This window comes from Megalobrama amblycephala, linkage group LG1, assembly GCF_018812025.1.
Source record: "Megalobrama amblycephala isolate DHTTF-2021 linkage group LG1, ASM1881202v1, whole genome shotgun sequence".
Classification (NCBI taxonomy): Eukaryota; Metazoa; Chordata; class Actinopteri; order Cypriniformes; family Xenocyprididae; genus Megalobrama; species Megalobrama amblycephala.
This window is the reverse complement of record NC_063044.1, coordinates 62,746,561-62,870,531: the sequence shown is the minus strand read 5'-3', so window position 1 is coordinate 62,870,531 and position 123,971 is coordinate 62,746,561. Positions and strand designations below refer to the sequence as shown.

The 123,971-nt window shown below is 36.9% G+C and overlaps 4 protein-coding genes and 2 long non-coding RNA genes across 7 annotated transcripts; 1 reads left to right on the top strand and 5 right to left on the bottom strand.

Moving 5' to 3' along the window:
- Positions 1-1,745: 1,745 nt before the first annotated feature.
- On the bottom strand, positions 1,746-18,920 carry slc4a1a (solute carrier family 4 member 1a (Diego blood group)). Its single transcript, XM_048207982.1, has 21 exons — positions 18,322-18,920; positions 17,054-17,121; positions 16,895-16,950; positions 15,880-15,977; positions 15,746-15,792; positions 15,489-15,654; positions 15,151-15,286; positions 14,483-14,552; positions 12,199-12,241; positions 11,916-12,100; positions 11,603-11,804; positions 9,513-9,716; positions 7,812-7,960; positions 7,516-7,710; positions 7,149-7,397; positions 6,809-6,898; positions 4,709-4,875; positions 3,699-3,940; positions 3,368-3,537; positions 2,708-2,881; positions 1,746-2,422 (listed from the first exon to the last, which is right to left on the bottom strand). The coding sequence occupies exons 2-21, from the start codon at positions 17,078-17,080 to the stop codon at positions 2,375-2,377; spliced, it is 2,718 nt and encodes a 905-aa protein (XP_048063939.1). The 5' UTR covers positions 17,081-17,121; positions 18,322-18,920; the 3' UTR covers positions 1,746-2,374.
- Positions 18,921-21,889: 2,969 nt separating this feature from the next.
- Positions 21,890-27,503, bottom strand: selenow2b (selenoprotein W, 2b). The gene is made up of 4 exons (XM_048207993.1): positions 27,346-27,503; positions 26,444-26,541; positions 25,847-25,923; positions 21,890-23,054 (listed from the first exon to the last, which is right to left on the bottom strand). The coding sequence occupies exons 1-4, from the start codon at positions 27,372-27,374 to the stop codon at positions 22,974-22,976; spliced, it is 285 nt and encodes a 94-aa protein (XP_048063950.1). The 5' UTR covers positions 27,375-27,503; the 3' UTR covers positions 21,890-22,973.
- Positions 27,504-31,929: 4,426 nt separating this feature from the next.
- On the bottom strand, positions 31,930-33,699 carry selenow2a (selenoprotein W, 2a). Its single transcript, XM_048207991.1, has 4 exons — positions 33,543-33,699; positions 32,700-32,797; positions 32,535-32,611; positions 31,930-32,428 (listed from the first exon to the last, which is right to left on the bottom strand). Exons 1-4 carry the CDS (start codon positions 33,569-33,571, stop codon positions 32,345-32,347), a joined length of 288 nt encoding a protein of 95 aa, XP_048063948.1. The 5' UTR covers positions 33,572-33,699; the 3' UTR covers positions 31,930-32,344.
- An 11,444-nt stretch (positions 33,700-45,143) lies between these two features.
- Positions 45,144-52,594, bottom strand: LOC125278670. The gene is made up of 3 exons (XR_007187233.1): positions 52,212-52,594; positions 49,899-49,960; positions 45,144-46,539 (listed from the first exon to the last, which is right to left on the bottom strand). It is a non-coding gene; the product is annotated as an uncharacterized LOC125278670 (long non-coding RNA).
- Positions 52,595-58,042: 5,448 nt separating this feature from the next.
- Positions 58,043-100,940, top strand: ngfra (nerve growth factor receptor a (TNFR superfamily, member 16)). 2 transcript variants are annotated; one of them, XM_048207968.1, is made up of 6 exons: positions 58,043-58,359; positions 64,477-64,639; positions 79,792-80,154; positions 87,895-88,117; positions 88,818-89,002; positions 96,309-100,940. In XM_048207968.1, the coding sequence occupies exons 1-6, from the start codon at positions 58,324-58,326 to the stop codon at positions 96,338-96,340; spliced, it is 1,002 nt and encodes a 333-aa protein (XP_048063925.1). In that variant the 5' UTR covers positions 58,043-58,323; the 3' UTR covers positions 96,341-100,940. The 2 variants fall into 2 exon arrangements, with proteins under 2 accessions (XP_048063925.1, XP_048063915.1); XM_048207958.1 differs by lacking the exon at positions 58,043-58,359 and adding an exon at positions 58,447-58,578.
- A 7,682-nt stretch (positions 100,941-108,622) lies between these two features.
- LOC125278646 lies at positions 108,623-113,415 on the bottom strand. The gene is made up of 2 exons (XR_007187198.1): positions 113,368-113,415; positions 108,623-112,262 (listed from the first exon to the last, which is right to left on the bottom strand). It is a non-coding gene; the product is annotated as an uncharacterized LOC125278646 (long non-coding RNA).
- Between the last annotated feature and the right edge of the window lie 10,556 nt (positions 113,416-123,971).

Genomic DNA, 123,971 nt, shown 5'->3' with positions numbered 1-123,971 from the left:
ATCAAAAACCTTCATTTCTTTTTGACTGAAGAAAGAAAGACATGGACATCTTGGATGACATGGGGGTGAGATAATTATCAGGAACATTTTATTTGAAAGTGAACTAATCCTTTAAACATGAAATCCTGATGTTTGTCAATTGCAGTCAAAGTATTACAAGTATAAGATGCCATACACAGGTAATGTGACTCATTCACATGGTGTTCAGAAAATTTTTTTTTTTATTTAAAATAAATTATTACTTTTATTTAGCAAGGATGCATTAAACTGATCAAAAGTTACACATTGTTACAAAAAAAGTTTCAAATAAACACTGTCCGTTTGAACTTTCTAGTCGTCAAAGAATCCTGAAAAATATCTATCATGGTTCCCACAAAAATATTAAGCAGCACAACTGTTTTCAACATTGATAATAATCAGAAATGTTTCTTCAGCACCAAATCATATTCTGAAGGATCATGTGACAATGAAGACTGGAGTAATGATGCTGAAAATTTCAGGAATAAATGCCATTTTAAAATAGATTAGAAAACATTTGTTTTAATATTAATATTTAATATTATAATATTAACTGTTAGATTTTTACTGTATTTTTTATTAAATGAATGCAACCTTTGTGAGCACAAGAGTCTTGTTTCACAAATCTCTGACAATACGGGTCAAAAATCATGGGGTTATTTGAACCTACATTTTAAACCTGTATGTTGTCTTCAGGTCATTTTGACCCAGAGAGGATTTTCTTTTCTGAAAAATGTTAATGTTATCGCATTAGACTAAAACCTACTGACTTTGCTCACACAAGGGTATAAATACTTCCCAAAAAAATGTTGGGTAGTTTTTGTACTTTTTTGGGATTTTTACCTTATTACACGTGTTCCTGATCAAAAATGACCCACATATAAAACAGCTTATAAATCTCTTGTTATATTATCACCAATTGGATTCAATCTTTTTATCAGCTTGTTTTCTTTAAATTAGGACAGGTTTTGTATTTATTTTGGAAACTGACTGATTGTAGGTCTTACTGATCTCATCTTATAATGGTCAAAAATGACTGAAGACTGAAAATAAGAGAAAAATTTAGTGTTCAGAGATTTATACGCTTTTTTCTTTCTTTTTTTTGTAGTCTGGGAACACCACAAGTGCGACTTACTTCCATTTTGTACAAAATAAAAGCATTTTAAAACAAACTTCCTGGTTAAACATTAAAGCACACTATAGTGTGATATTTTCCCCCATGTTTTGTTGACAATATTATCCACAAATAATGCTTTTTTTCACTCAAAAACTGAGGCCTACAATTAATGAGTTCCAAAAATAAATACAAAACCTGTCCTAATTGAAAGAAAACAAGTTAACAAAAAGATTGAATCCAATATTTGGTAATAATATAGCATAATATAGACAATAAGCCAGTCATTTTTGACAAGGAACACAAAAGGGTTTTCAAAACAGCGTAAGATTAAAGTTAAAATATGTGTTGTTCAAAATTCTTCCAAGATGCTCCTCAAGTACCCCTGGTTGGGAATCACTGGTGAAAACCTGCTAATTTTCAGACTGCGAGCAAGTCCAGCTCTAACATGTAAGTTAGGGTGGTTGCTTGCCATGGTGGGCCAATCTTATGATTGGGTAGGCCAGGCCCACACAGACCTCCTGTGAAGCTGGGCCAACAGGAGATGTGGATGTGTACTCAAGTGCCCCTATAACAAATTTTGGACAGGAGTGTAAGGCTTGCTTACTAAGAATTATTGTGGATGTTTTAAAGCATTTTAATCATTAAACAAAGTCACACAACATAACAGACCAAGCATACATAAATCAACTATTCATTTATAAGGTATCAAATCTTTGCAATAGTAACCTATATAGCTAACATTCTGTATTTGTAAGTCCCTGAAACATTGAAATTCTCATAAGAAATATAAAGGCACATTTTGCATAGGAATCACGTTTTAAAGCAGGATGGGATTTACATTAGAGCTGACATAAGATTTTTTTTTTTTTTGCATGAAACCCTGAATACATTAAATAAATAAACACCAGGATTTATAAATCCCAAATGAAAAATAAAAAATAAAAATAAAGCAAAAAATCAGGCACACAAACACACAAAGGCAATGAAAAGTAAAAGTAAGAAAAGATTGTGATAAACAACTATGGAATGTATATGAACAGTTTATGAATTGTAGGTGTGCATTAATTGCATTCTAAAACTTTATTAAAAGACATACTGATTTGTTAAGCTAAAATTTGAATGTACAACAGTTAAAAAATATAAGCAAAGGATTCTCATGTAATGCACACAGTAAAATGAATTCATGGTGGCTCGGATTCAAGACTCAAGAAAGATGTCCAATGATGTTTTGGGGTTAGTTTAGTCATCCTCATCATCAAATTTCATGTTTGCATCATCTGCATCCAGCTGCAAAAGGATGACATAAGCAGTCATAAATAGACAGTAGATTAAAATGAAATTACTGTGATTAATAAAAGCATGGCAACCTTCTTGGGGTAAATTTTTAAATATTTCTGTCAATCTATTATTAATACAATTAAGAATATAATATTTATAAATCTCAGTATAGAACAATACATTATATGCACAACATGAAGGGTTCATATAGTCAATAAGTAACTATTAAGACATGGTGGGTGAAAAATGCAGTTATGTGCTTTACTGTCTCAGGGCAATAAAAGAGATACTTACACATTTCATTTCCATGACAGTGAAGACGTGACCCGTCATGAACATTCTCAGAGGGATCGTGAGGATCAGGACAAACGGCAGGGCAAGTGAAAACGCACTAGATTTTACTGCCCACAGAATCGCCAAACACATCACTTGGATCAAAGTGTACAGGTGCATACGCATAGTCGGCACCTTTAGAGAAACACAGAGAGAGAGAGATCTGTACTTAGATAGATGGTTGGATCAATAGATGGACAGAATGACTACATGGCCAAAATGTGGACACCCTCTTCTAATTGGGTTTGATGTTGGGGCATCATCATTACTCCAGTCTTCAGTGTCACATGATCCTTCAGAATCATTCTAATATGATGATTTGATGCTCAAGAAACATTTCATATCATTATCAATGTTGAAAACAGTTGTGCTGCTTAATATTTCTTTGGAAACTATGATATACTTTTTTCAGGATTCTTTGATGAACAGAAGGTTCAAAACGACAGCATTTATTTGAAATCATTTGTGACATTATAAATGTCTTTACACTTTTGATCAATTTAATGCATCCTTGTGGAATAAAAGCATTCATTTCTTTCAAAATTAAAAGTGGACTGACCGCAAATGATTTTACAGTACTTTTGTCCATATAGTGTATATGTGTCCAGAAATAAATCTTACACGGGTGACATATGGAACTGTTGGATGATGCTTTTTCGGCATAATAAGCAGAAGCATACGGTCCCAAAGTTGGATGCCACTCAGGGAAGTGATACCCATATAGAGGAAGATCCCGAACAGAGCCGTCATGGGTATCATCTTCAGGATGGGCTCCATGAGAATCGAGACCCCTGTGGTTGAGGAATTATTATTATTATTATGTGTATTGTTCAATAACATTTTATCAAGCATTATTATGTCCATTTTCATTTAATATGGCAATAAAAGCTAATTGTTTCTGTTTAAACATTTATTTAGTGTCATTATATCAGTTTAAGGTCTTGGAACTCACCAACCATCACGGCCACCAAAATACCACTGACTCTTTGTTCTAGCACACGTTCAATCTTCGGTCTGGGGCCTTTGGTCATGACAGTCAGGGCGTTGACGTGGGTGACAGATCTCACTGTTGCAGCACTGAGCCAGGGGACACCAAAGATAGATGCAACTCCTCCCAATAACACCAGAAGCAGGAGGTCCAGATGGAAACCAGAGCCCTTGACCATGTTTCTCTCAGGCTTACTCACAATCAGCCTGGATGAAAAAAAGAAATCGTGATGTTAGGCAGTGTAGCAACACTAAAATGTCCATGACCAAACTCCTTGCATTAATCTATATTTTGTTATCTTATATCTTCTTGCTATTTACTTTTTGTCTTCACCCAGTACTGCTGCTGAATTGAAATGTCTTGATTCTGAGTATCTTAACTCAACTCAACTCAGCTTTATTTATATAGCACCAATAAAAACAACAATTGTTGACCAGTGTGCTGTACAGTGTAACAAACTAACACCATGTACCACATACATTTCAGCGCAAAACAAACCCAATTAAAAGCCAGAGAAAAAAGATGGGTTTTGAGTTTTGTTTTAAACTCATGTAGTGTAGAGGCAGTTCTAATAAAAACAGGTAAACTATTCCAGAGTTTTGGTGCAGCAACAGCAAAGGCTCGGTCTCCTCTTGATTTCAGTCTAGCCCGAGGAACGTTTAACTGTCTCTGGTTGGAAGACCTTAGAGACCTTCCAGGATTATGAACAGATAGTAAATCAGTAATATATATCGGAGCTAGACCGTTCAGAGCTTTTAAAAACCAGCAACAAAACTTTTGTACCATTTGGAGACGGTTAAGAGATGCTTGGTTAATATAAAGGGATATACAATAATCAAGCCTTGTTGAAATAAAAGCATGGATGACCCTTTCAAAGTCCTTAAAAAAAGAAATGGTTTTACTTTGGCTAAGACTCTAAGGTGGAAAAAACTGGTTTTGACTACCGTATATATCAATATGAATGAGGCACTCACGTGGTGATCTGGGACTCAAGGAATATAAGGATGAAAACCAACAAGCCAGGAACAGCACAGGCGAACATCATCCAGATAGGAAATGGCTTCTTCTCACCAAATGGGTTGATGAGCCAGCCTCTGGCAGACGTGTTGGACACGGTCAGCCCCTTTGGCACCACCAGTTTCTAAAGCAGTTAGTAAATAAAACACGACACACATTAATGGAACCATCTAAAATCCTAAAAAAGTCTATGATGAAAACAATTGATTTAATTTGTTTTGGGTTCAGATTGCAACATTTTATGGTATGTATAAAATATGTTTGTCTTCATTAGCTTATTTCACTTACAGCTTCCCATAATTGCTTTGGCTCAATCCACAAATTAGTTTTTCCTCCAAAATAAATGTACACAATGTTGTTCACACCAGATTTGATTTTGTAAAAATAATTTAAGCAAATTATTGTTTTGGCACATGTGCAAAAGAGTAAGTACAACTGTCTACAATAACTAAAGAGCATTGCTCAAAACTAATGAGTTGATTCTCAGTGAACTTGTCATATGTTTTACAACATAATGCTGAATAAAGTCGTAGTTTTTGTTAATTTTGGACCAAAATGTATTTTCGATGCTTCAAAACTTCTAACTAACCCACTGATGTCACATGGACTACTTTGATGATGTTTTTATTACCTTTCTGGACATGGACAGTGCACCGTACATACATTTTCAGTGGAGGGACAGAAAGCTCTCGGACTAAATCTAAAATATCTTAAACTGTGTTCAGAAGATGAACGGAGGTCTTATGGGTGTGGAATGACATGAGGGTGAGTCATTAATGACATAATTTTCATTTTTGGGTGAACTAACCCTTTAAGTATCTTTTTGGCTGCTTTGTTGTTGTACTTTGTAGAGTATCAAAGATGTTTTACTCTCTACTTGACTATATTTTTGAACAAGTAAATGTACTTTTTACTCCACTACATTTGTGATGAGTAACGCAATTACACATTACATTTTACATGGCACCTAACTTTTTCTGCAGCAGTTTGTTTCTGCTATAAAGAAGCGATATCACCATCTGAGGGATTTGAAGGCACTATATCTTGTGCATTTTGCCTTAACTCACCCAAACTTGTCAACAAGGATACTTTATGTGATTGTGAGTGCATTAGCAGGTAGTTTCTTAATCGCAGGTGTTTGATTTATGAGATGAGGTCATGACTGCAGACGGTGATGAGGCTGAAACCAGCACATCTAGTGCAACTAGTCTTTGACTGTTTAATTTTACTTAATATTCATTTATTTATCCGTTTTATTGACAAGACCTTTTTGATGGATATATGTTTTCTTATGGCCTTTTTGTGTACTTGAGCTTAACTGAGATTTGAGAGTTTGTAGACGTTTAAGAGGCTGTTGTGTCGACATTGATTTATTGCAATATTGAGGTGTTCGGTTTTTTTATGATTTTAGAAAATAAACATGATTTCTCATCTTACAAAGCAATTGTTTATTTTTTTTCACCAGCATGTCTCTCAGGTGTTGAGGACTAGTGCATCTTTGAGCCCATATTCAGTACGAGTAAAATACTTAAGTGCTGTTAAAATCCGTTACTCCAAGACTTTTACTCAAGTCGTATTGGAATTGGATGTAACCTGTAATGGAGTCATTTCCGCTGTAAGGTATCTGTACTTGTACTCAAGTATGGTTTTCAGACATTCTTTACACCTCTGACCTTTACCTACTGTTAAAAATGTATCTAGAAAGCTCAATGTGACACACAACAGCAGACTGTGTCAGTGTCAACATAAAACATTTTTTTTGTATAAAATAACAAATTTACAGGGTTACTGCCATGGTGAAAAAGCATCGAAACATTTTGAGCAATATGGCTCACATGATAACACTTTTCATTTTGGTGGCATTGGCCAATTTACTGTCACCATAACTAGGCTTAGAAGCATGAATTAAATGTTGTAGGTGTGTAACTACATTTTTCAGACATGTTGTGATGTTTCAGTTGTGACAATTGCACTTACAGTTGAATGTAAAAACTGAGAATGTAAAAATCGTAGCAAAACATGTCTCTGAACAATGCAGAAGAAAGTGTTTGGCTAACCTGTGTGTAGGCATCACTGATGCTGATATCCACAGCGATCATGAAGAAGATGGCGATGGGGACACCAAAATCTCCAATCATTCGTCGGATCTGGTGGTGTACAGTGTTTTATTAGTAACATGAACTAAAATATTAGCTTTTTGTATTAAATTTTGTTCCAACCTTCCTCAGCCACACTTCTACCACAGGTAATACATTCAAATGAAATAAAATGTGGAGTATTAGGATATTAGGATACATTACTGTTTAAAAAAAATCATTATTGTTTGAAACTTTGAAGCAGTATCGGAGTTTAAGATAAAAAAGGTAAACTGGTTAAGCTTAAAAAAGCTAAACTTACAGGGCCAGGAAGGAAGACGCTAGTTTTAAACCCACGGAGATACAATGCAATGAAGAAACATCCAAACATAAGGCACATGGACAGCAGGGCGGTGTTGGGGTATGCTCTCTCGATGATCTCATGCAGTTCGGTAACATTGCCATCAGGAAGCTGTGTGACATTGACAACCTTTTTGATAGGGTGGAAGGGGTCCTCCAAGGAATCATTCAAGTGTTCGTAGTTCAAAATTAAAGGGTGCGCTTTGAAAATCTGAGAAGCAAGAGAACAAAGCATAGAGAGAGAGAAAAAAATTAAGATTTGAGGACAAATGATATGATGTGAAATAATCGACTGAAGTGTGAGTGTGCATTTGAAAGCATGTACATACCTTGATAAGCTTGGAAAAGGTCTCGTAGATGAAAATGAGAGAGATCAAGATGGAGAATATCTCCTGGGTGAAGCGTGAGATGAAACGAACAAGGAAGCTCCCCTCCACTGCCACAATCACCACCACAATGATGATCAACCACATGCCCACCCAGACACGGCCCACAATGTACTCAAATCCATTAGACTTGCAGAACTGAATGGGAAAGGTGAAAGTGTTTAGATGGATGAGAAAAGTCATACAGGTGGTGATAATCTACCTCGTTAAATACCAATTCTCACAGATAAAAACATCACCTGAAAGAACGCCTCCTCAAACACCATTAACGGACCAGTAAACCCAATGATGAGAGCTGGTTGAGCCGCGAAAAGACAAAAGATGATACCCTGCACGCAGGTAGCGATCATCATCTCAGAGACACCCATCATGTGCTCCGTCTTATCCGCTAAATCACAGAAATGGATTGAAGGTTAGAGATGTTAGTTAAACAGATACTCTCTCATCATTTTCTCACCCTCATACAGTCCCAAATGTATATGATTTCTTTCTTCAGATGAACACAAATGAAGATTTGTTTAGAAAAACAATCCATCTCAGTGGATCCATAGGCTATACTATGTATGTATGGAACTACCAAAGTTGACTCTTCAAAAACCACACAAACTCAACACAACCGTAATCCACATGACCAAAGCTGATGAATCAGTTTCCTCTGAATCAAAATGATAGGTGTGTGTAAGAAAAATATTAATATTTTAAACCTGTTAAACTATAAACCATCGGCTTTGGTCAACTGTCATAATGTAAATGTCAGCACATTGTGAAACATGACATCTGTGCTTCCGCACCACTTCTTACATTAGCTTCTAAACGAGCTGACGGATCACTTCAGGACACTATCATGAACCCGCTGTGACAGTTGGCCGGAAGCAATGGTTGATAAAAGTTTAAAATTTTAGTATTTTTCTTATACTCAACTATCATTTTGCTTCAGAAGACACTGATACAACAACTGTGGTTGTGTGGATTACCATTGTTTTCACTTTTTCAACATCGTTTTTTACTTTTCACACTTTAAATAGTTGGGTCATTCTAAACCCCGGGTAAACTGAACCCTGGGTTATCTTGCTTCATGTTTCACACTGCTCATAATTTACCTGGGGTTAACAATTAATCCTGGGTGGGTATTCATAAACTGATGTTTCACCCTGGGTTAACATTCTTATTTGCGTATTTGCTGTGTCATAGATTGGATAAACGCAGCATGTGACCTGTTTATATAGCTAGCATTGTGCATCCTCGTATTGACTGTATTATGGAGTTTATACTGAATGGACATTTCGGACTATAAACGTAAGAATGAAACGGACTCTTCTTCACTCAAATTGTAGTGTATTTAGTCAGCATTTGACATTTTTCCTCTCAAACACTGAATTTACTGGTTATATACAATAACAATGTTTCTGTGACTGTCCAAAGCATGCAAATATGAAAACGCTCTTGATTGTCTGTTGCTAAGCATCTAGTCGTAACACCACATCGTTTTACCCCATACAAGTTTTGGCACCGCAAAAGCGGTTTCATAAGCCCAGATAAAAAAGCAGTGCTAACGCCGCTTTGAAATTACAAGTGAAACGTTCGTTTACCCGGTGTTTAGAACGACGATAACCCGGGGTTAGACCCAGTGTGAAAAACTCTTTGGCGTGTTTTTAAAGCATTAGCTACACTTTATATGGACTCAGAGATGGATTATTTTCTAAAAACCTTTGTTTGTGTTCATCTGAAGAAAGAAAATCATATACATCTGGGATGGCATGATGATGCGCAAATAATAAGGAATTTTATTTTTTGGGCTGGAGTATCCCTTTAATGACTTTCTATCCTATCTAGGTGGGAAGGATAAGATGAAATGTGGACCAGGACCAGCAGCTAAATGAAACTGATTCAGATCTTTCTCAATGGTGTCATTAGCCAATGCTTGCAATGAATGTACTCACCAAGAAGTCCTCCAAAGGTAATGGCAGGAGAAAGGGCAGCGAAGTAGATGAAGATGACAGCAGACAGCACCTGAGGGTCCAGTGCATCGGTGAAGTCACTAAGGTAAAACTTGTAGCGCCGTTTTATGTCTTTGACCATGCCGCCAAAAGGATAGCCGGTACGGGCCAGTGGATCCTCCTTTGGCTTCACAGGTCCAGTTGGGGCTAAACAAACAATTAAACACAATTTGATTTGATACAATTCCAGATTTAAGAGTATGGTGGTGTAGACGATTAAAGAGAAGGACTGTCTCTAGTAGTGTCTCTAAACCGCATATTGATACAGTATAGTCCAAAAGTTTAGAACCACTAAGATTTTTAATGTTTTTAAAAGAAGTTTCGTCTGCTCACCAAGGCTACATTTATTTAATTAAAAATACAGTAAAAAACAGTAATATTGTGAAATATTATTACAATTTAAAATAACTGTGTACTATTTAAATATATTTGACAAAGTAATTTATTCCTGTGATGCAAAGCTGAATTTTCAGCATCGTTACTCCAGTCTTCAGTGTCACATGATCCTTCAGAAATCATTCTAATATGCTGATTTGCTGCTCAAGAAACATTTATGATTATTTTCAATGTTGAAAACAGTTGTGTACTTTTTTTTTCAGGATTCCTTGATGAATAGAAAGTTCAAAAGAACAGCATTTATCTGAAATACAAAGCTTCTGTAGCATTATGCACTACCGTTCAAAAGTTTGGGGTCAGTAAGAATTTTTATTTTTATTTTTTTGAAAAGAAATTAAAGAAATGAATACTTTTATTCAGCAAGGATGCATTAAATCAATCAAAAGTGGCATTAAAGACATTTATAATGTTACAAAAGATTAGATTTCAGATAAACACTGTTCTTTTGAACTTTCTATTCATCAAATAATCCTGAAAAAAAAATATTGTACACAAATATTTTGTACAATTGTACACATTAAATGTTTCTTGAGCAGCAGATCAGCATATTAGAATGATTTCTGAAGGATCATGTGACACTGAAGACTGGAGTAATGATGCTGAAAATTCAGCTTTGCCATCACAGGAATAAATTACTTTGTGAAATATATTCAAATAGAAAACAGTTATTTTAAATTGTAATAATATTTCACAATATTACTGTTTTTTACTGTATTTTTAATTAAATAAATGTAGCCTTGGTGAGCAGACGAAACTTCTTTTAAAAACATTAAAAATCTTAGTGGTTCCAAACTTTTGGACTGTACTGTACATGTCTATAATTTTGTAATTAAACCCTTAAAATGTGACGTATGAAGAGCTGAAAGCATGAATATATGATTAAATCTTACTAATGAAACTAGGCATTGCTAAATTACTAAATGTAAATGTGTGTGTAACTACATTAAACATTTGGCAGTGATGCAGGGCCAGCATCCAGGTATACACTGAAATACTTATAATTATGTCAAATTTTGCTCTTGACAAATAAGATGACTAAATCCATACTGAATCTACATATTATTTTTAGGGAAATCTGCAGAATACTACAGAATGGATTTAAGCATGGTAAATTGTGTTAAAGTAGCTGAAATGGAGCTGAAAGTACTTTACTTATATTGGTAGCTCAGAGCATTATCAAATGATCTGATAAACATCTAAATATTCAGATTATTTAGGAAACAACCACACAAGGGGAGCAAAGGATGCTGGGGGCAGTCGTGGCCTAATGGATAGAGAGTCGGACTTGTAACCCAAAGGTCATGGGTCTGAGTCTCAGGTCCGGCAGGAATTGTCGGTGAGGGGAGTGAATATCCAGCGCTCTTCCCACCTTCAATACCACGACTGAGGTGAGACCCTTGAGCAAGGCACTGTACCCCCAACTGCTCCCCGGGCGCCGCAGCAATGGTGTGTGTGTTCACTGCTGTGTGTGTGCACTTGGATGGGTTAAATGCAGAGCACAAATTCCGAGTATGGGTCACCATACTTGGCCACAAGTCACTTCACTTTCACTTTCAGGATGTTTAGAGCTTCAAATTTTAAATTGAATGAACAAAGTGACACCTGTATCAACAGCTTGTCATTCTATAAAGCCTGACCTTTGTCCCCAAATATGAGTCGGGTGTCACTTGGGCGGACCCTATCACGTAGTATCTTCTTCTGGAAGTTGATGATTGGCTTCAGCATGCTGTCATCCTGGATTTCTGTCGGTGGGATCACAATGCTGCAGTCCATGAAGTCTACCATGGCATTGGTCAGATCCTTCTCATTTGTGGCCAAGTAAGCCTCCAGAGTGAACACCTGTTTGCAGGTACAGGATGAAGATGAGACATTAGAAAGCCTTTATCTATATAATATATCTATATATTTATTCAATAACATTTCAGTGCCCAATCCAAAGCTCCTCCTTACCCAGTCAGCCATCAGCGCCGCCATGGCCCGGCCACACTCATGATAGTCCATGCCGCTGTGACTGGGGCCCACCAGGAAGAAGACAAAACGAACTGGAATCGGAGCTTCCAGAACCCCTTCCATCACCACTGAATCCCGCAGACGGGCAAATGCTACCACTGGTTTCTGGAGGTTCTCCACCACACCTTGTGAGAGAAGGAGTGAAGAAACAAGAGCATGCGATGTGCTGGATAACAAATAATAATAATTTCTTGAAAAAAATGAAAAATGAATGTACTCTCACCTGATAAAACCACAGAGGCCTCCACACGATCAACCATGTCTCGCTGACGAGGAACAGAACAGTGCAAAAGTCAATAGACTAATGTAGAATTAAGGCAAAATAATATTCAACAAGATTTTAAAGGAAGTCCTTCACAATGGGTCTGGAAATTTGTACTTTTTTGGAGACTAGGTTGAGTATTTAATTGTTTGGATGCTAAAAAATTCAGAGAATCTGACTGAGCATTTAAAGTCTAAAACTGAAAGGACAAAAGGGTTTTAACAAGCAGGACATCCTGCTCTTGTCTTCACCCTAACCATCCACTAGCTTAAAGGGTTAGTTCAAGAAAAAAATTTAATTTTTGTCATGAATTACTCACCCTAATGTCGTCCCAAACCTGTAAGACCTTCGTTCATCTTCGAAACACAAATGAATATATCTTTGATGAAATCCGAGGGTTTCTGAAGCACACAAAAAGTATTCTCGTCGCTTCATAACATTAAGGTTAAACCACTGTAGTCAAGTGGACTATTTTAATGATGTTTTTATTACCTTTCTGGAACTCAACAAGTGCAATGCTGCCTATGCGTGGTTCAGAAACTCTCAGATTTCATCAAAAATATCTTATTTTGTGTTCCAAAGATGAATGAAGGTCTTACGGGTTTGGGATGGCATGAGGGTGAGTAATTAATGACAGAAATTTCATTTTTGGGTGAACTAACCCTTTAAAAATCAGAGAGAAGTGCTAGGTTAATAAGCTGTACAAGCCTCTAAATTCAGCCTGATATATTTCTGTCAGGATCACTATCGTCAAAGATGACTGGCAATTATTGGTGGTATGGTTCTGTTCTGGGCAAGAACTCCCTGCTCATCCATGCAATAAACCCCCTTAGGGTAACAGAACAGAACCAAAGTTTTGCAATATCATTAATTTTCTTAATGACAATAATTAAATGTAACAACATAACTGAAGAAATTAGTCTGATCAAGAGGAATATCAGAAGGGCAAGTCCTGACTGGACAAAGGAGGAGCTGGGGATAGGAGGGTAATTAGCTCCAGAGCAATGCGATAAAGCTGCTGATAATACTGAATGGACCATATATATAGGAATGCGGTGATAGGCATCATATTCCTATAGGTCAGTGTGAATCAGCTGAGTGTCAGCTGATGTGAGCTTGACTAACATGACCTGCCAGAACTAACTCTACGCTTAAAAAAAAAAAATAAATAAATAAATAAATAATAATAAAAAAAAAATATATATATATATATATATACACACACATATATACAGTACAGTCCAAAAGTTTGGAACCACTAAGATTTTTAATGTTTTAAAAGAAGTTTCGTCTGCTCACCAAGGCTATATTTATTTAATTAAAAATACAGTAAAAAACAGTAATATTGTGAAATATTATTACAATTTAAAATAACTGTTTTCTATTTGAATATATTTCACAAAGTAATTTATTCCTGTGATGGCAAAGCTGAATTTTCAGCATCATTACTCCAGTCTTCAGTGTCACATGATCCTTCAGAAATCATTCTAATATGCTGATCTGCTGCTCAAGAAACATTTAATGTGTACAATTGTACAAAATATTTGTGTACAATATTTTTTTTCAGGATTATTTGATGAATAGAAAGTTCAAAAGAACAGTGTTTATCTGAAATCTAATCTTTTGTAACATTATAAATGTCTTTACTGCCACTTTTGATTGATTTAATGCATCCTTGCTGAATAAAAGTATTCATTTCTTTAATTTCTTTTCAAAAAAATAAAAATAAAAATTCTTACTGACCCCAAACTTTTGAACGGTAGTGTATAATGCTACAGAAGCTTTGTATTTCAGATAAATGCTGTTCTTTTGAACTTTCTATTCATAAAGGAATCCTGAAAAAAAAAGTACACAACTGTTTTCAACATTGAAAATAATCATAAATGTTTATTGAGCAGCAAATCAGCATATTAGAATGATTTCTGAAGGATCATGTGACACTGAAGACTGGAGTAACGATGCTGAAAATTCAGCTTTGCATCACAGGAATAAATTACTTTGTCAAATATATTTAAATAGTACACAGTTATTTTAAATTGTAATAATATTTCACAATATTACTGTTTTTACTGTATTTTTAATTAAATAAATGTAGCCTTGGTGAGCAGACGAAACTTCTTTTAAAAACATTAAAAATCTTAGTGGTTCCAAACTTTTGGACTGTACTGTATATATATATATATATATATATATATATATAGAGAGAGAGAGAGAGAGAGAGAGAAACAGATAGATAGATAGATACCTGTTTGGTGACTGAGAATGTTTGCAGCTCTATGTCTGCTGAACCAGGGGATGAAGTGGGCTCCAATTGACTGTAAAGCAGAAAAAAATTAGTCATAACATTTATTTTATATCCATAGACAGTCGTATAGAGTCATGACTCATATCCTCCTCATACCAATTAATGAGGATCTCTGAAATAAAAAATAAAATAAAAAAAAAACTCCCTGGATAAAAATTAAAACAACAACAAAAAATTAATATAAAGTGATATAAATTAAAATACATTTTCTCCACATACAGTACTGTGCAAAAGTCTTAGACATTTTAGTGTTTTCACCCCCCCCCCCCCCCCGCCTCATAAAAAAAAGGTTTAAGCCAGTTCTTTATATCTTATTTAGTTTTAGTTTGTCACAGACGGATTCGATGATGGTGAGATCAGATCACTGTGTGGAGCACCGGCTGTTGTCAGACTCACTGCGTATTCAAAAATCTCACTGGATTATTACAATTAATGGCAAAAAGAATGTCTAGAAATGTAAACTGATATTTCCTACTGACACACTACAGCAAAAGATATAAAGAACTGGCTTAAAACAATTTTTGGGGGGAAAATACTAACATGCCTAAGACTTTTGCATAGTACTGTACACACAAACACAAAGCTGCACAGACAATGAGGAGCCTTACGTGCGCTTGCGTTGCAGTATGGTCACAAGAGCGTCACGGTCTGTGGGCCGGATCTCTTTTCTGAGCAGAAGTTGTTCCACCATCTTCTGACCAATGCTTGATAAGCTGCTGTCATCAACATCAAGCAGCACCGCCCCTGGTTAGTCACCATAAACATAATTAAATAAACATAAATAAATTGATCCAGTCACTAAATTAACATGCTCTAGTTGAGATATGGGCCTTCATTAGAAGTATATTTAGCTGTTTATGTGGGCACCACAAGTTTCCTGATCCGCCTTAGCCATTTTCATCTTTTGTAAAAATGTCTAAAGGTTAAAGGAAACATGGTGTCTCACCTGTGCTCATGACCTTGCGGAGTTGAATGAGGCTTTTGAAGGTGAGATAGGAAATGTGGGCCTGGCTCCACTGTCCCGTGGCAGGGCTTAAGTTCTCCTCATAACCCACCCAGCGTCCCGTTTCCTGCCACACCTCCCCACGAAGCTCATTCAGCTCAACGTATGCCTGATGTGGGCGAGCAGATTTTTTTATTAAAGAGATTTATAAAGAAGTAAAAGATATGTATGTAAATACATTATATGTTTGTGTGTATCACCTCTGCATCTCCCCTCTTGATGGCATTGGTGTTGGTATTTCGAGCGGCTGAAAAGGGAAATGGAAAAAATGAGTAGCGAACCAGGAAGGTTTAAGGTTTGTGTTTTTATATATGCATGTGTAAGGCAAACACACCTTCTAAGTCTCTGGAGAAGGTGAAGGTCTGAGGCTGCACCTCTTCCTGCTGCCTCATCTGCTCCAAGTCATAGCTGCCTTTGTGTCCCGCAGGTGTCCTACAGGGGGCGACAGAGAGCACACACTACAACACACAGCAGGGCAAAGACCCGACTGTCACAGCTACACGCACTCACCAGATCTTATGCACCATAGGCCACACTGAGCTCCATCGTCTTATAAAGCGACCCAAGCCATCCCTGATACAAGAAACATAAACCTCACTCTGTCTAGCCCTCGCACTGCCCTGGTCGGCCACAAGGGCGTGACATTTTACAACTTTACTCTCTGTGATCCTAACGTGTAGTCATTTTTTTGGAGACAGGACATAATTGTGCCACCCACATTCATCCCTACCCATGAAATTCAATATGAAAGTCTATCAGAGATTTAAGTACATTTTAAGAGATTTTAAGATGGTTTTTCAGATGTCTGATTAGCTTTTCTCAAAAAACAAAAACAAAAACAAAATAAATAAAATAAATATAATAACTGACTAATAATTAAATAAAAATTAGATACAATTTTGTAAAAAAACAAAACAAAACATATTTGCAGCATATTACCCCAAAATGAAAATAAAGATTTTTCCAGTATTTTTTAAAAGGAATATTTAGATGTTTTGCATTGCATGATTGTTTTGATTAAAATGATTAATTTTCAACAACATAATTAAAAAAAAAAAAATCAATTAGCAAAATATTTATACACCATGTTGTACTTCCTTTAAAATATGCTCATTTAAATATAAAAAATTATAATCTAATAAAAAAATATGGATGCACTATGTTCATGGCAGTTTGGGGATGTTAATCGTCATAAAAAAAATGTGACAAACCTTAATGTTCCTAAAAACAGCCTGTAAACTATTCCTTCTAATATTTTTATCATTGATTTTAAGATGTAACCTGACCAGAGGAAGCAGAGGCAACTATATTTGCATTTCTATCAATGTATGTGTCCATTTGATACTCACAAAGTGAATGGAGATGGTAGAGGTGACTCACTGTCCTCGTAGGACATGTCATTGTCCTATAGAGAGAGATACACTGTTTTACTACACTTTATGACGTATATGAATGTAATAATCCATTGTACATCCACCATTTAATGTGCTATGAGATGTCTTCCTCACCCCTTCAAACGATACGGTTTCCATCATCGAGACGTCTTCCTTCTGTTTCAGAAAGTCTCACACATAACCTTCATTCACAAAATAACACAGTCAGGCTGTAAGACTTGCACACCTGCTACAGGCAGTGGTTATCGTTCATTCATGTATTCCCCTTTATTATTAAAGTGTTACCATAGACAACACAAGAAATTCATTTCAACATACTGTTCTTGACAACCAGAATGAGTTTTGCCAGTAAACCCGTACCTCTTACTCACTCGCATATGATTTGAACAAAATTCATGCTATATATTTACAATAGCATATATAAATATAAATGATCAATGAAATGATATAGTTTTAATGTTCTGTATGTCTTTGACTAGTTCTTTTAAAAGCAAGGACTTGGCTTAGAAGCACTGAGGATCAGATCACAACTCAGTTTTCGAGTCTTTCGGAGGTTCCCCTAACTAGCACAAGGGCGTGTAAGAGCCACAAACAGACAATTATCTGAAGACTGAACTTCTATGGCGTGATAAGGACTCTTCTGTTCCTTGTGTACAGAGGCAGATAAAGCGCAGCAGAGGGGTTTGGTGAAGTCGTTGTGCTTCAAAACCCTCTCAACTACTTCAACACAACGATGAAGATCGTAAACACACGTATTCCCTGTTTTAAAATAAAACCGGATTATCTTATCAACATTTACTAGAACCTCTCTGGATTTGTGCTAAAAAATGTGAGTGATGATAAATCTAGTGCAGGGAGAAGAGAACATGGTTCCTTAAATAGTTTTTTAGATTAGCAGCTAATTAATTCAATATTTCAATGTGACCCATATTTACCAAATACAGTCATAAACAGAATTATAAACTTCCCATTAAACAAAATACACAAGAATGCACCAGTTTAAAGACGAATGCTTATTTTCAGTAAGATGAACATTTCTTCATTTTTTTGAATGACACACAAATTTAAACTCGCTGAAATGTTCTTTTATCTAGGCGGTTTTAGCAACTCTTTTGTATAAAACAAACTTGTCCACGAGTCATACATTACATAAGAATCCTTTTGAGATTAGAAAACAGCACTTTAAATAGTAGAGACAGTATATACTGTACAATAGACTGATAATTTACTGCTGCAAGTAACAATGAGATCTTAAAATGACCTTTAGCAGGTGTCCCCCTGTCTGCAAGTGACCACTGTCTCATTCTAGCCTACTTTTTCCCACTCAGACCTTCTCAAAAACACCTAATTTGACTGTTTAATAGAGCACAACACACCCTTACCTGAGCCCAGGTGGTCCTGGCGGGTCTGTGCTGGGTTTCCGCGTCTACACTTTGAGCGCCCAACTCAAGACTGACCTCGGACCGATTCAAAAGGCATGGGTGGGGATGGAGGGGTAATGGAAAAAGAGAGAAAGACGTGAAGTCATGTAGTGCGTGGCAACCCAAAAAGCGACAGCATGCGTAGAGCACCCAGGGGTGGGAAGGAGTGATAAGACCCTCATAATCAGAGAAATAGCCTTATCGATGCGGCCACCTTACAGCAGGAATACCCCAACCCTAATACCACTCCCAAAAACAGTCACCCTCGGCCTGGTCCAACAGAGAACATTAGAGAGCGAGAGTTTGAGGCCTGTAGTTTAACAAGACTCAAATACCTGTCCTAATTAATTCTGCATCCTCAATTGAATTAATCAAAATGCATGGGCTCGCTCATGTGAATTGTGCACTTTTTTGCTAGCTGCTAAGGTAAGAAGTTATCTGCAAAAAACATTAATATAAAATATAAATAACCCAATGCTGAAGCCACTCCTAGAAAACAGTTAACCTGGATGATGGCTAAATTATGACACATTGAGAGAGAGAGAGAGTGAGTGGAGAGTTAATGTGGAGCTCATCACAAGCAAGGCAAATTAATCATTAAAAAAGCATCTTGCCTTCTGACGTCAAGTTGTGCAGAGGTTAGGGATTCCCTTCACATCAGATAACGGAGGACACCCCTCTAAAGGTGGTTGGGGGGTGCTTGAAGGGGTTTCCCCCTCCACGGCCCTCACATCAGTTTGATATGTCACCTTTTTTCCGCTGAGTCACGGAAACACTGCTGTCCCTCAATGAGAGCTTGCTTAAGTGCTGGAGATAAATCAAATAAAGCAATAATTTGGGGTGTGTCATCTGCTGATTAACCTTTCTTCAAGAGTGATGATTCTGTGAACAGGACCCTATTACTTTCTGTCTTAAGACTCGTGCAATTACGACACTAAACCTGGTCACATCATTTGATCGATTTAGCTGTGTTTAGGGTTTAATGCAAAATACATTTTATTGAAGTTTTGTTGTTTTTCATGGGAATATCAGCCAATTTGTTGACATTACCATTCATCACATTACATGTGAACGGATTATATAGATGGAAAAAAAAAAAAACATTTTAACTAATTATAATTTTTATTTAATTCAATTTTTCAAATGGTTTATGCATTTTTTTGAAAATGCAGATTGTCTTTATTTCTCACTTTCTGTTAAAGCCTGTTATTCTGTGACATTTCCTCGCTTAAAAAATAATGTGAGGACATCGTAACTGTTTTAATCACATGGTTTAAATAGACTTACTTTACAAAAATAAAGACTTTCAATACAATTTCCTCAATTGCAATGTGTGATTTTTTAGTGAAAATACCAATATTTACTCATGTATATATTTAAATGATGGATTAAAAAATGTAGCTGTATATTTAGGATTGTGGGGAAAACTCTGAATTGAGGAAAGCTGCCCACTATGTTTATAGCGATTATAGCCCTGGTACATTGGGCCTGAGGTGAACACGGCTGGGAAAATCATTTCTTGAAAGATGTAATAACCCAGCTGATATGACTCAATATTATCCATGCACCCTTTACCACTGCACTCACATTTACATGAGCTTTCAGAAAAAAACATGCAATTTATATACATATATGAACAACAAAAATTCCTTTACAGTATTTAAAGTCAAAACAACAACTTATGTGACTGACTGTGATCCATTACCTGAAACATGGAGATGGCGGTTGCCCAGTGGTCAAGGTTCTTGGGCTGCCATTAGAAAGGTTGAAGTTTCAATCCCAAGTGACATAGATTAGGAAAACAGAGCACTTCTGACATCTTCTTGGATCATTACCACTGTACCCTGGAGCAAGGCAGGTTGCTCCACACCGATCCTGCTCCTGGAAAGAGCCACCTTCCTGCAGAGCTTAAATCTACCCCTAATTAAACACATCTCAACCAGCTAATAAAGGTCTTCAAGATTGCGAGAAACTTCCAGGCAGGTTGGAGCACAACTCTGCAGAAAGGTGGCTCTTCATGAGCAGGATCGGACAGGTCTGTCCCTGCAATTATGATGATCCACAAGAGTCCGTGGGGAGGAATAAACACTTTCATGACAGGTGCTTTAGAGCACCTTTTCACTGGGGACATCAGGCAACGATTACAGTCCGATGACAACACATAAATGATGTCAGCATATTTGTGGCTAGAGACCTTTCAGGAGTACAAGAGTAATTAATGCTCAGTCCTGCAATTATGAGACCTATTAAGGGATGGAAAAACAGCCTCTCCAGAGAGGAGCGTCACGTGACCTGTGATGTGAACAACAGTAACTGAAGCCAAGCGCCCTGTTGCATGATTACTGGAGAGACTGAGCGGGAGTTTTCATGTGTGTGTGAATGCTAAAGAGGGTTTTTGTGACTTGTAGTTTAATGTTAGACACTAAAACAAAAGCTGACGTCTTCAATTTGTCAGTTACTGAATAAAGCTGTTAAGTAGGATTGTGAATATTTTCTCTGACAATGATTCAATTCGATTAAAATATACATTGAAATGCATGATTTGTTTAGATTTGTCTTGATGTTGATACAATTCATAGTTATTTTCAACAATATACACTGTAAAAACGGATAATGTAGGCCTACTGGCAGAAAATTACCAGGGCATTATCCAGTAATTTTATGGACATTTCCATTAACCCTAAAACACAACGCAATGAAGTTTAAAATTCAAAATACAGGTAAAACCTGTAAAAAAATATATAGGGAAAATGCAGTCAAATTAATACAGTATACATTGTGCCCTATTTTACGGATTGTTTTTAGAGTGTAGTAAAATCTTGCCAAAAATCATACTGTTTTACATTAACAGGCTAAACATTTGCCTTTTGAATAAGAAATATGCATAATATATTGGATATTATTAATATCTAATCATTAATTAAATTCTGTAATGAACTGAATGTTCACTGTGAGAAGAATTCATTTTTTTTACACTGCTATTTAGTATTCTTGCAGTATTCTTGCTCTTAAGTGTATCTCTGCTCTTCACAATAACACCAATGTGTCATACACTAAAGTATTTGTATATTATTCCCCATTATACTGCACATATTATATTGTACAGCACACAGTGTGTATGTGTAGGTGTGTCTCTTCTGCAGTCTCTGGTGTTTTATGATAAAACACACTAGCTGTTCTGTGATAACCACACACACACACACAAACTATCACCGGCTGCTTTAAGGGCGTTTACAGAATTTTCATTTTGAAAATTACAGTGTTCTCTGAATTTTCCTCATATTATCTTTGCCTTAATAAGCATGTTGGCACCATTACATTTAACACTTGGGTATAATGAAATGTTGGTGCCAGGGCCTTATTTGTGTTTCATCTTACCAAAGCAAAGATGTGTTATGTTGACTCTGAACTTAATAATCTTTTTTAATGTGTTTGTTTAATGGACAATTTTCATAGAGCTCTAGTACTACACTCCTGACTCTTGTGAAATACTTCACTGCAAATGATTGCTGGTAAAAAAAATCTGTTATTTGCAAGTATGAAACCTTCTTTATTAAAGATGGCTTAGTTTAAACAGTTTCACCCCTGTTTTGTTAATGCATGAACAGAAATGAATATGATAGCAAATATACTGAACAGCAACACAGTTGCATTGAGAAACGCCCTCTACTGCTGGTGAAAAATGATTACAACCTGTAGGATTTCAATTAAAGAATTCACTGATAATGTTTATTAAATTTACTAGCCTATAAAGCAAAGCAGTTTAATGAGGGTTACATTTTAGGTAGCCTATATGTGACAAACCTTAACTCATTAAAACAATCTGCAAATATTTTCAGAATCTATTTATTTTTAACATGGAGCACAGAAATAGTTTTATAAATCTAAAATGAGGTGCCAATTACCTTTGAGCTACACTGTGAAAACTTATAAACTCAATTTACTGTTTATCCAATGACAAAATTTTAAAAAAGTTCTCATGTTTTTGGAAGTAATACTCAAAAAACGCCCATGCAATAAAGAAACATATATATATATATATATATATATATATATATATATATATATATATATATATATATATATATATATATTTTTTTTTTTTTTTTACAGTGTAGTTAAATCATCAGTTTCAGTAATCTAGGACACTTTACTCCAAAATAATTTGGGGGAACAATTCCTTTTTGTCTAATTCGCTACAGAGTTCATTCTAATAACATAATCTTTGATATTCTACTCAGTAAATTTAAGTAATGTTTTAGGTATAAGAACAAGATTAAACATGCATTATATTTTAAGAATAAAAGGATTATTCTGTCTGTCAAATGAAAAGAAAAATAAAGTTGGGTAACTCTTCTCTTCACTATCTTCTTTATTACTCTACTTCAGTTATAGTTTTCTGGACTAAGGCCTCATACCATAACTTTTGAACTTTAAGTTACGGCAATCATTTACGTCAAAAAAACTAGAGCCATAAAGGAGACAAGTGAAGATTTTTTTAAAACAAATAAACCATTTTCTGCAATAGACCAATAAGATGTTCACGTGGATCGGAAAGAGGAGATGGAAGCTCATCTCTGCTGAGATGGTAATGAGGATCAGAGGTCAAAGCATTAGAGGATGATGCACTCTTTGCGGTTTCTGGTGATCTTTTCTGGCTTTCCATCCTTAGCCTTACCAATGGCCTCCATAATCTAAAGGAATTGGACAAAGGAAAATTAGGAAAATTAAAAGAACACAACACTACTAGTTAAATTTGTAGACAAACTTGACCTTACGTTATTCATTATCTAAATTAGTTTGTTAGACAAATATAAAATTGTGCTGAACTATACATTTCTGGACAAAACTTTGTTTAAATGGATCATTTGTACAGAATATTGCAGGAAGAGCAGTCAACAATGTCCACCATAGATGAGAAACCGTTCATAGCCCAGGGTGAACCTCATGAGTGAATGTCCATGAGTGCGCAGAGTTGCAATCTATTGATTTGTTTCACAGTTTTGGTGACTACACGCTCTCATAATTCAGTCTGTTATTCCATAAAGCTGTCTTAAGGGGTTAGTTCACCCAAAATATCTGTCATTAATTACTCACCCTCATGTCGTTCCACACCTGTAAGACCTTCTTTCATCTTCAGAACACAAATTAAGATATTTTTGATAAAATCCGATGACTCAGTGAGGCCTCCATTGACAGCAAGATAATTTACACTTTCAAACACCCAGAAAGCTACTAAAGACACATTTAAAACAGTTCATGTGACTACAGTGGTTCAACCTTAATGTTATGAAGCGACGAGAATACTTTTTAATACTTAAAGAGGTACTTCACCCCTGGAAAGATGAATGTGTTTTTAAAATTGGTCATTTATGTAGTAGAAATGTTAAATTATTTTTGAATTTGGAGCTTTCTAGACTGAGAAAAGGCAGAAAATGTATTTTTGACTAATGTGGATGAAAGACAACAACTCCCAGAATTCACTTGTTTTGCTGCCCTTGCGAGGCCACGCCCAAACCACGCCTATCGGTTACAGGCGGCATTACCAGGAAAATTCAAACAACTAGGCTTGCTTTGTTACATATTAATTCTATAAATCGTGAGTTGTTTCATACATTTACAGCGAAATGGTGCTAAATTGCTTTGTACCTGGATGTACACCCAAAACCAGGAAAGGACAAGTAAGTTTCCGTCATTTTCCGATTAAGTTAAAGATTTGGAGCGATGTAAACAGTGGCTGCGGGCCATCAAACACCCCAAGTTTGGAGATGACACCGTTATAGAAAACCTAAAACCAAATATCCTTGCAATGAAGAGAACCATTCTGAAGGACACCGCGATACCATCGATATTCACTTTCCCAGAGGACGAACAGCCTGGGCCATCTGGTACTAAGCGTATTCGCCTAGAGGTAAGACTCGCTGATACTAGACTCTATTTCTGATAACACAGTAGCCTATATGTAGTGTTGTAGGTAGCAGTAAAACTGCAAACTTAGCAAAGTAACGTTAGATAGACAATTACATATAAGTTGCATATAAGTTGACTGTTATCAAAGTAAAGCCACTGTTCTGTAAAACTGAGTTAGTCTATTTATCTATTTATGCTAACGTTACCACAAAAGCCTGTTGCTGTATTGGTTGAGATGACTGCAGAGACTGATAAATTTGCGAGATGAACCACTGATGTAGTGCAGACAAAATAAAGTTAATTACTGTAATCTTAAAAATATAATTGACACCCACTTTTGATAAAATCTTTGATCTATGTCCGATCTATGACCTCAAACGCGCATATGTATGGGCGTGGTGAAAAAATGCGGAACTACCTGCTATTACTGGCTGTAGTTTTAAGCCTCTGGCCAAAAAAGCCTCCGATGACGCAAAATGACGATTTTTGCGTCATCGGAGGCTTTTTTACAGAATAAAAATGCATAAATCTCTCATCTCGGGCTGATATGAAGGGGGGAAAGCACGGTAATTCGAAAATACTAGTGGTATTCTACTAATACAAAGCTTAATGCTAAATCCTGAAGTAACCCTTTAAATCAATTATTCAACAATATCTAGTGATGGGCGATTTCAAAACACGCCCCCCAGTGGTGAAACATTGAAATTTCAAAACACTTATGATGTACTGAAATCATGTGACTTTGGCAGTTTAAAACATGCTCCGAACCACTGATTTGAAACAAAAGATTCGTAAAGCTTCGAAGCTTCATGAAGCAGTGTTTTGAAATCGTCCATCACTAGATATTGTGGAATAAAGTCGATTTTTTTTTTTGGCACACAAAAAGTATTCTCGTCGCTTCATAACATTAAGGTAGAACCACTGTAGTCACATGAACTGTTTTAAATATGTCTTTAGTAGCTTTCTGGGTGTTTGAAAGTGTTAATTATCTTGCTGTCAATAGAGGCCTCACTTAGCCATCAGATTTTATCAAAAATATCTTAATTTGTGTTCTGAAGATGAACAAAGGTCTTACGGGTGTAGAACAACATGAGGGTGAGTAATTAATGACAGAAATTTCATTTTTGGGTGAACAACCCTTTAAACTTATAAAAATGCAAATAGCAAATGCATGATACTAATAATAAACCTGAAAATTACTGCCTTGAAAAGGTACTATATATATATATATATATATATATATATATATATATATATATATAAATGTGTGCATATCCATAATTGGGCTCAGGTGCAGGACAAAAAAGAAAACCAAAACAAAACAATAAATGAACAAAGAAAAACAATGTCCGCACAGTGAAATTGCAAGTGCTCTTTGGTCGGGTCATAAAAATCAGAAAAAAATAAAGAAAAACTCTTTCTTATTTTACTTCTATTACTGTTATTACTTCTATTATATATAAAAATTAGTTTTGTACTGGATGCACTGCATGTGCTTTGCAGACTACACACATTACAAACAAACAAATACAAAAATTGCATATTTTTTTTGCAAAAAATATTTCCTGATGCTTACATCCTCATCATAAGGAAAACCACCCGTTTCTAACTTTGAGAAGACCAGATGTTCATTGATCTCTATCTCAAAACTTCCTACAGGGAAAAGGAAAGAGAGAGTATGTTAATATAATGACCACAGACAAAGGTGACACTGTTACTATTAACTACACAAACTTTCATCTATTATTAATGGGGATTTTAGCTCTCTTTAAAAGGTTTTAAAGAGATAGTTCACCCCAAAATTAAATTCTGTCATCATTTACTCTCCCTCAAGTTGTTCTAAACCTGTATGAATTTCTTTCTTCTGCTAAACACAAAAGAAGATAGGCTGTTTTGAAGACTATTGGCAACCAGTTGATGGACACCCATAGTATGGAAAAAATAGGCTACATACAAAATACCGACATTCTTAAAAATATCTTCTTTTGTGTTCAGCAGAAGAAATTCAAACAGGTTTAAAACAACTTGAGGGAGAGTAAATGATGACAGAATTTTCATTTTTGGGTGAACTGTCCCTTTAAGTAAGTTAAAAGAGAATTAAAGTTTTTATAAAACACTACTGGAAATTATGAGTAAGATATATGTGGACAGTCAGATAGACACTGTACTCAACCTCTCCTGCCCACGAAGCCAGACACCTCCGCATCAGGAAACATCGCGTTGATGTCTCGCTTCAGCTCATGGAAGCGCGGCGCGTAGCCTCATCCGCCGCTGGAGGGTTACAGAGAAGTATGTTTATTTTAGTTTAAAATATGCGCACTCGAAATGAGTGCGCATATTTTTAACCGGCTTTTTCAGAAGAAACCGCTGAAACCGGTTTCTCCACATCATACGATAACAAATACCAGCTGTGTCAATAAACGTTCTTCTTTCCCCCCCGAAATGAATTGGTTGAACCGGTCAACAAAACATTTGAACGACTCATTCATGGTCTGAGTGATTCTTGAGTGAACAACTCAATGACTCATTGTAATGATGTACATTTTAAGCATTGTTTAATGTAAATACAAATCATATTTAAGTTTTAACCGATCTCATGAATCATGGCTGCGACCAATTGAATTTGGACACAAGAACATTAAATATGATACTTAATTAGTTATTTTAAAAAGTAAGAAAAAGAAATATACGACTACATATTACTTTATTTGAACATTTTGGAGTATGTGTGATGTATAAGCCACGCTTGGACCATGCGATGAGGTAAACAGTCGCTAGGTTGGATTTTGAACCGATTCTTTAAACGAACTGTTCAAAAGAACCGATTCGCGGTAAATATTCGTATTTCCCAGACGCGTTCGGAGTACTACGCCTTTATGGGCATCACATCTTCTTCAAAGACCAAGTATGTGTTTGAAGACCAAGTATGTGGTACACAGCTCTGTATTTTTTTGTATATATACATGGCCATAACTTGGCCAACACATTCCAATGTATTCGCATTGAAAGAAGCTGCTTGATTTAAAATCATATTTACAATAAGGAACAACAGTAAAGATATGTAAATAAGCTTACCAGTATTCGACTTTAATCTTCACCACCATGATGCTTGTCTATAGATGCCGACCTGTGAAGGTTAATGACGGCTGCCTGGTTGTTCGAGGAGACCGAAAACAACACACGCACTTGACACACCTGCGTCAGGTATGGTTACACCCTGCCTGCTTATCTCCACCTGTTTGACACGCCTACAGAGTTTCCAAAGACCAGTAACTGCTCATCATCACGGTCAATGAGAATGAAACTCTTTCAAAACCTCTCAAAATAAGTGTAAGCAGATGCATAAAATTATTATTTTCAGAGTACACTAAAACCCTGAAGTACTGCTAAAAAACAGAAACATCTCAAACCACACTAACCGTGTTTACAGACTGTGAAACTAGTTTAAAGCCAGTTCTGATGGTTTGCTGGTTGACAGGCTTGAAAACCATTTGAGGTTGGTTTAAGCCCATTTCAGCAGGGTATGCAGCACTGAATGTAAAATAAAATGGGTCGCAAGGTTTACATTTAGATTTAGTATGCATTTATTGCTGATATACAAATAGTTGCTTTTAAGTTAGGACAAGCTTACTTGACCTTTTTTTTTTTTTTTTTTAAATAACTTCAAAGCAGAATTCACAAAAATTGAACAATCTGTGTGTTATTTAATGTCAACAAACCAAGTTAAAAAAGCAGGTAAACATCACTGTCCTACACTGAATATTTGATCTACTGCCTTAGAGACCGAAAAAACTACTAATTCCTGTTAAACTAAACTAATAGTAATTTCCTATTGCAGTTTATTTAAAGTTCCAAAATTACTTCTATTGTATAAAATCCTTGTGATGAATGTGGAATGTGCAACATAATGTCATAGATGAAATATGATTAATCAAATCCAACATTAAAGTTTGTTTACATTATACATACAATATACAGTTGTGGCCAGAATTATTAGCCACCTTCATAAATATGATCAAAGATGACTCTAAAAATAAATCTGCATGGTTTATCCTTTTGATCTTTAATTTATAAAATTAGCAAAAATCTAACCTTTCATTGAAGGAAAAGAATTGAAAGTGGGGGGAAAATAACATTATGAAATAAATGTTTTTCTCCAAAACACGTTGCCCACAATTATTAGGACCCTTTTATTCAATACTTTTTGCAACCTCCTTTTGCTAAGAGAACAGCTCTGAGTCTTCTTCTATAACGCCTGATGAGTTTGGAGAACACCTGACAAGAGATCAGAGACCATTCCTCCATACAGAAACTCTCCAGATCCTTCAGATTCCCAGCTCCATGTTGGTGCTTCTTCTCTTCGGTTCACTCCACTCATTTTCTTTTGTGTTCAGGTCAGGGGACTGGATGGCCATGGCAGAAGCTTCATTTTGTGCTCAGTGACACATTTTTGTGTTGGTTTTGATGTTTGTTTTGGATCATTGTCCCGACGAATGATCCAACCACAGCCCAATATAAGATTTCTAGCAGAAGTGGTCAGGTTTTGATTTTTTTTCTGTTGGTATTTGATAGGATCCATGATACCATATATCTGAACAAGTTGTCCAGGACCTCCAGCACAAAAATAGGCCCACAACATTAAAGATCCAGCAGTATATTTAACTGTGGGCATGGGGTACTTTTTATCCATGTGTGCTCCAAGCCCATCTGGTGGGTTTGCTGCCAAAAAGCTCTTGTTTTAGTTTCATCTGACCATAGAAGCCAGTCCTGTTTGAAGTTCCAGTCGTGTCTGACAACTGAATATCCTGGAGATTGTTTCTGGATGAGAGCAGAGGATTTTTCTTGAAACCCTCCCGAACAACTTGGGGATGTAGGTGCTTTTGATAATTTTTTTTTTTAGGCTTTCTGAGACTCGAGACTCAACTAATCTCTGCAATTCTCCAGCTGTGATCCTTGGAGAGTCTTTGTCAACTCAAACGTTCCTCCTCACCGCGCATTAGGACGATTTAGACACATGTCCTCTTTCAGGCAGATTTGTAACATCTTTAGTTAATTGGAACTTCTTAATTATTGCCCTGATAGTGGAAATGGGGATTTTCAATGCTTCAGCTATTTTCTTACAGCCACTTTCTATTTTGTGAAGCTCGACAATCATTTGCTGCATATCACAACTATATTCTTTGTTTTTTCTCATTGTGATGAATGATTAAGGGAATTTGGCCTTTGGGAATTGTTTCCTCATGTTTATACTCCCGCGAAACAGGAAGTCATGGCTGGACAATTTAATGTTCATGATCACCCCGGTGAGCTAAAAAAATTTAAATATGAATGGGAATATACTTCAGAGATATTTTACTCATAAAAAATTCTAGGGGTCCTAATAATTGTGGGCAACGTGTTTTGGAGAAAAACATTTATTTCTTAATGTTATTTCCCCCCCCCACTTTCAATTCTTTTCCTTCAATGAAAGGTTAGATTTTTGCTAATTTTATTGTTTTATTAACGTAGTTCAGGAGGAACAAGTCAAATAAGCTACCCAATCATTATATCATCTTAATGATTACGTCATCTCAACCAGCTGTCAACAATCTGTAATCAACGTATCTACCCAATCGGCATGAGTTCAGGCCTGTATATAATCACAGTCAAAACTCACCCAAGGATCCTCGACAGTTTCCAGAATCCCTCCACCACCCCGTCTCCTCACACTCTCTGGGTTACTTCATATAATCTAAAAGGGGGGGGGGTACTCTGCGTTCGGGCCGATTACCGAGCTCGGAGCCCTCTCCCCGGACAGCACGCCAAATATGTTTACCAATTTATTTACCTGACTTATTTGTAAGTGTGAACTCGTGAAATGAATTAAAGATCAAAAGGATAAACAATGCAGATTTATTTTTAGAGTCCTCTTTGATCATATTTATGAAGGGGGCTAATAATTCTGGCCACAACTGTATATATATATATATATATATATATATATATATATATACACACACACACACACATACACTATGTAAACACAAACTTTTATGTTGGATGCAATTAATCGATTTGACAGCAACAAACAGAACTGAGAGTCAAAACCGGATGAGAGGTCATTATTTTATTAACCAACCGTACATGTGCAGTGTGTCAAACTGATGTTCAGTAGTTTCTAAAAACACAAAACAAAAATAACACAGTCATCATGCGGCAGTATCTACAGGTTGTATAAATGCCCTTAAACCAGCTATTTGGTTTCATTTAAAGACAATGAATTCTATAACACTACATTAATAATAACAAAAAAAAAAAAAAAAAAAAAACAACTACTGCGCAAAATACTTGCAAGAGGCAATCACCTGAGCTTTGACACCAAGAAAAATTGGTCTAATATACAGCCTACAGTATTTTAAACAAACATTTCAAGTACTCACTGATATTAAATTCATTTATTTGAGATCTCTTCATGCTGATATGGGATGGTGGACATTAAGGGACACTTGCAAAATGACAATTCATGCACTCATACACCCAAAAATTTGGCTGACCCGATCTTTAGCCATTCCCTTCTTACAGCAATGGTTTTAAAGGGATAGTTCACCCAAAAATGAAAATTTGATGTTTATCTGCTTACCCCCAGGGCATCCAAGATGTAGGTGACTTTTTTTTCTTCAGTCGAACGCAAAATATGATTTTTAACTGCAACCGTTGCTATCTGTCAGTCAAATAATAGGAGTGATTGGGAACTTGAACAATAAGAGTCGAAAAAACTTCCATAGACAAATCCTAATTAAACCCTGCGGCTCGTGACGACACATTGATGTCCTAAGACACGAAACGATTGGTTTGTGCGAGAAACCGAACAGTATTTATATCATTTTTTACCTCTAATACACCACTGTCCAACTCCGTTCAGCTTCCGGTTAGTGAGGTCTGATCGCGCTCTGACAACGGAAGTGATGTCTCGCGCTCATTGAAGTATATGGGCGAGACATCACTTCCGTCAGCAGAGCGGGTTTTTTGACCTCACTAACAGGAAGCTGAACGAAGTTGGACATAGTGGTGTATTAGAGGTAAAAAATGATATAAATACTGTTCGTTTTCTCACACAAACCGATCGTTTCGTGTCTTAGGACATCAATGTGTCGTCACGAGCCGCAGGGTTTAATTTGGATTTGTCTAAGCAAGTTTTATTTACTGTTACAGTAGAAGTTCCCATCCACTGCTATTATTTGACTGACAGACGGCAACGGTTGGAGTTAAAAATCATAATTTGCGTTCGACTGAAGAAACAAATTCGCCTACATCTTGGATGTACTGGGGGTAAGCAGATAAACATCAAATTTTCATTTTTGGGTGAACTATCCCTTTAATGCATTAGTGCGTCATTACACATTTTTAAACCATCCAAAACAAAACAAATAAAAAGCAGATGAACAGTGACTCCAGTAGGCAATGTGGCTTTAACCAAAAAAAGAAAGAGATATTAAAGGGATAGTTCACCCAAAAATTAAAATTGCTATAATTTTGCCAAACCTGCTCGAGTTTCTTTCTTCTGTTGAACACAAAGGAAGATATTTTGAAGAATGTTGGTAACCAGACAGTTGACGGCAGCCATTGACTTCCTTAGGAGGAAAAATATACTATGGAAGTCGATGGGGTCCATCAACTGTCTGGTTACCAACATTCTTCAAAATATCTTCCTTTGTGTTCAACAGAAGAAAGAAACTCAAACAGTTTTGGAACGACATGAGGGTGAGTAAATGATGACAGAGTTTTTATTTTTGGGTGAACTATCCCTTTAACCCTTCCATTGGCCTCCTCCTCACCGTCCCCTCATCTTTCTCCTCCCGCTTAAAGGATGAACAGACTGCAGGCCTCATACCATAACTGCTCACTTTAGAGTTACGGTAATCATTTAGGTCCAGCACCCAGAAAGGAGGAGCGAAGAGAAGGGGACATTTAAGGATCCTGCACCAAAACACTTGCTTTTAAAACAGAACCGTTCAAAATCTTGACATTTTAGACTTCTCCAAGGAGTGATTCAGGTGTCTTGAGAGCCAAAAGTGAAGGGTTAGGAGGTGAAACTTTAGAGGATGACACAAGGAGGCTGGCTCTTGGTGATCTTCTCCACCGGCTGGCCATCGTAGGCTCTTTGGATAGCATCCATAATCTTGTGGATGAGATAAAGGAGAGATGCAAGCACACATATGAAAAACCATTAACTTTTTACAGGTGAAAATGTGACCAGCCTGTCCAGTGGTGAGATATTTACTCACATCATCTTCATAGGGGAAGCCACTGGTTTCCAGCTTTGAGAAAATCAGTTTTCCATTGATCTCGATCTCAAAGCTCCCTGCAAAAGAGAAACAGAAGCGCTCATGATGTTTGCTGACATCATTATTTTTGCATAAATAGAAATCTTTGCATGATCTGCAACGTACCTTGGCGACCGACGAAGCCACTCACATCCGCATCAGTGAACTCAGCAGTGACGACCCGCTTGAGCTCCTGAAAGCGGGGCTCGTACCCTCATCCACCACTGCAACACAAAACAGTCTGAATCTGAATGCAATTATGCTTCAACATAAGAGTTTTATCTGACAACAAATACATAGAACAGGAGAAAAAAAAAAAAAAAAAAAAAAAAAAGAGTCTGAGCTGTAATACCATAACTATTACTATAATCACTCACTGTAGTAATTGAGCTCTTACTGTACTAAAAGGCTGCACATAACTTTCTTCATAGTTCAGTTATTGTGTGTTGTCAACCATATAAAATGCAAATACACCCACATTTTTTTCAAAATTTGTCACATTTATCAACAATTAAAGTTATTCCAAAATGTTACTGACATTATTTCGCTCGAGAGACTGGATGGGTGTTCCTTAATCTGTACAGGATGAAAATCTCTTTCCTAAGCGACTTATAGCATACTTGCTGTAGTAAAATCCCATAGAACATGAAACATCTTAAACCTCAAATCTGTAAACCACTTCTCTATCAAACTATCAGTATATTACTGATTATGAGACACGGCAGCATTTTGGCTAAAATATGATGCGTGATAAACCAGTGCATAACACTTATCCATAACTAAATAAAGGAGCTGGAGATCATGAAGGGTGTTTGTGATGATAACACACAGAGAGCAGAGCTAGCAATCTGCATGAGCTGCTTAATCTACCACATTTCTGAAGGTATTTTAACTAAGCAGAGAATAAAGTTTGTAAATCACACAACGTTTCAGATTATTTATAAACACATCTATTGTGAAAACACTCACCAGTATTCAACTTTTATTTGCACAACCATGTCTGAATACCTCGCTGCGTGCTTTTACGCTATTGTATTGTGTGCTTCCGTGTCTTATATAAAACTTAACCTCTAGCGCCTCCTGTCAGCTGGAAGAGGCACTTTGATGACAAAAACGCAGCGCATCAGAAACGTGTCGTTGAAAAGCCACACGATGGCAGCAGGCATTAACCCAAATTCTTCTGCGAGTGAGCCCATGTTTTTTGCTTCTTGGAAATGACACAAACTGCGAGCCTTTCCTGAAAAAGATTTTTAAAAGTCTATTAAATTATGTGTTTTATTCCTGGTCTCTCAGCTACAACCTGTGATAATCTACAAAGTCAAAATTTCATTTTACTTAATATCATGTAAAAAACAATATCATTTATTATCATTTACTGGAGGGATTAAATGAGTGAACTAAAAACAACATCATACTGATCTAAAATCCGACATTTTCTATGATCTTGTTAGTGACACATACATTAATAGGCAATAATAGGCTGTTTGAATTTAAAAGTTAAATTGCATGGATAATTCCTGTGGATTTAAAGGGTTAGTTCACCCAGAAATGAAATTTCTGTCATTAATTACTCACCCTCATGTCGTTCCACACCCGTAAGACCTTCGTTCATCTTCAGAACACAAATGAAGATATTTTTGATGAAATCCGATGGCTCAGTGAGGCCTGCATTGAAAGCAAGATAGCTTTAAAGCTTTACGAATCTTTTGTTTCGAATCAGTGGTTTGGACCGCCAAAGTCACGTGATTTCAGTAAACGAGACTTCGTTACGTCATAAGTGTTTTGAAATTTCAATGCTTCACATTGGATTGTGTGCTATGTTGTTTGTGTATTTTTATTTTTATTTTATTTTATGTGATATATTTGTAGTAATTGTGATTGTAATTATTGGATGTTGTATGTATTGTTTGGACCCCAGGAAGACTAGCTGTTGTTTCGGCATCAGCTAATGGGGATCCTTTTCAAATAAACAAATAAACATGACTTTGGCAGTTTGATACACGCTGATTCAAAACCAAAGATTCGTAAAGCTTCGAAGCTTCATGAAGCTGTGTTTTGAAATCGCCCATCACATATTGTTGAATAAAGTCGTTTTTTGGGTTTTTTTTGGTGCACAAAAAGTATTCTCGTCACTTCTTAACATTAAGGTTGAGCCACTGTAGTCACATGAACTGTTTTAAATATGTTTTTAGTAGCTTTCTGGGCATTGAAAGTGTAAATTATCTTGCTGTCAAGAGAGTCCTCACTGAGCCATCGAATTTCATCAAAAATATCTTTGTGTTCTGAAGATTAACAAAGGTCTTATGGGTGTGGAACGACATGACATAATTTTCATTTTTGAGTGAACTAACCCTTTAAACAACGGTCCTGGTTATAATACATACAAAATAATGCAGGACATCCAAAATGCCTTTCACATCAACAGAACTCATAATAGCATGAGATCTCAAACATGGACCAACCATTTGCTCCATCGCTGCCTGTGAAAAAAACATAATAGGTTAAAGCTTTTTTTTTTTTTTTTAAATTGAGCCCTGATTGTTGTTAAGATTGAACACGACCGCTTCTACTGATGACTCACCCCTGAAGTCATTTTCACAGAATAATGCACTGATTTGCTGTGACATTTATCATTAAGGGCCAGGTGGGATTCAAATGAGACACGGTGATTTGAAGCCGTATTACACCATTATGGGCTCATTATGATGATGTCATATGGACTCACGACTGACACCACACAGCAATGGTTTTGACAGGGCAAGTGAAAAGTTTCAGAGAGGAGAGACACAAATGCATCATATTTTGAGCTTTAGTTTATAACCAGCTTCCAACGTTTTCTCCTGCATTTATTGATAATAAAAAAGGACAGATAATAGTCCTGTAAATCCAAATAACAAGAAATTACGTTAATATGAAAAATAAAAATCTACTCTCTCAGGAAGAAATGTGCAAAAATGTATCTGTAAAGGGACAACTTTGTACCTTATTTACACCTAAAAGTTCTACTCTAAGGCAGTTCCCAAACTTTTTCTCCCAAACTGAATTTACTTTAACACTATTAGGATTTAAACATATTACTGTTGTAACTTACAATTGTCTTGTAAAATAAACATATATAAATAATTGACCTAATGACTATTTTATTTTACACTGCAAGTTACAATAATAATATTTAAGTGTTAAATTCTTAATTTTCAAACTTTCACCTTTTACAAGACTTAGCAATTTGTCTAGGAGCAAACAATATTTGTAATATACAGTGCCAGTTTTATTTGACAATAGATTCAGAAGCAAGAGAAGAGGAGAAATGCGGAGAAGTTTTTTGTAAGTGCGTAAGTACATTGGTTTAAGGATGTGGGGTAGTTAAGTGCTTGCGGAAGAGGTGTGTCTTCAGCTGCTTCTTGAAAGATGCGATGGTCTCAGCAGTTTGGGTGGAGGTTGGCAGCTCATTCCACTAGAGAAGAACAGAGAAACTTTTGGAGAGTGACTTTTTGCCTCAGTCTAATGGAACAACAATGCGTTGCTCATTCAGTGACCTCAGCTGGCAGGAGGAAGCGTACACTTGTAAAGTGAACTGGTAGGTGGGTGCTGTTCCAGTGTCCTGAAAGTCAGCATCAAAACCTTAAATTTGATTCTGGCTGTCAGTCAAAGCCAGTGGAGTGAAATTAGGAGGAGTGTGACATGGGTTCAGTATGGCTGATTGAAGATCAGACGTGCTGCTGCATTCTGGATCACCAGCAGAGGCTTAGTTGCGCTGACTCGAAGGCCTGCCAGAAGAGCACTGCAGTATGACAAGAGCTTGAGCTAGAGGTTCACTGACAGGAATGGTCTGATTTTCCTGATATTGTGAAGTGTGAACCTGCATGACAGGGCCATTGTTGAAATATGTTGTCAAAGACATTCCTTGCTGTTCGGTGTTAGTATTGTAGACCCCAGTTGCACAGTGATGTTGAGGTCAACTGACAGGTTTGTAGAAATTACATGAAGCTCCGTCTTTGCAAAGGTTGAGATATAAATGACGGTCCTTCATCCAGCCAGAGATGTGTGAAAGGCAAGCAGAAATATGAGATGAGACAGCAGAATCATCAGGCTGTGTATCATCTGCATAGCATTGGAAGAAAAAGCCATGTGCCCTTATGATCATTCCTGGTGAAATTGAGAAAAAGCAAGCACTGAAACTTGAGGCACACCAGTGACTAGCTGATGTGACTCAGACACCCCTCTTCTCCACACTGTAAAACTTATTCTTGAGTTAAGGTAACCGATTGCCTTAAACCATTTAAAAACTAATATTTATGAATACTTTGAACTTGTTTTATTTGAGTCCACATAAAGAGAATTAAACTATAAGGCCTGGTTTCACAGACAGGGATTAGATTGAGCCAGGATTAGGCCTTAGTTCAAATGGGACATTTAGCTTTTATAAACGTGCCCTAGAAAAAACCTTACTGGTGTGCATCTTCAGATAAAACAATGGCACTGATATATTTTAAAATATGTCAGTGCAATTTGCTTTCGTTTAAAGGTGCCCTAGAACTTTTTTTTAAAAGATGTAATATAAGTCTAAGGTGCAGGGACGTGCACAGGAATTTTGAGGGGCAGTTGCTCTGACCTAAAAAAAGGGCACCCCCCCCCCCCCCCAAAAAAAAAAAAAAAAAAAAAACAACAACTCACGGGCTATATGAAGAACTGAGAATAACATGAGATGCGGAAGAAATAGTCCTACCCACAATAGCGATTACAAAAACCGAACTAATCCCTTTAAGCAGGGTTGCCAACTCTCACGCATCTGGCGTGACACTCACGCTTTCAGCATCAATCTCACGCTCTCACGGACACGCAAGAAATGTCACGCCAAAATCCATATTTCTCCCCTCTCAATCCGTTACTTTCTGTTGATGACTAGACCACAGCGTATTAATGACAGGAGAGGAGTTTAAGGCCCACAGCTGTTACATCTCCCTACAACGTTCTCACTGCAGTATTCTCTGATCGTTGATTGGCTGAAAACCTTGCACCTGATACGTCAGTTGCGTGTGAGAAGTTCAGAGAGAGTTCGGAGCATAGGTTCGGAGTCGGAGTCGGCACGTGTGAAAGTTTGGAAGACAATCAAGGTAAGCAAATAATAAAATGGTGAGCCTTGTCACTACAGACGTAGCCTTATCACTCTGTGTGCCGAGACTAAGTTACAGACTTCAACGTGCGTTATGATGTGGGCTAGCTAAATTGCTCAATAAAAATAGTCTCATGTAGGGTCCGAAATTAACACCCGCCAAGCGCCAAATGCGGGTAGATTTTCCGTTTGGCGAGCAAATCTCAAAAGGCTATCTGCCACACTGGCGGGTTAATGTTCATACCAAATATGAAATTTTCAGAGCGCACGAGCAGAGAGAGAGAGAGAGCCCCGGCCGCGCGCGCGCACTCAATATACAGAGCGGCCAAAGCGTCAAGCTTCCCCGTACTTTTTGACAAGCGTCTTTGACAAAGCGGCCAGAGCTTCTTGGCAGCTCAAGTCGGCGGCGGTGTGTATGTACAGTTAACGCTCTATTTGTTGAGGGCGCTGAGGAAAAAGGATATGTGAAGCTCCTGCCACTGGAAGAAGCGGTCGCCGCCCATTTGTGGCCGCGCACCCATCAAAGCCGCGCAGAATGTCTTCAGCACTCCCGGATCGTGCACACTCCGCCGCTGGCCAGGCTGCTTCTGCTTTACACACCATGGCCGTTATTTTCTCGAGAAAAGGAGTTTTCTCATAGCGTTTGCAATGCAATACTCGTTCCCTTATCTCTCAGGGAACGTAAGTAACCGAGTACGTTATATACGTTTTGTTATATAACAACCGATATGACAACTTTAGCACATTTATCAGATACATTCATTCAGTGTTTTCCATTAATGACCCTCTGCTGCCGCCACCGTTTCATAATGAACTGAAAATTTAAAACATACTACGTTTGCCAACGAACTAAAATCGAAACTGTGATATGGCTTTGTGCCTTTATAAAACAGCAAAAGACAGTGATTAAGTATATATACAGTCTGTGCTGCGTGTTTTAAAGAGAAGTGAGCGCATTTGCGCACGCGATCAGCTGGTGATCTGGTGATCAAAATAAAAGCTCAAGGATATATCTTTTAAAAAGTTTGCACACTGTACATGGGTTGAAGCTCTTAATTTTGAGTTTCCAGAGTGCACCAGATTGATGCATTTAACCTTAAAATGTACAAAATTTTCTTCCGGGGGGGCATGCCCCCGGACCCCCCTAGCGGAGGTACATCCAACAAAGTTTTACAAATTACAGTGTCAAATAATGTACATTTTCTGAACAAGAATTACTACAACAAAAGCTCCTTTCATGTCAGTAAAGCTATTAATAGAAAATTGAAATGTCTTTGGACAAATATAGATTTGGGCTAAGCCCCGAATGTTTACAATGTCTGGCTCCGCCCCTGTCAGGTAACAAAACTGACAAAAAATAAAATAAATTATTTCACCCCAATGATACTAAGTAAACATGGACTGACATTGATTTTTAAAATTAGGGTTACCAAACATTTTTCTCTGCGCGCACGCGCAAACTGAAATTTTTACAAAGTCTCACTCCAGCCAAAGTCCCAAAGTTGGCAACCCTGCTTTAAGTATATCATCGGATCGATGTCTTGAGGTGTGGTATAAGCGGAATAATTGACTCCGCTTCGAGTCGTGACGAATCACCACCTCAGGTGTGCATTATTTTTCTAATAATTCAACGGCCCGTCGTCAATTATTCCTTACTTGAATCACAGCTTAAATAGTGTTTTGACATCGACAACCCAAGTGCATTTTACCTCAAACTTGCGTCTAGTTAACTTTCTAAAGTAGCAATCGCTTCTCGGGTCGACATTAACACACTGACAAAGTTATATTCAGAATTAAAAATATTTTTATACCACTTTTTAATGTGTGATTGTGTACAGGTTTTCACGAGATACCAACCTTTCACGAACTTGCTTCCAACACTCGTTCTCATGGAGGCGCGTGTGCACGGAGGGGAGGGGCTGTGCGCGCGCGAGTATGTGAGAGAGACGCGTGAGTGAGAGACGCAGGGAAATGAAATGCAGCTGAACGTTTGCTCTATGAAAGACATTGACAAAGACGAAAACTAAGGACATTTAATCTATAATTTTATTTTATTTTAGTTAGTTTTGCCAAACACACATTACAGTTTTGGTTAGTTATCGTTTTTTTGTAATGCCTCGTTTATATTTTTATTTCAGTTAACGACGATGTGTTTTCCCACCTAGTTTTCGTTTTTTCGTTCGTTTTCGTTAACGATTATAACCTTACTCACCTTTCCGACAACGTTAAGTCGTCTCACCCGACAACCGCGACAATCTCCTTCTAGTGACGCTCATGCAGGCTCAGCTCAGGTGCCGGTCGCATGCAGCGCTGCAGCCACATAAACAGAGTTTGCCCTTCCCCTACTGACTTTCACTTTCGGACGGGTGCCCGAATATGGAAGTGAATGAGGCTTTGCGATTTTTTTTATTTTTTATTTTTATCTAGGCCTACGTGAAATTCTGCATCCATTGTACGATTTTTTTTATTTATTTTTTTCCACCTCGGAAGGGCAACGTGAGTCGAGAAGGGCATATGGGCAGTTGCCCGGGCAACCTGAGCAACCCCCCTGTGCACGTCCCTGCTAAGGTGTCCCCTGAATGTGTCTGTGAAGTTTCAGCTCAAAATACCCCATAGATTTTTTTTAATTCATTTTTTTAACTGCCTATTTTGGGGCATAATTAGAAATGAACCGATTCAGGGTGTGTGGCCCTTTAAATCTGGTGCTCCACGCCCCAAGGGCTCGCGCTTGCCTTAAACGACATAAAAAAAGTTCACACAGCTAATATAACCCTCAAAATGGATCTTTACAAAGTGTTCGTCATGCAACATGTCTAATCGCGCAAGTACAGTGTTTATTTTGATGTTTACATTGATTCTGAATGAGTTTGAGGCTGTGTTCCGTGGCTAACGGCTAATGCTACACTGTTGGAGAGATTTATAAAGAATGAAGTTGTGTTTATGAATTATACAGACTGCAAGTGTTTAAAAATGAAAATAGCGACGGCTCTTGTCTCCGTGAATACAGTAAGAAACGATGGTAACTTTAACCACATTTAACAGTACATTAGCAACATGCTAACGAAACATTTAGAAAGACAATTTACAAATATCACTAAAAATATCATGTTATCATGAATCATGTCAGTTATTATCGCTCCATCTGTCATTCTTCACTATTGTTCTTGCTTGCTTACCTAGTCTGTTAATTCAGCTGTGCACATCCAGACGTTAATACTGGCTGCCCTTGTGTAATGCCTTGAACATGGGCTGGCATATGCAAATATTGGGGGCGTACATATTAATGATCCCGACTGTTACGTAACAGTCGGTGTTATGTTGAGATTCGCTTGTTCTTCGGAGGTCTTTTAAACAAATGAGATTTATATAAGAAGGAGGAAACAATGGAGTTTGAGACTCACTGTATGTCTTTTCCATGTACTGAACTCTTGTTATTTAACTATGCCAAGATAAATTCAATTTTTGAATCTAGGGCACCTTTAAAGCATCTTAATCATGCATTTTAGTATGGGACTAGCCTTGTCTGTGAAGCCAGGGGTATATTTACTTACTTTGTGTAGCTGAAACGCAATTAAATTGAATAATAGCATAAAATCAAAATCAGTCAATTAACTAACTCTTACAGGTAATGGCTAGCTAACAATATTACAAGCACACCATCATGTACTAATGTAATTAGCAAAGACACAATCACTGTGCTTTGATGTGCACACAGCTAATGTTTTTTTTTAAATAAAGCAACATATACAGTAGTCTTAATATTATTTTGTCACAATGGTAACATCTCAATACTATCAGAAACGCAAATATCAGAAATCCTTTTAAATTCCAACATAACACATTGAACACTAACAGTTCTGCTTAATATAATCAGTTTTTGCGTTCACATAACATTTTCTATTAAGTACAATGAACTTCAAGTAATATTTGAGTAAAATGAACTTGTTTGATTTAGTAAACTTGACTGGCTTTACAGTGAAACCTTGAAAAATCTGCCTGTGAGGTAAGGCTGGACAGGAGGATCTGGTGGTGTGCATGAATGTGTGAAGACTTATGAAGGTGTGAGTGATGGGAGATAGACAATCAGTCATCAACTCCCAGCAGCTTCCCATCTCTCCCTCCTTTTCTTACATTAAACTAGCCCTCATGGCCCATCACAGTAGGTATACTCTCACTCTCTTTCAGTCTCTCCATCCAGCGGAGAAGAGGGAAGATGATTCCAGCCCACATCTATCTCCATTAGCTTAATGGTGCAAAGGAGCTTAGACAACTACACCCCTCCGCACCCTACCCTTCTGTCAGGATCACATTTCTCTCACCACTGTTTTTCCAGGTGGAGGGAGACAAGGAGGGAGGGGGAGAGAGAACGAGGGATGATTTAGACCCTGGCGAAAAAGAGTCATCTATCCTCAGCTTCCTGTCTGCGTTCCTGTGCCACAACCCACAGGGGAGGCGCACCTCAAAGGCCAACTTCACTTAGACCTACTGAAATAGTGTGTTTGCATCTCCTGTCCCATTTATGTGCCTCTAAACCTGCCGGTTCGGCCTCTAGAGGGGCTTCACTGGCATAGACCCTTACTTTTCCCATCACCAGGAACCTTCTCTGCACATAAGCCACCTGCAGTCTACATTTTCCCAGCATGCTTTCCAGTGCACTTATATCTCACCCCATTAAACCTATCTAAACCTATGGGACTCGTTTTAGCATGTCTTGTTCTCAGGGGTCCCCCTTCCTGATCCCCAACTGGACAATCCCGGGGAACCAGAACAGGACGTGACAGGTCAAAGACATGCTGTCAGGGCAAAGGTCAGGAAGCAATTATGGGTGGTTAGAGGAGGTGGGATGGCAGAGACTAGACCGGCTTTGAGTTTTTGAGTGGCTCGGCATGAATGGTGGATCATTGTTAGGGCGCTCCATAATCCCACCAGCAGCATTTCGATTAAGGCTCAGCACTTTGAGCTCCAGTCTGTGATTTAGAAATCAGAAAAATCAACAAGTTAGTTCAATTATGTGTTATATTGGTGATTCAGAAGGGCAAATGTCAAATTTGAATAATGCTAGTTTGTATTTAATTTGCCCATGTGAATTGATTGACATGAGTGTTAGAGAAAAACTGTTCCTCATTTTGATGCAGCAATTGTGCACTTTAATAATGGAAAACCCCTATCCAAGGGGGAAATGTTAATGTCCTTCTCATTACAAGAGAATTCATATGAAAATGATTATGAAATAGTTCAGATTGAATAAAAACAGGCAAGCATGTGTGCATTTAATTGACAGGGCATAAAAGCTCAGATCTGTGATTTCCATGACTAACAAAGACTGTAACCAGGCATCATAAGGAAATAATGTTGAAAACCCTTTGAACTCTGCGAACTGATATTTTATTCGAATCCTTCGATAGAGACAAAGCAAGAAGATTAATCAATGTATTTGTGCCACATGCTTTTTATGCAGCACCAAATTGCAAAAATACTATAGTTTCAAACATTTCCCGTCTTCTATTGTTTGGACACACAGGCACTCACGGCATTGGTTGAGCAAGTGCTGTTGTGTCCCGTCTAGTCAGGCTGCTCAAACAAACTCACTGCTTTGTACAACTTAATCTTTCTCTTCCTGTGGCTGTGTTAAGATAATGTTTATTGCTGGCTGTCGTAAACCTGAAGCACAGAAGAATTACAGTCAGCAAATCTAATTTTCTCCAGTACAGTATATATAGAGTAATATTTAGAGTAAAGTTCACATATTTTTATGTTTTTGAAAGTCATATGCTCACCAAGGCTGTGTTTATTTGATCAAAAATACAGTAAAAAATGGTAATATTGTAAAATATATGACTACAATTTAAAATACCTACAACCCGAATTCTGGAAATGTTGGGACGTTTTTAAATTTGAATAAAATGAAAACTATAAGGCTTTCAAATCACATGAGCCAATATTTTTTTCACAATAGAACATAGGTAACATAACAAATGTTTAAACTGAGAAATTTTACACTTTTATCCACTAAATGAGCTCATTTCAAATTTGATGCCTGCTACAGGTCTCAAAAAAGTTGGCACGGGGGCAATAAATGGCTGAAAAAGCAGGACATTTTGAAAAGATTCAGCTGCGAAAACATCTACTAATTAAGTTAATTGATAACAAGCCTGTAACATGTTTAGCTATAAAAGGGATGTCTTAAAGAGGCAGAGGCTCTCCAATCTGTGAAAGAGTGCATAAAAAGATTGTGGACTACTTGCAAAGGCTTTGCAAATCTCATCATCTACGGTGCATAACATCATCAAAAGATTCAGAGAAACTGTAGAAATCTCTGCTTAAGGGACAAGGCCAAAGACCTTTATTGGATGCCCGTGGTCTTCGGGCCCTCAGACGACACTGCATCACTCATCGGCATGAATTGTGTCAATGACATTACTAAATGGGCCCAGGAATACTTCCAGAAACCACTGTCAATAAATACAATCCGCCGTGCCATCTGCAGATGCCAACTAAAGCTCTATCATGCAAAAAGGAAGCCATGTGTGAACATGGTCCAGAAGCGCCGTCGTGTCCTGTGGGCCAAGGCTCATTTAAAATGAACTGTTTTAAAGTGGAAAAGTGTTCTATGGTCAGACGAGTCCATATTTGACATTCTTGTTGGAAACCAGGACGTCGTGTCCTCCAGGCTAAAGAGGAAGGAAACCTTCCAGCATGTTATCAGCATTCAGTTCAAAAGCAGCATCTCTGATGGTATGGGGGTGCATGAGTGCATATAGTATAGGCAGCTTGCATGTTTTGGAAGGCACTATGAATGCTGAAAGGTATATAAAGGTTTTATAGCAACATATGCTCCCCTCGAGATGTTGTCTATTTCAGGGAAGGCCTTGTGTATTTCAGCAGGACAATGCAAAACCACATACTGCAGCTATTACAACAGTATGGCTTCATCGTAGAAGAGTTCGGGTGCTGAATCGGCCTGCCTGCAGTGGAGATCTTTCACCTATAGAGAAAAATACGTCAAAGATGACCACAAACTCTTCAGCAGCTGGAAACCTATATCAGGCAAGAATGGGACCAAATTTCAACACCAAAACTCCAGAAACTGATAACCCCGACGTCTGCCCAGACGTCTTCAAACTGTTTTGAAAAGAAGAGGAGATGCTACACCATGGTAAACATGCCCCCGTCCCAACTATTTTGAGACCTATAGCAGGCATCAAATTTGAAATGAGCTTATTTTGTGCATAAAATTGTAAAATTTCTCAGTTTAAACATTTGTTGTGTTATCTATGTTCTATTGTGAATAAAATATTGGCTTATGTGATTTGAAAGTCTTTTAGTTTTCATTTTATTCATATTTAAAAAACATCCCAACATTTCTGGAATTCGGGTTGTAATTTCTAAATAAATATATTTTAAAATGTAATTTAATCCTCTGATGGCAAAACTGAATTTTCAGCAGCTACATGAGTGTCGGATGAAAATTCAGAAATCATTTTAATATGCTGATTTTTTCACCCCAGGATTCTTTGATGAATAAAAAAAATCAAAATACAACATTTTATTATTTGAAGTAGAATTTTTGTAAAAGTTTAAGTAAAAGTCTTTACTGTGACTTTTGATCAATGTTATGCATTTCACATTCATTTACAAAAATAGTTTTTCATTCAGAATATTTCTATAGCATGCACTTATATTCTTCCATTTTCTGTGATTTTTGTGCAGCTCTGTGAGATTGCAAGATAAACCTGAAGGACCGAGAGAATGAAAAAAAGAGAAACATTTCTATATAATCTGGATAAATATGGTAGTTCAGACATCAGACAGGAGGCCAGAACACACGCTCTCAAACACACAAACAGAGGATTTCCAGAGCATTTGCATCCACCAGAGCGTAATGGTTGAGTGGAATTGGTGTGCTCCCTAAAGGTTACATCAGCTTTGATGAGCATCAGTGAAGCGGGCAGCACTTTCAGACAACCAACTCTTCACTTGGAAACTTCTGAAACATCCATAGATTGAAATCTATTGATCTCATGGCTCACTACAGTATGTCTTATCCAGTTCACATGCCTGAATGCTGCTTTCAGAAGTCAGATGAAACACAAAGAATATGATTGATGCAGCTTAAAAGGGGCTCTTGTAAGCATAGGGAAACAGGAATTCATATTATTATTATTATTATTATTTGACTGTATAAACAACTTAATGCTTCATGTCCATTAAAAGAGGCTGATTTGAACTAATTGGTCTGTTGATATTAAGACAGTGCATTAACATAGAAGTTTGTTTGACTAATGTAATTTCATTACAGACATGAACTCTCCAGAGAATGACTTTCTGGAGTAATTCATCTAGAGAAGGCATCCCTATCAAAGCATCTGATACCAGCTTCTCCAAGCTGCAGTGTTCACTCTTTGTTAGAATGGGAAGAGAAGGACAAGGAAGAATAGCATGATGAGATCGGGTGTTATTGGGGGAAGGAAGGAAGGAAGGAAGAGGAAAGGAAAAGAACAGTGTCAGATGAACTCTGATGGATATTTGATATGTTACCCTTGCGACCACCACTTTAGCCCCGATACTGTGTTGTGTGCTCTCTGTGGCCTCCGACTGACCTCAACATCAGTATCTCCATAAACTGAGAGTAGCCTCCTCTTGTCTTCGACTTCCTCAATGAGAAATCACAAAAAAAGGTCTTGAATTAGTTGTCCAGTAGTTCTAATTGTCTTCATAAGGACAGACAGATGTTGTACAATTGGACACAATACTGTATTATTAACACTTTTAATAAAACAATAACATTATTTAAAAACTGGCTCACCACCACTATTAGACTTACGGCCATATGGGACCATTGGTGGCTCTTTTCTAAAAGAAAGGAAAAAAGAGTCACACTGTGTTTTCACATTAAACATTGAGCTTGGCAGGGTTAACATAAGTGCAAACAAGATGGAATACTGACTGCAAGAGAAAAAATTACAAAATAAATAAATAAAAGCAGTTAGCATTTCATAATAAATATATTCATTTTTTTTATTCTTTTATGTCATTTCCATTTTAAAGGTTATAAATTGATTTGAATTTTAGTGAGTCAAATGATCCCCAAGCAAAACTTGGTGAAGAATCTCTTGTTGGCAAGAACAGAGGTAAGACATTTCTTGTAGTTTGTCACCAGGTTTGCATACATCTCAGGAGGGATTTTGATCCACTTCTCTTTACAGATCCTCCCTAAATCCTTAAGGTTTCTTGGCTGTCACTTGGCAACTCAAAGTTTCAGCTCGCTCCACAGATTTTCTATAGAATTAAGTTCTGGGGATTGGCTAGGTCACTCCATGACCTTAATGTGCTTCTTTTTGAGCCACTCCTTTGTTGCTTTGGTGGGATATTTTGGGTCATTGTCATGCTGGAAGACACAGCCATGACCCATCTTCAGTTTTCTGGCTGAGTAAAGGAGGATCTCATCCAGAATTTTACGGTACATGGTCCCGTCCATGGGCCCCTCAATGCGGTGAAGTCATCCTGTACCCAAAGCAGAGAAACAGCCCCAAAGCATAATGTTTCCACCTCCATGCTTGACTGTAGGGATGATGTTTTTGGGGTCAAAGTCAGCATTTCTCTCCCTCCAAACACAGCGAGTCGAGGCCAAAGAGTTCAATTTTGGTCTCATGTGACCACAGCACTTTCTCCCAAGCCTTCTCTGAATCATTTAGATGTTCAGACGGGCCTGTCCATGTGCCTTTTTGAGCAGGGGGACCTTGCGGGCACTGCAGGATTTCAATCCATTGAGGCGTAGTGTGTTACCAATGGTTTGCTTGGTGACTGTGGTCCCAACTGCCTTGAAGTCATTAACAAGCTCCTCCTGTGAAGTTCTGGGCTGATCCCTCACCTTTCTCAGGACCATCCTTTCCTCATTAGGCGAGATCTTGCAGACAGAGGGCAAATGATGCTTATTTTGTATTTCTTCCATTTCTGAATAATCGCACCAACAGTTGTCTCCTTCTCAACAAGCTTCTTGCCGATGGTCTTGTAGCCCATTCCAGCCTTGTGCAGGTCTACAATCTTGTCCCTGACGTCCTTTAACAGCTCTTAGGTCTTGCCCATGGTGGTGGAGAGGTTGGAATGGAAGAGACAGATTCTGTGAACTTTCGTTTCTTTTATACTCATAATAAGATGACATTAGGAGATAGGAGTACTTTCTTACAGTGACAGGACTAATCTGTGTTCCACTTGAGCTTATAACCAAACTGTGGGAGCCAGAATTCTTGCTGGTTGGTAGGGGATCAAATACCTACTGAACCTCAAGTCAATTTATAACCTTTATATAATGTGTTTTTTCTGGATTTTTTGTTGATATTCTGTTTCTATCCATTAAAATAAACCAACAATAAAATTATAGACCCTTAATTTCTCCGTAAGTCGTCAAACTTAGAAAATCAGCAGGGGATCAAATAATTGTTTTCCCCACTGTATATTAGTGACCAAAAGTGATGTCTGGCTTAGGAAAATTGGCTTCTGCACACTTTATTCAATTGTTTTTATAAATATTTTGTATGCATGCTGAAAAGTTGTGCCTGGAGTATAAAACTAATGTACGTGTTCCACATTTCAATTGTATCATTTTTCATGACACAATTAAACATCATTTTTAGCCAAGTGGTCATACCAAAATTGCACTCATTATTCCCAGCCTATAATTCAATAAATGATGATATGAAACTAAAAATGATGAAACTATGTGGCATGTTTTAGTTATATTATTTTGTGGGTTTTAGTGAAAAGGGCCAGATGGAAGGAGCTGTCCTCTGCAACCAAAGTAGGACAAAATCTGGTCAATCAGTTTTGGATATTGCTCGTGTGCAGGATGTGAATGGTCACAATGTCCTTATTTCAAAGTATCGTGAGACCACTACCATGCAGAATGTAAAGTGCTGTGGCTGGTCAAGGAAGACTAGTGAGCATCAAGGAAGACTAGTGAGCATTTTGACAGGAGGATAAAAATCACCTGAATGTGGGACCACCTCAAAACAGCTTCTTAAGGCCTGGATGAGACCTCCAACCTCCAATTTCATATTGAACAGCTATAAGAGGCTGGATTGAGAGGTTGTGTTCCAGTAAAGAAACAACAACAACAAAGAAGACAAAGAACTTAAGGAATGGAGTATGGAAGTTTGAAGCTGCATTCTGCAGTTGGACAAGTCAAAACTGAACAACCTATTGGATGGTGTCTGGTATGTTTGTATGGGACGACTGGAGTGTTTTAATACCAAATGCATGCATGGTGCCTTTGAGCACGGCAGGGGAAACATAATGGTATTGGGGACACATGTCTTCAGCAGGTGTTGGAAGGATCTACAAAGTTGTTGGCATTTTGAAAATGGGAATCCTGCTGAACACAATCTAGCAAGAATGAAGGATCTGTTTTGAGATCAAATGTGTATTTAACAACATGATAATGATCCCCAAAACACTAACAATTCTTTGTCACTGTGACAACAGAACAAAATCAGGAAGAAAACACAGGATATGAAAAGTCCTAGTGAAATAGTGAAAAGTCCTTGAAAACGAAACCAAATCATTGCCTTTGATTTGGTTTGTTCTTTCCTCATAATTAAATATTAAAAAAATCTAAAACAATTTTTTTTTATACTGTTGATGGTTTAATCAAACATATAGGGTCATTAAAATCAAATATTACCTCTGGACATCACCTTTGTATCATTTTGTAATTTTGTATATTATCCATTAAAAATAATAGTGATATTTGACTACATGCAAACTGATATTCTAGAATATTAAAAAATAATAAATGTAATGCCAATAAAAAAATATTTATTCAAAAATTATATATATATATGATATTTTATATATATATATATATATATATATATATATATATATATATATATATATATATATATAATATATATATATATATATATAAAATATATATATATATATATATATATATATATATATATATATATATATCAAAATATAATGAAATTAAACTACCAATGTTAAGCGTTGGTCATTTTCTGCTTTAAATTATATCAGTAGTAAGTAATGGAGTACCAAGCCAACAGTACCATCCTATTAGATGGAGTCCTGAAACATATATATCGCACACAGTTTTGTTGTGTTGTGCTTTGGAATAAGTCCTGTTTTAGTCATGTGATTGATTGTGTGTTGTGTGTAATGGTGTGTGTAAGTTTGGCAGAAAGACTTACCATGTCCATGTTCTGTTCCGCCAGCAGGGGGTACGGAGACCACAGACACGAACACACACAAGCTGAGACCACACACACATGCATATTTGCACAGATAAACAAACACACATGCACATGGGCTAAGAAAGTCAAAGTCGCTCATTTACAATAAATAAATAAATTAAATAAAACAATAGAAAAGAAGAGGTTCACAAATAAACCTGAAGTGGAAATAAAGAACAAAATACAAGAAAATGATATAAGAAAATGATATACAGTGCATATCAGCTGTTCAAACATGATGAGTGTGACCTCTGGCCCTGACAACTTCTCACTTCATCTCCCACTACGCCTTTCACCTGACCTCTCACCTTTCATATTACATGTGTCACAGGGGTCATGAGGTTTATAAAGACAAATGTCCCTTTAGACACATAAACACAAACACACAGTAGTTCATTAATTTGCTTTATAAATTGATTTTATGTTAATAATCTTTTCACTGATAATATGCTGGACCACAAAGCCATTCTCAGTGTGAGAAACCACTTTCAAACATCTCACCTTTCCTGTCCATAAACAGTCAGATACACACACCTTCCACAGATGGTAAATAAAATCCCATCCTGTATATTATCCTGACATATTTGCGTTATATGTACACAGTGCTGATTCTCTGTAAGACTAATCATAAATAATGCAGTTGAAAGGTTTATGCTCCATTGTAAAGGGGTCAGCCTGTTTGATGTTGCATCTTAATGCATGTCTGGCTGCAATCGAAAATGATGACCTGGAGGGACTGCAAAAATATATATGTGTGTGTGTGTGTGTGTATTCTCCTTATGGCTCAGATTGGGAGTAAATGGTCCGGAACACAATAGAAATGACCGATTCGAAGAATTACTAGGCTACATGTCATGCGTGAACTTTCAGGAATAAGATATCATGAGCTCTGTAATAAAAACCTTTATCCAGTCATCAAACAGAGGCTGAATAATTAGTCATACACAATGGAAGAGAAGTTTAGGATAATGGATTGTAGCAATATGCTGAACTGATATAACCCTAGAAGAGGCAGTATAATCATTTGCCTGACTGAAACTCAAAAGCTCTGCTATCTGTTACTAATATTTATGACTGTTATCTTCTCCTACAGAGGTTCTCAACTGGTTTTGATTCAGGACTCAAGATTTTATACACTGGATATCAAGTGGTGACCTTAAACAAAAGTAAATGTGACTGTATTTTTCGTAGTGTGTATAAAGAGGTAATACTGGGACCATAACATTTTTTTTTTTTTTTTTTAATAAAACCAAGTTAAATCAAAGTGTCATCAAGTTTATGCATCTTTAAACAACTTTTATATTGCAACAATAATCAACAATAACTAATAAGAATATTTGGTTACATTATATTTTAAGATGGCATAGTTACATACTTACTTAAATAAGAACGGAGTAATATTAATGTACTGGTTAGGGTCAGGGTTTTGTTTAGTTACTTGTAATTATGCATAATTAACAGTTATTACTATAGTAAGTACATGTGTAACTGGTTCACCATAAAATACAGTGTTATCAAATATTTCACAACAAAACTGTTGTCCGGCTGCTATTACTATTAATAATCACTTTTTGTTTGTCAAAACCTTACACTGATGGTCACAGAAATGGAGGTGTAGCTTTATTTTATTTGTTAAAAATGTTTTACTAACAGATCATTTTGTGTTTCATGTAATTTCAAGTTAACATTGATTTAGACATAATGAAAAGTGATGTCTAAGTGGGTGAGTTGTTTGCTTTGCAATTAGTCAGTCAATTTTCACCCATTTGAAGCATTCAGGAAAATTTGAGCACCTGTTCTGAACATCACACCGATAGATGGGTGTTATCCTGTTGGCAGCATGATCGGCCATTCACAGCGATCACTTTTTGCCTGATCACAATTTTTGCCTGTATTCTGCCATTACCCCCCCTCACACCATGTTTTTAGGATGAGAACGCAATAAATCTCAACTGAGGTGGCCAGAAATGTGTCTTCATCAGCATAAATAAGAGCAAACCACATGTACAGCTAAAAATACCACTGCTGCACTGATTTTCATTATTGTGCCATCTGTGTAAACCACTTTATTTTGCATGGCAAAGCAAAAGAGACACAGAGTTTCATCAGGCTGCGTGTAATCAATTGCAGTGACTGGATGAACTTGTGTTTGTGTGTGTGTGTGAGAGAGAGAGAGAGAGAAAGCTGAAATTGGGACAGTTATAAAGATTTAGAAGTGCTGAAAAACACATAGGAAAGCAATGATGAGACTTTGATGGGTTCATCACTTACCAAATTCCTCCCCTGTACCTTTCGATCTCTCTTCTTTCCTTCTCTTTTTCAGATATGGTGTGAGCCTAGAAAATGACAGCATGAAAAACAGCTAGAATAAAAGAGAAGGTAATGCATGTGCTTTTAAGGTACTCTCTCGCTCTCCTACAGCTTGGCTGGACTCCACTCAGACACACACATGTAGTTTGTGAAAGAAAGTATATTCATCAAGTTTGAATCCTTTTCTTTTTCAGTAACCAGTCACAGGTGATGTTCTCTCTTATGTGGTGGGTATAAACACTCACATGCACATTTTTCTCTCTCACCAACTACAAACAACACTCCTCTTGCACACATAAGTGTTCACACTAACTACATTTACATGCACAAGTTTTGCCCTGGTATTCACCCACTCAAGATTTATTAAAAAAATCGAGGTTTCAAAGAGATTTGGATATATCCAGTGAAACTGACAATGAAACAAAGCTAGTTAAAATGTATGCAAATGAGCACTGATAGGTGACAGCACTCAATAGGAATGGAGACTGTGATCGGACCTCTCTAAGTGGCTGCTTACACGACACCATTTTCAACTAAAAACGGAAAAGTTTTTATGCGTTTTTGCCATTAATTTACACGACAATAGCGTTTTGGTGGCCTTTGGATACCATTATCATCATGATGGCATGCACATGCATATTACGTGTTTAGTCTGTCCACCTTATTTTTCAATGCGGAAATAAGGTGTTTTCTGTGAATGTGCGAGACTTCCGATTTAGACTTCCAGACTTCCGGGTCTGACCCCCCTAATCAAGGCTTGATCACCCCTGAAGAACAAAATAAGAAGTTTGGGGGGTCAAAGAAAGTAGTCTACCTGAAATATAAAGTTTTACCTATAAATATGAAAATTGTGCATTAAATTTACAGTAGATTTGTTCATGTTACATCATATTTATAGTCATTTTCATTTACGTGAGTAGTTTTCAGTGCTGAGCATTATAATCAATCACACACATTTTTGTTGAGTTTAGCAATGCAATGTCCAATCAGAGGCGTTGTGATTCACAGAATTCTGAATCTGAACTCACGCAAATTCTCTTTTATCATCATAAACAACAAAATACAGAAAAGATGCAAGTATTCATTTTGCAGTATAGACAGTTTCAGAGTTCTTTGATCGCTTTCTTAATAGCTACATTTCCTGTTTGAATAACCATTTTGTTATTTATGCTACTGAAATAATCAATGTTAAGTCTTCTTTTACTAATCGGTAAAAATGTTTATAAGCTTTTTACCTTTTGCAATGTAATGAGCAGCATTAAACAGTAGGCCTATGTGTAAATAAACATAAATGCCATGTCAGATGTCAGTTTAGTCATTTGCCCGGATCTGTGTGAACGGGGATTGTTTTGATAAGGTTGTCATCTGTACAAAGATAAAACTTACTACATCGTTGTCCTATAAACGTACCCTAAAAGAGTTAGATAGTGCAGTGGAGTAGGAATGTCTATGAGCAACCAAAAGGACAAGCTCCAGTGATTTACTGCACTCACTCATCGCATTGGCACTGAGCCACAATGTAGGATGGGACACGACCACTATATTTTGCTGCTGGTGACCCCTTTCTGTTGCAGGTTTGCAATAACCGGCATCATGTAGTCGGCATGCTTTAGATCAGTCTGTCATATGGATGGAATCAAAAAAGGCATAGCTTTCCGGGTGAGAAAACTCCACATCTGTAGTGTGGATTATCTGTAACAGACAGGCAACACTGGAAGCATTTTTGTCCAGCCTGGAGAGTATTCATCTTTAGCTATTTGAGTTGGGAGTGTTAAACATTAGGAAATTCTGTTGTACATATTGCAATAACAGTCTTAATGTTGCTTATAGACAGTGTCAGCTGATTGTTTAATATAACCTGCTCTTTCCCCCGTCTAAATATAACAACGAAACCTCTCGGCAGATTCATTAGGCTCAACCTGCGGGACTCACAAACTGCATTTTATGAACTGATGATGCACATGAACGTATAATCAGATGACGCCACAAGCGCAACCCAGAAGTGGGCAACGCTCCCATATTCACAACTTTTTTGAGCTTTGACAGTTTAAACGTTTGTAATCCATATCTGTCATGAGAACAGACCATCGGCCTGAAAGAACTGCGTGCACCCATTTACAAAATCAATATGTGAATAACAACAATGAAAAACGTCTTTTTATATTCGCAAGACAGTCCATCAAGTAATTGCCAATCTGCTAACACTCCCTCAAGTTTTCTTGAGTTCCCTCATATGATGCCAATTAAAACTGTGTTATGTTTTATTGCTTCTGCTGTCAATTAACTCTGTGCTTCCAGCATGAAACAATGACTGTTTGAATAATATTAATAAATGTATGATTTCCAGTCTGATATTTCACACTATGGTCGTTGATCAATTAGTGGACCATCCTGATTTGAAAGAATCCTATTTTTTTCATGCCAAATTTAACACATATATGTTGGCTAAATGGGTTGTGAGTTTTCCTTTTTTTTTGCTGACTCATGATGAAGCAGGTAAATTGATACTGGAGCCGTGACAGATGGCAGACTCCTACATTCATATATATGTATGTGTGTATATATATATATATATGTGTGTGTGTCGCCGTTTATCTATATTTACTGACTGAGATCAAATGTAACGGCCGTGTACTATTTTCAGTTTAGGCATGCGGTGCATGTAATCTGCTGTAATGAGAGTAATAGGTCTCCATCTGGACACACTTGTCCGTTCTAGGGGTGAGAGTTTTTTTGAAGATACAAGACAGTAATGGAGGGTATTCATAGATAATAGCTACATCATTAAATATAAAGCAGGATAATACTATATACACATATTGTCTATTCTGTTTGCAATAATTCATCAGTGATAATAGCAGACCCATATGCTATTGTTAAAAGAGCCAAACGATACCAAGACAATTACAATCAATAAAAATGGTTCAAATAAAAACTGTGCATTATCATTATACATTGTTACTTTATGTCTCTGACTCTAAGGAACATCAATATATCCTGGCAGATTTAATTTGATCCTGACTGGATTAATTAGCCAGGCTGAATTAATTCCACTGGCAGAATGAAAGAGGCTGATCTTGCTGTCTTCCTGACTGCTCGCTTGTTATCCATCGATCACGAAGCTCTTTCTGTGATGTCTTAATTTCAGAGAGTGAGTTAATTCAAGTGTGTGCATGTGTGTATGTGTGTGGTTAAAGGGGTGGTCGCCTTCGACAGTGTAGGATGTGGATTTATCGATAAATTAACAGATCGATGAAGAACTGCTTCCGACTTGCTATATGATCTCAGTGATACCAGATCTATTGTAACTTACACTTAAGACTTCAAAACATCTACTATCCCTCTATCCAGATTGGAAAAGTGAGGATGATGTTGGACTTGAATCCAAACTTCTTAGCTAAAGACATGCAATTATATTTCGCAACTTAAAGATGAATTATTGCAATTAGTATAATTCTGTTTTCATTATGTGTTCATTAATAATTCATGTCATGTCCTAATGTTCAATTTATAAAGCACCAGGCTATATAAGTGAATGCAAACTCCTAAGTTCATCTTATGTTTAGCTATATACTTTATGATGTTTTCTATAGAGGTATTATAAATGGATCTGTTCAAAGATATAAATATATTTAAATGAATATATACATTATACCACACTAATTGAGACACTCATTATTTTTGTGCCAGAAAAAAAACTTGCTCCGACTAGACCGATAGAAAGTAGTTTTCCTATCACTGCCAGTGATAACAGATATTCAGAGTCGTTCTTAACAATAAAATACATGGTCAGTTCCTGAACCCCCATCCCAGTGTCATTTGATCTTAAGATGTCAGTTGATGCCAGTCAGCAGTCTCTGTGAGTCTGACTATTGGAAGACCACTTTAAGAAAGGTCCTGCTCGGCTTTAATGGATTGGTAAGCTGATGTTACAGGTCTAGGTTACTCTTAAAGCTTATATCAGCACAAAAGATCATCGCTCCTCAATCTCAGCACTTTCTATCAGGGAAAAAAAATAAAAAATCACAGACTTGACATTATTAATGCATAGATATTTTCGCAGACCAGAATGGCATAGGTCTCAGAGAAAGTAGATGGACGAACAGGAGCAGGTTTGCTAATTTGGGATAAAATCAGGTCAAAGTACAGTAGGAAAATGCACACATTTTATAAATGTGTAGAAACTTCTCAAAATTAATTTAATTGAGAAACAAAATTACATTTTTTTTTTTCAGAGAATATATCTTTAATTAAGTTTATTGTTGCAAATTGTTTTATCTCGTTTAAAAAGATTAGTTCACCCAAAAATGAAATTTCTGTCATTAATTACTCACCCTCATGTCGTTCCACACCTGCAACACCTTCATTCATCTTCAGAACACAAATTAAGATATTTTTGATGAAATCCGAGAGGTATATGACTCCTCCATAGACAGCAATTTAAGCACCACTTTCAAGGTTCAGAAAGCTACTAAAGACATCGTTAAAACAGTCGACGTGACTGCAGTGGTTCAACCTTAATGTTATGAATCATCGAGAATACATTTTGTGTGCAAAAACAAAACAAAAATAATGACTTTATTCAACAATATCTTCTCTTCTGTGTCATTCTCATACGCTGTTTATGTTCAGCGCTTCCAGGTTCTGCGTCAGAACGCCGACTAATTATTGGCCGGCTCCTGCGCCAGCATCACACGCATGCGTCGTGTTGCTCACGTGATCAGCTTTGGCCAATACAGAGCCGGCATTCGGACGTAAACACTGAAGTGACACTGAAGTAAACACAGGTGACACTGTGTTTACTGTGTCACCTGCATATGCATAATGACAGGGAAGAGAAGAGATATGTTCCGAAGATGAACGAAGGTCTTACGGGTGTGGAACGACATGAGAGTGGGTAATTAATGACAGAATTTTCATTTCTGGGTCAACTAACGCTTTAAGCATAAATGTAACAAGATTTTTGAAAGGTAAAATATATATACTAATATGGTAAGAAACAATTATTTAATTAAAACTATAAAGAAGTCTTATTATTATCCTATTAAAAAAGAAGATTGGCTAATTATTAAGAAAATGATTTTTGCAGTTCACCAACCTGCTTCTATGAAAGCACCCAGTCACCTTCAGAGCAGAAATTTTCGAGCCATATTTACAACACGTGTATTTTCTCATAAACATCGAACAGGTGGAAAAAATATCGGAAGAATGGAGGTGAAAAGGAAAAAATCGTAAAAACCTCTCATCCCTGGCACTTAACCGTCTATGGCCTTACCACGCTTCATATGTCACATCGGTGACTCACTGGCTGCAGTCGCCCTCCTGTGGCGTCTGTTTGATTACACCAGTCCCGTGACGTCACACCCATTACACTCATTCACTCAAAGTATTTTTTCTTTTCTTTTAGATTTTATTTCTAAAAAGAGCTTGGCTTGCTGATAAATTTGATTTTCTGTTTCAAACAGTAGGCCTAGTCAATAAATATAATACATTCTGTGTGGAACTGGGGCAGCGTGCAGAGAGTATACAGAAATTATGTTAATGTGGATTTATTCGGAGATTTATATATATATATATATATATATATATATATATATATATATATATATATATATATATATATATATATATATATATATAGGCCTATATGTAAATGTAATGAGTCTAAAGATCAGATCAAAGCAGCTTGCCCAGTCTTCTGCATATGCGTTTCTGTTGGTGATAAAGAGAAATATATCCTACTAGAAAGAGAGAGAGAGAGAGAGAGAGAGAGAGGTGCTGATGGGGGGAGTTGGCAAGCACTCGTGCCCCCCTCATATCTGCGTGCACGACTCTCTCCTCCGCAGTGCACTGCTGGACAGCGCTGAGTGCGGAGTACAGGACAGTAGGCTACAGGACAGTCAGCGCGCATCAGCGAGGGCACGCGCTTCCGTACAGTCCTAAAGTCCCAAACAACATCCATGCACGAGAGCAGCAGCCACATGGAGCTAAAATGAGCTGTCGGAGGGCTGATCTTCACTTCACGACTCACACTTACAGATTTACAATTTGAGAGGGAAGGGACGTATCAGACATGGACACCTTGGTGTGGATCTTGATTTGTGGAGCGGTAAGTGTTCGCATTAGTTTAGACCAGACCGCACGAGCACAAGTGCGCGCAGGGATCCGCCGCTGGATTGCTGTGAATATGTAGGTTAATTGACATCAGGTGAGCCGCTTCAGCTCGCGTGATGCTGCGCGTTTATCGTGATGCGGATTCGGCGGAACTTGTTTTCGGTCTGTGGTAGTGATGATGACTAATCTCAGCAGCCCGGTTTCTGGAGAACAGGTGTCAGAGTCCTTTTCCTTTACTATTTTAGCCTTCTAAAACGAATCTGCATGTAAGTATGTTTATTAGGTGCCAGAAAAACAGGCTACAATCAGTGCAGAGAAGAAATGTGACCCCAACTGTAAACAAACTTTCAAGCCAAGTTGCCTCAGTTAAATATGACAGTTTGACTGGCTTCATTTATTTAATTTTTTGCCACATAATAGCTTATTTTAGTAGCCTTTGTTATGGAGTTTTAGTATGCGTTTGTATTACAATGTGCGTATTGTAATGACTTTCAACATTTTTAAAGAAATTCCTGCAGGCCATGTTCAATGAAATGCATCTTCCGTAACCCGAATTTTGGCGCCTCTGGCACTTTAGCTTGGCTTGAAGACTTTTTGAAAACCTTAGGTTTTTGTGTGATAGCCTATTAACAGTAAAGAAAAATGTAATAAATGATACCTAATGTTGTTGTTTATGTTTTGTAAATGTTCGGTATGATAGTGATTGGAAATTGCTGCAGTTGGCGTGGTTTCGTCCTCAGGGCAAACGATTTCTTTTCGCGAGCGCCAGGTGAAAATAATGTACATTCCATGTCTAACTTGTTATTCAACTTTTGGATACTTAAACGTATGAAAAAACAGTTAAGCAGCATACTTAAAAGCAGGCTACCTTTTAAAATGATTTATTCATTTATATTTAAAAAATATATCCCCCATAATTCGTACCTTGCGTGTTTAGACATCATATGAGCAACAGTATGCAAATTCAAATCAATCCTTCAAAAATAAAAATGAACAATGTAACCATGACTTCAACCAAATAGTATAATAATTATCAACATAAGAAGTTTTAAGAATCATCATTTTAATTTTTTCTTATTTTGACAATGATGGTGCTGGCAAATATAAGCTATATGGTATTTTTGGCGTGAACTTAATTTGGTACATTTTTGTAAGGGATACGCCTGATGCCCGGAGAGAAAAAACTCAAAGTGCGCAAGCATGTGACCCTCATGGTCCCCTACCGAGCACCCTAGGTGACCCCCAGCACCTCCAGTCTCTTGTAACACAGTCTAAATCAATTTAAACATGCACACGCTCTTGACTAAACACAATTACACCGTGACCTCTTTTCAGTGATCTGATTTGCAAAATGGCAAACGGAGCTGGCAATTGAGTTTGATCCAGGTGCACAGAGTCAGTGAAGAATCTCCACCGACACATGAGCCAGCAGCGCTCCGTCTGGAGTGCCATCTTACAGCTGTGTGAAGGCACTACGCTCTTAGTGCACTTTACAAGAGATCTGGCAGGGACAGAAACGGCCTAATTGGTGGTGAAAAAGACGATGGCTTGTCGAGGCTTGATGTTTCACAGTATTAAAGCTCAGTAGCATTTTCTGGCTGGTGCAGAGCGGTGTTTTACGGACAGGTGCGGATCACTGAATTGCACAGTAATGATAGGAGGCGCTTGCTAATACGTTTACTTAGCTACAGTATTTAAATGAGGCTAAAACCATTGACGTTCTTTAATGCATTATTTGATTTTCCTATTGAGAACATTACTGGATTTGACCTCAGGGAGATTTTGTTAGATTTAGCAGATTAATTTAGTCCCCAAACTATAGCTAAGTAAAGCCACATACTCTTTGGTCAGATGTGTTAAGCATTGGGCATGCTCCATACTGGGGAGTCCATTAAAGCCTGCCAAGTTAACTCATCGGCACGCTTACTCAAGCGAATGCAAATTGAGAGAAAAAAGAAAGGAAGACAGCCAGGGTTTGACGAAGAGAGAGAGAGAGAGAGAGAGAGAGAGAGAGAGAGAGAGAGAGAGAGAGTAAATGAGGGGGTGAGTTGGCTGCTGTACCAGTGCATCTGTTTCTGAATGAGAGCGAGAGAGGATGTGGATGAGGGGAGGAGGAGGAGGGTAGAAAGAGGAGTCTTAAAGGGCAAAGAGAGTGTGTGTGAGAGAGAGGCTAGGAAGGTAGATAAGATTAGGAACAAGAGGTGATGTTTTAATGAAAACGTGCAGAAGATCAGAGAGGTTTTCCCTCTTTACTTTGATTGTGGGAGGTTTAGATGATGTTGACCTGTCTAAATTGTGTGTAATTGTTACAGCTTGTAATGTGCTGTGGTTTCCATTAAAGAACGTTTGCGTGTGTGTGAGAGAGAGTGAGAGAGAGTATGCTAATTCATTAATGAATGCAAGGAGAAAAATGTGCTGTGAGTTCAATTACCCTGTATATGTGTGTGTGTGTGTGTGTGTGTTCACATGCTTGTTTGTGAGTGTCTTTGAAACACTCTGGAATCCACAGGTTAATGAATGAATCTTTTCACAGCTATATTAGAAAGAAATGCTTCTACAAGGCCCACTTATTCCTCAATAGAGCACAACGGTGGGGTTCCAGAAGTAAAAATGCCATTCATTTACACCACACAGAAATAGATTTAATGATACTGCAAATTATATTTGAAACCTTTTAAAACAAAGCTACCATGAGCTCAGAGATTGCAGTCATAAGTCTTCACTACCCATGCCATGGAAAGGACAAATAGGAAAAATGACACCCTTCTAAATATTTATACTTATAACTAATTATATATAATTATTATACACACACACACACACACACACACACACACACATACACTGTGAACCTGAATAAGTTGGGCTGACTCAAAAAATTTGAGGTAATCAGTTACATAAATTTTTTTCAGTTATGATGTTCCCAATTTTAAGCAGAACTATGAAGTTTTGAGTTTGTAGTACCCATGCAAGTTAATTGCTCCTAACTTGAAATACTGAGTTAGCTAACTCATACATTTTGATAGCAATTGACATAACATATTTAGTTAACTTTTTTTATTTTGAGTTCTTCACTGTAAACCCTAATAAATTGCCAAAACTCAAAAAAGTTGAATGAGAATTTTTAAGTTAAGAAAGATTTTTATTTTGTTCTCATAAATTTGTATTGCTCTTAACTTGAAATATTTGAGTACACTAATTTATACATTTAACTTAAAATTATCAGGTTATCTCAACGTAAATATTTTGCTAGCTTTAACAAACTAATTTGAAAAAAGCCAACTTGTTAATTTGCTAACATATTAACAATAGCACGGTATAGAGTACCCCAGGGATGACGCGTTTTTGTAGGCCAACCCGGAAGTTAGCGGCGCTCGGGTTCCCTTGATTGAATGCTCGCTGATTATGATCTGTGCTGTTATTAATACTCATCCACTTTTTCATGAGAAATGCTGTCCAAATGTCCCGTTTTTAATGATGACGTCTAAAGTCCCCGCCAAAGGAGTTATAACTGGTGTGTCATAGATCAAAACATGAAAATATTTAGAGGCTTTGTTAACCACAGACCTTATTTCAGGCGATTTAGCAAAAACCCATTCAAAAAACCCATAGACTTTACGGCGTTGGAACCGGAAGTCCTAAAATGCTAACTCGCTTCCGGGTTTTGCCTACAAAAATGCGTCATCCCTGAGGCACTCTATAGCTCTTAATGAATAGTACAGAAAATTAAAACGTGTAACTTACTTGCTCTCAAATCAAGCAGCATACGCCACTTGTCACCATGATGGTAACTCTCCAAAAAACCACATTAGAAACTCTTCTAAATTACCATATGAAACATTAATAACTACTAAATCTCCCTTACCATTAATCTTGCACAAAAAACATTATATAACACTTAATTTTTGCATTTACACTCCATTTCGAGTGCCATGGGCAAGGCATGCTGGGAAATAGAAATCCCAGCCCAGTTTCAGTTAAACTTAAGATAAATTTCAGTTAAATTTAAGTTTGTCCTACTCAAACCAATTAAGTATTTTGAGCATTAGGGTTTAAATCTTTTATGTTACTTTAATGTAATTAAATTGAAAGCACTACTAAAAATGCAAATTATTAAATTCCTTATTTAATAGTCTCACTGAGGTAAGACTACTAAGAATGTTTGTAACCATTCGACCTGCACATTGGAATATATACATACACACTGCTGTTGTGGATTCAACTACTGTACATTCACAACACTTAATGGATTGAGTAGTTCTTTCCCTCATCAATTCATTTGAAGCAAACCCTTTTTTTTTGTATTTTAACCAAATTTTGTATAATTTTGCCATTCAAATCATGGTTTGTAATGTGATTCATCTCTGGTTGGTTTGGTTCATGGCTTAGGGCACTTTATTGAAGAAATTGAAGAATTCCTATGGAGAAAATGAATGAGGAAAAACACTTCCGGAACCAAGGCTGTTGTTGGTGGCACTCTATACACATAAAATACAGCACACATCATCACTGAGCTTGATCACATGACCAGACCGAACCTATTGAGAGAGGAAGAGTGCAGCGCTGGAGTAGTAAATTAGTTCAAAGTGAAGTCTGCATCCTCACTAATGAGCCTCCAAAGTCCTCTAACACACATCGCACACACACATCTGTCGTCTGAGACAAAATGAGCCCATAAACACCTCTTACAGTGCCTGTGCGACCGGAAGTTTATGACCTCTTGGGTTATTGACAATACTCAACAAACAGATCAGGACCTGTAAAAGCGGAAGGGTAGGGCTAATCGATGTCTTGGGTAGAGAGGGTCTGCGGACCGTGATCTGTGAGACCTCGACGTGTAAAGTATGTGTAATCGTACCCGTGACAATACGAGAGAAACAGCTGGACTTGCAATAGACATATGCATAACTCCAAATGCCTGTCTCATCTTGCTCAACACGCCCCAGCTTTTGGACACAGAAATGCAATCAGCACAATATGCTGTGATGCAGCTGTTACCAGACATGTGCAGCAAATATGAAGGAGTTTACTGACAATGAGAGGGATTAACTGGAAACATCAGAGATTAGTTTTGCTTTAAATTAGAAATACAAGTTTTAGGTAAACTTCAGAATTTTCAGAATCACTGTTGTCACAACACATCTTGTCGTCTGTCAAGCTGTCAAAATTTAATAAGCAATATGCAATAAACTAACCAAATCAATGGGAGATTCAAACCTTAAAGGATTAGTTCACTTCTGAATGAAAATTTCCTGATAATTTACTCGGCCTCATGTCATCCAAGATGTTTATCTTTCTTTCTTCAGTCGAAAAGAAATTAAGGTTTCTGAGGAAAACATTCCAGGATTATTCTCCTTATAGTGGACTTCACTGGGGTTCAACGGGTGCAAGGTCCAAATTTCAGTTTCAGTGCAGCTTCAAAGGGCTCTACATGATCCCAGACGAGGAATAAGGGTCTTACCTAGTGAAACGATCAGTTATTTTCTAAAAAAAATACTCTTTTTATCCACAAATGCTAGTCTTGCACTAGCTCTGCGATGTACCACTCATTACTTAAACATGTTGGAAAGGTCACTCGTGATGTAGGCGAACGTACCGATCCAGTGTCTACAAAGCGAACGTGCAAAGACTAAGTCAAATGCCCTTTACAAAAAAAGGTAAAGCAACAATGTCAGACCTTTCTAACATGATTATGTCATGCGTAGTGGATCACAGAGCTAGTGCAAGACAAGCATTTGTGGTTAAAAAGTATAATGTTTTTTTTTTTTTTTTTTTTTAGAAAATGACTGATCGTTTCGCTAGATAAGACTCTTATTCCTCGTCTGGGATCGTGTAGATGCTAAAAACAATAAGGGTGAAATGATCTACAAAATAAAGTTTGAATGGAGTTTGTACTTTAGGTGGTTCAGGCTGAATTAATTGCAGCAATTAGTGGAGAAGATTACGGAAAACAGCATTCGAGGAATATCAATATGACTATATTGCCTTGCAAACACATTAATTAAAGTATTAACATTAAAATATCTCGAGGGTTTATGTGTAATTGGAGACAAGGAACCTGTGGACCCCTAGAGAGATGGAATATTAATGTCATTTCTTTTTTTTTCTGTAGCTGGGGCTGGTGTTTGGGTCTAAGCTGGAGCGAGCCGTAGACGAGGAGTGTGAGTCGGGGAGTTACACTCACAGCGGGGAGTGCTGTTTGCAGTGTCCTCCAGGAGAGGGAGTGGTCAAGGAGTGCGGGGCCACCCAGACCGAGTGCAGTCAATGCTTAGACAGTGAGTACAACTTCTCGTATACGCATATGGAACTCATACACATGTAGGCCATGACATAGACAGAATTGTTCATGCACATGCACGTACTCATAATCTTCACAAACATTCACACCGTTACAAACACTTACTTTCACGCACATAAATTTATTAACACATAATTACTCTCTCACACGTACACACGTATACTTATTAACACATAATTATGCTTTCTTGCTCCCTCTGTCTCTCTCTCCCTCACAAACGTGCACATATAAACTCAAAGAACAGACAGAAAGCTGAGAGTAATTATGAAATTAGCTGGTTACGGTATATGAGCTGCTGTTTGTGTGTGTGTGTTTGATGCTGTAATTAAAGCCAAATGTTTAGCTTTACAGTTTGTGAGGAAAACCAGAAAGAGGATAACCAAACATTAAAGTGAGAAATCTGGGATGTCAATTGATTAATTATTTTCTGAACATGAAGGTGGTACTTGAATTATACATTAAAGGGGTTTTTAATTGTGTATTATTATATATCGTTCAAATATTTGGGGGTATAGCTAAATTTTTGTTTTTGAAAGAAGTCTCTTATGCTCACAAAGGCTGCATTTGTGTGATCAAAATACAGTAAAAACAGTAATATTGTATAGTAATACAATTTTAAACTACAATGTTACAATATTACAATAACATAACAATGTTAATATATTTTAAAATCATTCCTGTGATGTATTTTTAGCACCATTACTCCAGTCTTCAGTGTCACATGATCCTTCAGAAATCATTCTAATATGATGATTTGATGCTCAAGAAACATTTCTTCTTCTTATTATTGTTAAAAACAGTTGTGCTGTGTATTTTTTTTTGGGGAGGGAAACATGATACATTTTTTTCAGAATTCTTTGATGTATAGAAAGTGGAGAAGAAAAGCATTTGTTTGATACATAAATCTTTACTATAAATGTCTTTACTGTCACTTTTGATTGATTTAATGTGTCCTTGTTGAATAAAAGTATTAAGTTCTTAAAGAAAGACCCCAAACTTTTGAATGGTAGTGTATGTTCTTCCCATTCACAGAAACATTTAGAAAAGGCACTGGCACATTTGGAAATGACAAGACACATTTTTCACCTGTTTTACAGCATGTCTAATTCTTTTGTTGTGAATGTTTCCTAAAGAGGCTCTATCCTACTTTCTGCTCTCATAAGAGAAATGAACAGTCCTCCGTGAGCGTTGAGAAGCACTTAGGACGACAGGCCTGAAATAGAGGAGGTCTTATGTTTCAGGACAGGACACTTTACATCAATATCCCAACTGGGTGCTTTTTGTTTTTTTCTATCTGTGTGGGATATAAATAAAGATGGTGGATGTTATTTTAGAAAAGCATCTGCATTAATTTTTAGTGTAACAAAACAGGCTTCCTGTTTACTGATAGACAAAAACACATTTTGTGACCTTTGCGTTAGTCTCCTGTCCCCTTTCTCCCAATGTTGGCAAAGACACACAAACACACACACACCTCTTTCATGCATCCTCGCCCCCTCATCCCCTACCCAGTCTAGACACAAGCACACATCAGCAACTACTGAAATATTTAGCTGTCCATTTTCTCTTTTCGCCCTCCCTCACATCGCAGTGTGTTCAAAAACTGATTGACACAAACCTCTCACCATCGCAGCTACTGTCATAGCCGCCATTTCATCACAAATCAGGCCAACATCTTTGACTCTCACACACACATAAAGGGTTAGTTCACCCAAAAATGAAATTTCTGTCATTAATTACTAACCCTCATGTCGTTCCACACCTGTAAGACCTTCATTTATCTTCAGAACTTCTTCAGAATATCTTCAGAATATTTTTGATGAAATCCAAAGGTATCTGATCCACACATAGGCAGCAACAACATCGCACCTTTTGAGGTCTAGAAAGGTATGGCGTGGAAATTCCCAATACTAATCTGACTTCACCACTGACAATTCAAACAACCTCCACTTGTCAATATAATATATATAATACTCAGTAATACTACAGTATCTCGAGGTAATTCCCTTCTCGAATACTTCTAATACATTTCCAATACTTCGAGGTAATTCTTTTTTTTTTTTTTTTTTGAAGAAATTAAGTTTTATTTACGGTCGGGAGGTCACTTGTCACAACAACAGAGTGAGTCTCTATGAATAGAAAGATACATGCACATTTAAACCTTACAGTTGAGTAAAAATCAATGTCTTCTTCACTGTGATTTGTTCTGGTGATTGGTTTGTAATGATCTAAGCTAATCATATGACTGGTCTTTGACCTGAGCATCCTTAGTCTGCATTTTCTGTACATTTCATGTTGACATAAAATATTTCTATCACAGGTACTAAAGACAAAACAAAAAAAATAACGACTTTATTCAACAAATTCATCTGTCCCCTGTTATACTGCTACGCTGCTCGTTTTTTTTATAAGTCGTTATTTTTTATATTTTTTCGTTTTTGCACACAAAAAGTGTTCTCGTCGCTTCATAATATTAAGGTTGCACCACTGCAGTCACGTTGACGGTTTTAACGATGTATTTAGTAGCTTTCTGAACCTCCTTTCTGAGATCTGCTGCCTATGTGTGGATCAGATACCCTCGGATTTCAACAAAAATATCTTAATTTGTGTTCCGAAGATGAACAAAGGTCTTACAGGTGTGGAACGACATGAGGGTGAGTAATTAATGACAGAAATCTTTTGGATGAGCTAACCCTTTAATAGTGGACTGATATTACTTTCCATTGGTTACTATTATTAATAAAGCCAAAGAGCTCAAAAATGATCTTGTAGCTCAAATCTGTAATAAAATGATACCTAATGTAGTTATTAATGTTTTGTAAATATTCAGTATGAAATTAATCGGTCACTGGTTCGATTAATGTGGGTGAATCCCACAAATCCTGTTTGCATCATATTTCACCACATAATCAAGAAAATTATACAGAAATGTACACTTTGCTTTAAAAATTAAGCATATTTTAGTACAATTAACATTTTTTGCATTACATTTTTATGACAATGAAGCACTTTATCTCAACATTCTCATTACTGAATATATATATATATATATATATATATATATATATATATATACATATAATTAAAATTATAATATATGTAACTTATATTTTTGTTTTGTTATAAATATATTTGATTATATTTTAATTTATAATACATAATATTTATTTGTATTTGTGTTATGATAGTATTTGTACATATCTATGCTGCTTTAAATAGAAAACACAACTTTTATTGTAATGTAATAAACAGTGTCTAATCTAATGTGAATGACCACTGGTAATAAATACAAACAAAAAATAATAAAAATTGTCTAAATTATCATGAAAAATATTTGAGGTGAATGTGACCTGGTCATGTTTTCATGACCTTTACCCAGATTTTTCTGCAATGCATAATTTAAATGCACTTTGTCGTTTGAAGTGAAATGTGAATGATTGTGAGTCTATTATATATTCTGTTTGTTAAAGGTACTGTAGGAGCAGTGCTGAACTGGAATCAGTCAGTGTATCAATTTAGACAGCTGGCTAATGACTGATTGGGATTTGGGAAAATAACAGCATTAGATAATGATGCATTTACGTACAGGCAACATCATATGCGCTTACTTTTTCAGACTGAGACTAATACAGCCCTTAATCATCTGAGAGAGAGAGAGAGAGAGAGAAAGAGAGAAAGAAAGAGAGGTTAATGCTACTGAACATTTAAGCAGAACACAGGACTGGAGCCATCGCTGTTTTTATTGGCCTATGCAGCCGTTATACCGTTCCACGCAGCTTTGATTTATTACATTAACTGTATTATAAAAGAAGCAGTCATACTAATAAAGAACAACTGAATTGTGAAAACAGAGCAAGAGACAGAGAAACACATTCAAGTTCGTTCTGATAAACCAATATGGTTGTGATTATAGATCAGAATACAGTGCATTACGCAATGGACGTTTTTTTCTAAGCCCGTTCAGTATTAAGTTACTTTACAAAATCTTTTAAAATGTGCCAGCAAAATATTGGCAAACATCTCTAGTTACAGTTCTCCTCCAGCAAATGACAGCCAAGCAGAAAACCAGCTCCGAAAGAAAAGCGTAAAAGATCTCATGCACCTGGCTGATTTGTCTGTAATTGTAAAGGGATAAAAACGCACAGACTTCAGCTGATGACGTAACAGGAAGACACGCCGCATGAGGCAGCTCGAGTCTTTTTCCGTTTGCTCTCCTGACAGAGACGGTTGTGTGTGAGGAAGCTATTTATTATGCATGTAAACAGTCATCAGCAGAGCATGTGTGTGTGTGTTGGTGGGTGGGCGCTCTGTTGTTTTTGTTAGTTTTGTGATATGTGTTTATAATCAGTGCAGGGATGGCTGCGTTCAGGTGTATCCCTGCAAACACCCAGCTGGTGCTCTGTTCATCTGTTCACGGTTGTATGTGCACACTCCATAGGAATGTCACAATAGTCTTTACTCACTGTAAAGATGATATTTTTTTAACATAAACTCAAACAAGAAGGAAAAAGTAAACACTAAAGTCAAACTATAGAAGTAATGAAAGTAAGATGGAGATCAGGCAGCATGTGGGCCATGTCATATATAAAATATATATATATATATATATATATTTCAGTGGACTATAGACAAGAAAGTAGGAGAGAGAAAATGGAAAATGGGGAATGGGAAAGGGATTAACTCAAGTTGGACTCAAACTGTCCCCATGAGACAACCGTTATCCTGAGCATGTCAGATGCTCATAATTCATGATTTTTTTTTACCCTAAATAATGTCATTTAAAGGTAAGGTAGGCAACTTTTTTATAAACACTTTTTGTTATACTGGTTGAAACATAGTTGTAGACAGATAGTCAAAAACAAAAACCAAAAACAAACAGAAGCCGCCTTTTACAGTTCCTCCTGAACCAAAACAACAAGCTTATGCTGCTTCATGCCATGTCATAACCATTATTACAACCTGTGACATTCTACTCGAGCAGTTTACTATCAACGCTGAAATGAATCTGCAGCAGTCAGGTTGTACAAGTAAGAGCACTATAAGTTGTTTATGTTGATTATTTTTGTAATCTTATGTGCTTTGAGACATGAGATCCATTTCTCGATATGTGTCCTTATCTGTACTTGTGTTCTTGTGGACTTGTGAAACGTCATCATTCGCTGTCCAAGTACTGTTCCAATTCAAAGTTCATATCTAGCCAAGTACAGTTTAAATCCCCTGATGTGTTCTTGATCCACCCCTTTTATTGAGGATGCATCGAGAGGCAGGGGCGCCGTTGGCACAGGGGACAGGGGGGTCAGGACCCCCGCAGTTTTGAAAAGATAGAAGTCGACCCCCGCACTTTTGATAAGGGCTGCTTCAATTAGTCACACTATATCATCTTTTAGCTTAGGATATTTTCTTTCAAATGAGACCATTTTCACGTTTCTGTAAGCGATCCATTCGTAAATAATCAGCTGTTTTGTCGTGGATGTGAACAGGAAATGCGCTCTCGAACGGAGAAACACGCGATCTCCAAACCATCGATCAAAGCGTGCTAACGTTTTAGGACAGGTCGATGGTATATTAATCATGCCCGAACGTTAGCGTTTGTCAATCAAGCCAAACCGTCCATTCAGAACCCGATAAATTTGACACTTTAAGGTAAGGAGGCTGATGTCTCAGGTTGACGCGCGAGCTGGCTTGACTGAAGTTTTCGTGAGGATTTATAGTTTATGGGCTGTTTTGATTTCGGTAATTACATCTTGAAAGGCAAAAGCATTGATGGCATCTATAAAAGAGATATCTGAAATAGAAACGAAAGTGATATTGCCTCATCCAGTGGAGGACGCACGAGAGGAGATCTGTGCGTTTAATTGGTATGTGTATACTGTAATACTTAATTTACAATGCTTATCAGTGGCGTGCACTTTGATCGTGAAAGTGTCTTTTGCGGTCGCATCGCGGTGCTCCCGTGTTCCCGATGTGAACGTGAGCTCCAGTCCATTACAATTTCTCCTGCGCCCCTGTCGAGAGGTGACTTGTGCGGACTTGAGACACCAGGTATCCCAGAATGCATCGTGCACTACCCAGCAAGCGTCATAGTAAAGGAGAAAACCTAATTTAAACATATTACTGTTTTTATGTCATGATGTGTAGTTTTCAGGCGAGAATGTACTGGTTTAAAGCTCAAATCTGTGGTTTACTGATAAAGATGTGACGTATTTGGAGTTATGAGATCCAGGGGCCAGTTGTTCAAAAAGTTTAATCTGGATCAGAATGATCTGGATTTGGAAATCCCATGTTTTGCTATCCAGGATCAGGTAATCCATCTTACTTTTGTGCTGGTTTTTCAAAGAAAAATTGGATTGGATCACCGTGATCCAGATACACACTTTTCCAGATTACCAAATCTGGATTACCAGTGCTCTATGGATTTGAATTAAATATAATATTTTTGTTGGATATTTACAGCTGTTTGGGGATTGTTTTATGGCACCAAAATCTTTTTTACTTTACAGTAGGTTACCGAAAGGCTAAATATGTAGGTTAATGTCTACTAATTTATTTAACAGTTAAACTAATCAAGAGCAAAATAAAAAAAATGTATATGTATATTACACAATATAAATGTTGTATTTTTGACCAGTTTTAAAGTTTTACTGCATTTTCCTCCTGGAATCCACCTTGAAATCCTACCCCCTGTTGGGATCAGGATAATCCTGTTTTTTTGGATCAAAGTTATCCAAATCCTACGGACAAGTTTTGAAGAACACAAACTGAAGGTTTGATCCAGATTAAAACTAGGATTGGATTCCGTGATCTAATCTGATTTCAGATTCCTTCTTTCCCTTTTGAACAACCCATTTTCAAGATATGATCCAATCCGATAACCAAAATCAGATCAGCTTACCTTTGAACAACTGGCCCCAGGTGATCACCGGATGCTCAGTGCTCATGTACCCAGCCAAGAACAGCTTTACCTCGGCTAGTCCTTCTGACGTTTGCCACTGGCTCTGATGTCTCTGTAGTGGTTAAACATGACAAAATTTGTCCCCTGGCAAATCGTTTTGGCTGAGGGCAAAGTGACGTTTCATAACTTAATATATTTAAGCTATTTAAATTTACCGTTGTAACCTATTAGAGCGCTGACTTGTATGTTTGACTGAATTGTTTGCTTTATTTGCTTCTTATACCTTTTACTTATACTTTTATAATGGCTATTATCATTAAAACTGACATTTAACAAAAAGAGACAGTGTTTGTGTTTTATGTTACATTTCATTTTAATACAGTGAAGATAAGAGTATGCACATGCCTGAACCACATATTAATATGTTTAATAATATATTTATATTTCGTTTTGTTATAAATACTATACAAGCAGTGAAGATAGTCATGAATGCGTTGCCTAAACCATATTTGTGAGGCTATTAATATGTTAAAATGCAAACAAAAAGAGGCAGAGTGGTGTTTTATCACTTATTTCGTTTTATTGTTGCCTAAAATATACATATAGAGATAACCGGAGTAGCCAGAGCAAGCTGAGTAATGCAGTCAAGTATGCTGCTGTACCATTTGCAGAATCACCGGACTTGCATCCTCACGTCCTCGTAAGTCCGTTCTCCTGAGTCGAACTTGCCAAGCTTGAACTACCAAGGACACAAATCCGAACTTCGCGTACATGGTATTGAGAAACGCCTGAGGTAATTTAACGTAATCTCTCATCTTGTGACTCTTTGCAGAATCTGCTGTGTGAGTTCATTGTTTTGGGGGAGGCGTGGCTTTGGAGAGAGAGCGCTCTAAAGGGAGGGTGGGATCTCATGCTTTCAAAGCTAGCTTGCTATTGCTAGTCTCTCCGAAATTGCCAACTCTACCTTTAAGACAGACAGACAGATAGACAGACAGATAGACCGAATATTTAGCTATTTTGCTAGGCCAGCCTTAGTTGGGTGACAAATGGACTGATCTTTGAATTCTCCACTGCAGAACGAGGTCATATCTATCCATTAATAATTAATGAAGAAGAAACGAAAGAGAGAGCGAGAGAACAAACAGATGGGCTAAAAGGCTTGTCCAGCTGAATTGACTTTTTCACAGCTCACCATGGCCTGCATCACATGACCCATATGTTTATCCATCATCCCTCTCTCCTCCCATAGAGCACTGGAGACCTTATTGCTCTTAAGAAAATTATTAACTATAGTGTGTGTGTGTGTTTAGGAGCATTTTATACCTACAACATCAAAAGGTAATTAACGACGATTAGGAATAATTTATCATCCTATAATCTGATGAATACAACTGATTAAGTAAATAAAAAAGAGCATTATCACTGCATCAGCAATCTCATATTTGTCAGTACAACATGTTTGAGCAGTTGTTTTTGCTTGTCTTAGATGCCCTGATTAAGGTAACCAAGTCATTAGCCTTAACATCACCTGCACAACAAGAGCAAACATGACAAGAAGGAAATCTACCGTATAAAGTATGGCAGAGAGGTGAACACCTCACCCTCAGGCCAACCTTAGGTGTAAACACATCTGCCTGCCCAACATCAAATCTTCCCATCTTCAAACAGACCTGATCTGTTGGTAAAACAAGCATCAACAGTCTGCAGAGACAGAGACCGCTCTTCTTCCTTGTTTACATCCTGTTGGTCAAATGCAAACTGTTTTCCCCTCCTAGAACAAGAAAATGACAAATGTCATCTCGATGTCTGAATATTTTTAAATTGACAGCAAGGAGATTAAATGGAGATTTTTGCTTCAGTCTCAGGCTGCTCACATTTTTCCCCTAAGAAAGGGATCTCTGTAATCTCACATGCTTTAAGAGATCTTATCTATATCCCAAACTGCGCTCTTAAAAATAAAGATAAATATGGTTCAGTGAAGAACCTTTAACATCCATCCATCCATCCATGCACTCAAAGGTTCCAAAAGTGTTTTTTTTTTTTTTTTTTTTTTGGTTTCCAGGAAATTGTTGACGTACAGTAAGAGCTCAGCTGTAATATCACTTGATAGCATAGCCTAGTTAATTTACTCTTAGAAGAATTTGATTAGAAATGGTCCTGCTGAAATCTCTTAGTTCATACTAAAATCCCTGAATTGTGATTGCAGATACACTCTGCAGTACACACTCTCAAAAATAAAGGCATCAAAAGGGGGTTTCACAGCAAATGCCATATAAAGTAAGGACCATTTTTGTGCAATGATGTTAAAGGTTCTTTATGGAACTGTCAATGCCAATAAAGAACTTTATTTTTAAGACTGTAGAACATTTCCATTGCACAAAAGGATCTTTATAGTGGAAAACTTTAACTTCTTGGGGTTCTTTGGGGAACCAAAAATGGTTCGTACTGTATATGGCATATGCTGTGAAAACCCTCTTTTGGTTCCTTTATTTTTGAGAGTGTGTTCTCATCAATCTGCAATCACAACTCAGGAATTGCAAGTGGAATCCAAGTGCAAATTATCTGGGCTATGCTATCTATTAATATTACAGCTGAGCTCTTACTGTTCCAACAATTGTTAGAAACTTAGGACAAACATCTCAAACAAAGTTAACACTAAAATCAAAAGTTCGAATCAAAGCAATAGTTATTAACACTTATGTTGAGATTTTTCTGAAAAGAACTGATTGAAAAGAACGATTTGCTTACTGACCAAGTTCACTGATGTGAGTTTAACAGTCGACTGCAGGGCACGATTATCAATGACAATTTGAAACAACGTGAGGAAAATCACAGAATTTTAATGAAAATGTAAAGAAAATTTTACAAAGCTATGAAAGAGCAACATCTGAGCAAGTGTTCCTCTGGATCAGTGTGGAACACAGCTGTGTGGCTGTTTTTGTTTCATGTTTGTGGTGTTTGATGAAAAGCTGTCCTGTGTTCCAGGAATACAAGACGTTTTCCAGCAGAGATCTATCTGAATGTTTTTTCTGCCTATCTCTGTTTGTTTGTTTGTTTATTTAGCACCATGAGAATGAAACAACAGGAACACACACAGATGAGAAACACACATGATTTAAGATTCATGTGAATACCTCACCTTGATAATATCTTAGCCTCACTCCATGTTGGACCAGTCGAAAGAAGAAAAAACTGCCTTTTGGAGAACCATCAGATTAGTGTGCTGGTGATGACATTTATTGTAAATGTGCGGATGTGTATCTGGTGCTCGCTGTTTTAGAGTGCGCTTCTGAGGTTTTCCTTATGAAATATTATCTTCATCCTCAGACAAATACGTCTGGTTTATTTGGTGTTAACGGTTCTAACTTGTAGACTCCACCTTTAAATGTTTATGTAGACTTAAAAAAGAGTTTCATTTTTGCTATACTGAAACAAAAATGATGTTTTTGCTTTTTCATCCTGTTCACATTCCTTTGATTTCTGTTGAAAGATCTTGACTGTAATATAAAAGAGGAGCTGATAGTCTAATATAATAGTTCAGATTTATCTGTCAGATCCTTTTATGGTTTTGACAGATTATCTAACATAAATTGGTCTGAACAGGTTTCAAATTTTATTGCTGTGTGTAACACGGGGAATGAATACTTGACCCAAGTCATTTCCCATAAGATAGCCCAGAGGAAAATGTTTTGCTCAGAAAGGCTTGTCAGTTGTTTATTTTAATTTTCAACTTTGTCTCAGATGTTTTCTTCTAAAATTCCTTAGGAGATCGTTTGGTTTTGGAAAAATTTAATGAGAAATATTCATGCTGACATCTCAGACTTTTGATTACACGATACTGTATATTAGCGAATCTAAGCTCAGAGACAAAAGTCTCAATTTAATTTGATTGCTCTCTAGAGTTCTCATTTGTCATTTTTCTTTTAAAATGAGGACTGTTAAAGAGAGAGAAAGTTGTCTTTGGTGTGGGGAGAGAGACAGCCGGAGACCCCCATATACACAAGCAAGAGCTGCCATGGCCGTGACCAGGCATTTAAAACAACCTGGTTTATAGAAGCACATCAAGCATAAACCGCTTTCTCTTTCCTGTTAAAACAAAACCATACAAACACATTCTTATTGTCTGCTCCTCCTTGCTCTCTCCTCTCCTGTTAACAGAGTGACACAAGATCTAGGGAAAGATATTTAAATCCTAAATTGGCTGGGTTTAAATTACAAACCCTTCAAAGGTCACGTCATCTAAAATGCCTGTCACACGTTCTTTGTCCTACAGTAAAGCCGATTTCACTCGAAGCCTCACCACACACAAACCCTTTGAATAATTTACAGCTTTCGCAATAATTTTCCATCTCCGTGTTTTATTTTCATATATGGCATGGGGGAAAAACTCTTCTTGAGAAAAGCCCCTATAGTGTTTAATAAAGGTAAACACATTATTTCATGGCTGAATTTAGGCACTACTAATGGTGTCAAGCAAGTCAAGAAACTCAAAAACCTGAAGTTCTTGGAATGATGGAAAAAGATAAAGCAAAAAGTAAAGACGACACTGATACTGCGTCCCAATTCGCCTACGTATACTATGCCCTGCTGTTTTTGTGAAGGAAAAAGTACATACTTTTGAGTGTGTAGCAGAAGAGTATAGGCAAGCTTTGGGACATACTACTTTGTCCTAATCCGGACTCGCACATCCACCATATTTGTAGTTTTTAACAGCTTTTATTTGTGTTTATAGTTCGAATTGAATCCTCACCCCAACGTGCAATGGGTTGTGGGCAATATTAGCCGTGTACACGGATCTGCACTTCAGATTCTAACTGGAAAAAGTAGACCATCCAGATATTTTTGGAATTCTCATTTCAACATGAGACACACTAATTCTGATTTCGAATACTAATTCGGATGGATTGTATGCAAATTGGGACGCAGCAATACACTCACTGGCCACTTTATTAGGTACACCTGTTCAACTGCTTGTTAATGGAAATATCAGCCAATCACATTGCAGCAACTCAATGCATTTAGGCATGTAGACATGTTCGAGACGATCTGCTGAAGTTCAAACTGATCATGAGAATGGGAAAGAAATGTGATTTAAGTCACTTTGAATGGTTGCATGGTTGTTGGTGCCGGTCAGACGGGCTGGGTAAGTATTTCAGAAACTGGTGATCTGGTGAATTTTCACACACAACCATCTCTAGTGAGTGGCAGTTCTGTGGGGGAAAATACCTTATTGATGCCAGAGGAGAATGGCCAGACTGGTTTGAACTGTTAGAAAGGCAGCAGTAACTCAAATATCCACTTGTTACAACCGAGGTCTGCAGAAGAGCTTCTCTGAATGCACAAAACATTAAACCTTAAAGCAGATGGGCCACAGCAGCAGAAGATCACACCGGTACCACTCCTGTCAGCTAAGAACAGGAAACTGAGCCTACATTTCACATGCGCTCACCAAAATTGAACAATAGAAGATTAGAAAAACGTTGCCTGGTCTGATGAGTCTTGATTTCGGCTGTGACATTCAGATGGTAGGGTCAGAATTTGGCATAAACAACATGAAAGCATGGATCCATCTTGCCTTGCATCAACGGTTCAGGCTGCTGCTGGTGGTGTAATGGTGTGGGGGATATTTTCTTTGCACATTTTGGGCCTCTTAGTATCAATGATGCTATCATGTCACTATGGACCAAAATCTCTAAGGAATATATCCAACACTTTTTTTGAATCTATGCCACAAAGAATTTTGGCAGTTAATTGGGCAAAAGTGGGTCCAGCCCAGTAATAACCCAATAAGATGTACCTAATAAAGTAGCATTAGCAGTGCATTACATCTCAGTGCTTGGATGGTGGAAATCACAGCTTTTGAGCCATTCACCTGATCCACTGAAGTCAAGTTTGAAGGTGAACCCAAGTGCAGCTTTATTTAACATAGACGTGAACTAAATAAAAAGACAAAGGCTTGACTTGGAACTTAAAAAAAACTAACCAACAGCAGGGTACAGGTAACAAAGCTAAACAATTAAATATGAGGATTATATTCACTGAAAAAATGACAGTGATTTTAAAAATGACCTGAAAAACAGTTAATTGGTTTACAGAAAATTTTCGTACTATATATGGTAAATAACTGTACACTGTAAAAAATGACCGTGATTTTAACAGTAAAAGACTGTAAAAATGCTGCGGTGAAAAACTGTTGATTGGTTTACAGAAAGTTTCCGTACTATATACGGTGAATAACTGTAATAGATCTAATGGTACATTTAATGTAATTTTACGGTAAAATACCGTTAAATTCACAGTTTTTGGAAGTGAAAAATAACAATTCATTGTAAAATTTACAGTGAAAAACCGTATATTGACATTCCCACAATTCCCTGCGTGACACTTCACATTTGATATATTTTCGTTGAAATAACTCTGTTTCTTCTTAGTTTTTCTCATTTTTTTCTAATCAGTTACGTACATTAGGGTTTTATGTTACATCTACTGTTGTTAAATTAATGTTTATTGCATTTTTAAAATTTCATGCATGTTACCATGATGGTATTTAGTGTGTGTGTGAATGACACTGTGTGCACCTTCTACATGTTTGTGTTGTCCTTCTCAGCTTGTGGAAAAGCTGCTTGTGATGAAGTTTGATTCATCATGTGACTCTCATCACCACTGTGTTTGGTGACTGTCAGTGTATTATAAAGATACAAAACAGATATTAGTACTTCATTAGGTTAGTAAATTAACATTATATCAGTTAATGAAATACGTTATTTTACCGTAAATTTAACAGATTTAAAATGTAAAATTCACATGTAACTCCGTAAGTATGTTTACGGTTTGATATCATTTTTACAGTATTGTTCTGCCAACCACAGCTGCCGGTATTTTTCCGTAGAAACAACGCGATTTTTTTTTACAGTGTAATAGATTTAACCATACGTTTATTGTAATTTTACGCTAAAATACCGTTAAATTTACAGTTTTTAGAAGTGAAAAATAACAAGTCATTGTATAATTTACAGTGAAAAACTGTAAATTCCCACACTTCACATTTGATGTATTTTTGTTTCTTCTTAGTTTTATTTTAGTTTTTCCTAATCAATTATGTACATTAGGGTTTTATGTTTCATCTAATGTTGTTAAATTAACGTTTATTGCATTTTTAAAATTTAAAATTTGTGTTACCATGGTGGTGTTTAGTGTTTGTGTGAATGACACCGTGTGCACCTTCTATAAATTAGTATTGTCCCTCTCAGCTTGTGGAAAAGCTGCTTGTGATCAACTTTGATTCACCATGTAACCACTGTGTTTGGTGGTTGTCAGTTTGGTGGTTGTATTACAACAGTACAAAACAGATAAAAGTACTTCAATAGGTTGGTACTTCAAGTACTTTAGTACTTCAAATTAACATTATATTAGTTAATGAAATACATTTTTTACCGTCATTTTTTTTTTTTTTACAACCACAGCTGCCGTTTTTTTACTGTAAATTTTACGGGATTTTTTTTTTTTTTACAGTGTACTAACAGACTAATGAGCTAACAAGACATACCTGAGAACAATAAGACAAAGAACCAATGACAGAACAGAACTGAGAAACATACAGTCCCAAAACCTTCACTAGTGACCATATCATGAGTTGTGACTGTCACCGGCAAAACATCTATAATATAATGAAACACAATATCATTTATATTCTCTTTGCAACAATTTTATTCAGAAAATAGCTACTTTGAATGGCCTTCATTGAAAAAAAAAAGATGCTCTTTGCAGCCAATATTTATGTAGTAAACTGGACAAATCTTGATCTTACTGTTGGACTGCACAGCTATTCTGAAATCTGAAAGATTTTGAGGGTCTGTTTTATGTCGAGAGTAGTATAAACTAAATTCAGATGCATTATGTATATAGTAATGCTGGGTTTTGACTGCAGAAATCATTGCCATATTGAAATGAACAGGACTGAACACACACAGATCTCTATAACACAATGTAGCACATTGTTACTTTCCTTGATTACCAATTTTTTCCTCTTTGTCTGTTTTCACGGGCCTCGCCTCCTCACAGTTTTTCCTTGCCCGCAGTGTATTATTATTATTATTATTATTATGATCACTGATTAATTATAATTAAAGCACTAAGCACGTAATGATTTAACCTGAGGGTTCATAATTAGCAGCAGAAAGGTAGATTATACTGTAATTATTTCGTCATTCTGATTATTTCTCTTTTTCTCTCTCCAGGCGAGACATTCTCTGAAACGTTCAGTCACACAGAGAGATGTCAGACGTGTAGAGAGTGCACAGGTCTCATGCGTATGCAGACCCCCTGCACCGACTCGAACGACGCAGTGTGCGTGTGCAACTACGGCTACTTCATGAACGACCTGACAGGTCAGTGCGAGCCATGCACCGTGTGTCCCCACGGTGAGGGAGTGATGTTTCGCTGCGAGCACACCCACGACACGGTCTGTGAGGAGTGTCTGGAAGACACCTACTCTGATCGGGAGAGCTCGCTGGACCCCTGCCTGCCTTGCACCATCTGCGAAGAGGGGATGGAGATTCTCATCAGGAACTGCACACCTTATGAAGATGCATATTGTCATGGTGAGAGAATAATACACTCAGGAATACTATATGTGCAAACAATCTAAATTGAAGTTAAATAATTAAATTATTAATTAAAACAATTACATAAATATTAAAAAAAGAAAAATATATTTATATATAAATATAGTTTATGATGTTTTGTGTTACAAACATGAGAAAAAATATATTTTTCCCATGTTTGTCAAACTATTTCTGCTTCCTTTTCCAGTTTATTTACTTTTTTCCCTGCATATTTGAGTTGCACACAAAGAGAAAACCAATGCGTACTTGTAGCCTGTGGTCAGTCACTAAGGGCAACTGCACTAACACCACAACCGTCTTGTTTGGCTGTATAAGATGTTATTGTGCCTGATCTCTCTCACACTCTTTCCAACAGCCAGTTTCTCTGTCACAGTCATAATGTTTGCTTGCCTCCATGTGTTTAAGGATCAATCTGGGTCATTTCCGCGTGTGTCTGCTTGTGGCCCTGCAGTTGAAAAGGTCAAAGTGCGGATATTCTGTGCAAAGCCCTGTAGTTATAGAGGTCACAACAGTCCAAAAGGTCAAACCCAGTGACACATGCAAACACACACATACACAGTTTGGGGGTTACAAGACGTATAAAAGCAAACATGTGCATCACAGTGATTTTACAACAGGTAATAGATGTTCTTAAAACCTCTTTAACAGGGGAAAACATCACATTATCCTCATGTGGCTCATTGCTTTTATACAAAGACAGTGTTCCCAAAAAATAAATAAATAAACAAAAGACTGTTCAAACAGCCTGTAATTGTGGTGCCACAAGTGATGCTGAAATTTCAGGCTTTGCCTTTAAAATTAACAATATAATATAATATAAGTAAATTATGCATAATTACAAGTAACCAACCCTAAATCTAACCCTAACTATAACGTTATATTAAGTACATGTAATTAATTAATATTACTCAGTACTTATTTGAATAAGTACAATGTAACTATATCACCTTAAAATAAAGTGTATAATATGATATAATTTAAGCATACTTTAATTTGGTGTAGACTTTATAGCTATGTAGATATAAACAGTAGAAAAATTACAATTCAATTACAAACTATTGCTATTATGATGCGCAAATGAATATACCTATTTAGTTTACTGTGTGGAGTAATATAATTACAAAATAATATAATCAAAATACTTTCTTTTCCTCCCCAAAGTCCTTTATATTCCACAAACAAACTAAACAAACACCCAGGTGAATGTTTGCTTCTTTTAGGACTTAGTTAACAGTCCAACACGACCCATGGTTCCCTAAGAAACGCGGTGGCTGTGGCCAGCAAGTGAAGTGATGGCCCTTTTTCTACCTCTTTAACCAAACAGACAGAGAAAGCTCAGTTTCCATGGTTGGAGAGGGCATGTAATGTGGCGTGTCATTGCATTAGTGTGCTAGCGCTTGGTCGGTGGGACTGTCAGATGTCTGAAGCCTGGGGCTATATGTGTGTGAGGGTCATTATGGCTTCTGCTGCTGAGTAGGATTAGGCTGGATGTGTCCGTTTGGGGTTTGGTGTCAGCTGTAGCTCTTTGGTGTGTGTGTTACACCCGGTATTAACATCTCTCTCAGGTAATCTGATCACAAATGGACAATGTTTTAGACAGGTGTAAAAGGGGTAAATGCTGCTTTGTGATTGGATCACTCAAACCACATTTGGAGGCAGCTGAAAAATGCATGTGATCACATGAAATTTATAGTGTAAACGCTAATGTGCCCCCACCGATGCATCCATAGGCAACAGCAAATAAGGTAAATTGTGAAGTGTGCACTTTCTACACCAGTAGTGGCACCAAATCAATTTGCACAAAAGTGATTGTTTCCAAACAGGTTTCCTGAATGTTCTCCCACATGCAAACAGATAGGCCAGTCCTAAACTCAAACTTTGAGCAGTTTAGTACAACACTGACTCAACCTCAAAAAACAGCAATGTGACAAATTGCGAATAATATTTAAGTATTAAAATAAATGACACACTTTTAGCTGATTTACCAGGTGAACATTTGCTAAAGTGGTGTTTCAGATGCGTGACTTGAAGCACTCTGCTTTGTGTGTGTGTGCTGTAGTGTAGCATAAGGAGATGAGAGATATCTCTGCAGATGGAACCTGTAAATCATGAAGCATCTGCAAGTGCTGTCTGTTACATTCACACACACATATGTTCAGCTTCACTGGCATCAGCTCCTGCTCTCATGTGCCTCTCATCATCCTCGTTCCAGTGAGGAGAGGGAGAGGAGAAGAGAGAAGAGACACAAATAGAGGGAAAAAATTAGGGAAAAAAAAAAAGTTTTGTACTTCCGTTAGCAGTGTTATATATGTATAATAGAAAACAGTTTTAATTTTAATTGTAATAATGTTTCACAATATTAGCTGTTTTTCTGTATTTTTGATAAAATAAATACAACATAACTTCATAAATGAGCATAACTTCAGACTTCTTTCAAAAACTAAAAAAATCTTTGAACATCTTTAAAAATACATATTTAAGGTTGCAAACAATTTTTTCGTATTAACTCGCAGTGTAGAAAAACTAAGCTACTTTTTCAAAAGTGCAACATGACTGTAATTCAACTACTTTATTACTAGCTTGTATCTCTGGAAGCTACAGTTTCAAAATATCTCCCGCAACACTGTCCTGACGATAATGTGTTCATCCTTTGTGTACGGTTACACCACAGAGCAGCCTTGTTCTGCCATATCACACACACACACACAATTATAGAGGTCCTTGTGTAGCCTGTACAGATGACCACCCTCTGCGAGTGCCACATTATCTTCCTTAAAATGACCTTTTACGTGACCTTTACTGGCTCTCTCTATCCATCTTGCTTTCTGTCTGTGTATCTCTGACCCTTTCATGTCTATCTTTCTGGTGGGTCAGTCAATTATATGCCCTTTGATGACGGTAGCGTATTAAAAACAAGCTCTTTCATGAAAATAACCACAGTCAGAGTCAAAGGCACACATGCCTAAATGACCAGTCTGTCTCGACGCTGGTGGTCCATGATGTATGGTGATTCACTTCCTTCAGCTCATTCGGACTTAAGTGGCATGTGTCTGTGTGTGTATGTGACAGAGAGAGAGAGAGATGTGCTGAGCTCTTTCCTTTGTTGGATCGATAAGGCCGTTGGACTTTATTACACTCGGGTTTCAATCTGTGACCTCTATCGCAGCTACTGCATTACACACACACTGATACACACACATACAGAATACAGATACATGCTGGAGAATGTGAGTGGATTGGAGCGACAGAAATTTCCTCTCTCTTCTAAAGCATTTTGTAGTTGTTCTGTTCCAACTCCTCTCCAGGTTTCACTTCTCACTCCAAGCGTTCTAGTTTTGTCACAACATCATCACTCAGTTGCTCAGATAGAGCTGCAGTGACAAAGAACATGCATTAATTCATGTTCATTTGTGCTATGATGCAATATGCACCAGTGTTATTGTAGTATTATTTATATAATATGATATATTTAGTTTATTAATATTATAGTATTTATTATATTTATAAATATATCAATATCTTTTAGCTTTCATTTTTATATTTTTAGTTTTAATTTTAGTTTGTTTTAGATTTTTTATTTTTTTATTTTTTAGTATTTCTATAGCTACATTCTACAGAATATATTTCTTTTTGTAATTTTTGTTTAGATTTTTCATTTAATATTTACATTTTATTTTATTTCAGCATTATTTCAATTACTGAAAACTTTTTGTAGTTTTACTTTGAGTTAACAATAACAACACTTATGTACTGTTTTATATATATTATATATGGGTCAATGATGTGACGGGTCATTTTTTTGTCCAAAGGCCTTAATGATAACAATAAAAAACAAAGATATGTCATCAAAGTATGTAAAGTAGTATAACTAGATCTCTTTAATTGAATCCAAAAGGTTTTAATTATATTTTGATACATATAAAGGTATTTTAAAGATTTTGAAGTGTTAAACAATCATTCTGTTTAACCATCCAAAGGCCAATACAGCCATTTAATTTGTGATTAAAATATCTTAAAATGTAATAAATGTATATATTTTTTATTCTGGCATGATTTTATAACATCATATATTAACATAGCGCAAAATGGTATTAAAATTATGTGTAGAAGTCGTTGCTTTGTTATGAGAAAAATGTCTGGAAAAATGAATTTCATTGATGTCATTCGGAGTAACCAATATAAAGGGACCATTTTGGATCAAGTCATGTGGTCAGTATCATGTGACAGGATGTGACATCATTCAGACACCTGCAAAGGACTACATGGTTGTGAAGCAAAGTGATTAACTCTCTCTTAGCTATTTGAAAAATTCATGTTTTCTCTTGCTCATACGCATGTCCCGAAACATCAGGTCATTCGGTACAACCGCTATAAAACATGGAAAATGTTGTAATATTTTAAAAACTTGTACTAAATGTTTGATTGTCCTTTAGCTAGCTTGCTAGATATCAGCCTGTTAGCATTGTTTGAAAATAGCGTCATTCGGTATAACCAAAAGTGTCATTCGGTAAAACCAAAATTTTGGTTAAACCGAATGACTTTTTTGGTGACAATTTTGTCCATATTGTAAGAAAATGACAAAAGCAGTGTTAATTGATTTTTTTTTTTTTTTTTTTTTTTTTTTTTTGCACGTTTAAAAACCTTAAATTAAAAACATAAATTGAAAACTTTAAACTGAACAAAAGTTAAGCTAACTGAAAAGACAGGCAATAAACAATACACAAGCATGTATATAAACAAATAGCCTCAAATTCAAGAACTTTTTATATACCTTTTAAATAACAAATCCTTGTTTAAGACAGATTATTAAGTCTTTGTGTGTGCATGTGTGTGTGTGTGTGTTAATGCCTTCTGCTAGTGTAATTACTGCAGCTAATCAGAGCACTTAACAGCAAAGCTTCTGTTCATTTAGCCATCCATTTGTTCACACACACATACTACACACACACCCATCAGGCTCTTATCGCTCCCCCTCCTGTCTATCACACTCTCTCTCTCTCACACTCACTCACACACACACAAGAAGAGAATAAGGGTTGCTGTGTGTGTGACAGTCTTTCGAGTGTGTTTTCAGTTAGATAAAGAGAACCATTATAAAAAACTTGAAAAGGGTTGCCAGATAAGCATTAAAATCCCTTCCAAAAAACAGCACTGTGAGAGGATGAGAATAAAGACTTCTCTCATTAAAGGCGGCGCCCAGCTGAGGGTTAACAAGCACTTCACACTTGGCACCTCGTCCCAAAAACGCCCAGTTAAGAATGAAAACCATTGAAACAAAAAGAGAAGAATTTGAAATTGTTAACCTTTGGCTTGGCAGAGTTTTACCGCCTCAGTCCAATAAAAGCGACGACTCGTTTTCACTCAGGTTTCAAGCTCAGTCAGGCTGAAAACACATCCACGTATCGCAATTTCACATACCCCTTTTTCAATCAGAGAGACAGAGAAAGAAAAAGAGAGCTTTCAGAAATCGTTTAACTTTTAGTGCATACTCGGAAACGAATTAATGTTTCCTTTGCGAAAGAGGGAGGAGACGGTCTTGAGAAGACTGACAGCTACTGAGGGAGAGACAGCAAGTGAAAGAGACTGATAAAGAAAACAAAGAGGGCTGCCTACACAAGTCTTCAGATGCCCACAAGTTTGAAAGGTGTGCCGAAGATAAGAAGCCTGTGTGTGTGTGTGCGTCTGCAAACCAATCTCGAAAACATTGTTCTTTAATTAATTGTTAAACAGCTAATGACTAAGTCACTTTCATTATGGCTTGACTATTCATACATGACTCATATTTTACAGACGCTTCATAGACTAAAAATAGAAGCAAAAGAAATATTAGCTCTGTTTAGGAACAGAGTAGCTGGTTTCTATCCGGTCTAATAAGGTCATTCTACCAGGTTCAAGCTGGTAAACCTTCTGGGATATTCAACAAACTGGTCATAACAATTTAAAGTGTTCAAGCTGGCTTTTAGTTGAGATCTACAGCACTTTTCAAAGCCTAAAAATGTCATCCGTGTAAATCACGAGTTCTTGTTTTTAATATGTGCCACCTTTGACTGTAGATCCTTCATTAGCTGTAGCTTCTTATAAATCAATCCAACGTTCTTGCATAAAAGGTTCTCAGTTTCAGCATTGCTCAATCAGTCACGCATATGGCTGCTCTGGAATAGTTCAGATGAGAATATTCTAGAGAGTCATGGTAACGTTAAGACCTCCTGTTGAGCCAGATCGAACCCTGTCACCACCAATTTTACAGCCATGAAAGATGTGAACCATAACAATCTCCACTCGATTCTGAAATCTTTTCTTGAGAAAGAGTGAAGAGTTCGACAACAAAACAAGGGAAAGTTGTGTGTGTGTGTGTGTGTGTGTGAAGTGCAACAATTGGGTTCCATAATGCTATTCATTTCCTTTTTTCCATACAGAAATTGATTTTGTTTTGTATTAAAAGTTCAAACGCACACTAAATTTATGGCTTAAAGTCAATAGGGGCTTTTGCACTGAATAGTTCTAGGAACTCAGTTATAGGAACTAGCCACTAGGATAGTTCCCTGAGAATTTCTCTCCCGGGCATGTTCCAGGTTGCATTCGCACCTGGAAATGGAACTGTGAAGCGGCCGACAGCAGCGTCTTTAAGTGCGGGATTTACTAACGCTAACAATCGGTGGATGGAGGATGCCGTGATAGGAGCTGTGTTTGTTGTGTGTCGTGGGTTTCGTTATAACGGAGATGGAATGTAAACGCATAATTTACACGAATGAAAGAGCAAAAAGAGGGGCTAAGAGATGAAATCTCCTAAGACAACTTTCAGTATTTCATATCATTGAGGCTGAGAGAAAAGAACACAACCCTGCAGACAAAGGGGAAATACCGTTAGCGCTGTTTTCCATGTTCATGAAGTAAATATGTTCACACGGCTTTTTAAAAATGCCTGGTGCCGGTGTTTGACATGCGTTTGACCAATCACTATAGTTCATATAGTGCTGGTTTAGACCCTACTCTGAAAAGGAAATCATTCCTAGTTCCTGCGGTGCAAACACGGCAAAATCAGGGTACTTCAGCCAATAGTTCTAGGAACTATGAATAGGTTCCTCCAGTGCGAAAGCCCCAAATAGCTTTATATTGCACCATTATTTGCAAAGCCTCATTCAATGAGTATAATTTATTATTAATAGTTATTAAGTACTTAGACTTAAACCAAAAGGTTGTAATGTAATGTGATTAATCTCAAAACTGGTTTATTTGGTTTATGGCTCTTATAAAAATGAGAAAATGGAGAAAATGAATGGGAAAAATACTTCTGGCCCAAAGACTTCTAAAAAAGTGGGCAGCCACGGTTGTGCTCTGTCTATTGGGACCTGAAAAGAGTTTATTGGGGGGTTGCCTTTCTATAAATTATGCATCTAATCAATAAAGAGAGGAAGACAGATAAAAGACAAATAGTGGCTTTAGTGGGTGAAAAAGGCTATATATCATATAACACCATCCAGACAGCCATTGGTCAATTTCACAGCTTCCACTAACGGTCTCCTCAGGTTCAGTTCAATATCCTATTTGCATTATTGCATTGCATTATCCCAGATTACATAAGTAATAATAGAGTGTGAATTCTGTTTAGATACAGCAGCAGACTGCAGTGGATTTCACCATCGGTTTATGTCTATGTAGGTTCCCAGTCATTCTCAGATTGTACCTAATGTATATGCGTCTTTCTCTCTATCCTAGATCCGTTGAATCCTACCTATCCCCCTTCCGCTAGTGATTCTAGTTCATTTGTCACTGATCTGAACCATTTGTGGAGCCCCAGCCCCGGAGATGACGACACAACACCCAAACCCAGATCTCCTCACTTCATTAGTAAAAGGCTAAACGAGAACCTGATTCCCATCTACTGCTCCATCCTGGCAGCGGTCGTAGTTGGCCTCCTGGCTTACATCATCTTCAAGAGGTGAGCAAAAGAGGGGGAAAAAATCCTTAAAACGTAGAATGACACAGATAGAAAATGATTGAGGACAGTGAGGTGATGAAACATTCGGGCCTTGTCTCAATTTGGATATATCATAGATTGTAATTGCTTTTAGATGAAGCTACACTATCTTTCAAAAGTTTGGAGTAGGTAAAAAGTCTCTCATGCTCACAAAGGCTACATTTATTTGATCAAAAATATAGTAAATTAGTAATATTGTGACATTTTATTAAAATTTTAAATAACTGTTTTACAATGATTTAAAATTTAATTTATTCCTGTGATGGCAAAGCTGAATTTTCAGCATCATTACTCCAGTCTTCAGTGTCACATGATCCTTCAGAAATCACTCAAATATGCTGATTTCAAGAAACATTTCTTATTATTATCAGTGTTGAAAATGTACATTTTTATTTAAAATCCTGATTTCAAACATATCAGTGTTATAATGTAATATATATATATATATATATATATATATAAGTTGCATGTAATTATTCATATTAACTTTAAAAAATTGATGTAGAAAATGTAGAAAATAGTAATAAAGAATAAAGGTGTTTAAACATATTTAGAAAAAAAAAATCCACAATTATCCAAACATTTGAATTGAATGCTGCCAATGCTTTCCTCTCACTCATCACCTTCATTTGTACTCTACATTCGCATCTGTTTCTTCTAGGTGGAACAGCTGCAAGCAGAATAAACAGGCAGCTAATAATCGCGCAGCCACAGCCAATCAGACACCATCTCCAGAGGGAGAGAAGCTGCACAGTGACAGCGGCATCTCAGTGGACAGCCAGAGTCTGCAGGAGCAGCAAGCGCAGACGCAGACGCAGACACAGACACAGACGCAGACGCAGATCGGTAAGATCACGAGCTACAGACATGGAGAGAATTGTTGTCATTTCTGCAGCAGTAATAGCACATTCTAAATTATTAAAGTTAGTTTCAAACAATTCCCCCTTCTGCCATTGTCTCAAATCTTGCACCACTGGTTGAGCCAACATCCCTATGTACTGTATACTTTACAAATATACTCCCATACTTGTCAGTCCTCTTGTGTTTATCTTTAGCATCTCTCTCCCGGTCCCATCTCCCCGTTATCTCTCATATCTTCCATTTACCCTCCTTATACACTTGGCATTTCCATGTAAGGCTGGGTGTGGATGACATAGCTGACTGACACGTTTATCATGCAGATCTTAAAAGGGACACACAAGTCGAGAACTGCGCACATGTACACTTAAAAACCCTGAAAATAAACCAAAGAATGCTTTCATACATTCCAGAGAAATCTCGAAATCGCTCGTGTGCTGCTCAATAATATTTAAAAGACCACGAGACGGTGGTGATTACAGTCCGATAGTACGATCACACAGGACGGGACTGACGCCATAGGATGAGACAGGGAGGGATTAAAAGTCAACAATAAAGTGGCCATGTTCATTCAACCTGCTGCAAAGTGCAGGGATGGATGTCAAACGTCTTCACTGGGGACAAACAGTCTTGGGTTAAAGAGCATTAAATATATGCATATGACTTGATGCAACTGATTCAACACAGATAATGCATTTAAAGGTGCAGTGTAACTTTTGCACAACTAGTGGATCCAAACGAAATTACAGATAATAATAAACTAATTTCCCAAACACTGTTTGGAAAAAAGTTACAGTGCCAACACAAACTCATGTTAGATTGCATAAAAAGAAACAACAACGAAAACATTTAAATTCCATTTGGTGCACAAGTTACACATTTCAACTTTGAAATGGAAAACTGAATATATACACCAATGCAAGAAATTCCTTTATAGTCTAAAACTGTTTGGGATAAGTTGTCTAATCAGACAAAATCTTTAAACACACACACGCACACAAAATAAACCAGGCTTTTCTTTGCCAGTTTATTATTGTGACTAAGGCCTTCAAATCTCACAGTACAGGGAAATGAAAGATCACAATAGGGGCACAAGCATAGTTTGTGTGAATGTGAGAGAGTGAGTACTGGCCTGAGTGAATCACTCCAGATAAAAGCACCTTCTTAATGAATAAATAAATAGCAGCATTTTCATTTGCATTTATTGTAAACGGTTTTGTGAGCCAATGGCATTATGTTAACCTCACTGCCATATATATATATATATATATATATATATATATATATATATATATATATATATATATATATATATTCTGTACATCAGTCCACACTGAAAGAAAGAAAGAAAGAAAGAAAGAAAGAAAGAAAGAAAGAAAGAAAGAAAGAAAGAAAGAAAGAAAGAAAGAAATCAGCCTAGGATTTTAAGAAAGAGATGGTCAGAGATTAAGATGAAGGAGAACAACAGACAGTCTTGGGTTTTAGAGATGAGACTTATCACGTTCTTGAGAGGGTGTAGCAGTGCATTATGGGAGCTGGGTCGTGAATAGTGATGGGTTTGTGGGGTGGTGGATGCAACCTTTGCAAAGAAACAGAAAAAACAAAAACAAGAGTGTCGGGAATGTGAAGCAGACCCTTGACACAACATTATCATAGAGGCCCAGGATACACCAAAACATTTGAATAAAATGAACTATGGGATTGAAAATAACCAAAAATTAAAAAGCCTTTTGAAAGGTTTAACGAACCACTGTACAGTCTTGTTATTGTCAGACCCCACTGCAGCTTATTCTGTCCAAGAACTGAAAGGGTCTGTCTGAACAACAAATAAAACCACCTCTTACAATTCGTGCAGTTTTTAGGTGTTGTCTAAAATGGTGAAAACTGCTGGACATTCAATAGAAGTCAGCCAATCAGATTGAACACAGTTTTGTGTGCAATACACTTTAGATGGTCATGGAACATGGGCGGTCAGTTTAAGGCTAGAGAAACGTGCACTGGGAAGACAGTCTGACAGTAAAACTGGCTCATTAGCAGCTGTTGTATGACAAATCGCAGGCTGACTTTGGACCTACTGGTGCGTCAGTGGCTGCTTTTTTTATCTACCAACAAGCTGCTAATAAGCATCAGCTTCAAATGTTTGCCGCTGCTTCTGTGGAATCATTAAAACATTCAGAAACCCACACTGCGTGTTGAAAAATGTGTGTGTTTTTTTTTAACTTGTTAAAGCACCCAAGAGACGAATGAATATGCTGCAAAATCAGCAGTTCCTGACTGTACATATCTCTTCATTTTACTCTTAGTTAGAGTCTCTGTTGTATGTTGCTGTCGATTAGGAGTGACAAATAGCTTGATTAGCTGGTGTAAATGTGCTGTGTCGGTAGTTCAGGAAGAGTTACCAACAAACAGTCAGCAGTTAGTGCTAGAATACCAGTATTTCTTTCTCCCTCCCTCTCCATCTCTCTCTAGCAGCTCTCAATCCCAAGCTTTCACTTGACTCTAGGGAATGAACGGATGGATGAGTGGATATCAGAGGAGGTGCATAAAGGTGAAAGGGTATTTAATTTTTTAAAGGAATTCAGCCTTCTTCGCTTCTGGCACTTGTGATCTGACGGATCCACACTTTGCTCTACATGAAGAGCAGTCACGCCATCTGCGAGGGTCTGAGTGGCTGATCATGAGGTTCAGGACAATTCCCATCTGGCCATGCATCTGGTCAAAGGCTGGCAATATGGCATAAACTGTAGCAAATTTCAGGCACTCAGCTATCTTTCTATTATGTTTTGCCGATACAATGAAAGGTTCACAGCAACATTAAACCCCACTGACTTATAAACCCAACATAGCATATAAAATACCAAAAATAAAAATATATTTTTTTAAATCATCGCAGTAAAACTCTGCGTTTATATAAAACTGTCTCTTTATGACCACAACAAACGGGACACTTTTCAGACGCGCATTCTGACTTCGCCATAGCGGCAGGCACAAGTCAAACGAGCGCGGAAAAGGTAGGCAACAGTGAACTGTGGTCAGATGAGATGTTGTCAGGCTATGTCGGTAAAACTCAGAAAAATTAACATGACTGTCCAATCAGCCGTTACACTCAAGAATTATACGTGCAAACGCGGCGGCGCGCATGCCCCCGTACTCCCATAGCAGACTACGTTTTCTGACCTTTGTAATTTTGAAACCCTGCGTACAGCCTGGCTTATATCTGAGGTAAACGTGTATTTCTACAAATGTGCGCACTTTTGGACTAAAAGTTTGTATGTGTATGCACTGTGATCAAAAATAAATGGGACCAAAAGCGATTGAATGTAGAGGTTTGTATCTCGTTATTCTATTAATAACTACCGATTGATTTTGCATTCCTATCAGAAATGAAGAATTATTAGTGTCATTGTAAATAGTGGTGCAAATATCTAAGCTATCTAATACTTCAAATCTCAAGGTTAAATCAGAAGATTTTTTGTAAAAATGTTTCTGTAACAGCTGGCAAAAAAAAAAGTGTATAGCTCCACTGTGGTTTATAACAAATTTTCAAAAAAATAAATAAATAATTTTTCAAAACATCCCCACCTCTGTTTTTTTTTCACAAATTGCACCTTGGGTACAACTAAATATTTTTCTGTATGTGGCAGTTTTTCTTTAAAAAAATAACACTCCGTTGTCTGTTGTATATGTGCCTTTGTATATAGTGTATATTTATTATTGTTAAACCATATTTATCTGTGACAGAATAAGATACATTGAAATATTATATTTGCCTATGCACATTTTCTCACACTCTCTCAGAGCTATTACAGTTGCTCTAGAGCGTAACGTTTGGTCAGAACTACCCTCGGTAGGCCGAGAGAATGTGATTTCAAAATACTGCATTCCCCGTTGAGGACATTTAAAATGTAGGACGCCCCTCAAGGGACAAAAGACTAGCATTTCCAGGTTTTGATAGAAAGCGTGCACAGAATATGATAAACAATCTCCAGTTTGATAAACTTGTTTTTGGGTTAAGTTGTATTTAACCAACCCCCCAAAAAACTACTAACTACTAACAAGTTTTTCTGCACTTCTTACACAAATAGTGTAAGAATGCACAGTTTACTTCATTTAGATGGAGTTCTAGATTTTCTATTGACTGGTCCTTGCACTTCTCACCTCTACAAGCAAATATGCCAAATTGTGACCTAAAATGTATAGTCTAATTACGCAGTACACTTTTGTTTTCTCCAGTGGGTGGGTGTGGCTACATTTGTCTCCGTAGACTGCTATGATGTCATAGACAAGACAGGAAAAAAGTGTTTTGTTTTGCATAAATGGCGCAGCTCTGAATTGGTTCAGACACAAAACGGGACCTCAGAACTAATAGCCTACTTGCAGCATTCCGGAACTGTTTCCATGGCATCGCACAATTGACAACAGATTGAAGGGTTAGTGGGAAAATGAGGCATTTGTGTCTCAGGCTGAATGTAGTAGTGATTGCAGTTAAATGGTTAGGGCAGGCAGAGGGGAACGGGATGCTCAGAGCTCCAGGGGGACCGCTCGCCTCAAACTGGCTAAAAATGGAACCCGCATGTTATTTAGTGAGAAAAACTTTTCCTTAAGCATTTTATTTTGTCTCAAATGACATGAGGTAATGCATAATGTTGCCCTTTAAAGGATTTATTTAGTGCACACCAGTAATGTTTTATTTTCTATAAGACTTTTTGCAAGAGTTACTACTACTTGTGCACAAATATTCATTTTTTGTATCAACTGTAAGCATAACTAAAGTTATGTGATCCACGACTAGTCAACACAGACTCTATCCCCCGGTTTCTCAGACAAGGCTTAAAGCTATTCTTAGACTAAAATGCATGTTTGAGCTGTTTTAACTGAAAGCAACTTGCACTGACATATCTTAAAATATGTCAGTGCCATTGTTTTGTCTCAAGATGCACACCAGTAATGTTTTTTTTTCTAGTGAAAGTTTATAAAAGCTACTTAAATGCCTTAATTGAACTAAGGCCTAATCCTAGCTTAGGCTAAGCCCTGTCTGTGAAACCAGCCCTGTCAAATAGTGGTAGAACTAATTGACAGCCTCTAGTGTAATATAATGCAATGTTCACTTTTGGGGAAGTTACTCTGACACTGTACATTGCAGCTACTAGCTTCAAGTTACTCAATCTTCAAAGAAGCTCTTCTACAGTCAAGCTACAGTTTTGAAGTAGTAGTTTCCTACAGTACAAAGTAACAGAGCAACATTGAGGCATCAAATCATCATATTAGAATGATTTCTGAAGACACTGAAGTAATGATGCTGAAAATTCAGCTTAACCATCACAGGAATAAGTTATATTTTAAAAGATATTTAAATAGAAAACAGTTATTTTACATTGAAATAATATTTCACAGTATTTCTAACAAATAAATGCAGTCTAGTATAAGAGACTTTTTTTTCTAAAACACACATGAGCCCCTTTCACACATTCGGGGCCCTATAATACACCCGGCGCTATGCGACGCAAGGCGCAGCGCAAGTGTGTTTGTTAGTTTGCGTCCAGCGCCGTTTCGCGTTTTCCCGTTCAGCGCCACGTCCTTAAATTAGTAAATGCATTTGCGCCAGTTAGTGCGCCCATGTGCGTGCTGGTCTAAAAAAGAGGTGTGTTCAGGCGCATTGCTATTTTAAGGAGTTGAAAATAGACTGCGCCATAGACCAACTCAAACCTGGTCTAAAGTCTAAAGTCAATGGCGCAATATTTTTTTGTTAGAGCGCATTGGTAGAAACTGCGCCTCTGGGCGCGTCCACAGTGCGCGTTGACTTTGCTTATTACACACAGGGATGCGCATCACACAAACATGCCAAATATTAAAAACAAAAGGATTACAGTGTATAAGAATGTTATTGTGTAGGCTACATAAATATAAAAATGTAATGATGAATAGTCATTGCGTGTATTAGAATTAGGCTACCTATTTTCAATTCAGCCTATTACTACTTATAATGATGAACGAAATTGGCTAATTAATTGAACAATCGTGCCAATACACACACATAGCTATATATTAACTGACTCGTCGCTTGTACGCCATGTAAATAGTAACCCGCCATGGCGCTTCTCGCTTCTCGCTCTTAAAGGGAATGGGAGATGACACTTTGATTGGTTTATTGAATTCTCATTAAGAGAATAGGGACAACCCATTTCAAAAATGCGCCCCGGCGCACGGACCGTTTTTCCGTCGTTAAAATAGCAAAAGTGGATTTGGACACGCCCTGAGTGCACCTGCGCCGTGCGCTTTACACTTTGCGTTTAGATCGTTAAAATAGGGCCCACAGTCTTTACTGGTAAATTACCAGTAAGAGATCATGTGTGAACAGGACCTTTTCAAAAATACTGGTAAATCGGTTCTGGCAATTTACCAGTAAGGGAAGTTGTAACATTACCGGTAAAATACCGGTATGATGCTGTATGTGAATGCAGAATGAAGATTACCATTATAAATGTACTAAGTCCGAACGTGCCGAGGTAAGAAGTATGCTTTCGGACAATCATAAAGTTTACAGTAAGCACCACTGCTTTTTAATAGTTTTTCTATGTAAATATGAGCTAGATGGACATCTTTGACCATTACGCCATCTCTCAGCTTTTTCAATGTGTCGCGCTCGAGACTCTGCCATCTTTTCCATTCATTAGCACTGCGGCTCTGCAATTGGAAACAACTGTGTTTTAGGAGCAAAAACCACTACTGTTTGAACATCCTCTTATGCCTCTCACAAAGACGTGAAAAATGCGAATGAAGACAATGAAAAAAGATAATTTCTGATGACTGATCACAGAATTTACTGGTATTTTGGTGCTGATGTGTGAATGGTCTCTTACCAGTAAAAAGCCAGAACGCCGTGGCTTGTGTGAACAGCATTTCTGTATATTTACCAGTAAAGTCATTGTGGTAATTTTATGGTAATTTACCAGGATTGCTGTTTGAAAGGGGCTATTGAAAGAGAGAAATGGTATGCAGTAGCTTAAGTTATTAAATCAGCAGTATTTGACTAAAAATACAGCACCAGAAGTGTTGATTTAAAGAAACAATGTGTTTATTCAAATGAATCAGTGAATCATCTTTTTATCCACATCATTAAAGTTAATCTTTTGAATGAACTAACTCATTAAATTGAAACAGTCTTGTCAAAGCCAGATAGGAAAAATTAGTTAAGCTAATGAAAAATGTAGTTAAATTAGTATAGTCGTTAACTCCCAACATAGAAGAATTTAACCATGAACTACTAATGTTGTCTTTCTCTTTATTCCTCTAGTGGTGAGAGTGGATGGGGGTGGCTCAGCCTGACTCCCCCCAACCTCAGGCCTAACCAGTGAAGAAGAGGAAGTCATGTCATCAATATAACAATAAAGAGGGGATGAGAGACTGGAGAAGGAAACAAGGAAGCAGAAAGAGGACAATGGAGGAGTGAAGCCATGACAGCCATCCAGCAAGGGACACCTATAGCAGATCTTTGATGCTTTAAAGTCAACACAGAAGATACGTTGATGAGCTGGTTCAGCAGCACCACATCAGTGGATCCACATCAATGATTAAACTCAGCGGCCTAAAGTAGCTACTTGTAAAAACACAAGCCTATTACCCTTAAGAAAGTTCACCTTAATGTATACTGAAACCCACCACAAACTTGAATGAATGTTTAACATATACTGGGTTTCTCAGATGTATTAATGTGACCTTGTGACACAAACTCTGGATGTCTTTGGCTTCACAAGAGAACGTAAAGAGATGGCCATCACAGGCTTCACGGATATCGCACAATTTAGCAGCCGCACCATGGTTCCTCCACCTGGAGCCTTCTGCCTGATCTAATAAGGATTTAGTTTTTGCCTTATCTTTGAAGCATTAATAGATTTTGTCTATAATATCAAGGCCCTTTATTTAATCAGAATTGTATCCATTTTCATTCAGCCATTTCCAGGTGTGTGTTAAAACTTTGGGGGGTTGTATGCAGTTAGCGCATACCGGTCGCCGTCTTGTTTCAAAGCAGCTGATCGCAGGTCAGCGTTTATGGGCACGACTGTGACATTTGTTGACCTTTACTAATGTAATGACTCAGATCTATACTTGGCTCGCCTTTCCTTTTCTCTCTTTCACACTCTCTGTGACAGAATTTTCTCTATAAAACACACACATAGCGTGTCATATTCCCTGCCTTCCTCTAGTCACTGCAGTTCGGGTTTCATTGCCTAGATGTTCTCGCCTTTCCTCCTTGGAAATCTGAGTCACAATGCAAACAGAAACCAGAACTAAAAGAGCTACAGAACTATTTTCAAGCCATCATGCACTCTTAGAAATAACCATCTTTATGTCCTACCATTATTTTAGCCACAACATTTTTCAGGTTTGATAGCAATGTCTGGAAATTAGTTATGATTCAGATTCAGCAGTCCAGGTTCTTAAACGTTTCCATTAATGATCCTTTAAGTACTTTTGAGGAAACCTCATCCACCCCCTCAATAATTTGTCTTAACTATTTACTAAACAATAATACTAAACTAAAACCCTATATTGCTAATATATTTTAAAGTTGTTTTAAGTTGAATACTCCAAATGTGTATGTTTAACTACATATTGTCATATGAATAAACAGTCAGTAAATACACTGACTTGAGTCTTACAAGCCTTAAATAAATAAGCCAATATCATTCCCCTATCATTTTCAACTCCATTGTCTTTAAGTTCATAAATTCTCTTTAAGGCTTTTCACACAGCACTTAACCCCGGGTTATCGCCGTTCTAAACACCGCTTTTTGTGGCGTTAACCCTGCAAAACGCGACAATTTTAGTGAAGAAGAGCCTGTTTATAGTCTGAAATGTCAATTCAGTATAAACTCGATAGTACAGTTGGCAAAACAAGATGCGCAATGCTAGGCTATGTAAATGGGTCGCGTGCTGCTTTCGTCCAATCAGTGACAGTGACACCGCAAATATGCAAATAAGGACATCAACCCAAGGTTTGGGAATGTACAGTGTGAAACGTCAGTTTATAAATACCCAGGATTAATTGTTACCTGGGTAAAGTATAAGCAGTGTGAAACGTGAAGCAAGAAAACCCAGGATTCTGTTTACCCGGGGTTTACAATGACCCAGGGTTAACTATTTCAAGTGTGAAAAGCCCTTTCGTTTCTCCTCTTTGTCTTTTTCTTGCTCAGATTCCACAGTCATTGGACTGTAGCTCTTGATGAGTCATCCTGTCTAGGTTTTCCTCATATTTGTCACTACATTTCTCCCTCTTTCTTTCCCACTCTCTGTCTTGGATGCATGATTCATTCCATAGATGCTGATGCAGATACAACCATCCCAGTAGTCATGTGCTGGAAACAGTCATGACTAAGGGGAAAAAAGTACTTTAACATTATTATCTCACCTTTAAAGTAAAAAGGAATGGTCTGACCAAACAAACAAGTTAACACTCAACCCAGAACTATTAAAAATAGACATTTGATTCCTGTTTTCTAGTCATCCAATGGGATATTGCACTTGTAAACAGATTTTAGGGACCTAATACAGATATTCCATAGCGCGCGCACACACACAGTATCTAATGGACTGTCTTTCGTTGCATTTCTAATGCGCTCACCGTCAGGCTCTGGAATAAACATGAGAGGCATTAGTGAGACATTCCTGTCAGGCAGGTCGTAATTACCCCTGAAGCTTTCCGTTTCTCTTCCCCACAGTCAGTTCATTCTCCTGGGACTCTGCTCAGCTCAGCTTCCCTTCCCTGGAGCTCTGCCTATCCATTCTGAGACTCACCATCAAACTTTTCTGCTCTCAGTTCCACTAATATTACATCAACGATACAGGAAATCACCTTTTATACAACAAGAATCCCCCAAAAATCCATCTTATGCAGGTAGCAGTATTTTGGATCATTTCAGCTGATCTAAGCTGGTCATTAGCTGGTTGACCTGCCACTATTGTTCAACAGCCAACTTGACCACTTTAAATTGGAATGATTAGCTGATAATTTTTTTGGTGGTCTGCCAGCTACCCATTTAAGCTGGATTTTCCAGCATTATTCCTGTACTCAATGTTAGTCACAGACTGGTTTAAACTATTACACTCTAATTCAGTTCCTACTTGAAGTCATGCATTCCTGCTTTTTGGCTGGCAGGTTGTCTGCTCCATCAGCTTTTATACGGCTTCAGTAGCGTGCATCTCCCCTGGCGCTGTGCTTTCCATTAAATCAGGCAGCGAAGGATATCATTGGCTTCTGGAGTTGCTCGCATATTAGTGTTTAATGCACATCAGGGGTTTAACGCTCACCGATGTTTGTTCTGATATTAGCCTACTTGAGATAATCTGATGAGATCAAGATAAGATCTCTCAGTCTGTCTTTGGGAATTGGCTGACAACAGAATGGGTAGCGTTATCCCATGCTTTGTTTCCTAAAGGGTTAGTTCACCCAAAAATGAAAATTTTGTCATTTACTTACCCTCAAGTTGTTCCAAAACTGGATGAGTTTCTTTCTTCTGTTAAACAAAAGAAGATTGCTGAAGAATGCTGGTAACCAGACAGGTGACGGTAGCCATAGTATTTTTTCCTACTATGGAAGTAAATGGCTACTGTTTGATTACCAACATTTACAAAATTTTCATTTTTGGGTAAACTATCCCTTTAACATAGAGCAGAGAAGTTAGCAGAAGAGATCTGAGCGATTGATGCTTCTCAGGGGGATGGTGGTGTGATGTATTATAATGAAAATATGGCTATATTTTCATAGGTTGTTAAAGTGATTTGTTGTTCTAATGTGTTCTGAGAATTTACATATGAAGGAGAGCCATTTACCATGTGTTACACATATAACCCAGATGACATCTACAGGCCGTCTCTGCATCAATAAGCATTTAAAACAATTGAAGTAAACAAGTGAATTGATTCTTGATTCAATTCCCTGGAATGTGCCAAAGTTGTCATAAATAAACACCTCCACACTAAAATATCCACTGAAATGGTTATAAATCTCCATTTGTCAGCCAGAAAGTTCATCAGAGGAAAACAAAACTCCCATTTGCCATTCACATGCTAAAAAAAATCCATCCGTATCCATCCTTTCCTCATTTCTACTTCAGTAATTCTTTATTTTTAGTTTTTTTATAAAACTTCTTTTTTTTTTTTCAATTTTAAATAGATTTATTCTTTGAGAGCAGTATTTTATAGAGACAGTTTACTTTCGTAGCACTTAAAACACTCAAGAGTGTCCATCACCAGAAAGTGCCTGTGGACTCTGTCAGGTGTCTTTGAGCAATGTTCAAGAAGCTTGATTTCATGTATTATGTTTGTGTATCTATTTTGCTTGTGTGTTCTGTTAATTGTATGTGATAGTTTTTTGCATTTGTTTTTTCTTCTTCTTTAGTTCTAAGAAAATGTTGATGACAATTACAAAACAGTACATCATTATCCAGGTAAAATACAGTACATCCAGGTGAATTTTATCTATTGTTCTAATAGGTGATGTATTCAAAAATGTCATATAAATGTCACTGTTAATTTACATCAGACCACTCTTTGCACTCAACTCAGCGCAACTATTTTTTCAGAACTTTTAGCTCTTCACCCGTAAGCCTAAAACATGGCAATATTTGATAATTTTGTGTTTCATAAATATGTTGATATGAAAAGGGATTGTACATTAACTATTAGATCAAATAGAGACTATATCACATTTAAGAGACTCAACTTAGGATGTTAGCAAGAAGAACCTCCACATGATGCTTTAGAAAGTCAATTCCCCTGTCTATCTCCAATAGACCTGAATGTTCTCTGTACGTAATCCATGCTGTACAATGCATTGTGTAAATCATTTCCTGGAGTTATGACAGTACACCTATGTAAACAAGAAATGAAATAATTCTATTAAATAAAAAACAAATATTGACTGCTACAACAAGGTCTGTTTCCATCATTTAGCCATGATTTTCTCAAAATACAGAATTTAAAAAATGCTTGAGAAGGTGTTACACACAATATCATGAACAATGATTCTATAAAACACTTACACTGTTATCTAAATGATAATGGCTCCAGGGAGTCACACTAGTCTGAACCTTATAACTCAGATTGTTTTGAGTACAGACATCTTCTGAAAGAAAAAAATATCCATAATTAAACTTTTAGAGACCCTGTTTTGATTTGTCATGTGAACACCCTGGGAAACTCCAAACTCATGATCCATGATTGAGGTTATTCAGTGGTCCAACCTCTATATGGCCCTCAGAGGCTTCACAGCTAATATTAGCTCCAAATCCAGACCTCTCCAATATACATTAACCAAAACAAAGCCCCTAAGATCTGCAACCCTGTAACAACATGGACAGAGCATCAGATTCCTTCTGTAAAACCATGTAAAATTTGCTGTGCTGGGAATTTATGCAGACATGAAGAATTGCACAGCACAAAATTATTGGCCTTTTAGCAACATATCTGAAGTTCATTTTTGCATTGTTCTTTCAGTGGGAAGGCAACAAATAAAACAAATGAAAAACAATTCCAGATGTATGATCATTAAATAATTGACTAGTCTTTCACTTTTCTAAAGAAACCTTTTGACAAAAAAAGTTTGCCATGTCACTTAATCTCTATGGGAAGTGAGAACTGTTTTAAATTCTGTCAAAAAAAGTTTGAAAGTGGGCAGAAAAGCACAGACCACAAAATATGTTTGGACCAAGTGATTGCCAAACCACAGAATAAAGCACATCCATATGCTTCATTAGAACCAGTCTTTGAGTTGCTGCAATTGTAACGCTGCTTGCATTCACACTGAAACCCAAAGAAAGTGAGGAATTTCAAAATAACTGTTATGTGTGTTGATGGATATCTACACTTATGGATGTTGAAGCACCGAAAGTTTGTATATGCATTATTCACAGAAACAGTATACAGTGCACAATGGAGCTAAAGGTGCATCAGAGTAAAAAGTGCATTTGATTTTATTTTCCTCTAAACCACTAAATGGCACAAAAACTTTCCGGAGCACTTTCCAAAACATCCGCTTTTCAAGATGCACATGGGAATTTGGCTGATCCATGATGCGATCGCGGGCAGCAATGTGAAGTTGATTCTATGATAACCTGATCTGATATTTTATGTAGCAAATGAGAATCGATAACATTTTTAACATTTTTAAAAAAATATTTTTTTTTTTGTTTGAGGTAATTAAAGGATTAGTTCACTTTCAAATGATAATTAGCCTCAAGCCATCCTAGGTGTATATGACTTTCTTCTTTCAGATGAACATAATCGGAGAAATATTAATAAAATCCTGACGCAGCCGAGCTTTATAATGGCAGTGAGCGATACCAACGAGTATAAGCTGAAGAAAGTGTCTCCATCCACATCCATCCATCATAAACATATTCCACACGACTCCGGGGGGTTAATAAAGGCCTTCTGAAGTGAAGCGATGCATTAGTGTAAGAAAAATATCCATATTTAACCAATTATGAAGTAAAATATCTAGCTTCCGCCAGACTGCCTTCCATATTCAAGCTACGAAGAAAGTGTAAAACTCTCGCAGTTCAAAAAGCTTATGCTATGTCCTACGCCTTCCCTATTCAACTTACGTAAAAAAACGTAACTGACGCGACGCCAGTTTACACTTTCTTTGTAACTTGAATACAGAAGGCAGTCTGGCAGAAGCTAGATATTTTACTTCATAATATGGATATTTTTTTACACAAACGCATCACTTTGCTTCAGAAGGCCTTTATTAACCTCACAGAGCTGTGTGAAGTACACGTTTATGATGGATGGATGTGGATGGAAGCACTTTCTACAGCTCATTATGAAGCTTGGATGCAACAGGATATTTATTAATATATCTCCGATTGTGTTCATCAGAAAGAAGAAAGTCATATACACCTAGGATGGCTTGAGGGTGAGTAAATCTTGGGGTAATTTTCATTTGAAAGTGAACTAATCCTTTAAAGCAACAGTTTTTCAATAACAGAAGAATATGTAAAAGTATGGTATTTGGGGTAAAAGGCGCCACTGCTGTTGTGTCACATCTAGTTTTGGTTTTGTTTCATGTTTATAGTTTCATGTACATAGTCATAGTCATGTTTCTTGTTTGCCATGTGCTTCCCTTGTTTTCTGTCAAGTTCTAGTCATGTGATCCTGCCATGCGCTCCCCTTGTCATGTGTCCTATGTTGTGTTTGATTGTGCACAGGTGTGTCTTGTTTAGTCATTAGTTCTTGTGTATTTAAGCCCTCATGTTTGCCTTGTTCCTGGTCTAGTATTGTCTGTGTAACCATAATTGGTAAATCCAAGCCAAGCCAAATTTTTGTTTGTTTTATGTTTATCGTGTTTGGATTAATGTAAATAAAGGTGCATTTGGGTTCTTTCAACTTGCCTGCAGTGGACTCCCTTACATGTTGGGGCTAAAGGCACAGTAATCAACGTTAACAGCTAGTGATGGGAATCCGAGGCTTTCTGAAGCATTTGAGGCTCTCATCAAATTGTGCCGAAAAATGGTTCGTTACTCGAAGTTTTTAACACAGCACGGATTAGCAACATCTGGTGGTCAGACTTTTGTTTTCTCCACCATATCTAAATCATTGCGGCGCAGATCTACAGTTTGAAAAAGCACGTGACCAAACAAAGCGTCGGAAGTCTGTGACATAAGGAATCACTCTTGTCTTGGATCAATACAGTTCTATCTAAAATCTAAAGTAATTTGTGACAATGAGACCAGAACACATGTCATGTGCATATTGATCAATAATTTAAAATATACAATGATGTGATCATATTTGACGTGAGTAGTTGAAAAAATATTTCGGGTGAGCTGTTTAACCCTTATGTTCTGTTCGGAGTACCCCAGCAATAAAACATGATTAAATGCATTTTCCTTTTATGCATCAGATGAAGCACCAATTTTTTCAAAACCGCTGTCCTGACTTTCTGATACTGCATGACATTCGAAGCTTCAAACATCGTCAATCACGTGGTATTGTCATTTCGATACAAGCATCGGTACAGTGTGTGATACAATAGTGCTTTGAAAACTTCGTCGGAGTGTCAGAGCCCCGGCATCAACCGTCCCGTCACTATTAACAACATAATGTTAATGTAATTATTTTAAAGTAATTTAATCAATTCATTTGAACAAACTAAAAATCTAAAAAATAAACTGACTACAACGTAGCCCAGGAGACAATGGGCCTACAGATCCAGTTCTGGCTGCATCTATAATTCAGATTTTTAATCCCCGTATCCGCTTACATATATTTATATATAATCTATTTTTAATCTCTATAATAAAAATGTATAATTCAGATTTTGATCTCCATATCCATTTACATATATTATATATATCTTCCAAGGGGTTTTTTCCCTCCTAGGACTTTTTTCCCAGTGTTAGCACGCTGGGTTTTTCTCCTAGGGGGTTTTTTCCACCCCTGGGAGTCAGCCGACATTGGCTTAATGTAGCACCATCTTGTATATGTTACATATTACCACGCTTGTTTGTACAGCTTATTTTTAACCACTTCCCTTTTTTCTGTGCTTCTAATATGTAAAGCTGCTTTGAAACAATTACCAATTGTAAAAGCGCTATATAAATAAATTTGACTTGACTTGACTAAATAAATACAAATAATTAATAAAATGAATAAATTCTTTAATAAACTAAATTAATAAACTGGTCCAAGTCATGAAGAAAATGTATTAATATGTAAATTTCAGTTTTGTACTTTACTAAGTATGCACAATTTATTCTTGTCTACAAACAAATTTGAAGCATTTAAGTAGCATAAGCCTTTAGATTAAAAGGTTTGTGAGAAATCAATCACGTGTGTCATAATCTTCTGACTGTTAGTGTAGCATTTAGACACGCTCATACACCTACTACACACCCACAGAAGCACTGCGCGTGAAAAACGCTTGACAGAACAATGCGTGCACGAGAACCAGCACTTTACAAAGCCTGTACATCAGAGCCTTTACCTGCTGATGGTTGTCAGCAGGCTTGTAGACAGCGATGAGCAGCAGGGTGTAAAAGATAAGCTCCACTGTCCCCGCATTCACTTTCAATTAGATTAGCCAGACAAACCAACTACCACAGCAAAATGTAGTCACTAATCGAATAATTCATCCATTTTTTTTCTTAACCCTCATATACTTAATAAGGACCATGAGTCAGCTAAAACTTGAGATTAAAAGATTAAAAGTTGTCATAAAAAGGGACATTACTGATGCTGAATTATATTCATTTTTGACAAGCAAAAATGTACAAAGTGAAGAATGACATCACTGCATCTGCCCATAAAAAAAGATTTATGCCAGAGTCAAGGACACAGACAAACTACAGCCATTATCACTGACAAGTGAAAGAGAGAAAGAGAGAAAGAGAGAGAGACATGCAGAGGAGTGTAAAACAAATGGGGAGAGGTGATTTAACACAGATTTGTCAAGGATTCGTTTTTATTTCTCTTTCAGTCCAGTCACAGCTATGAGGTCATCGCTCTGTGACGCCACACCTCAAATAATTCCTTGTCATATTGTAAAGAGGCTAAACTTACATTTTCAGATCCCAGCTCTGTGATGCCATAATAGCTCCATGAATTATTCGTTGTCCAATTTTTATCTAACTGTGGAATATATGATATCATAGACCATAGCTTTGAGAGGATTCTCCATTTTTATGGGTAATACATTAGTAATTTCATTAAATGGGACATACACTACACTACTGCTAAAAAGTTAGGGGTTTTTGAAAGAAAGAAATTAAAACTTTTATTCAGCAAGCATGCATTACATTGATCAAAAGTAACAGAAAGGACATTTATAATGTTAAAAATACATACTTTTAAGCTTTCTATTCATCAAAGAATCCTATTTTTTCACAATTTCTACAAAAATATTAAGAAGCACAATGGTTTTCAACATCGATAATAATAATAATTGTTTCTTGAGCAGCAAATCAGTATGTTAGACTGATTTCTGAAGGACCATGTGACACCGAAGACTGAAGGCATCACGGGAATGACGTCCACTTTTAATGTTAGTAATTATGTGTATGTGTCATACTTTATTTTTGATGCCCATTCCACCTTTCTGATGCTTGGATTTTTTTTTCTTTGCTGGGCCTTTAAGATGTCTATGTAAACAAACTCTTCACTTGTGAAATAAGTCTTGTTACTGATGAGTCCAATATCATTTTAAACTGACCCATCCTTCATCCATTCTTTGCAAAGTCTACATTTAATTGACACTTTCTCAAAACAAGTCATTTTTTGAGTTTGTATCATTAGCAAAACTCACTTTCAGACACCTTGCAATCCAATGGGATTCTGATCACCGTATGAGGCAGAAATATATTTAAATGTGATGCTAAAGGCTACTTATACTAATCATTGTGATAATAAATACACATATGTTTATGGAAAATACCAGAGACTGCTTGAAGAATATCAAATCAATCATATATATTTATAATCGTGTATTTATTTGGTTTCATGTTTTATCTGTCTCTTCCCTGTGCCTTTGTTGATACCAGACTAATGCATCCGCGTATATGTCATAAAAAACAGGCACTCCAGTTAACTCGTATAACTCATAACTCCTTTTTTTTTCTAATGCGCTCCCTCTGTTGCTTTGGCTGAAAGGATAACATATAGTGAGAGAGGAGAGATTGCTCAAACATCCTCAGATCGCATAATTTCATGGAAAATTAATAGATATGCTCACTCTTTCTAAAGAAATGTGGTATAAATATCAGTATTTTTCTAAATGTGTAAGCCTGTGGACTTAGACTTAATGGAGTTGTTTTGTGCATTCTTGTGATCGCAAATAAATGGAAGCAGGTGCAACTGAATAGGTATATGTTCTCTTTTTATGTGGTCAATAGCAGTTTGATTCAGCATGATTGATGTGCACTCCTGACACAAATTAATAAATTAGTGCCACTGTAACTTTTTTTATTGTAAAACATTGGTCAAATAATCAATGCTGGAATATTAAAGGGTTAGTTCACCCAAAAATGAAATTTCTGTCATTTATTACTCACCCTCATGTCTTTCTACACCCGTAAGACCTTTGTTCATCTTCAGAACACAAATTAAGATATTTTTGATGAAATCTGAGAGATTTTTCATCCCCCATAGACAGCAATTTAACCACCACTTTTTAAGGTCCAGAAAGGTACTAAAGACATTGTTAAAAAGTCCAGTGACTGCAGTGGTTCAACCTTAATGTTATGAAGCAACGACAATACTTTTTCAGCTAGTGAAATGAGGCTGTGTAATGTTGTTCTGTGGAGGCGTGTTAAGGGTGTGTTTTAGGGTAGCGCTGTGGGGCTACTGGCCCGACAGTGGAAAAGCAACTTGATTTTGGCCTCTGTGCTTGAGGTCTGAGGCTAATGGCCCCGTCCTGGCTCGCACTGGCTCGGCTATTTAAAAGTGGCTATTTTTTCAATAACTGGTCTTTTTACCTAAAGGAGAAAGGTTTGATTTCTAAAGGTTTAAATGTTTTCATGACAATATTTACTCTCTTTTTTTTCTCTTATCCCAACTGGAATATGAAAAGTTCTTTAAGACAGAGGAAAGACATTCAGCTCACCACAACCATTAACACATCTACAAATCAATACCCTCCATCACTCACACATATGTAGACCCCACACCACGTACCACCTGCTGCCCCTCAAGAGAAATGAGGCAGGACCACCAGCGGAAGAAAGGAGAGTGGAATAAGAGGCAGAATTGGGACAGAGAGAGAGAGAGAGAGAGAGAGACAAAAAGAGAAAGACAGAGGGAAGGTAAATTTAAATACAGTAGGAAGTGCATCACTGTTCCACTATCTGTAAAACACTTGTGCACAAACTTCACATTCAGACATGAAGCCCTGCATGCTAACACAGTCTTTGCCCACCCACGCTAAGATGGCCACACACACACACACACACACACACACACACACACACACACACACACACACACACACACACACACACACACACACACACACACACACACACACACACACAGCAGGCTATTACTCTGTCATTGTCTCAATCAGAGCATTCCATTGGCACACTTTAAACAGTGACTGCTATGACATGATTCCACCATCTGTTCATGTGGAAGCAACACCCAGCAAATAATGAACACACACAAACACATACTGTCCCACAGATTCTTTTCCTGTCTGTAGAGACATTGAAGAATGTGTATGTTGACGTATCAATCAATACACCTATAATGAAAATACAAAACAGTCAGATAGATAAAGAAATATATGTAGATATAATTATAGATTTTTTTAGCTCAACCAGTATATTTACCTATATTTATGTTTAACAATATTTTTTTCTTTCTTTTTTCTTTTTATTCAAATAAGATGCATTAAATTGATCAAAGGTGATGGCAGTTTGTAACATTGTTAAATAAATGCAGTTTTTAAACTTTCTATTCATCAAAGAAAGTTTTTCCATAAACATATTAAGCAGCACATTTGTTTTCAATGTTGAAATTAATTTTTTTTTTTTTTTTAACAATCAATATAGGACACATTTCTCAATAGGTCACTTTTTCAAAACTCTTCACACAGTGAGCACAACAACAGTCTATGTGGGCTAAACTGTGAATCATTTATTATGGCTTTGGCACAAAATGCATTCAATGACGACATCTTTCAATCAATTCTTTTCGGGCTTATAGACACAAACACCACCAAATCTTTATACAGGCCAATTTGCATGTTTACATACTTTTTTCAAAACTATTAAATTTAAGTTCAAAACCTACAACAAAATGAATAAGACAACATTTCTACCAACCTGGTCTCATGGAAAGACATACTTGTGGGAACATTTTTGCAAGTCATAAAATAAGTACCAATACGTACATATCATTGCAGTTTCTAACAGAAATGAACACTAGAGGCAGTAAAACAGCAAGCACTTTTCATACACAGTTATGATTACAGGGTCAGATTATGGATTAATAAAGACTTTTTCACATCTCATTGCACAATATTATGTTATGACTTCAAAAAGCTTTTCATCAAAGTGCACGATTTGTAAACAAATCTATTTTGGACTTTGCATCGCTTAACCAGCTCCACATATTCCGCTTTTCTGACACAACAACAAGTTTGCTCAGTAGCTCAGCTGATACGGAGTTGCACGTATGCGGAAGGCTTGCGTACGAATCCCGTGAAAGATGAGTCACGGTAAAAGAGCTCAAAGATGACAGATCAAAACAAGCTAAAACAGCACCATTACAAATGCTTTTTATGTCACATTTGCTTTTGTTACACTTATATTTTCATTTTGCAAAAATGTTCCTACAGGTACGTTTTTCTAATGAGACTGGGCTGATTTCTACAGTAATACCATATTGAAATATATTCTGAATCTACAAAAAAAAAAAAGAAATCAAATACTATCAAAGCAATTAGAAGTCACTGTAAACCTACACAGGGGTTAGTCTTCATTACCATCCATTCAAAAGGGGAAAACTTAGGAATAATTTTGTACTGTAACGTAAACATGAGTCATGTAACATATAGTGCAATGAATGCTAAAAATATAGAGAGTATCATTCTGGTTTTGTAAAGAAATTTTACAAAAGAAAATGCTACCTGATGTTAGTGTTTTTAAGTCTGTGTTTTATGATTGACAAATCAAGCATAGCATTATTTCTGGCAGGACTCATTAGTCAATCTCGCATCAGCTGACTCTCTATTTCCTATATTTCCTACAGGTAGACGTGGATCAGCTGAGAGTCAGCTGATGCCTATCACCGCATTCCTATATATATGGTCCATTCAGTATTTTCAGCAGCTTTATTGCATTGCTCAGGAGCTAATTACCCTCCTCTATCCCCAGCTTCTCCTCTCTTCCTGTTAGGATCAGACTCATTTCTTGAATTATATTGTTACATTAAATTACTGTCATTAAGAACATTAACGATATCTGCATACCTTATGTTGGTTCTGTTCTGTTTACCCAAAGGGGGGTTATCGCTGCTCTCCTTGCTCTTATCTATGCTAGGCTGCATGGATGGGCAGGGAGTTCTTGTCCAGAACAGAACCATACCACCAATCCAAACTCTTTGCTGACTGTCAATCATGTTTGACGATATAGTGGTCCTGACAGAAAGTGTGTTGGTTGGGTGAAAACCTTTGCTAGTGTTATGGAAGAATGAGCTGATTTGAGACATGTATGAAGTGTTCTGGTAGTTTTAGTGCATTTTGAATATGATATTAACTGCTGAAGAGATTTGAAAAACTAACCTAAGTATTGAGAAATGTGTCTTAGCGATTGTAAAATACTGTAAATTTCACCTGAGCGGCAAATCAGCATATTAGAATGATTTCTGAAGGATTATGTGACACTGAAGACTGGAGTAATGGCTGCTAGTTTTTTTTTAATTGTAATAATATTTCAATAATATTTTTGATCAAATAAATGCAGTCCTGGTGATCATAAGATACAGATCAGTCTATTCTAAGCAAACACACATGAAGCTACCAGGTCAATTTGTATGAGTACACACTGTATGTGTGCGTGCGTGTGTGTGTGTGTGTGTACACTGCAGTATTCCTACTGGCTACATGCCACACGAATACCAAAACACCATCAGCTAGAGAGTGAGTCACTAGCCTGGTCGCACTGTATGTGTTTGTGTGTGAGAGACTAACAGCAGATGGAGAAAAACTGCAGAGGCATTTCTTTCCAATCTCCCCATTGATAATGTCTGGCCTCTGCGGACCTGTTCTGCATTACACTCATTGTGTATGGCCAGCCTTGCTTAAACCATTCTATTCAGATGGAGTTAATCTAGGCATCATCCCTGCTGACATAATAAATATTTATATGAGATATGGAAATTTATAGTAAGCTATTATTCATCTCATAATACTTTTAGTTGTTCCTATCATTGGCTGCAGCTGCGTGAGGAAGAGGCTCACTGAAGTGAAACGAAAGAAAATGGAAGGGTGCAAATCATCTGTTCTTAAGCTTTATTTGTTTGTTAGATTTTAAAGGTTTTAGGAATTCCATTCACTCCCATTGTGATGAATAGCTTTGGCTGGAGAAATGGAACAACAGATGTTGAAATTATTGCCTCATTCAGGGACACACACACACACACACACACACACACACACACACCAAATAGATAGATCATAGACAGACAGATACCACTCCTGGCTCATTGGAAAAACATGCCTGTGGCAACATTTTTTCATGTTTCATGACACTTTCAAAGTGCAATTTCCAGTGAGTGCCACAAAAAGTTTTACCCAAACAGAATCTGGCAATGATATTGTTGTACGTATTGTGGCAGTTTGGAAATGAAATGCCCGGTGAGTGTTAGCAAAAGCAAAATTTATCTAAAAACACATTTGCTGAAGCAATCTGAAGCTTTGCCATCTTTTATCGTAACTCTGGGTTCACAGGACTTATACCTGAGCACATTGCATTGCAAATACAATGCTGTACCAGATGAGCTACCAAGCAAGTTTAGGTTGCACTTTATTTTACAGTATGTGCACTTTCAATTAACTTACAGTGTACTTACAAGAAAGTTCCGAATAATATAAGGTTGGTTAATATTAGGTTTAGGGGTAGGTTGTAAAATAAAGTGCTACCCAAGTTACATCAGAAAAGCCATACGTACAGAACTGGTTATGTGATGCAAATGTCAAAATGCACTATGGAAAAAGTGTTTTGCGGTCAGTAACAGTATTGTGCAAGTTACAACGTGAAAATAAGTCTTTATTATATAGTCTACATTATATTGGTGTTTTACTGCCACTAGTGTTCATTGTAGCCGGAACTGTATGTATAGGTGCTTTTTTGGAGTATTGCACAATTGTAGGTAGAAGCACGGTTTTCTAATGAGCCTCTCACAAGTTTTTGGTAAAGTGATCCAAAAGGACTGGAAAACAAAGAGATCCAGCTGACAATAGCCGGAAAACAGATATTATGACATCATCCTTGACCCATTCTGAAAACTAACAGGCCTAAAGTCAAAATGTAAGTAAATAGGACATCTTAAAGGTTTAATCTTGAGTAAAATGTCTACAAAATCTAAAAATACATAGCATAATACAAATACAAATTATGTACAAAAAGTGACATGAGTTCTCTTTAGTCAATGACAAATCCCTCTCAGTATCTCCTGAGTGCTGGTGTTTTTGGAGATGAAAGCTCATATCACATGCAGGAGAGCACAGGGAACACAACCACAGCCGCAGCTGAAATTAAAATAATGGCGTACTTATGATGATGCACCTTCATTTAAATGTCCGCATTATTTATAGATGACATTTAAGAAAAAAAAAAAAAGAAACATGAACAATAAACACAAAGTACCCGTCTGATTCAGCCTCTTTAGAGTGAGGCCACGACCCTGTGAGTGCTATCGAAGTCTATTAAGTGCTTTCTAATTGCCATGGGCTCAGTGTGTATTGTTTTATGAATAGTTAAAAAGGAGCTCCCTCAGGTCCTTGAGCTCTCACAGAAGACAAAAACATCTACTTCACTGTCTATGATACAGGGCTCATACAAGAGCTGTGACATTTACAAGTACCATTAAACAAATTTAAATCTCTATGAGCCAGCATATTGAGCCCAAATTGGTGGCACTTCTTATGAGCCACAAGGACAGTTGAATATTATTGGAATAAAGTGCATTAGATTTTTCCGTAAATAGCAGGATCAGATTCAGGAACAAAACATGATTGTATGTTACAGTTTCATGCTAGTATTTTAGTTTATTTTTCTCAGACATCTCCACTCACAATATTTTATTTATGAGCTTTTTAATGCGTTATATAACAGGACAGTGAAAAGAGACAGGAAATTATTCAGTAGAGAAAGGGGGAAATAGGAAAATATGACACAGTCCATGGCTCCAACACAACAATATGGCTCCAACATGCTATTCTTTGATATTTTTTTCTCACAAAACAACAAAGCAAAGCCTGACGGATGTTCTCTCAGACTTTTCTTGTTTTTTTTTTTTTGTTTGTTTTTTTGTGTTTTTTTGCTACCACAATAATGGTGTAGCTACAACATCTACCAGCAGGGGCTAATTTCTGAAGTTAACTATCCTGATCTACCCTGAAAATGGTGGTTTTTGCAAAACTTTCTAATAATGTTAAATTTGATAACTTTTGTTAATGAATTAGGTATTATGAAATGGTGAAACATATATAATATTTTATAGCCTTTATTAATCTAAATTAATGATAATTTATATATACAATAATACATTTTTACCATTTCAAGCTTTATAAATTTACCAGTAACAGTAACATTAAGTGTAATGGTACACAAACATGACAGTTCGGTACGTACCTCAGTGTTGAAGTCACGGTTCGGTATGGGTTTGGTCCCACTGGGGGGAGAAAACTAAACATAATATTGCTTCTTTTTTCTTCTTTTTTATTAAACAGTGTTTTATTGAACAAATTGTGTCCCTCTCTTTAAATAAATAGTTATAATTAAAATTTTCTTAAGTATAAAAAATCTCGGCTAATGCTGTAAACTATATACAGGGAACACATTACTATGATATTAAAGGTTACAATTAACTACAGAGCCCAAACTATTAAATTCAGTTGCTATTTGTTAGATATAACAATCAACACTCAAATAAAAAACAAAACAAAAAAACATGTACATTGCACATAAGGCAGGTTTTGCATTAACTAATCATTTTTGAAATATAATCATTTACACAGTTACTTGTTTTCATGACAAATTTAGTTAAACGTATATTAAATAATTAAGACATGATTAACATGTAAAGTAATTATAATGTATTATATGAAATGCTCCCCTCTAGAGATCATTTCTCTAGCGAACTAACATGGACACTAAATGACTTGCCTGAGGTAAATGTAATACTACGTGAGATATTATTCTCAAGCTGTTTTATTGATGTCTTTTATTGACGCAGTTGAAACAGTGGTTGAGAGAATACACGTAAACATATCTATGCATAGATCATCTGTTCTTCTTCTTCTGCACCTTTTCCTCTTGTGGCGGTTATCAAACAGCATTGCATTACCATGCACGCCCCCTTCTGGATAGGAGTGTGGATCGCCTGTGACTGACTATATTCGTCGTATGACTGAATACGCTGACCCGTGACAGTTTGGGATGAATATATGTACTACGGCCATGACCACCAAAGACATTCCCCACCAATAATTAGAAATGGCCAATCTGCAATCTAGGATGCCTCAGCGGTCTAACAGCGCTCATCACTGTCAAAAAGATTGAGATGGCCAATCAAATCAAAGAAGGCAGAGCTTAATGTTCACAGTAGACGGCCGCAAATTCCAACATGACGCTTTAGTTTTAACAGTAAAAGAGTAAATGGTAAGATGTAAGCAGCTAAACATTTAATATTTGACAACCGTTTTATGATAGAAATGTTCAGCGACTGACAGTAATATCCAGTGATGCAAACTATACAAAATATGCTATCATTTATACATTTACAACTCAATGTGTTGAGAAAATAAATTATATGAATAAGAGAAAATGTGTGCATGTTTAAAATAAAAAATAAATATTATAAATTTATTACTTTATAACTACAATTACACCTAGAGACTTTACCATTCTTATTTCTTTTTCTTAAATCCTTTTATTAGTTAATTCCTTTAAATTAAATGACCGGTTGGCCACCTGACCCTCCCCACAAAAACAAAACAAAACAAAACAAAACAAAGTTTAAGACATTTATATTAGACATTAATATTAATATAAATGGTTTAAAAATTATTGTTAATTTATAGTTCATGATACCTACTGTAATGCCTAATGTTAACAGATTAAACCTTAATATAAAGTGTTAACTGGAACTCAGAATGCATTATGATAATGGAACATTATAGCTTTAATGAAACATCATAGTCGACGGTCTTTTCTAATAGCCATCATCGAGACTCTAAAAAGCCGCCCTGCCCTGCCGTCATCAGCTCAGCTCCGCTCAGTCTGCTGCTGATTAAACCCACATATGTTTACTGCAGAAGTCTGCCTATAGCCGAGAATCACAATCCAACCACAACAAGCTTGTATTATTCGGAAAAAGACTATCTGTACAGCAGCAATTTCACAAGATGTTGTCTCATTAACAAGTTGTTGTTATAAAAGAAATGTACAGGCAGTTTAGTTTAGGTTAACTTTAAAGTTGAATCCAAGTCAGTCTACTCTTTAAAATTACATTATAAAATACATTTTAAAACAGTCAGGGTAAATACAACCACACTTGTTCAACCAGTTTGACTGCATTCAACCTAAACATCATTTGATAGATTAGACAATGTTGACATTATTTTCAAAGTTCACATATTTTCAGTATTTTTAAATTTATGAATACGAATCACATAAACTAAACGGTCCATTCTCTTGTTCCATTAAGATTTATACAAAATGTTTTATTAAGCTCTATATTTTTTTTTTACTATACAATTGAAATTTGTAAATCTTAAAAAAAGGCTTATTTTTTTGTGTGTACAGTAGACAGCCAAGTACAGTTATAAATCTAACAGTACCTTAATTTAACGTACTGGGTAAACAACCTTTTTCAATAATAATGGAAAAACCACTCTGTAATGGAACATAAAAACAAAACAAACTGATTGGTCACTTTGAATTTTGGTCAGATTATAATAAGAGTATGGTGCTAACAACCTCATGGGTTAAATTTCCAGGGAATGCACAAACTGAAAAAATGCATAGCATTGAATGCAATTTAAGTTGCTTTGGATAAAACCATTTGCCAAATGCATAGAAAAAAAAGTAAAGTTGGTTGTTACCTTGGCGGTTCTTGGCCAGAATAAGCACTAATGCTGACCAGACTTTATGCTAAAAGTCAAAAGTCCAAAGGTTCGAGAGATCAAAAGGTTCTGTGAGCTTTACCAAAGAGCACAAGCTCCAGGTGGGACTTTATCAGCGTTTTACAAGAAACACTTTAAGAAACACTTATTTCCTTGCTCCTTTATGTTTTTTACTCATTTAAAATTTTTTTAATTTATAATATGAATAATATATAAGGATTATTAAATTCAATTTGATGTAATTTTACTATACAACTGAAATTTGTAAATCTTTAAAAAAAAGGCTTACTTTTTTTTTTTTTTTTAGTGTACTCTGTGATGATAAACACACAACCTGCACACCACATGTGCAGTGCTTGGAGAAAGAGTAAAAGTATAAGGAAAGACAGGTGGTAGGAAATGGAATATGGTGGGAAAAGATTATCTTGGACAAGACCCATTCGAATACTGTAAACAGATCAAATGAACTTGTAATCTCGCCATTAAATAAATAAATAAATAAATAAATAAATAATAAAAAAACTACACCACAATAAAATTTGGGTTTGAGTTAGGATTTTAGTTGATTTCAGCAAACTGGCTAAGATTAGTGTATTAGATTTTCACATGAGAATGAAAATTGTGTATATACTTTTTATAAGGAAAACATTCAATAATTAATTAAACGCACACACACACACACACACACACACACACACACACACACACACACACACACACACACACACACACACACACACACACACACACACACACACACACACACACACACACACACACACACACACACACACACACACACACACACACACACACACACACACACAATCCTAAATGTAGGCAGGATAATGAAAAACATTATGCGATAACATACAGTGACTAGGGGTAGTTGGAGACACAGAAGTGAGGAAAAAGTAAAGAAGAAATAGATGGGACCTGTCCATCAGATCTATAAGTGAGGAAAAGTTTCAAAACTTCACACAGACTTTGTCACATTAATTCCCTGATGAGGTTATCCATCAGCGCCAGTCTGGGTGGGGGTCTGACAGCCAGTAAGACAAGGCAAAGTGTGAGAAAGAGCAAGAGGGGAGGGAATGAAATCTGTAATCAGTATTACCATGTTTGCTATTTCCAACTTGCTATGTTTGGTTGCCATACTTCTGCTTTCCTTTGATTTTATCTCTTTATATTATATTTCTTTCCTGACTCCATCCACTGATTTTAAAACCCCCTTCTTGTTATCTCTCTCCCCCCTCTCTGTCTGTCTTATGTGAGACGTTTCCCCTTTGGCTTGCTATCCTCACATCTGTCTGTGAGAGTTACAGGTCTCATCTATTTTCAGCTGCTGTTTTGCTAACATGTTACTGGAGCTTAGCACGTCCACCCCTGTTCCCCCTGGACTGCTCCTATACAACACAGGCCTGTGAAACTAAAGAGCCCCAGCTGGACATAACGTCAGACCTGCCCTTCAACCATGGACCAAACCCACGCATTTATGAACTACATTAACGAAGCGAGAAAGTTAATGAACTGTTAATATGTTAACAAGGCTTGACAGGGCGGCCAAGAGGTGATGTTCTAAGCTCTATATACAGTTACAAGTAGCCCATGTGCTGCAGTAAAATGTGCTAATCTTCTCTGTGTATTTCAAATGACCCTGCAACCTAGTAAGCTGTCTTGCGTTCTGCTCCCTACATAGGCAGCTTTAATTTCGTAGCTCAAATGGAAGCTATTAGGTGATTTGGAAAACCTAAGATTTCTGCAAAACGATATTACTTTGCTTCTTGCGCAATTCACAACACTTTCAAACTGACTTCCAAACATACCCGAGTGCTCCACATTAGTGCTGTACCAGGTGAACTACTGAGCGAGTTTACTTCATCAGAAAAACCATACATATCGAGCTGGTTATGTGATGCAAACATCAAAATGTATTAGTTTACAAATGATACACAAGTGTCAAAGTGTTTTGAGGTCATAAAATAGTACTTTTGTGCACAAAAAAGTCTTTATTAATCAAAAATTTGCCTATAAAATCAGAATTTGTTTGAAATGGGAATAAAAGCTGTTTCAGTGAATTGTATGTACTGTATAGGTATGATTTTGAAGTTTTGCAAAAAATGTAGGTAAAAGCATGTTTTTTCCAATGGGTCTTTGATAGATATTCAACAATATAGCTCTCTCTGTACAAAGCACAATTTCAAAGAGACCTGTTGCTAATCTAACACTGCTACACTAATAAGCATATAAACCAGGGGTCCCCAATAGGTCGATCGCAAAAACAATGCTGGTAGATCGCACACAATTTTAATAAATGCTTTTGTTAAATTTTAATAAAAAGAAATGTCCTTTCTTCTCCTTTTAGTTTCTGTCTGACTTGCATTTGACTAATAAATTTTGACCAGGCGAGATTTTTGTTTATTCAGTTGCATTGACAACTAGCCTGCTTCGCAAGAATCGCGCCTTCCAAGAGCTTCGGAGTTCGGAGAACAGAGCGCAAAGTCAGCTTCCTCCAATTACGCATGAAACAGCCGTCTCTGAAGTGAGCGTGCACGTATTGAGCAGACGATTTTCATGGACACATCCATGATCTTTTTCATGTTCAGCATTTTTGCACATAGAGCTTGTTGGTGTGTACAATACAATGATAATTAAGGAAGTCGGGAAAAGCATCTCCTCCTTGGCAATGGATCAGTTTGAATGGCCGACCATCGCAGGTGCTCCGTCAGTTGTGATTGACACCAGTTTAGACATTGGCAGCTGGGTTTTGTCGACAACTATTATGCAAACTGTTTGATTCTATTCAGTCATCAAAATAAGTTAAATGCCCTGGCTATTGTAATCTGTTGTGCTGTGTATGCGATTCTGAACTCAGCCCTTGGCCAAATGAACAAATCTAAGTAGTTATGTTTGTGGAATAGCCTACAAATACAGCTCACAAATTTTGGAATATAGTCAGCATTTGCTTTGGCGTGTTTGTAACTATTCGGTTTCACATAATTGAACTGGCAAGTACTATGTGTATGTGGTCGCAATATAAACTGTATCATACTGAAAACATAACTCTAATATGTAATATTTTACATGATGAATCAAATAGTTGTTTTCCTTCATATCTTATATCTACAGCCTTACAAGTTGACTAGCCTGACCAAACCATTTTGTTCCACTTTAATAAAATTGTGTTTGCATATTTTCTGGTGAAAACTGTAGAATAAGATGTCTGCCAAAGCCACTAAGTCACAAGATAAGCATCTATTCACCTCAGTTCAGCCTTCCACACAAACCTCACTGTAATCTTCATAGTGTATTGTGCTAACTAATCATTAACCTACAGCTTGCTCATAAACATTTAGGTAATTTACCATCCCATCCTTCTGCAAGCTGACGATAACAAGAGCAGGACATTATTGAATTATTACAGAGAGGGAGAGCGAGAAAGAGAGGCAGAGAGAGATGGAGAGCTCTTACATGTGCAACTGTCTGTTGCTAAAAGATACTTAAAGATTTTCTTGCATACAAATACAATTTAATTTCCTTTATAATCATGATTATAAATTTTTTCCTCAGTTGCTTTCACTCTAATATCCATATTAGCCAAACATTCTGAACCATAATGCCAATTTACACAAGAAACACAGATTCTCAAAACTATATACACTTTTCCAGTGTTACAGAAAACGTGCAATGTTAAACCTTTTTTATTTTCAAAACTTACAAATTCATTATTTTAGAAGAGAAAGAATTGGAAGAGAAAGAGTTAGAGGAGATAGAAATGGAAAAAGAGGTAGTGATTGAGATTGAGGTGTAAGAAGAAATGATGGATAAGTAGGAGGAACATTTTAAAGTTTGCTACAGTATATTTATGTTCTGCATAAATGGCTATAGTTTTGACAAACATGTCTTAACAATTGAGAAAACTATAAGGGTAAAAAGAAAAGATTAAAAATATCTATCAATAAAATTAGATTAATATTAACATAACTTTCTAGCATCATGTTCTCTGCAGGTCTTTATTGGTGAGAGACTGAAGAGATATTCCTTTAAAAGTCTAAATGTAGTTTTCAGATAAAAGAATATATGCCGAAACCATAAGCTGTGATGTGGATCACTGAATATTATGACAAGACATAGAGAGGCATAGAGAGAAACATATGACACATGAGTGGCATTTGTATGTTTATAAGGGAAAAAAGTTTGAAAAAGTAAAAGCTTCCCCTGTACAGTAGACCAGTTTGTCTCTGGGTTCAATTAATAAGAATCAGAACCAGGTTTCTGAAAGAAATACCAAAATATTCCCTCAGTCTAGCACTAATAACAACCTCTTAAATCCAGACACACACGCACACAAAGCGCTGTTAACACTCCACACATCACTGTCACTCACATGCACACATTTTACTGCATATACCAAACATCATTATACTGTAATGCCATTGCATGCACACACATACACGTTACTACGGTAATGGGCAGTGATTTTGATTTATTGTGCTTTACAATAAATGATGCCAATATAAAAACCCACAAATGTATGCGTGTATATAAGAGTTTGTGTGTATTTGTGGCACAATCAGCATCTCCAGAGTTTTAAAAGTAACACTAACCTGAGCATTTCCAAACCAAGAAAATGAACCACAGTTCCATTAAAGACCACAAGGCAATCAGGAGTAAATACCCAGATGACCTCTTCATCTCTCAGATGAGTGGAACAACAGTGAAAAATAAATAAGAAACTTTTTCATTTATAGATCACCTTTCAGTACAAGACTGTAGCTTCAAGTGCTGTACAAGTGAAAAGATGTTTAAAGAATTAGAATAAAAAAGCAAAAACTTGAATTAGTTCATTTAAAATAAATAAATAAATAAATTATATTGTTTTAAAGCTGACCTGAAAAGGTATGTTTTAAAATTTTAAAAAAGTAAACTGAGCTTGACTGTCTATAAAACACAGCAATGCGATCCAAAGTTTTGTATAGTGGGTCAGTGCTGACAGCCTCCAAGCTTTTGGTGGTTTTTGAGTATTTCTGCTACATAAATTTTGTTTAACTATGTCTGTTTTAAATGTTTTCCTCATTAAACATCATACTGCCTCAAATAAAGCCTTCTGGTGATGTTTCAGATGCAAGTGAAGTCCAACATCATTGAAAAACATACTGAGGCAAAGCTTTCAGTGTTTTTGCCAGATAGTGAAAAGGACTTTTGTGGCCTATAATTCCCTTTGATTTTAGACCTGTTCCTTTTGATTTCAGTAATATTGGACTCAAGGAGCAGGAGGCTGTGAGGTCCTATACTGTAAGTGCAACTTAGACAGGAACAGAATACATGTACAAGAAACAAAGAAACAGGCACAAACATAATACAAAAGATTTGATGCCATTATAGGGGGAAATGTTATGTTTTCAAATAAAATATAAAAACAGTGAAGAAATCAAAATGTGTTGAGCTTGAGCCTTGTAGTGTGCTAGGCTTAACTTTGCTAAATGGATAAATGGATAAACTCTGCAAAAGCAGAGTTTATCCATTTATCCAATGAGATATGCTTCCCTCTCTCATCCTATTTAATATCTGTTTGTTTCACTTTCTTATACATCTTATGAAGTTAAAGTTTTGTTTCAGAGTCAAGTCGAACAGTGTAATCATGATAGTTTGTTGTTTCATTGAGTCTGTGTTCTACTTTCAGACCTCCTTGGCTACGTTTTTTCAATGCTAAGCTTCAAAGCTTACTTCCTGTAAACATCTGTCCAACCCAATTACATAAGACAATCATCAGATATGCAGTAAATATTTACAATGCGTTGCCCTAGCGTTGACCTCAAGAGACAAGAGTAAACGGATCAACAGTAAACGAATTGACAACAAAGCAGAGCATCGATTCATTTGTCCAATCAGAGAGTTTGCATTGACTGTTCTAGTCTGAAGTGGCTTGTGTAACTGCTGAGCCTAATAGACTATTGGAGGCTGTTTCTCATAATGTCAGCTCCCTCAATACAGTTTTTAATTGAATCAAAGGAAATTATCCCTTCTTCAAGGAACATAATATGTCCTTATTGCCTAACTACATTTTAGCCAAGAAACAACAAACTTTGAAGGTATAAGTCTTAATATAAACCTTAAAGATCATGTTGTGCTCTGATGATTGAGAATTAAGACCCTATGTTTCTAAAATTGCTCTAATTAGGACATGAAAGGCAAAAACGGATCCAAGACCTGTACTCCTACTCGGAGATGTGTTGTACACACAGAGGAAATCAATACTGCAGTCACTGCAGGCTAAAATTAAACTTCGAGCAGATGTTGCATAATGTATGTGTAGGTCACAGTCACCTCACAGGATACAACATACTTATTTCAGCAGTGATAGAATTTTTGTTCATATGTATGTGTTCATAAATTGCAGTTGTGATATGATCTGCATTTAATGATCAAGTCATTTTGGTTGAAGACTTTGGTTAAATTTTATACCTCTCTCTTTTTCCCTCCTTTTTTTTTAAGCACTAATGCAACAGAATACTGTGCATGTGTAAATAAATAAAAAAATAAAGTGATTTAAAAAATCTAATTCTAATTCTAAAAAACTAATTTGTTCCCTCGTTTTTAATGAACTAAATAGAGGGAACAAATTATTATATATTTTGCACACAATTTACTTAAAACGAGGGAACGAATTAGTCAATTGTGATAACTTATTAGTAAGTCATGGGAATTAATTGTTAATTTGTGGCCATGATATAATTTTTTTCCCCCAGTATGTCATGTGTGGGGCTCTGTATATAAATGAAAAAAAAGTTAATAAAATTATCCTGTTTAAAAGCCAAACTGAAAATACATTTTAAGTTTTGGGGGAGAGAGAAGTATAAAATTCTATAAGACAAATGTTATGTTAAATAAAATATGAGTGCAAAATGTGACTTTGAATTGTTTGCCATAATGTTACATAAATTAAAATTCACAAAATAATAAAAAAAAAATATTGCTGCCACTTAATGGCATGAAAAATGTCATTTAATGACATAAATCTATCTTCATATTTTGCAATTTTAAATCTGCAATTTTTAAATCAACATGCCTCCAAACTAGATAGTTGGGGCTTAAAAAAGTAACACATTTCATCACGGTAATTTTGACTTGGTGGCATTCATGCACACTCAACTAAAAAATACAATCATTCCAACATGACTTAAACCAGGGGTTTTCAAGTCAAGTCAAGTCAAGTCACCTTTATTTATATAGCGCTTTTTACAATGCAGATTGTGTCAAAGCAGCTTTACATTGATAACTGGTACATAATTTGGCTGCACAGCAGCTCTTAAATAATAGTGTCAATGCAGGCAGATCAGAAGCACTGTTGAATAAATGTCAAGAATACTATTGAATATCAAATGTCAAGTGTCCCCAACTAAGCAAGCCAAAGGCGACAGCGGCAAGGAACCCAAACTCCATCAGGTGACATCAGGTGGCAAACAAGTGGCAAATAGGTGTTAAAATGGAGAAAAAAAAAACCTTGGGAGAAACCAGGCTTAGTCGGGGGGCCAGTTCTCCTCTGGCGAACAGTGCTTTGTTACAATCAGGTTGCTATCATAAGTCTGATAGGATCGCAACATTCAAAGTATTTATTTCAGTTCCATCCAGTTGAGGATCGTATTCATCACGCCAGTATGGACGGTCTGTTTCAAAGTCCCTTTTGACACAACTTACACAATGGTGCTTTCCCAGCCCCCATTCTTTTAATAATTTTCAATAGCAATCAGTGCGCCAAGAGCACTGCACACACAGTTTGTTTGTGCATTAATAATAACGGACTCTCGTCTTCTGTGCCTAATGTATGACTCCTGCATGCCACTTTAATCGTCTTTACTTTGATTACAACTGTCATCCATCAAAACTTTACTAGTGCGACACTGGTTTGCTTTATCCAACCAAGAGATGTAGTTTGCATTTCACATGCTCATGCAGCGGTTGTGTGTTTTTAGGTGCCGTTCAGTCTGCATTTCACAGCATGATGGGAAATGGCTTGGGCTGCTCAGGATCAATCACAGAATAGGAAAGACATCATGTTTTGAAGCCAAGTACACTCTTCTCTCCTCCATTTCTGATGAAATCGGCCGG

Bases quoted from the DNA above. Each gene is read 5' to 3' on its own strand.
- ngfra (XM_048207958.1), top strand. From the start codon at position 58,540: ATGATGACTAATCTCAGCAGCCCGGTTTCTGGAGAACAG. The intron at 64,640-79,791 runs GTGAGTACAACT...TTCTCTCTCCAG, and splicing joins GTGCAGTCAATGCTTAGACA to GCGAGACATTCTCTGAAACG. The intron at 89,003-96,308 runs GTAAGATCACGA...TTATTCCTCTAG, and splicing joins ACAGACGCAGACGCAGATCG to TGGTGAGAGTGGATGGGGGT.
- slc4a1a (XM_048207982.1), bottom strand. From the start codon at position 17,080: ATGATGGAAACCGTATCGTTTGAAGGG. The intron at 9,717-11,602 runs GTCAGGCTTTAT...TTGTTTGTTTAG, and splicing joins ACTCATATTTGGGGACAAAG to CCCCAACTGGACCTGTGAAG. The intron at 7,398-7,515 runs GTATGTACATGC...CTTGCTTCTCAG, and splicing joins CCTTTTCCAAGCTTATCAAG to ATTTTCAAAGCGCACCCTTT.